Here is a 117738-nt window from a genome sequence, read left to right as displayed (position 1 = left end):
TATATATTTAAATTGTTCATATTGCGGTGTGTAGCCTACCAGTATTTGTCTCAATTTCATTATTAAACTATTTTTCAGGCAACTTTTATGATTAACAACCAATGAATAATTGGTTGTTAATAATAAAAGTTGCCTGACAAATGATGCCGTTTACATTTACAAGTATTAAGTTGAATTGCAGTTCTGGGCAGCCAAGAGCTTTATTATAAAATCATGTTTTTTTTATTCACTGTAAAAAGAGGTAACCTGCAATTATTACCTTAAAGAGTTATCTCTACCTATGTACCTATGCTTCAATTTCTTCAACTGTCAAATTAATCCTCTTTTTATTTATTTTAAAGGCATATTGACTCTAACCACAAACTGATTTCATGGAGATTTGTTCTTCACGGCTGCATCGATGGATTCAGCAGAACGATTATTTATTTGAGATGTGCCACAAACAATCGTGCCAACACAGTACTGTCATTTTTTCAAAACGGTGTCTCTCAGTTTGGTTTACCTTTAAGAGTAAGGGGAGACAGAGGTATGGAAAATGTACATGTTGCACAGTACATGATAGAAAGAAGAGGCGCAGACCGAGGAAGTTTTATTGTGGGAAGAAGTGTGCACAACCAAAGAATTGAGCGTCTCTGGGGGGATGTAAACAGGGTTGTATCGGACTTTTATAGGCAGCTGTTTCAATACATGGAGCATGTGGACATTCTACACCCAGAAAATGAGATGCACTTATGGACTTTGCACTATGTCTTTCTTGGGAGAATTCAGCGGTCCTGTGATGAGTTTGTCAGACAATGGAATTATCACAATCTAAGAACGGAGGGTGCCATGAGTCCACTGGCATTGTGGAATTCTGGTATGATTATTGAGCCAAACCTTGTTCTTAATGCATCTGACATAGAAGACTATGGCATTGACTTTGTAGGGGAATATGAGACTGACACACGGGCCACCCCGGTTCCAGAAAGCACTTTAAGAGTTAGTGTTGCAGATACTGATAACCTTCAAACATTGCTGGATCCCTTATCAGATGATGGAAACTATGGAATACAGCACTACTTATTTGTATTTAACTATATATCATCACGCTACACATAATATAAATTTACACACATGACAAGAATTTAGATACAAACTTTAATTTTATAATGTAATTTTCAAAATCCATTAGATATATTTTGAACCTTTTAGGTTAGTAAAATGAATCCATAAAAGTCAACTTTGTCCAAGTATTTTATAGACAAATACAGTTGTGTTCTCAGTATGTCCTCTGTAAATTGTGTAACAATAAACTATTGAAATGTTTTTGTACTTTCAGGCAAATGTAGTCTTTTTTTTGATCAGAACAGTCACTACAACTCATTTTTAAAGTTAAAACTGAATTGAAAAATATCGTTAGAGGTGAACTATAGCCTTTGGACAAACATGTCTATATTGTAAAGAATAGTTAACCCCAGAATGAAAATTATCCCATAATTTTCTCACCCTCAAGTCATCCTAGTTGTATAGGACTCTTATTTTTATTAAGAATTTGATTTAATATTAATAGAATTGTGTTCGACTGAAAGAAGAAAGTCATATACAACTAGGATGACTTGAGAGTGAATAAATTATGGGATAATTTTCATTTTGGGGTCAACTATTACTCTAATATATTGAACATTTGGAAAACCATGGCAGCATGATCAAGAACATGATCAAGATTCAGAATATGATACCAGATCTAAATTTTTCCAAACCCAACGGAGCCTTTTACTGCATCTATCAGCAGGTTTTCTAACTCTGATTCATCAAGTACCCCTCTTGGAAGGAAAAGCACCATTGAGCAAGTTGATGCATAAGGCAGTCTCCGGCATCCATCTTCTTGAGTGTAAAAGTCAATTTCAGCTTTTTTGGGAAAGCCAAGAGGAGGGACAGCATCAGCACCGGTCATGAATGTCAGAAGATCCTCAAACATCAGAGAGGTCTCTTTTTCTGTTAATCACATGATAAAACATCAATTCCCAGTTTCATAGACAAGGTTTAAACCTAGTCCTGGACTAAATGTTTGAGCTGTTTTAATTGAAAGCAACTCAAACTTACATCTTACGTGTCATTGTTTTGTCTGAAGATGCACAACAGTATTTTTTTTTCTAAGGCACATTTATTAAATCTACTTAAATGCCCTAAAGGAACAAAGGCCTAATCCTGGCTTTATCTAAACCAGGGGTGGGGAACGTTGATCCTGGAGGGCCATTGTCCTGCAGAGTTTAGCTCCAACCCTAATTAAACACACCTGAAGCTAATCAAGGTCTTCAGGATTGCTAAAGTTATAGGCAGGTGAGTGTTTTTTTCAGGGTTGGAGCTGAACTCTGCAGGACAACAACCATCCAGGATCAACGTTCCCCACCCCAGGGGCCTGTACCATGAAGCCGGGTTAGCTGGTTAGCCAGGTAAGTTTCAGTTTAGTTTGCACCAATCCTGGGTTTTAGGTTCCATGAAAGTGGCTTGGTTCAAAGCTGCATTCATTGCCATAGTAACTTACACTCCACAGCTAACCTGCTCCGGGGCAGGCTATGTTCTGGGTTAGAGATCTCAAACTGAAATTGGACCAATCAGATGTGAGCAAAGTGACACATGTCTGACACAAAAAAAGTCACTCCCCCAGTTTCTCTTCCTGCAAATTAAAGGTTACTATGAAGTACCTTAAAAAAAAAATAAAAACATTGTCTGGCTTTAATGATAATTACAATTTACATATGATTTATATAATTATAATATGATTTATATTATAAATTATATTACTCCATTACACACAAGCACTTTTAGTTTAACAATTATATTAAAACATTTATTTTAAATGAATATTAAGATTATATGTAATATAAATAACTGGTAGAATCAATAGATAACGCTTTAAAAATGGCTACATGTGACCTTACATGTTTGAGTGTCTATCACTATATATTATCAACTACATAAACTAGCTTCACAAGTTTCACTTGTGACGGCACTGATAGAGCAAGATAATTTCCTTTATTTGTCCTCTTTCATGGACAAGTACATCAGTGGAAATGCGTTTAAATTCCTCATATTCTTTAATCTCTTAACCTTAAACAAAAGCATTTTGAATCTCGCTGGCTCACTCGCAAGAAGTGAATCACATTTGCTCTGTGTTGTGATTGGCTGTTCGCCGCTGATGTCACACATTCATGTGCACGCGCTCCATTAACTCAGGATCAAGCCTGAGTTGACAGAGAAAGTTGATGATCAGCTTCATGGTACCAACAAAGCTAGATTGGATTGGTTTGGTTTTGTCAACTCAAAACTAATCCTGTAACCCTGAGTTTGTTCAGCCACCATCATGGTACAGGCCCCAGATCTGAACCCCGTTTATGTATCCAGGCCCAAGTGAAATAACCAAGCTCTTAAACCAACATTATAAATGAAAATACATTACTTATATTACAACTTACCCTGAATGCTGTTGAGTAAACATTCCCAAGCAAAGATGGTGTCCTCTTCAATCTGTCTGTGGTTGCTGCCTTCATCACTCCAATTCACAACAAGAAGGTCTTTGAACTCACTTCTCGTCAATGGCTTCTGAGTGTTAGTGAACAGAGGCTTGAATGCCATCCAGTTGTTTTCCACTGTCTGCCAAATTGATCCACATGAATTCATTCCTGCCTTAAACTGTGAAATCATGCTAGCAGGCCTGGGGTAACAAACAGATAACAATCAAATAAAGGTGTTTATTTATGTTTAACTGCATTGTTATAAAATTGTTTTAGGTTTGATTACTAAATTGCAGTTTGATATTGACTTAAGATATGTTGGCTTCTTTTACCTAAGATAAATAAAGTGTTTAATGACCAGGCTGTAAACTCTGGGCATTTCAGGAAGGCCAGCATTGTAGATCGAGGGTACCCCACATTCTGCAATCCAGTCTCCAAGAGCGGCCTTCAGTCAAATTAGGTCTCCCACACTTTTGCACTGCTTGATCTAAAAAGACCAGTTTTAGACAATATTAGATTACCATTTAATTGTTCATCAGGTTAAACATATAGGTGATAATAGGCTACCTGTTGCAACTTTAACTGCACTTCATCATCTGGCAAGTCATGAAAATCAAACCTATCCAACTGCCCTTCCTGTCCACACATCAACAAATACAAAGCCGGATGAAGGGCTTTAATGCCTGGGCCTCCATGAATCAGTGACCAAGCAATGAGTTTTCCACACGTGTAAAACCGGTTCTGTTCTAAGGCTGACTGGTTGTAGGCAAAAAAAACCTGGCCTTGCTTTCCTTCAAAAATTCCAAGTGCTGACTGTGCCTCGATCATTAAGAGCCTGATGGAAGGAAAATTATATTTGTTATAACATTAAATTATTATCTAGGGATGTAACGATTACCGGTTTGACGATAAATCATGATAAAATTCCCCGCGGTTAGTATTACCGTTTCATATTTTAATTATCATTAAAACCGTATTCGATTACCGTGATTTAAACAACTCGCGATAAATAAATACTGTCCGGCATAAAGCAGAGTTTTCAGTAACAGTCTCACGTGCGCACAGCAGCACAGTAGTTTCGTTCTGAGTGAAAACAGGGCGGAAAAGCTGGGAGCTTTTAAAAGAGTGCTAAGGGAATTATACAAATTAATATATCAATTAATTAATTATATGAATGTACCTCTGAAGGTTCGGACTGTCTTCAGAAACGATTTGATGGCATTTTGTTCTCATCTTCGCTCCATGTAATACCTAAAGGAAGTGTTCGCGGAGTTCACGGGAATCAGCTGTAATTCAGCTTTTCCGTATAAAGCGCCACCTGCTGTCAGAGAGTGGATTTACAGACACTTATTTACATTCAGTCTGTGTGCAGTTTCTGTCTGGCCAAAAAACACACCAAATTTGCATGACCTGCTGTAAATTTTAACCGGTTGATGAAAAACAAGCTTATGTACATTTAAACAATTCAGATATGCTATATAGGATTATTTATGGAGCAGATAAAATACATATAATCATTTATTAATTATCATTTTAATGTAACCCTTTTCTTTAAAGGCTGAAATGTGTGGTCTACCTTTATGTTAAACTTTTTCAAAGCTTTATTTGAACATTTACATTATTTATTTGAACATGCTATTAAACTGGTGTCAGTCAAGTTGTCATTTAAAATCCAGACCTCACTGGTAATGTTATTGTTTTAGTGATTATGCAAACAAAAAGTCATTTTATTTGCTGTTTGTTGATTTTTAAGTATGAAACTTGGTGAAGTGATTTGTTTCTGTACTTTTTGAACATCTCCAGCACATTTTAACAATACCGTGATGATACTGATAACCGTGATAATTTTGGTCACTATAATCGTGATTAGAAATTTTCATACCGTTACATCCCTAACATTATATACTAGTTGTTTCAGTTTATTACTTCAAATAAAGTTAGAATTAGTTTAAAATGTATATACCAAGTAAAAATGTTTGTGGACGAACTGTAGTACACAGAATAAGTAGATTTATTTTAGTTTGAGCATTTCTGAATATTAGAAAGGGAATTCAAAATATCTGGATCTTTGAGATAAAAGTTAATTGTACTATAAAAATACTGTAACTTTCAGAACAGAAAACTCCCCCCCCCAAGCTAATTATCCCTAGTATCATACCTCACAATATCAAGTCTGACTTGTACCCATGAGTTTAGCCCAGTGGTTCCCAAACCTGTCCTGAAGGCACCCCAACACTGGACGTTTTCTTTGTCTCCCTAATCAAACACACCTGATTCAACTCATTAACCCAGATAATTAACCCATGTGATAATGAGCTGATGAGTTGAATCAGGTGTGTTTGATTAGGGAGACAAAGAAAACGTCCAGTGTTGGGGTGCCTTCAGGACAGGTTTGGGAACCGCTGGTTTAGCCCTTAATATTTTGTTTCAGTTTTTCAAGATGCAACATTTGTACCCCCAGTCTAGCAATACAAGTGTTTATACCAACCTAAAGAACTCTCTTTGTGGCCCACCATGATCTTCAGCAGACTCTCCAACAAACTCAATTCGTGGAGTTCTGTTCCAAGCAAAGTAGGACTTTGACAGAGCTTGACAGGCACTGTGAAGAATTTTTGACCGTCTTGCAACAACAATGGCACAATTTTGAGTGTCAAGGTAATCTTTCTGGAATGATCTCAGAATGTCAGCCAAATCTGCTTCTTCCTAAATAAAGGTTGAGAAATTTAACAGAATATTATTATTAGCTACACATTTCATGCAAAGTGTCTGGTTAGTATGTACTCACAGAGTCTGAATTGGTGTAATTGGGAGAGCCCAACATAAGTTTCTTCCTCTGTGTCTGTTAGAACCACAAAGTCCTCACTTAAAAATAAGAAATTGAAAAATAAAAATATCTATATTTTTTTGTCATTGTTTTCTCACTGTCAGGTTGTTTCAAACCTGTATGACGTTTTTTTCCTATTGTCCAATAGGAGATATTTAATTTTAATTTAACAATGTTTTTGACTGCTGAATGCTATAATTGACAATCAGAATCAAGTATTCCATAGCAACATGCAATAATAATAATAATAATAATAATAACAAACCCATTCTGAACTTCGGAGTTTGAATGTTCTTCATTTGCTGGTGGTATAACCCTGTAGTACACCTAAAAAAATGCTTTAGTAATTATTATTATTGTTTTTACAGAAACAGCAGAGATATGGTGAGATCACCTTTAAAGGTACACTATAAAAATGTATTACATGGCTTGGTTGAATTCCAATGTAGAATGCGGTGTGTTATTTCTTGATAACAGACCGCTGCGAAGTATAACACCGTTGCCATGAAAAACAGAGCGTTGCTATGGATGCAACCGTAGAGACGGAACACACTATTTTCTTTAGTGGAAGCAATACAATCGTTTTTAAATCAATAAACTCCTTTTTAAATCAATATTTTGTGTCAAATTATTGATTTATTTGGTAGGTAGCCATGTAATAAGTGGGATAATGTAGAGCGAGGCGGTTGTTATAGCGAATAACAACCCCTTCAGGCTGATTCAAGCGCCGCTTCGGGGTCCCGTTCAGCCTGTCGGGGGTGTTATTCGCTATAACAACCACCTCCCTATACATTATCCCTTACTTAACCACTGGGGAATAGCCCAATACTTGCTTGACTCATCATAAACAGAGAAGTACCTCCGGCAACAATGTTATTCCACAAGACACATGCAGTGTTGTTTATTAACCACCACACTAGAGAGCCAAACGTTACATAGTGTCCCTCTGATTGACACATTTTTAGTACATTATATCTATACAAAGGACTACAAGGGAACCAGATTTTCATTTGTGCGAAATTAAAATATACAATACTCACATCTGGAGTTCCAGCATTCACCCATTCATAGATCACAGGGCTCTCATTGCCCTAAAACAATTATGTACTTTCAGAATTTAATAATGAAAATATCATAATTATTTATTAACTTTCAAGAAATATTATAATTGTTGCATATCATTATTAGAAGTATTATTACAAAAAGAACTGCTACAAACTTAACACGCAGTTACCTGGATCGGAAGTGGAGAGGTAGATGTCAGTGGGACCAATGGTGATTCTGTAGTATATGAGAGCACTGGGGTGTGCTTTGCTCCCATGATGATGTTGTGGCAGTAGAGTGGATCTCTCTTGTGGCAACAACTGCAGCTTCAGACAGTGGCTGAGGAGAAATAGGTAGAAATCGGTTCAGTTTCCAAAGGCGTACTAGTTGTTGCCTGCAACAACACAGGAGATGTTGTTTCTTGGAGTTGTGATGTGACTACACCTCCTGTTTCAGGTCTCTGTGCTGATGATGGTAGCAGGGCATGTGTTGGACAGGCAGCAGTTGTCTGGGCTAGTAATGGTGCTTCAGCTGAAGTTTGAACATGTGATACATTCTAAAGAGAACATTTACATTATTATTAATTTGTTACATTTGTCCAAAGCAACCAGTAGCGGAGTGGCAATCGGGAGGGTCGGGACTTTTCCCGGTGGACCGGTAGTGTTTGGAGGCCGCGAGGGCTGGTCTGATAATAGTTATACATTGCAAGTTCTTAGCAACACCATCCAGCGGGCATACATGTAAAGAATTTTATTTCATCCAAAACTGCGTTCATATTTAATTTATCTAACCATAGATGTGACCAGTAGCGGTGGCTTTCTTAATCTAATTAAAATAATTTTGCAAGGGTTCTATGACGCTTGCTTGTATATTTTTTATATATGTGGCTAAGCTGCTGCCTAGCAGGTAAAACACGTTATTAAAACACAATGTTCTAGGTAGCTAGAAATAATGCCACATAATGCCATCCTGAGGGCCGGTGGTCTACGACATCTCCCGGTACATTTTTTGGTCCCACTCCGCCCCTGAAAGCAACTTACAATGCAATCAAGGTTTGACCACATTCATGCATGCATGAGAATCAAACCTATGATTTTAGCATGGCCAGCGCTATATGCTCTACACATAAGTTTAAAGAGTAATGCATGGCTATTAGCAATATTAAAATCTAAAACAGGTTAGATTGCATGGTCTTTTATAATTAAACAGCCTGATTTTATATTAAATATTTTCAGATTCCTTTTAAAAAGCCCATTAATTGTCAGTTTTTTCATAGTCAAATATAATTTCTGTAATTCATAGATATGCAAACAAATATGATTGTAATACAGCAAAATATATCAAACAAAATTTCACACTTTCTGTGTTTAACAGTCTGTCCTCATAGAATAAATGACCCTACCTGATCAGGCTGAGACAGGTCAACAGAAGGGCGTACATAGATGACTCTGTCTTTAAAAAGCATGCAGAGTATGGTTCCAGTCAGTTCAACTCCAGGTCCCAGCGTAGGTTTGACCAGCTGTGTGTTTAAAGCTCTCAATATCTCCAATCTTAAATGTAAAAAAGAAGGTAAATTACTTGCATAATAAATACTGAATAAGTGGGTTTAAATGTAACATCTTAAATCACTCACTGGTGCACTGTGGGGTCATAAAGCCTGAGACCACATTGAAAGTTAAATTATTCAAAAAGAAAACATGTGACATTAACTGAGGAAATAATTAAGACTCTGCACAACGTCTAATCAAAGCCTTGCAAATTTGTGACATTGAATCTCTCAATGTGGCCGGATAATGTGAAAAGTAAATGCTGACTCAGAAGGGTTATGGAAGCACAGGTAATTAAATAAATGACAAGATATACATTTTGAAGGAAGAAAACTCATACAGGTGAGTAAGTGGTTGATGACGACATTATCATTTTTGGGTGATTATCCCTTTAATTTTTAAATGGTTGATTAAAAATTAACCACGGTTTCACTACAAAAACACATGGTTATTGCAGTTAAACAATGGTAACCACGAAATAACCATGGCTTTGCTACACTAACCATAGTTTAACCATGGTATTTGTAGTAAAACTGTGGTTATACAAATGGTAATCAATCAAAAATGGTTACTACACTTTTACAACAATAAAACCATGGTTAATTTTCGTAAGGGATTTGTTATGAAAAATATATTATTAAAATGCAGTATTAAAACATTTAAACAACTAATCTCAGAGATTTAGTGACTTACTCAGTGTTGAAGCTTTGATTCATAAACAGAATGAATATGCTGCAACACCTGCTGAACATTCCAACGTTTTTGGAATTGTACTCCTCTAATAATGCAACCATTATTTAGGAGTTGGACTCCAGCCATTCCCTTTGGTGCAACTGTGGTTTCCGGGGAGGTCAATAGACACACTTCTCTAATGAAGGGACCTGTGTTTCTTTGGCACCTAAAGGAAATAAGAAAATGCAATTGTGCACTTGCATTTTCATGATCTAATTCAGAAATAACATATCTTACTTCAGGCAGTTAAATACTCAATTATAGGCTAACTATGTCTATGACTAAATGCAAATACTTTGCTAGACGAATAGCATATACATTGTTATTCACTATTTTACCTTCTTCTCATGTTTACCGTTCCCCGTGAGGCCTCACCACTGAAGTTACGAGCGAACTGGAATGGGTCTGGTTTGTGGCAAACGGTTAAAAAGTCTTCGTCTCTCATTTTCTGAATGAATGTCTCTGTCTCCTAGAGCCTCCTCAATTCTATTAAAAATGTCAGGAGTAGTTAAAATTGTTTCTACAATGCGCCTAGCCATTTTACCTCACTCATTTACATTAATAATAGCAGAGGTTTATGGGTAAAATGTAATTGAGTGGCGCCAAATGAACTTGTATCTGTTTAGATTGGTCAGCGCAGCGCTGGTGAGGATTGTTCGCGCCGCGCTGTCCATTGGGTGTCGCTAGGAAACACGTCCGCGCTGCACTGACGAATCGGCCGCGCGGCTCGGACCATTGAACCGCGCAGATGACATGTCAGCGCGGCGCGAGCTCTGTAAACCCCCGCTGTTTCGTCCCACTTTTGGTTTGAATGGCTTCCCATACTGAAGAAGTGGAGCGCGCGCGCGAGAGAGCACTTCTATCAGCGCGTTTCCATCTATCGCACCTTCACTAACTTTAAGTTAATCGAGAATGAATTGTGACTCCCGGGAAAAACGGGACGTCTGGTCACCTACTCCCTAACCCTTCGGGTGCTGAGGCCATTGTTTCAGATCGCTAGTTCGCGTTTTGGTAGCCTATCAGTCCACTGCGGCTGCCATGCAAACCAGGGGCGTAGATTACGCGGGGGACGTGTCCCCCCCACTTTTTATAAAAAGTAAAGTCGTCCCCCGCACTTTTTCATTGGACAGTTGTGTTCTCGACATGTTGAGGTTTTAATGGAGCAATGTATATAAATGCAGAATGATTTAAAATTCAAAAAGACAAGATAATTTATACATGACGTTTACGTTTCCATGGCAATCAGTGACTCAGTTTGTCACGTGACGACATGCCCAGGCTCGCGCCCGCGGTCCCGCGCTGTCTCCATCATTCATTAGAGGTCGAGATGAGTTCAAAGCGGCAAGAAACGCTTCACTCCTCTTTTAGGAAGAAGTCAAGCAGCGTAAGTTGGCATGTGGGATCCGAATAGTGTTGCACAATGTTGAGTGACTCTGCCTATTGCTCTTGTTGAATAATTAGCCAGTTTTGATGTTTATTATATGGAGAAATAAAAAGCTGCCTGGACAAACATGCACTTATTTATTTTCAGTGTATTTTTCCGTAACTCTTTTGTGACGTCTTTTATTTTAACACGTATGTATGTTATCAGAACCCTTCAAATAAGAATAAAGATAATGTTGAACTGAGATTTTACAGCGTTTGCAGCATTGTGACACTCTGCCAATTCTACATGATATATTTCAATCAAGTATAGCTCTGATCTGATACAGGACCGATCTTCATTTACAGCTGCTCTGTCATTATTGCACTAATTTGACGTTTTTATGTGTTGTCAAGAATGAACAAGAAACAGTCAGCCTAGGTTTGTTAGCAGAATCAGGACGACACACAAGAAAAACAAACTTCACAGCTGAGAAGAACTGATAGTGTCTTTTAACACCTGGCTGTTTATATATTGTATAAAATATATTAATACACAAGCGTTTGTAGGATTATATATGGACAAATCAAAGAAAACACATAATTAGTCAAATATAGAAAAATAAAAAATAACATTAGTATGATGAACAACTTCTCAGCTATCATTTTTAACTACAGTAGGTAATTATTAGCTTGCATATTGGATGTTTATTAGTACTTAAGCACATATTAATTCTGTATTCTTCATGACCATATTCTGCATCCCATAATCCTAAACTTAACAACTACAACGACTACCTTACAAGCTATTAATAAGCAGTAAATGAAGAGTTTATTGAGGCAAAAGTCATAGTTAATAGTGAATATGTGTTTATCATTCTAAAGTGTTAAAAATAATTTAGGATACAAATGATTGGTTATTGTCCAGCAGTGTACTTAATGTGTTATTTTCTTCTGTATGTCACTATTCCCTGTATGTACATGTTTCAAACACTGCTTTATTTGCTGTAGACAGAGGCAGAAGTGAATTCAGATGAGAGTGAATGAGTTTCAGTGAGGCTTCAGAGGTAAAGATTATTTACAGCATTGTCTATGATAAGATATGTCTTTTAACAGACTAATCAGACTAATGTATAATAGAACAGAACAGAATAAAGGAGTATGTGAATGTGCAAGTATTCATTACTGTGTGCCATGTACTCTACATACAACACACACAATACAATCTGAAATATGTAAACAATAGTAGCCTTATAAGGACTTCTCTGTAACTTATACTCAAAAAGGTGCACATTCGTACCTTAGAGTACCAATATGAACTGTAATGACTTTTGTACCGTTTGACTTATATTTCACTGCTGGTTATACTCTGTATAATGGTGTATGTGACGAATAAAAATCTTGAATCTAATGTACAACTATGAAACTTTTTGGGGTAAATAAGGTACAAAGATGTGCTTTTAAGGGTACTGTCCCAGTGACAAGCTGTTGGATTTCTTTCTTTTTCTTTTTTCTCTCTTTCTTTCCTTCTGTTTTATAATCATATATAATAATATAATCATAAAGCATATTAAGCAAAAAGGTATGATTAAAGATAAAACCTGTCAATTAGACAAGGGTTAACTGAAAAAAAGAGCAGGTATAACACTAGACATTCCGTCCCCCCCACTTTTGAAATGATGGCTACACCCCTGGCCTAATCGGTAGCGTTACAAGAATAAAATTGGGGTCAGACTAAACTGTGAGAGGTTTTGAAGTGTTTTAAAAGATGAGACGACAACAGAAATAAAGTGAATAAATGAAGTGTATTTACAATTTCTACCAGGAACGTAAAACAACACAATACGACAAAGAAGCCTTAGGCCGTGTTCACACTTGGCGTCTTTTTTGAATAGAAAAAGTTGACAAGAGCATTTTTTTAATGAAAAACAAAGCTGGCAGCGTCTGTTACAAATAGCAGCCGAGAGCGTCTTTTGTTGCCATAGCAACAGCTGCAACAGTAGCCTAGCCTGTGTACTGCAGAAATGTCAAGAAAGAGTAAAAAGTTGGCTCTTGCGTTGGCTTTTGAAGTTAACGGGAAAGAAAATGTCGATTCACAACGACGGTTGTGGGGGCACGACATTATTCGGGGAAGGAACTAGTACAATCAGTCTATCTACCGGCACCTTCTCCATTTTTCTTCTTGTTGTTATGAAAATGACAGATCTCGCTACTCGCTTGTCATTGGTCAGCTGTCAAAAAGGCGCTTGACGTAAGGCGTTTTTTTCAGAAAAGTTGAATTTTTTTCAACTCGAAAAAACGCTCTGAGCTGCAGAAAAAGACGCCGGCGGTGCCGTTTTAAAAAGCGCTCAGGACTTTTTTGAAAACACGGTTTACTCCACAGGATTATAATGTAAAACAGACGCCGGCAGCTTCGAAAAAGACGCCAAGTGTGAACACGGCCTTAGGCTGTTAAAAGCATAGTCCATTGGTTCCATACCATAAAACAGTCCTTAAGAGTCCTTGCGTGCTGTAAGTCCCCATGTGTAAGTGTCCACCGGTGTATATAGAATCCAACTGGAGTGATAATCCAATGAAAGTGATATGGTTTGCTGGAATGGTAAATCCTTAAAAGCAACTCCTCAATCCAGCTTTGGTCCTCTTGACCGAGACCCCTTTTGTTTGCCATGCTGCTTCATTTATGCTGGCTATTTCCTGTTTCCTGTCATGTGATTGCTCACATGACAGGCAGCCCCATAATCATTTAAAGACATACACACATAAAACAGATAAGAGGAATAAAATGGACTAAAATGACTAAGACAACATGTAAACCTATTAAAACTCTAATATACATAAAATCATTATAATACATAGAGTGGTTAAAACATGTGTCATGTGTGACAGTGTCACAAACTGACAGAGTGTGTCTGTCTCCAGAACAGTGTTAGGTAGATTGTTCCAGAGTTTGGGAGCTAAATAGGAAAACGATCTGCCATCTGCAGTTGATTTTGATATTCTAGGTATTATCAAATGTCCAGAGTTTTGAGATCGCAGCAGACGTGAAGGACTATAATGTGATTAGAGCTCACTCAAGTACTGAGGTGCCAAACCATTCAGGGCTTTATAGGTAATTAGCACGATCTTCAAATAGGGGTGGTGATGGCGCAGTGGATAAGACACATGCCTTTGGTGTGAGAGACCCGGGTTCGAATCCACTGTGAGACACCAATGTGTCCCTGAGCAAGACATTTAACCCCTAGTTGCTCCAGAGGCGTGCGACCTCTGACATATATAGCAATTGTAAGTCGCTTTGGATAAAAACGTCAGCTAAATTAATAAATGTAAAATGTATATGATGTTTAATAGGGAGCCAGTGCAGTGTTGACAGAACCGGGCTAATGTGGTCATACTTCCTGGTTCTAGTAAGAACTCTAGCTGCTGCATTTTGAACCAGCTGGAGTTTGTTTATTAAACGTGCAGAGCAACCACCCAATAAAGCATTACAATAATCTAGCCTCGAGGTCATGAATGCATGAATTAATGTTTCTGCATTTGACATTGAGAGCTTAGTGTTATATTGCTGAAATAATGGGGTTGATTCCCAGGGAATGGATAACGATTTAAAAAAACAAAAAACCTTTAACTAGTTTAATTCGGCTAACTTACCAGTTGATCTTATCCCTGTTATGATGGCAATCACAAAAAAAAGCCTCCAACTGGAATGTATTGCAGATGATATGATCCAGAGCACAAACTAGAAAATAATAATAATAAAAAAAGCAATAATTGAAAATACTGTTTGGGTAACTTAACTCAAAATGTGTACATAATGCAGCACAAGTTGCTTTAGATTAAAGCATCTGGCAAATGCAGGAATGTAAATATAATGTAAAATCAAATGTCCAGTTGATGATTCTGCCCCTCATAGTCAGCATCCCTGTTAGTGCTCGGAGCAATCTCCTGTAACAGAGTCAATCCTGTCAGTGTTACTGTAGTTTATGGTCAGAGAACTACCATACAATAACACAACTTACAGGTTAAAGTAAACAACATTCAGAATATGTGTTAGCCAAACTTCCTATATATTGCTAGTCTGTTCCTCTACAGCCGTTCTGTGGGTTATTGAGCAGCAGCCAGTGTCTAATTCTGATAATATATGGCAGCATACTCACCTGTTATTAACACCTCTATGATTCAATCTCAAGAAAAGACTATTACACCTCCGTTACAGAGACATTACCAACAGACTAAAACCTGACAATAAAATACAAAAGATGTACATAACAGCGGTGTGTCCTGACTCATTTTTCTTTATTATTTTCATGTTAGCTCGCTGTTATGTAACATCTGACATAACCTGAGATAAAAAGGCATGTACAATTATTCTGCTTCCCTGATTAATTCCCTGATTAATTCTGTAAACTGATGTTATACCTTAACTTACCAGCTGATGTAATCACCGTAATGATGGCTCCAAAACACACCCCCGACGATGCAGACGATAAGATCCACAAACTTGAACATAAAAACATGAACAACTATAAAAAATAACAGACACCGGATACAGTGTATCTCTTCTGATTGGCTGAAATCCTCTGATCTCTGAAGAGTGCTCTGTTGTCTACAGATGCACAATCACTTTTGCTCCATTTGTCACAGATATGTGGTGCTGAAGGGAGAAACTAGTCATTTGCAGGTGAAAAACAGCATTAAGACTCGTAGCAGCAGATTCAAGCCGTTGTCGTTATGTACTTGTGTTTGTGCTCAAAAAAGCATCCGAGGAAAAAAAAATGTATATATATATAAGAAAACATTCTACATGTGTGCAAATCTCATGGCAAGAATTCAAATACTGATCTGTGGATGTACACAATTCATCTGTGACTTCACATTGTTGATGCAGGTGTGTGAATGTGTTTATATCCAGATTCACTGCAGCAATAATAGCACAACATGTGAGAGTACGAGTTTCTGGATTTGTGTCTCTGCAGTGAAGGATCCGAGAAGGTGTAACTATTGTATTGTGTTTGTGGGAGAGAGAAAAACATCTACAAGTTTGCAACTTTTGTCTGTGTCTTCAAGTTTACTGATACACATGTGTGGCTATTCTCTACAACTACAGATTCTGCTGTCACAGACACTCAGATGTTTTGCACCAAATTTACCTTCATAGTTCAATACTTATTTTACGGCTGTATGTGCATGTGGAACAGGGCTGTGAAATAAACATCAGTAAACCGGCTGATTTCAGTCTGCTGGTTAGTTTGGTAGTTATGAGTGTACTGGACTGTTGTTTGGAGCCAACGCACTTCACGGTATGGACAGTGTTGTTAGGTTCCCAGAGTTCCTGAGGATATCTGGTGTGTTCTCTGACCCACACAGGTTGTTGAATGTTGGTGAATGTGTTTCAGGATGGAGACGTCATCGCCCCAGATCTCACCCCACTCAAACGGGACTGGAACACGCTGGAGTGAGACGACGAGGACAGGGATGCCAGCGATGAAGACAATCGCCCCTGAAAGGGAGAGGAAATGCCCAGAAAGACTGGGCATAATGTGAAAGTCAACCTGTTTCAAGCTCAGGAGGAACGCAGACTCTGAAGCACTCAGGGATGGCAGACCGTTCTTCATCAGCCCTGCGCTTCTCTCTCTGAGAACACTGGGAGAGATCGCCACATGCTCATCCTGTCACAGAGTATTTTTCAGCTTCATTTCAACGGTGTTTGCTTTCATTTTCAGCTTTAATATCATGTTCGTAGACAGGGTTTTAATGCAACTCGCACCTCTGACAGAGAGACGCTTTATTATACAGAATGAATGTCTCTCTCCTCCATCCATCATGTTTCGATGCAGAGGAAAAACTTAAATGTGTTTTGGCTTTTTTTTTTTTATTATTATTTATTTAAAACTTTGGTTACCCACTTCGCTGGTTTGAATCCTGTCTCACCGGTAGATGCTTCAGGGTGGCCTGGGGAGGGGAGGTATCCAAACCACATCAACTGGTCACTGGAGTTCCTCAGGGATCGGTTCTTGGACCCCTCCTCTTCTCCACATACACTACATCGCTGGGTCCCATCATACATGCACATGGCTTCTCCTATCACTGCTATGCCGATGACACACAGCTCTATCTCTCTTTTCAACCAGATGACCCAACGGTAGCTGCACGGATCTCAGGCTGCCTGGCGGACATCTCGGCATGGATGAAAGAACATCACCTACAGCTCAACCTGGCAAAGACGGAGCTTCTTGTCTTCCCTGCCACTCCGACTCTACGGCATGACTTCACGATTCAGCTCGGCTCATCAATGATTACCCCATCAACTTCGGTCAGAAATCTTGGTGTAATCTTTGATGACCAGCTGACCTTCAAAGAGCACATTGCAAAGATTGCTCGTTCCTGCAGGTTTGCACTACACAACATCAGAAAGATCAGGCCCTTTCTGACAGAGCATGCTGCGCAACTTCTTGTCCAGGCCCTTGTTGTTTCTAGACTGGACTACTGCAATGCTCTTCTGGCTGGTCTGCCATCAAACACAATCAAACCTCTACAAATGATTCAGAATGCAGCGGCACGACTGATCTTCAACGAGCCCAAAAGAGCGCATGCTACACCTCTCTTCATCTCCTTGCACTGGCTACCAGTGGCAGCTCGCATCCAGTTCAAGACACTGATGCTTGCGTACAGAACTACCACAAGCTCAGCACCCTCCTACTTCCACTCACTATTACGAACCTACATCCCCTCCAGAAGTTTGAGATCTGCTAGTGAGCGACGCCTTGTGGTACCATCACAGAGAGGCTCAAAATCACTCCCCAGAACATTCTCGTTCACCATTCCTGGCTGGTGGAATAATCTTCCCACCCCTATCCGGAACGCCGGATCTCTGGCAACCTTCAAGCAACAACTGAAAACTCATCTCTTTCGGCAGTACTTGACTTCATCCTAAACTCAAAAAAAAAAAAAAAAAAAACTTTCCCTCTATCTTTCTCTCCACGTACTAGTTTGTACTTATTTGAACAATGACTGAGACTTGGTGTTACGAGCACTTCCTCTGTCTGATTGCCTCTTCAAGATTAATTGCTTTTTGTATTCCCCAATTGTAAGTCGCTTTGGATAAAAGCGTTTGCCAAATGACTAAATGTAAATGACTAAATGTACACTTTATTTGGATAGTCCACTTTAGACATTCTAATAACTATGCGTAACTTTGTAACTACATGTCAGCTAATTCTCATTAATTTGCAACTACATGTCTACTAACTCTCAGTAGGGTAGGTTTAGGGTTAGTAGAATAAGTTGACATATACTTGTAAAGTTTCTCATACTCAGTATGTTGTATGTTGTGGACCCATCAGAATAAAGTGTTTGAAGATATTAAGCAGACAGTCTACTAATACTGTAATGACTGCTAGTAGACATGTAGTTGCAAAGTTACTTACTGTTAGTAGAATGTCTAAAGTGGACGATCAAAATAAAGTGTTACCAAAACTTTCCTTCTGTTAATCGGCCCTCCACTCGCTCGCAGTGTGTAGAGACTCATGTTATAAAGGGTCTCGAAGGTGATGGCGTTTTATAGATCTATATTTGAGCACTATATAACTATATTTTTTTTTAGACTTCAGCCTCTTTGTATATCAGTGAAGGGTGATGGTGGCCTGATTTTCTTGGACCTTGTTTCAGATGTTCTCATCAGGACAGGTTTTTGCTGTGAATAGAAATCTGTCTGACTGTTTTATGCTCAGTTATATTTCAGTCTGTACTGAAGTATTAAAAGTCAAAGCACAATCACAGCAAGTCTGCTGTACAGAAAAAGGTTGACATGAGGAACATTTTGCATTGTTTCAGCACAACATCTCTAAGCATGACGTGCAACCTCAATCAATATCTCAAAATCCAGAGCATGAAAATAAAAATAAACTCCTGGGCTGATAGTCAACATAATGTACAGGGTCAGACCCACATTTATGCACTTAATTTTAAATGAATTGTTTGATACAATTCATTTAAAGCAATTGATGTTTTTACATTGTTTGTATTTAAAAATAATCTATAATTACACTGTTGACCCGCCACTTAAACTTTGCAAATCACTTTTGCTGCTGTTGAGGTGAGGGTAGGAATTAGTTTGGTTGTTTGGTAATGGAATATGAACACAATAAGTGCATTATACCCTTTTTCTTTCTCCTTTTGAATTAAGTACATAATAGTATAACATAATTTTCCATTTCTCCCATCGACACTTTGATTGACTAGATTAGTTCCTCCTTCGTTGTTTCATTAGACTACAAGATCGCTGGAGACTGATTCAGATCACGTGTTATTTTTATTTTTTGTAAATCTGTCAGTGACGGCATAATCCAGCCATAAATAGTGTAGCGAGAACTTGCCTTAACATTAATTTAACCAAAGAGCAGCAATAAATGATTCCAAATGTACATTTCCCTCATACACCTTTAAACTGCAGCTGACCTGAAAGTGACCACAAGAGGGTAAGAGTGCTATAGATGGCCAAAGCAGCAGCTGGCGGTCCTCCGGTCAGGAGGGGTTTGTAGAGCAGGTCGGTGATGGACAGGGCGAGACTGCTCACAGGTCAGGAGTCTGTTCAGTTGTAGTACTCAGCTGCTTCACATATGTTAACAGTAGTCTAATTTCTAGTGTAGAGGTGTGATCACACATCCGATGATCAGACACCAGGGCTTCAATAGTAAACTCACGCTGGAAGACTCTAGCAGCATCAGCAGCAGCTTACAGGGAAGAGTTGGATTGGAGTAACTGATGATTGCTCTCTAATCAAATGTGCTTCATCCGTGAATTTTACATTAGAGCTGTTTATAGGCCACTCTCACTTCAAGCGTAGTTGATGTGCATTAACAGTAGTGTGCTTTGTGGCCACTTTTTAGATCTGTTGTGTTTCATAGATACATTGACACTTTACAGCGCTTCACAGCCATTCATGTCAGGAGTAGTCTATAATGCTGGACAACCATTTTAATGAGTTAATACTTCCAGGTGAGCTGAATTCATACTGGCCTTCTGGGAGCAGGACCTGAACTAAGAACTGACTTAGAGGTCTGAATACTCTCGATGGGATATTTTAGTATTTTGAATAATTCTGCAAAGTTATCACAATCTGGTTTTTGCTTTGACTTCCATCAGCACTGACCAATATGTTAAGTCAAGTCACCTTTATTTATATAGCGCGTTTAACAATAAAGATTGTGCCAAAGCAACTTTACAGTATTAAATTGATCGGCAGGACTTGTAGGTGGGGGGAGTGAATGTCCAGCGCTCTCTCCACCCTCAATACCACGACTGAGGTGCCCTTGAGCAAGACACCGAACCCCCAACTGCTCCCCGGGCGCCGCAGCATAAATGCTGCCCACTGCTCCGGGTGTGTGTTCACTGCTGTGTGTGTGTTCACTGTGTGTGTGTGTGTGTGTGTGTGTGTGTTCACTGCTGTGTGTGTGTTCACTGTGTGTGTGTGTTCACTGTGTGTGTGTGTGTGTGTGTGTGTGTGTTCACTGCTGTGTGTGTGTGTTCACTGCTGTGTGTGTGTTCACTGTGTGTGTGTGTGTGTGTGTGTGTGTGTGTGTGTTCACTGCTGTGTGTGTGTGTTCACGGTGTGTGTGTGTGTGTTCACGGTGTGTGTGTGTTCACTGCTGTGTGTGTGTTCACTGTGTGTGTGTGTGTTCACTGTGTGTGTGTGTGTTCACTGCTGTGTGTGTGTGTTCACGGTGTGTGTGTGTGTTCACGGTGTGTGTGTGTGTGTTCACAGTGTGTGTGTGTGTGTTCACTGCTGTGTGTGTGTGTTCACGGTGTGTGTGTGTGTTCACGGTGTGTGTGTGTTCACTGCTGTGTGTGTGTTCACTGCTGTGTGTGTGTTCACTGTGTGTGTGTGTGTTCACTGCTGTGTGTGTGTGTGTTCACGGTGTGTGTGTGTGTTCACGGTGTGTGTGTGTGTTCACTGCTGTGTGTGTGTTCACTGCTGTGTGTGTTCACTGCTGTGTGTGTGTGTTCACTGCTGTGTGTGTGTGTTCACTGCTGTGTGTTTGTGTTCACTGCTCCGGGTCTGTGTTCACTGCTGTGTGTGTGTGTTCACTGCTCCGGGTGTGTGTTCACTGCTGTGTGTGTGTGTTCACTGCTGTGTGTGTGTTCACTCCTCCGGGTGTGTGTTCACTGCTGTGTGTGTGTGTTCACTGCTGTGTGTGTTCACGGTGTGTGTTCACTGCTGTGTGTGTGTGTTCACTGCTGTGTGTGTGTTCACTGCTGTGTGTGTGTTCACTGCTGTGTGTGTGTGTTCACTGCTGTGTGTGTGTGTTCACTGCTGTGTGTGTGTGTTCACTGCTGTGTGTGTTCACGGTGTGTGTTCACTGCTGTGTGTGTGTTCACTGCTGTGTGTGTGTTCACTGCTGTGTGTGTGTGTGTTCACTGCTGTGTGTGTTCACGGTGTGTGTTCACTGCTGTGTGTGTGTTCACTGCTGTGTGTGTGTTCACTGCTGTGTGTGTGTGTGTTCACTGCTGTGTGTGTGCACGTTGGATGGGTTAAATGCAGAGCACGAATTCAGAGTATGGGTACTCAGGCCGTATGTCACATCACTTTCTTTTCTTTTTCTTCTTTAAAATCTATACCATATTAATATTTGACTTAAAAGCAGTATCTAGCCTACTGAAAACAGTGTAGCTATAATCAAAACGTTCTCATCTTGAGCAGAAAGATAACTAGCTGTTTCAAAGTTTAAGTTCTAGCCATCTAACAACAATTTCTCCAATTATAATTAGGCTTACATTATTATTATTATTATTTTTTTTTAAATGTTCTTCAGAACATTTAAAAGATCAGAAATGTCTTGTCACATCTGGTTTGAACAGTCAGAGTCATAGGTTATAGATGGATAAATAGTAAGAAAAATAACTATATTTGCAGCATTGTTTTTTTTTTTGCTATGGTTTAGTGAAAGTAATCTATAATGTTGTTGCTCACCATGTTTTTGTTGTTGTTCAAATAACTGCGTCATCGCTGCTCTTGAACTTGGCTTTGCCTTATTGGTGCCACATTACACATCTGTTGAGCTTGGCAAGGTGGCACACAAAGTTGAACTACAGCTCGATAACCCTTTATGTAAAAAGTGTAATTAAGTACCATGGAACTGTCTGTTAGAAGTAACCCACAGACATCAAGGGCCTCATTTATAAAATGTTGCATAGAAACCATCCTAAATGTGATCTTATGATCATCTCTCAAGTATGTGTACGTGTGATTCAGAGAAGGAACGTACGAAGAGAAAACACACATCTCTTTCAGATGTGAAATCTATGAATCACAAATGATCTTGAACTTGTGCGCAACTGAATGCTTTCAGCTCTCTGCTTGCAAACGACTCCTAATTAATGCCATTAACATATAAAAGATCACCATTCATCATAATTTAGAACCGCTTTCATTTCCAGAAACCTGCAGTACTGGAACAAGAGAAAGTGTGTAGGTCTGCTCAGACCCTGACGTGATGCTAAGCACTTTTCCACGTCTTTATAAATATGAGCGCTGGCGTGGATTTAAGCGTCCGCACACTCTACGATCAAATCTGAGCGTACACACGCTTTATAAATGAGGCCCCAGGAGAAGATACGGGCCCGACAGGGATTAGTTTTGAGGCACTGCTGAGTCACTCCACAATATAATGAACTTGTTAATGTGTCCCGTTTGCATGTTCTGGCAATACGCTTGTTGTGATGTGTTTGATAGGTCCTTAATCACATGCACTGATATTAACAGACAACAGCAGCTGTAGAGAGTAGTATGTGTAGTCAGATTTTTATAATTTAATTAAAAGCACTTAAATTCTCAGCCCCCTTTGATTGTCTTCTTTCTTCTGTTGTTGGGACGGGCCCGTGACGTGCTTGAATCAGCTGCTGTTGTTTCTTGTTCTGCTTTATGACTTTTCATATTTAGACGATTTGGTTGCTGCTCTTGAGGTCATGAATGATGTATTAAGAAGTGTAGTCATTTTAAGGCTTTATGGTGAAGTCATGTTCAGTGAAGTCGTCATATACATTCCATTGAATATGCATTTGATAATATTATAAAGTAAAAAGCATCACACATTATTTTCTGCATAATTGATGTCATTTTATTTCATTGTATTTGGATACAGCACATGGTAGCACTGCGGCGCTCGACTCGTCACATTCCCACTGCATCCATCACGACCGTCGTCTCTCAGCAGAGCTCAGAGATCTGACTCTGACTACATTTTTATTCTCATTTTAGTGTTTCGATTTACAAATAGAAAGCAGAGGTAAGAAGAAGCTTACTACAATACAGAGATATCCCACAGAGCCGGGAGGGATGGGGACGTGCTTTAGGTCTTTCACAGCTCATCATATAAAGCCATGCACTGCAATTCCACCCGTTTAACTCCAGTCCTTTTTGTAGGAAAATAGAATTTAATGCGTACACAGGCTACATACTCTTACATACATTTGTTGTAAATATTCCTAGTATTTAATTAGATTTTAACCAGGCGTTCGCAGCATGACTTTGATCAGTACAATTCAGGATGCTGTGGCGTATATGAGAGAAGACAAATGAGTAAACTCAAAGCCGTAATTACTGTCTGCAGATCTTCCTACTCATTCTATTATAAAACGTCACAAATGTCTCGCTCTACAGTCTTCAGACGGGTTGGTTGAGAGGTGATGATGTCATCAAACTGCAGGCCCATCATGACATCATCACTGCTCCTCCCAGAGCCCCCCCCCCAAAAAAAATGCATTTAATGAAATTCACAATATAATCATTCAGAAGTCCCATAATAAAATTGCATTTTACTTCTGACCTGTTTTCTAAACTAAAGATCAGATTAAGCATATTAATACCACTAAATCTAATAATAAAGATGTTAAATAAGAAAACATACTGAATAAAAGTTGTAAAAGATGACTTGCATTCAGAATATATGAACCATCAGTTTGGTCTTTTGTAGTTTGTGTCTATTCTCTGCCATTGGCTAGTAACATTGTTCAAGGCCATTTCCTTCAGACTGGAACAGCCCAACTACATCAATTCAACGAATGCCCACATCGGAACAAACAATTGATAACATGAGACAAATGTGTGATAGATTATACTGTATGACTGTTATTGTTAGTAATAATTCACTGTGCAGAATTAGCAATGTTTGAGTGTTAATATTTGCAAGCTGACGGACGGATGACGCAGACACTGGAGCACAGCAGTTCTTGGGGTTTGGCCTCAGCGTTACAGCAGAACAACAGGCACAGCCTCACACTACATCAACTAGCCTAGAACTACATCTCATGCTGTTATTTGCTGCAGGAAATCGTTTTTTGTTGCTGTTTTTTTCTTTTTTCTTTTAAAAATATATGTTAGTGTCAAGATCACAAAATTTGGCTTTAGTGCAGTGGCTGTATGATTTAACGTAATAAATTGCATCAAAAACACCATTAAAAACTCACTTGGGTAACACACTTAGGCAACGATACAAACGATACACGGTTAAAAGCCCTGAACTTTGATTATTAAGACAGAGAGACACGTGGCAGATTATTCATGTTCATACATACTGTTTTATAAAACATGAATTCATAAAGATAAATGCATTACAAGCAAAAAAATAAATAAAATATAATATAAACCAAATATATTAGCCTTTATGAAAAAAACAAATATGATGTATATACATGTATTTCATATATTTAAAAAAAGTAAGAACATAAGAATAAGAATAATACAAAAACAATACTTCAAATAATTGTAACGTTTTGTAATCATGAATGGGAAAAGAATGCCTTCAAACCATAATGAATAAAAAAAGATTTTCGCTTTTCAGCCTTTAAGACCTGACTTCTATTGACTGCAGTGATTTTAGCTGATGTATTCGACATAAGGCATTGTTCAGAGAGGCAGCAAAATCGCTTTGTTTTGGTTAAGTCTGAACAGTTAAAAAAAAAAAAAAGTCAGTCTGCTAAAATCGGTGCGGGCGGCCATTCCTACAGGTCCCATCTTCAAAACAAATCCGATTTGTGTGCCACGTGAACAAGGCCCAAGTCTGCCCTACACTCTTGTAGTAGTGCCTTTTCCCCACTGGTGTCTGTTGTCTATCACACTTTATTCTGCAGAATTTCAGCGAGAGAACTGGAAAAACTTCCAGTGAGAGAGAATTTACAGTCCAAACATCACTTGAAGCAGCGAGGTGAGCATTGTAAACAGTTTTCAGAGCTTGGATGGAATGTTAGAAGCAACTGTCCTGCACATTATTCGTGTCTGTCGGATGCATGTGTTATTATGAGAGAGTGAAGCCGGTGGTGTTTGCGGGTGTCGTTTCTTGCGTCATATAGTAACGACTGTCTGTCCTGAAATCAATATCCTGTCTACCATCAGGGCCCTCATTCAAATGGTCAAGGATGTGTGCATGTGGCGGTGGAGTGTTAGTTTGGCCCCAAGAATCCTGTCACAGACGTGGGAAAGCTAATGCTGGGCGGAGGCATGTTGGGATTGATGGGAGACGTGGCGCCTGAGCTGGCGTGAGTGCCATGACCATTTGGATCTCTGTGTCCGCTGTACTGGCCGATGAAGGAGCCGTCCTCATTAAACTGGATGTCGACACTGTCTCCGTAGTCGGCTAGACTGTCTTTGCTACTGCGCTTGCTCTCGCAGATGGACTGCTGACTGATGGAGCACTTCTCCATATCACTGAAGGAGATACAGAGCAGACGCTTGGATTACAGCCAACCAGGAAATAAGAGCACAGTCACGACACAGTTAGAGAGAGAAAGCTGTTCTTACCTCTCCAGAGATCTGTGTGTGTGTGAGCGTGAGTATGAATGAAAGCAGAGACAAACAATCAGCGTTAGATGTTAGCAGGGTTAAAATTCACCCAAAATCTTTTTTCCCCCTCTACATTGTCGTTATTTTCATTCAAATTAATTGGGATTGCTAGTCAAGGGCTTAACAAACTCATTTTTGTGATAACCTAAAATTTGATCAAAATTGACATTTTTCACTTTTTTGCCGGTAGTTAAAAAATAACCTGTGCGCATTTCGACTTGCCAGCAGGGGGTCTGACACACAGACACACACATACATATGTTTACATTGGGGAAGTAGAGCCACATCCTAACTAAGGGGAGGTGACATATAGATACACATATGCACATATGGACTGAACAAGGGACATTACTACATATACCACTGCAGTAGTTCTTACCTAACCAGGGATGGAACAACTAACAGTGCAGGGATGGGCATAAGAAAACTGTCCAGGGAAAGGCATAGGTTTACAAAAAAGGCAAAGGACTGCCCAAAGATAATCTCATGTATGGGCACCTAGCCTAGCACAATGGCTGACCGAATGGTATGCAACACAATTACTAAGCCTGGAGTTAGGCTCCTCTGCTGAGCGGAGGGGAACTTTCTGGAAGAGTGGAAAAGGGCAAAGGGCACCCTGTAGAGGGCAATGGTGCCGCAAGCAAGACACCGAGCCCGCCCTCCCATCTATTACCTGTTCATACCCAACACACTGGAGGAAACCGGTTTAACCCAGAAACTGTAAAATCTTGCAAAGGTGTTAGGTCTCACCCAGCCTGTAGCTCTACAAATTCTTGCCAGAATAGTGTCGTGCACCAATGCCCAGGAGGAAGCGACACTCCAAGTAGAATGAGCTTATACACCCAAGGGGCATGGCTCGCCCTACCTATGGTAAGCCAAGGTGATGGCATCCACTAGCTAGTGTGCCAACCTCTGTTTGGAGAAAGCCTTTCCCTTCTGCTGACCTCTAAAGCAGACCAAGAACTGATTGAAACTTCTGAACCTCCGGGTGTGTTCCACCATGCGTAAAGTGTGAATGGGACACAGCAGTGCAAGGCCTGGGTCTGTCTCCTCTAGTCGCAGTGCTTGCAAGTTCACCACCGGATCCTGAAGGGAGTGGTGGGAACTTTGGGCACATATCCAGGCTGAGGTCTCAAGATCATGTAAGAATCATCTGGACCGAATTCAAAGCACATTTTGTCAAATGAAAATGCCTGCAGGTCCCTCACCCTCATGATGGAAGTAAACATGATAAGAAGTGCTGTCTGAAGGGACAAGATCTTGAGCTCAACTGACTCGAGCAGCTCAAAAGGAGCCTTCTGTAGTCCAGCAAGGACCGCAGAGAAATTCTAAGAGGGGATGAGGCGCGGTCTTGGAGGATTTAACCTCTAGGCACCTCTCAGGAAACTGACGATCAGAATGTGCTTTCCCGAGGACCATCAATCAGTGCGTCATGATCTGCCGCAATGACGACAACATACACTTTCAAGGTGGAAGGGGACAGCCTCCTCTCCAACCTTTCCTGCTGGAAAGAAAGCACCACACTGATTGGACATCTCTGCGGGGCTTCTTGGCGAGAATAACACCACTCGACAAACATACTACACTTCAGCACATAAGCCTGCCTAGTAGAGGGGGCCATAGCCTGAGTGATAGTATCAATCACTGCCTGTTCAAACCCTTCAGTCTACCATGCCCCATACAGAAGCCACACGTGGAATTTCCAGAGATCTGGACGAAGGTGCCATATAGTGCCCCATCCCTGAGAAAGGAGGTCCTTCGTCAGGGGGATTCACTAGGCAGGTGAGTTGTAACCATCAAGACCTGCTCTTCATTATCCCTGATCTTGCACAGGGTCTCTGTAAGGAAACTCACTGGAGAAAACACGCACTTGCACAGACTCTGGGGCCAGCTACATCTGTGCAGAGAGGGGGCCTCAATCAGGGAAAAAAACAACTGACAATGTCAAGTCAAGTCACCTTTATTTAAATACCGCTTTTAACAATACAGACTGTGTCAATGCAGGTTTACAGTATTAAATAAGAAAATAGTGTGTCAATAATGCAAAAGGACAATAGTAAGCACTCAAATTTTCAGTTAAAGTCAGTTCATCATTGATTGATCAGTGTTGTCTTTATCTAGCTCAGTTCAAATACTATCTGTACAGTCAAGTCGACAGAATTGCTGGAAATTAAGTGAGCTGGGAGGATGTGAGAGTGCATTGGCTGCTCGATTGAGCTCTCCTAGGAAATGAATGGCATGCAGCGATTTAAAAGGAGATGGCGAGCGAGTCATGACAGGCTACAAGAGCATACACCACCTTGATGGTTAGGTGCTTTCGCGCCGCATAATTTTAAGAACTTAGCTCTAGTTGACACTTAGTTCTAGGAGCTAGCCAGCATGATGGTTCCTGGAGAACCAATTTCTCCCTTGTGCTGTTTTCCTGGTGGCTTTCGCACCAGCAGCAGGAACTCTGAAGCAGCCGATAGTGACGTCTTTATTCGTGGCATTTTCAAACATCAGCAACCGCTGAATGGAGGACGCTGCATTCAGAGCTGGTTTTTGATGTGTGTTGTGGGTTTCATGATAACAGGGATGAATGCAAAAAAATCTGATTAAATCTCCTATGACAACTTGCAGTGTTATCATCAAGGCTGAGAAAAGAACAAAACACTGCAGACAACAGGTAAATGCCATTATTGCTGTTTTCCATGTTCCTGGAGTAAGTATGTTTACATGGCTTTTTAAAAATGCTGGGTAGCTGGTGTTTCACATGTTTTTGGCCCATCAGCATACACTGCGTCACTGATACTTTCTATAGAACTGTTTTAGACCCTACTCTGTTTAGGGGAAATAAATAAGCTCCTACTTCAGAGCAGAGATAGTTAGAGTACCCAAAAACTGTACTCAAGTAAAAGTACTTCTAGAAATATTTACTCAAGTAAAAGTAAAAGTAATAGTCTGAATAGTTGAGTGTCTTGAGTAAGAGTAAAAAAGTATTGGATAAAAAAACTACTTAAGTAGTTACTAGTTACTTTGGATCATGTACTGTATATCTATAGTCTATTTTTATTTATATATATATATATATATATATATAAAAAGTTATGTAATGCGTGTGCCAGTCTGTCTGTCTATCTATCTATCTATCTATCTATCTATCTATCTATCTATCTATCTATCTATCTATCTATCTATCTATCTATCTATCTATCTATCTATCTATCTATCTATCTATCTATCTATATACACACACACACACACACACACACACACTTGTTCAAAAGATTTGTAATGTTTTTTAAAAAATTTTTATGTAATTTATTTTCAGTGATGCAAATCAGAATTTTCATCGTTTTAGCTTTCTATTCATCAAAGAATCCTGAACAAAATGTCACAGGTTCCAAAAAATATTAAACCGCAAAACTGTTTCAAATACTGGTAATAAATCAATATATTAGAATCACTTCTGAAGGATCATATGACTCTGAAAACTGGCGTAACAGCTGATGAAATTTCTGATTTGCATCACTGAATTAAATTATATTTCAACGTATATGAATTATGTATTATAGCCTATATGTATATAACCTCTGACACGGAGAAGAGTGAAAACTCCTCACATGACCGGCTACCGGACATCTGAACATAATGAAACAAAAGCACATTGACGGATCTTCTTCCATCTGTTCTGCAAAATGTAAACAAATGTTGCATATATTTCTGCAAGTGTAAATATTGTGAAAATATCAGTATGAATTGTGTCCTCAGTATGCATCAGTATGCATTCCTCCTGGAACAGGCCATGCCGCTGCGCTCAAAGCTCTCGATGTTCTTAAACTTTCTGTTACAACCCTGAGTGAGAACCGCTTCAGGGGCCTCATTTATAAGCGTTGCGTACGCACAAAACCTGCCCTGAAAGAGGCCTACGCCACTTCCTACGCAAAAGGTGGGATTTATAAAAACAAACTTAATGGGAACATTTACGCACCTGCAAGCAAACTCTGACCCATGTGTACAAACTCTTTTTCCAGGAGTGAGAAAATTAATGAAGTTAACAACGATTTTAAACTCCGTTTTCATGTCGATATACACATTTACATTAAAAATCTGCATAATGACTTTACGTAATTTCAGTGCTTATTTACATTATGAGAGTGGAATATTTAAACAAAAATTAGGCTATATGAATTTAGACATATTTGTATTGGATGCGCTTCATCACTTTTCTTGTGTTATGTTTTAATGACAGCGAGGAGTGCTATAGGTGCACAATAATTCATCTTTAAACTGCAGATCTCAGGTTATGAGAATATTTTTAGCAAGAACAATGATGCGCACTTACTTCGATATTATGGCGGACACTGCTGGATACTCGGTGGTCGAACAGTCCATTGTCTGGTTTGAATAGGTCCCAATGATAACCTACTGTACAACCGCAGCTGCACAGAGGTGTTAATGTCGTGTGAAGGCATCTCCACAACATTATGAAAAATACCACTCTATTTGAAGGATACAACTGGAAGCCAAAGGTAAGATTTGCACGTTTCAGAAAACTGTACTTACACTGCAATAAATATAGGCTTTTCTAACAATAGCCAGTGTAAAAGAATGAGATCAAACGGTTATGCATAGTAAAACTAGGCGTTGTAAGCTCCATATATGGTGATTTCTGGGAGGAGTCGGGGTGGAGATGCACGTACCCTGACTGGGATGTATAAGGGAATTTTTGCGCATGTTCTGGCGTAGCATGGTTTTATAAATCTGAAAACTTGTGCATATGCAAAATCGACCTTTTGTGCCTACGTACACTTTTAGATTGAAATCTACGGAGAGTTTTATAAATGAGGCCCCAGATGACTCGGCGCGTGCGGCAGGGAACTGAACTAATCATTCAAACTGATTCGCGAACCGATTCACTGGTTTGATTAAGCCTTTGAACAGAATTGACTCCAAAGAATGAATCATTCGCGAATGGGCATCGCTCATTGCCCAGAGAAAAGTAGACGGCGCATTTGGAATAAATTGAAGCATTTTTAACTTTTATTGCATTAAGATAAAGTAACGAGAGGACCACAGTAACGAAGTAAAAGTACCGTTCTTTCACTAAAAATGTGCTTGAGTAAGAGTAAAAGTACAGATTTTTATATATACTCTAAAAGTATGTTACCCAAAAAATATATTCAAGTAAATGTAACTCGTTAGTAATGAGTTACATTTGCTTGAGTATATTTTCCACCAATAGTTCTAGGAACTTTGAAAAGGTTCCTCCAGTGAAAAAGCACCTGTTGAAGTACTCAACTGTTGCATTGTTGTCCGTCTGGATGAGCATATGCCTGCCTTGAAGCAGCAGATGAAACCGGTGTAAGGCAAGCAGTATCGTTAGCACCCCGATGCAATTGATATACTACTGCAGTTAAGGTCCTGTCCATGAGCCCGAGGATGTGTGCCCGTTGCATACAGTGCCCCAGCCAATTCTGCAGGCATCTGTTGTGACAACATGTCTCAACACTTGTTCTAAGGACACTCGAAGCACAGCAAGCCCCGTTGCACAACAAGGTCTGACCATGGCTGAATAAATGGCAACAGATAGGTGTAATGATCACCCGATGTGTGCCACAGTACCATGCTCATATCGAGCCAGTGCTGAAGCGGTCTCATATGCATCAATCCAAGCGCCGTTAACGTAGCTGTGGATGCCATAGTCCCACTGAAATAAAATTCAGAGGTTCCTGGGGCATGAGTTAGCCCCCTGAATGAATTAGGCAGTTCAGCACTGACTGGGCACGCTCGTTTGTGAGACGCACTGTCAAATAAACTTAATTCTGAGAAAAGAGATGCTCTGCACAGGGATGTTCTTTTCCCAGCTGACCCAAAGCCCCAGGTGGCTGAGGTACCTAAGCACCAAGTACCTGTGCTTGCACAGTAGATCTTGTGAGTAAGCTAATATAAGCCAGTCGTTGAGACAGTTGAGTATCCAAAATTCATAAAATTATGCGTTTCTGTGTCAACATCCCCAGACTCCATACAAGCATCACCAAAGGGACAACTGATGTGCCTGCAGGATTGCCATGGATTGCAGGGGCAGTGCACCTGGCCCACATCACTGTGAGCCTTGGAAGCCAGAGCTGAGGTCAGCTTACAGGCTTTGGATAGGAGTCGTGGATGGTTCCTCCAAATGGCAGTGTTTTGCGAGCAGAGATGTACCACAACCGTGCTCTCCACCTGGGGAACGTCATCATACCCCTTGCCTGTCAAGTCATCAAGGGTAGTAAGGAGGGAAGCGCTCAAGCGTGTAGGGTACCTTCCATGCTTTAGTGAGCTTTTCATGCACTTCCAAGAAGAAAGGCACTGGGGCAGAATGTGGCTGTGAGTCACGTCTAGAGCCCAGATGCCAGTCATTCACTTGCTCTTTTAGTTAGAATGCCTTGAAATGCACCTTAAAACACAGCCTGAGTAGTCTACCAAGTCTTTAACTTATAGCTTTTTAGAGGTGATAAGTTGCTTATACAAGCATTTAGCTCCAAAGTAAAAAGTCGATGCCCATCTTATTTACCTGTATGTACAGGGAGTGGCTTGGCATGCAAATTCCATTCGCCAATACTTATTGGCTGTTTCTTGTACTATTCAGAGGTGATTGGGCTCCCAAGCGAGACCGCAAAATATCAGTTACTGTGACTGACTCTCCATGCACCTGTTCACTTTTAATTAGAGACACATGGAAAGCGGCAAGTCACAGGATTTTTTTGGTGGCAGTGAAGGCGGTGTGCAATATTACTAATAATATTTATAATATTCTAAATAATTTGGCAGTTCTAAATATAATCTTATGCCAAATATAAATTCACTGCTTCTCTGTTTTCTCTCACTTCACACATGATGAAAAGGCATGTGTGTTACATTACTGCATGACTAATAACTAAAATGCAACTAACTATGTCTTTACTTTGTATTTAAAGCAGCACATTACGCTATGCATTAAAAAGTGTCGTGCCACTTGGCAGAGAGCACACATGGCACACACACACACACACACAAGCGCATACATAGAGAGAAAGAGTGAATATATGCATATGTACCATGTCAATCAACCTGTCAATCAAAATTCCAAATAATAAAAAAAGTCATCCAGACAATATCAAAGTTTTTATACAGTGGTGTAATATTTAATGGAAAACCATAATATATATACTCCTGTCTGAAATTTTAATTTATTAACTTTTTAAACTTCTGGACTAAAATAGGCCCCACTCAGGTCATGCATAGAGGAACAGAGAGGGTCAAGGTTTTGGAGAGTGACTATAGACATTTGTTTAAAGCATTTAATGCACCTGCCCTGTCCCAGACATGTGTAGATCATCTTACATTTCATTATAGTTGATAATAGTTGACGAACATGATGCAGGGTAACAACTCAATATAATAGAATGCACCCAATAGTTATATGCCCCTATAAAATTAAAGAGATTGGGGCAAAAATGCCCCTGTATGAGATTTATATCAAATGAAATAGTTAAGCAATATCACATGAGTGATGTTTTTATCCCGAATACCACGAGTGGAAATGCGATACTGATGTTATAAAACAGTGCAGTACATAAGAACCTATTGTTATATTTTAGACACAATAATGTCTATTTTATGTAATAATACATGTTATGAAAATCTACTGTATCTATTATATAATGTTATATGATATAAAAATATATATTACAGTATATCTAATAAAATCTCTCCAGAAATTCTACGTCACTCTCCAGGCCACTGACAGGTTCTGTGAGATTAAACTCTTCCTGGGTTACATAATAATGATTACCACAAAAGGGAAATGTCAGAGCTACTTGTGTAAATACACAATAATGTGACATAAACGGCACTTACTTGTACTCTCCAAACTCTCCATCTTTCATTGTGCGGGCCCCATTGACCTGATCCTCCTCTTTATCTTTCACTGAAATACAATAAATAAATATTACTTTCTAACAAATTGCCAAACAGACTATTCTTATTAAAAATGCCATACATAGGATGCCTCTGATAAGGGGTTGAGTGGGCTCTCCCGAGGAAGAGAAACAGATATATATACATACACACTGAACAAAATTATAAACGCAACACTTTTGTTTTTGCCCCCATTTTTCATGAGCTGAACTCAAAGATCTAAGACTTATTCTATGTACACAAAAGGCCTATTTCTCTCAAATATTGTTCACAAATCTGTCTAAATCTGTGTTAGTGGGCACTTCTCCTTTTCCGAGATAATCCATCCACCTCACAGGTGTGGCATATCAACATGCTGATTAGACAGCATGATTATTGCACATTATTGCCTTAGGCTGGCCACAATAAAAGGCCACTCTAAAATGTGCAGTTTTATCACACAGCACAATGCCACAGATGTCGCAAGTTTTGAGGGAGCGTGCAATTAGCATGCTGACTGCAGGAATGTCCACCAGAGCTGTTTCCCGTGAATTGAATGTTCATTTCTCTACCATAAGCCATCTCCAAAGGCGTTTCAGAGAATTTGGCAGTACATCCAACCGGCCTCACAACCGCAGACCACGTGTAACCACACCAGCCCAGAACCTCCACATCCAGCATCTTCACCTCCAAGATCGTCTGAGACCAGCCACCCGGACAGCTGCTGCAACAATCGGTTTGCATAACCAAAGAATTTCTGCACAAACTGTCAGAAACCATCTCAGGGAAGCTCATCTGCATGCTCGTTGTCCTCATCGGGGTCTCGACCTGACTGCAGTTCGTCGTCGTAACCGAATTGAGTGGGAAAATGCTCACATTCAATGGCGTCTGGGTGTTCAAGGTGTTCTCTTCACAGATGAATCCCGGTTTTCACTGTACAGGGCAGATGGCAGACAGCGTGTATGGTGTCGTGTGGGTGAGCGGTTTGCTGATGTCAACGTTGTGGATCGAGTGGCCCATGGTGGCGGTGGGGTTATGGGCAGGCATATGTTATGGACAGCGAACACAGGTGCATTTTATTGATAGCAGTTTGAACGCACAGAGATACCGTGACGAGATCCTGAGGCCCATTGTTGTGCCATTCATCCACTACCATCACCTCACCTCATGTTGCAGAATGATAATGCACAGCCCCATGTTGCAAGGATCTGTACATAATTCCTGGAAGCTGAAAACATCCCAGTTCTTGCATGGCCAGCATACTCACCGGAGATGTCACCCATTGAGCATGTTTGGGATGCTCTGGATCGGCGTATACGACAGCGTGTTCCAGTTCCTGCCAATATCCAGCAACTTCACACAGCCATTGAAGAGGAGTGAACAACCTGATCAACTCTATGCGAAGGATATGTGTTGCACTGCGTGAGGAAAATGGTGGTCACACCAGATACTGACTGGTTTTCGGACCCCCCCCCCCCCCCCCAATACAGTAAAACTGTCTTTTATTGTGGCCAGCGTAAGGCACACCTGTACAATAAGAGTTAGTGAGAAGTGCTCACTAACACAGATTTAGACAGTTTTTTGAACAATATTTCAGAGAAATAGGCCTTTTGTGTACATAGAAAAATCTTAGATCTTTGAGTTCAGCTCATGAAAAATGGGGGCAAAAACAAAAGTGTTGCGTTTATTATTTTGTCCAGTGTATATATTGTGTGGAGGCATTTTTCAGTATGGTGTAGTGGTTCTTTCTCAATTCTAGTCCTGGGGTACCACTGCTCTGGATCTCCCTTCTAATGAGCTGATGATCGGAATCAGGTGCATTAAAAAAGGAAGACATACAAAATGTGCAGAACAGTTGTGCCCCAGGACTGGAATTGAGAACGTGGTGCAGCGGGTATTAACATTTTTATATCATCAGCAATTGATGCAGCGTTGAGTTCCCATATGAACGTCAAGCATGTACCCTGGTTCCCAGAGAAGAGAACCATATGCTGTGTTGAGTTGCCATACTGCATGTCTGCATCTCTTTCTTCAGACAAATAGAACTCAATGGTGTCTAATGCAGGTGCACTTTTATAGTCACGTCAGTGCGCTGAGTAATGTCACATGACTGCCTCGGCCAACAGAACTGGTGTGTTCCCATAATGCATATATTGCAAAAGTTAAACTACCAATAGCAAATTCTGACCATAATACATTGCAGCGTATTCCTCTACTGTACTTTGCTGAAGTCAAGCAAGCCTGTAACCAAGGTGGTGAGATTTTGGTCTCCTGAGAATGCTGAGATATTGAAAGGCTGTTTTATCTGTGCTCATTGGGAAGCACTGTAAGATCCAAGCATTGACAGGCATAATGAAATCAGGTCTGCGTATGCCAAGTTCTGTGTAGATTCTGTGATACCAGTTAAACAGGTCAAACATTTTCCAACAACAAGCCTTATATCACCAAGGAGGTTAATGAGTGTAAACACACATTCTCTCTCTCTCTCTCTCTCTCTCTCTCTCTCTCTCTCTCACACACACACACACACACACACACACTTGGCTTTTAATCAGAGGGACTCTGAACCTATGAAATAAATGTTCCCAAAGTAGCTTAATCACAAAATAATAGAAACTCATAAGCATTATAGAGATTTAATCGATATTCAAAAAAGTTGTGGTCTAAGGTACGGTGTATAACTATTATAATACCTAAAAGGAAAGATATGGGCTTAATGAGCTTGATTTTTACAGTGTAGGTTTTGATGTTAACTCCTGTGATTCTAATGATGTTCTGGGCGCTGTTATGATTCTGTACTCAATCTTCCAATAATACTGGGTGATGTTATTAAAGTTTTAAAAAGGTCTAGACACTATAAAAGATGTCTGGTCTGGATGGTCTTTCTGCATTTTATCCTGAAAACATTTGCAGAGGAATTAGCCCCTGCACGGGTGGACATTATCCAAATGTATATCAATTGACATATTCCAGATGTTTGAAAAAAAATAAACTTTTATTATACCAGTTCAAGTCCTGAGGTGTATAATGACTGTTGCCCTTAACATGTAATGTGATGCCATGTTTGGAGTGGCTCATGGTGTGGAAGCTTAAAGAAGAGTTTAAGGACTATCTTGATCCCTATCAGAACAAAAGGGGCACTAATAATGCTATCCTGATTATGCAGCATCATATTGTAAAACATCTGGAGGATCCTAATGCTCAGGCCATGTTTTTCTTCCTTGATCTGAGCTCTGCTTTCAATACCATGCAGCCACACCTTATGCTCTCCAAACTTAACATTTTGGCTGTCAATCCAAACAGTATTAAATAGTTCCATTCATTTCTTACCGGTAGGACTCAACAAGTTCATGTGAAGCAGACTATTGCCAAGTGCAGGTCCATTAGTATTGGTGTTCCCCAAGGGTACGTATGTTCACCACTGTTATTTACACTATACACTAATGAGTATAGGAGTCACCATCCTGGGAATATTTTAGAAAACTTTCAAATGATACTGACATTCTTGGTATTCTGTATAAGGACAGGGACTTTCAGCATTATGCTACAGAGATTGCCAATTTAATTGCATGGAGTAAAGAACACAGTCTTTTAATTAATGATTCTACTACCTCCATCTGGTTGATGTTTTCACACCCGAGGTTTAATTACAACTGGGACTAAGTCAAAAACATCAGACCACAGAAGGCTGCTATCATCAAGAACGAGAGACATATAATGATTTTTTTCAGCAAACTGTGGGAGGTGCTTTGTGTGTTACCTGAATACTTTCCTCCCTTGCTCTTCTTGATGTAGCACAGAATGAGCAGCACCAGCAGCAGCAGAACCATGGCGCTGATGAGTCCGATGAACCAGCCCTGAGTCGCAAAGCTGCTGGGCAGCACATGCAGCTCTGAGAAAGAGACAACACGTGTGAAGTGATATTCAGGCAAGTGTGGTGACCCATACTCGGAATTCGTGCTCTGCATTTAACCCATCCAACATGCACGCACACACACACACACACACACACACAGTAGTGAACACACACACACACACACACTGTGAACATACACCCGGAGCAGTGGGCAGCCATTTTATGCTGCAGCGCCCGGGGAGCAGTTGGGGGTTCGGTGTCTTGCTCAAGGGCACCTCAGTCGTGGTATTGAGGGTGGAGAGAGCGCTGGACATTCACTCCCCCCACCTACAATCCCTGCCGGCCGAGACTCAAACCTGCAACCTTTGGATTACAAGTCCGACTCTCTAACCATTAGGCCACGACTTCCCCTGTGAGAGCATGGAACAAATGAAACAATCCAGAGATGGTTGTTACTAGCCTGTACCTGGTCCAGCTGTTTTGAATTCCCAGGAGTTGTTTCCGGGCAGGATCCGTAGGTGGTACTGAATGCCTGGAGACAGACCCTGCAGCTGATAGAATGCCTGCGAGGAGTTGACCTTCTCCGACTCTTCCCATTCACCACCCACTACCAGACACACAAACAACATCATCATTGATGAGTTCAGCATGAATAGCATACATTTTTTTTCAGGTTTTCTCATGGGGGGGGGCATTTGGCCAAAACCTGTACCTCCAACCCACACAAATCAGTACTGATCAGTACACCTACACCGTAACGTCGATCATACCAATAAATTCAGCCAAATTACCATTTGTCATTAAAAAGCTTTAATTTGTCATATTTTACTGATAAATTAGAATCCCGCTATGTGAGCCTTTGAGCATAGTGGCCAAAAAATCCAACATTTTGCCTTTTATCTAACTATAATATCAACATCCAACTTGCTTAAAATCTCTACATTTCAATGCAAAAGAATTGAAGACACTTCAATGGCATGTATTTTTCCCTATTTTTGCTCATCCTATGACATCCTATGAATGGTGTGCCTAATTTGGCCCACATACCCTGGTTTAGGCATCTTTACTATAGAGGATACACATTTATATATGACCCTACAGCACAAAAGCAGTCATGAGTAACACAGGTATATTTGTAGCAATAGCCAACAATACATTGTATGGATCAAAATTATACATTTTTCTTTTATGCCAAAAATCATTAGGATATTAAATAAAGATCATGTTCCATGAAGATATTTTGTAAATTTCCTACCGTAACTGTTTCAAAACTTAATATTTGATTAGTAATAGGCATTGCTAAGAACTTCATTTGGACAACTTTAAAGGTGATTTTCTCAATATTTAGATTTTTTCACCATCAGATTCCAGATTTTCAAATACTTCTATCTCAGCCTATGTCCTATCCTAACAAACCATACATCAATGGAAATCGTTTTTATTCAGCTTTCAGATGATGCATAAATCTCAATCAATTAAATTCAATAAAAAAAGACCCTTATGACTGGTTTTGTGGTACAGGGTCACATATATCTCTTTATATATAAATATGCTATATTTAGATTTTAGATACATTTTAGAGTTCATCCGAACATGAAAAAAATATACACTAGCTATAAATACAAATTATGATTACAGACTTTCATCGCTAATGTTTGATGATGGTGATCAACAACATCAATGATGATACTATGACAGAGGGAAAACGAACTATGTTTCATTCCTCCAGGGTTCAGGAAAAGTAGATCAAAGTTGATCAGACTCTCACCACTTTTTTTCAGGTAACGGAAGAAAAAGGCAATGTTACGCTGTCTTTCTCCTGGCAACCAACTGACGTTAACCGATGTTTGTCCAGCTTCAATGTTGATTGCAGATGGTGGTTCTGCAGAGGGAACAGGTAGATAATACAGTATTGTAGATCAGAAAAGATTATATTGTGTACTGTAATACACTAAACTGAGAATGCTGGAATTTTGACTGCAGTTTCACCTCCATCCAACAAGGTGGCACCCTCCATTTCTATAGGCTCCCCATCACCAGCAGCGGTGAGTGCTCTGAGTTTGAAGTGGTATTGGATCTGAGGATTCAGACCCTTCAGTGTGAACTCAGTTTCAAGGGGGAGGTTGATGGATTCCACCAGTTGTGCGCTCGAAATTCCAGGCGCAGCTAAACAGAGGACAGAACAGAAACCCATCAGAATTAATAAGACTTCACATATAATAAAACTGATAACTTGTTCTTAAATACATTAAAAATCACCGATAGGCAGTGTTGGGGGGGGGGGGGGGGGGGGGTAATACATTACAAGTAACGTGAGTTATGTAATCAGATTTTTTTTTTCATCTCTGGTGTGTTGCCATGCTGAGAGAAATGGGGAGTAAGCGCAGAGGCACTGTGAGCGCTGTGTGAACATGATGTTACTGTAATTCTACTGTAGACTAAATGTTATGGAAGCAAAATAATGCCAATAGTTTTTGAAACATAAAGCATGCTGAATTCTACAAATCGAAAAAAAAGATGCATTGCAATTAACAGTGCTTGCATTTTAATGCCTTGTATTTCAAGGGCTTGCATTTTTAAGTCCTGAAATTTAACAGTTGTTTATTTAAGCTGTGAATATTTCAATTCTAAATATTTCACACACATTTTCATAATTAAAAATTCAATAATTCATATTCACCTTACAGAATTCACTTCCAAAATATTCAGTCTGTTTAAAAATGCGATGTATAATATTCGACAGGCAAATTTCGGTCATTTTATTTCACTTTCCAAATTCGCTGCCACAAATTCAGTGGTTAAAATTCGGCAGAAAATTCGGCGTTGCACATCCGGGACCCGCAGGAATAGCAGTAGAGCACCGATGCATGATCTCCAGCTGATCAGCCGCTCACCAGCAGGTGGCGCAATCGGCTTTTGATGAAGGCCATTCATTCACAAAAACTGATTTGCAGAAATGGAGCAAGTGCTAAGTAGAAGTTTTGATGATTTTTTAATTCTTTATTTCGGTTGCTTAGTTTCTGTAACTTTGTATCATGGCTTGTGTGACTGTGCTGTAATACTGGGGTTCCCGTCACACTCCAGCATTCCCCGATGACGCGTAACCGCCTCAGTGATATAACTAATACAGTGATACAAGACCTCAGATCTCAGAACACACTTTACTGATGATTATGCCAACTATATTCAGGCAAGCAGATGTGGAATATGAACTAACGTGCAAGGTTTCACGCTGTTTCCCTCAGAAATTGGTTAAAGAAAACACGTAGCAATGACAGCTATTATTAGGCTTGTTTGAGATCAAAGGCGGATATCGCGTTATTCTCACTCATGTGCTGCTGATAAACGTGATATAATTTCAGTTCTGTTGTTTTTATATGTATATAGATATGATGAACAAGACACTCAAAGTGCTTGCTATTCAATCCCATACGAAAGAAAGGCGTATTTATCCTCCATTTCTACTTTAATACAAATTTTTATAGAAATATGACAACAATAACATCTCACACAGAGATCGCACTGTCATAGTGTTTGGGAATATTCAAGAATAATTTAAAATACACAATCACAAGAAATCAGATAAAAAAATAAAATAAATAAAACATTTTAGCAGGAACGCAGCATCACAGTTGCGTGAACAAATGAGCTGTGTCTCAGTCAGTGGTTTCCCATCATGCTCTTGAGCACAGTCGTTGGAGAGCAATCCGACAGCCGCCTCGTCGGCACTTCAGCATGACATCAGAACAAGGCGGAGTAACTCGGACACTTTTTATTTATTTATTTTAAAATGTGTTTATGATAACTATTATTTATTTGTTTTTCTCTTTATATTTCTTTTTTGTTATTACTATTATTTAGGTATTTACTGTTTTGTATTCTGGCTGTGTATGTATTTTATTGCTTTGACTATTTCCCCTGTGAATGTTATACGTTTAATAATAAAAAAAATAAAAGTAAAACAAACTCGGACACTTTTCTAACTGGCATGCATCTCGTGGTGATCAATGGTGATGCAGATTTTGCTTTATAATTTGTTACTTTATATTATGTACATTTAAGCAGATGAGCCTAGAATATAAGCCCCACAACCAACAAGTTTCACCAAACTTTTTTTCTCCCACAGAAAACCAAGCGCGGTAGTTTTAGGTTTGATATTCGCCTAGGCTGCTTTAGGGACCGTCTGCACATTTATCTCACAGTACAAAATTAAGTAATAATTTATTTAATTTAAATGTAATTATTACATTTCAATAATTTATTCCAATTATTATTTATTCAAACATGTTTACAGTAAATGAATAATTTACTCAAACTGACTAAATAAATATTGCAAGTATCTCACCTTAGACAATACTTTCCCTAAGTATGTACCCTACACAAATATTTAAGAAAAAATTACAGTAATTCACCAAAATGTAATTTTCCTGCTCCAAATGTTGTATGTTACTAGTAACCAGACTGACTCACTGCACTTGACATTTTGCCAACATCTTCCTCACTGTAGCAGTATATAATTGTTCTTAAGAAATTACTGTAATTCACAAAGCTTTTTTTTTTTTTTGTATAAAATGTTGATGTACTTTATGTACATTAAGTGAGGTATTAGCACAATTTCACCTATAGTAAGTCAGTCTAGTCACTAGGAATGTACTACAAACTTTGGACTACAACCTTTGGAACATGAACAATTCCTTTTTTGGGTTCTTACTGATTTTTTTTTTTTGTTTGTGTTTTAAATAATTGTAAATTGTACATACAGTAAGGGAGATATTGGCAAAATGTCAACCCACTACAACCTGTGGAACATGAAAAACCCTTATGTAGTTTTTTCAAAAAATATATTTGTGTACTGTTCATACCATAAGGGAGATATTGGCAAAATCTAACCTGTAGTAAGCCAGTTTTGTACCTAGCAACGTACTACTGTTGGAACATGAGAAAAAAAAATAAAAATCTTTCAGGGATTTATTTTATATGTTAATAATTGTGTAATGTACATATATAAAAAGGGCGGTATTGGCACAATCTCATCTGTAGTAAATCATTATGAGCAATACAAGCTTTACAGTTTGAAAGCGTGTTATTTTAAATGTTAAGACATTTTAATTTAAATACATTGGACGTTTTAACCCAGTCGGTGGTATTGTCAGACGGCCCCTTACGTGCGAAAGCACGTCAATGCTTTCTCCGGTTTACATTTGCAGCAACAATACACCTAGGCGGTTTTGAACTCCTTTTTTATGTCGATATAAAGTGGTTGCTTACTGTTAAAACTAATCGTGGTATTGATATATTTGTAGGACTGTCAACTCTATAGATCAGTGGTAAGGGAAAGCAATGAAAATGCAGCACGTTGCGTTCTTCTGACCTCATTTGCTTGCCTGAATATAGTTGGCATAATCATCAGTAAAGTGTGTTCTGAGATCTGAGGTCTTGTATCACTGTATTAGTTATATCACTGAGGCGGTTACGCGTCATCGGGGAATGCTGGAGTGTGACGGGAACCCCAGTATTACAGCACAGTCACACAAGCCATGATACAAAGTTACAGAAACTAAGCAACCGAAATAAAGAATTAAAAAATCATCAAAACTTCTACTTAGCACTTGCTCCATTTCTGCAAATCAGTTTTTGTGAATGAATGGCCTTCATCAAAAGCCGATTGCGCCACCTGCTGGTGAGCGGCTGATCAGCTGGAGATCATGCATCGGTGCTCTACTGCTATTCCTGCGGGTCCCGGATGTGCAACGCCGAATTTTCTGCCGAATTTTAACCACTGAATTTGTGGCAGCGAATTTGGAAAGTGAAATAAAATGACCGAAATTTGCCTGTCGAATATTATACATCGCATTTTTAAACAGACTGAATATTTTGGAAGTGAATTCTGTAAGGTGAATATGAATTATTGAATTTTTAATTATGAAAATGTGTGTGAAATATTTAGAATTGAAATATTCACAGCTTAAATAAACAACTGTTAAATTTCAGGACTTAAAAATGCAAGCCCTGGAAATACAAGGCATTAAAATGCAAGCACTGTTAATTGCAATGCATCTTTTTTTTCGATTTGTGGAATTCAGCATGCTTTATGTTTCAAAAACTATTGGCATTATTCTGCTTCCATAAAATGTCAACATGCATTAATTCATCTTACTGCACAAAAACAGATTAATAAAATTGAAACAAAAAAAAACATTCCAAACTCAAAATATGATGCAAACCTGCAATGTATATGTTAAATAGCATACATATCAACAAGTGTTTTTGCTGCTGACCTTCGATCATCCAATTCAACCATACTAATAAGCAAAAATGACTTCAGATAAACTAAACATTTGTGCTTCATTTTTTATTGCTGAAGAATGTTGAACTTTCTTCTCCTGTGTTCTACTATACAGACGTAAATTTACTTTTCCCTCAGCCTGAGGCTTATTCATTTCAGTTTTGGTGCAAAAGTGCTTTTACGTTTGCCAAAAATAGAACTTTTTATATTAAAAACAAACAGGCAAGCCCCCAGGTTTAAAAAGAAATGCATAGGTAATGAAAAATGTAGCGCAAAAGTAAATTAACACAATTCTTTCTATAAAAAGTAACTAAAGTAATTAGTTACTTTTTTTTAGGGAGTAATGCATTATTTTAATGCATTAGTATTAAAATGAACTTTTCCTAACACTGCTGATAGGCAGATATAAGCATACAGTCGGGAAAATAATTATTTGATCCCCTGCTGATTTTGTAACTTTGCCCACTTAAAAAAAGAAGGGTTTATCATTTTTATGGTATGTTTATTTTAACTGATAGAGACAGAATATCAAACAAAATGAAGAAAAAAAAACTGTTCACAAATGTTAAAAAAGATTACATTTTAGTAAGTCAAATAAGTATTTGATCCCCAAGCAAAACATGACTTAGTCAAGTCACCTTTATTTATATAGCGCTTTTAACAATGTATATTGTGTCAAAGGAACTGCACAATATCAAAAAAGGAAAATAGTGTGTCAATAATGTAAAATGAAAAGATTAAAAAAAGATTTTCAGTTAAAGGCATTTCATTATTGAATTCAGTGATGTCATCATCCAGCTCAGTTCAGTTTAAATAGTGTCTTTGCAATCAGGTCGACGATATCACTGGAAATGAAGTACTTGGTAATCACAGAGGTCAGATGTTTCTTGTGGGTGGCCACCAGGTTTGCACACATCTCAGGAGGGATTTTGTCCCACTCCTCTTTGCAGATCCTCTCCAAGTCATCAAGGTTTCGAGGCTGACATTTGACAACTCGAACCTTCAGCTCCCTCCACAGATTTTCTATGGGATTAAGGTCTGGAGACTGGCTAGGCCACTCCAGGACCTTAATGTGCTTCTTCTTGAGCCACTGCTTTGTTGGTTTGGCCGTGTGTTTCGGGTCACTGTCATGCTGGAAGACCCATCCATGACCCATTTTCAGTGCCCTGGCTGAGGGAAGGAGGTTCTGACCTAATATTTTATTGAGTTGATGCCAAAGAGCTGGATTTTGGTCTCATCTGACCACACTCTCACCCAGTTCTCCTCTGAATGATTGGTAAACTTCAGACGGGCTGTACATGTGCTTTCTTGAGCAGGGGGAGCTTGCGGGTGCTGCAAGATTTCTGTCCTTCACGGCGTAGTGTGTTACCAATTGTTTTCTTGGTGACTATGGTCCCAGCTGCCTTGAGATCATTGACAAGATCCTCTTGTGTAGTTCTGGGCTGATTCCTCACCGTTCTCATGATCATTGACACTCCACAAGGTGAGATCTTGCATGGAGCTCCAGACCGAGAGAGATTGACAGTTATTTTGTGTTTCTTCCATTTGTGAATAATTGCAACAACTGTTGTCACCTTCTCACCAAGCTGCTTGGCGATGGTCTTGTAGCCCATTCTAGCCTTGTGTAGGTCTACAATCCTGTCCCTGATATCCTTGGGCAGCTCTTTGGTCTTGGCCATGGTAGTGGAGAGTTTGGAATGGAAGATACAGATTCTATGGACAGGTGTCTTTTATACACACAACGAGCTGAAATTAGGAGTATCTTCTTAAAGTGACAGGACTAATCTGTGTTCCACATGTGCACATAACCAATCGGTGAGAGCCAAAATTCCTGCTGGTTGGTAGGGGATCAAATAATTATTTGACTATGTCACGAATCTGGTCCATGCTCTCCCAATTAACCACCACTAGAGGTCACCCGTTCACCACTATGGCTTTTTCACTCACAACACTTTGGACTCCATTTCCCACAATCCATTGCACTGACGACATGCACAGCTGTTCACTATCTCGCCCACACCTGATTATCATTTCACAATCACCATCACTCACTATTTAAGCCTGGGACTTGCTCTTGCTCACTGCCGAGTATTGTTAGCGTTTATCACTCACCCAGCGATAGCTACTTTACAGAGCCATTGTTATAGTCCTAGTCTTGCCTTGTTTATCTTGTTGTGTCTGACCCTGCCCGTGTTTCCTGGATTAACCCGTCGCCTTGCCGTTTGGACTCTGTTTGCTCTGTCTTGCCCTTGCCATAACTGTTTGCCGACCATGTTTCACAATAAAGCTTTGCATATGGATCCGCACGTCTCACGTCTCGTCAGCCCCGTAACAGACTTACTAAAATGTAAATATTTTTTTACCATTTATATGCTGCTTTTTTCTGGATTTTTTGTTTGATATTCTGTCTCTATCAGTTAAAATAAACATACCATAAAAATTATAAACGCTGCTTTTTTTTAAGTGGGCAAACTTACAAAATCAGCAGGGGATCAAATAATTATTTTCCCCACTGTATCTCCAAGGTAAACAAGCTGTTCTCATGTGTGCTATTTATCAATTTAAGGTAAATACCATCCGTTTGTAAACTACTGACTGTGCTCTGGCTTGGAATCATCGATCACACTGAACTCAAACTTCACTAACAGTCGGTATAATCTATCGATGTATCAGCTGTAACCGAAACAATTGCAGAACTTAATTCATTGATACTGTATTATTTTTTTGCTGCTTAAATGATCTGTATTTATAATGGTTGATTCCTGCCAATTCTCACTGGTTGAAGCTGTTTCAAAGCTATCTATATTATATAAAGTGCTAGTAAACTTGAAATAAATAATCCTGAGTTGACCCACGTTCATAGTACTGTAGCAGGTAGCCTATGAGCACTCCGTTGGGTTTGTCTGGAGCTTCCCAGCGCAGGGTGATCTCTGTCTCAGAAGGGCTCTCGAAGGTCAAGAATGAAACTGGTCCTGGAGCTGGATGCCAGAAGAGCACAAGTTCAGAGGATCTAAATCCACATTCTTATAGAGGTTTTCACATGCGCTATAAAAAGTGACCTTACCGCCCTCTGGAGTGCTAAAGTGATACGCCTTCGAATGCGGACCTTCACCTTTGCTGTTGAAAGGTGCAACTGTCAGAGTATAGTTCGAGTAAAACTGCAAGTTGCTGACGACCATCTCCACCTTTTTTCCATGAACCACAATCACTCTGTTCCTGTCCGCTGCTGGTTCTTGCATTGGCAGGCCTCTTCGGCTGTGAGTTCTGGGGCTTTCCTTTCTCAGATGGATCTCGAAAGAGAGAGAGAGAGCGAGAGAAAAAAACAGCTATGAGAATCAGCAGCCCCTCTAGAATTTTTTATGTTCTGGGAATGTTTTCAGCAGCATGTTTTATTTTTGTTCCCAGAATGTTCTGCTAAAAGGTAGGATAACATTCTCTAAAAACATTCTAAAAATGTTTATTATGTTATGGTAACATTATCCCCTAACATTCTAATAAAGATTTTAGCGGGAAGTTTCCCATTGCACTAGATGTGGACTTGTGGATGTAAATTTTTGGTTGAAATTGAAAACCCAACCTACGCTTGATGTCAACGTCCATTGTCATTAAATAATTCCAAAAAAGCAACATTACCAGCTTCACTTATTATAAACCAGATTGGCTTTATTTTTGTCATACAATTACAAAAGTTCTTATTAAGATTAACAGATGTTTAGATGTTGACTAAAGTTTGTTATAGCAAAAACAACAAGAGAAAATGTGATTAGCTGATGATCAACTGATCTCATTTAGAGTCTAATCTATGCTATTAATTTCATGTTAGTGACTACAGCAATGCATTTCAACAGCATGAGATCCTGCAGTGCTTTAATCAGATAATCTGTATTTATATCTGTAATTTTAAAAACACACTGTTCATGAATCATTTTGAACTACTGATTGTTTAGGCACACACAGACATCAAGAGTCAGGTTATGAATCTCAACAATGGTGACATGCTTCATGCTGCAATGCATTCTGGGTGCATCATACAATACTCATCCATGGCTCGCAGAATGCATTGCGGCATGAAGCATGTCACCATTGTTGAGATTCATAACCTGACTCTTGAAATTTGTGTGTCTTTATACCAATTTTTTTTTATTTATTTAATGCTTGAAGAGATCTTATTAAAACACTGCTGGATCTCAGTCTGAAGAACCACTGAGTGACTGTAATAAATAATGTTCAACTTGTGGAAAAAATCAGAAAAACAGATCGCTACATAATGATTAGCTTTATCATCAGCAAATAACCAGTATTATCTAATCACATTTTTTTGCTGTTTTGCCATAACAAACATAGCTATCACAGCTAGAGAAAAAACACTGAGAAGTCAAGAGTCAAACTGCCCAGCTAAAGGAAACACTGATCACAATAATCAAACCAAACTATTACTTTTAAACCGACATCAACATCTAAACCTCTGTTAATATCATAAGACATTTTGTACATATATGACAGAAATAAAGTCAACCTGGTTTATAACAGGGAAGCTTGAAACTGGAAGCTGTTTTTGGAGTTATTTAATAAAGTTGGAGTTTCATCAAACAAAGTTTGGGTTTTACTTTCAACCAAAATTTGAAAGCAACATTTGAGTCCACATCCAATGTTAGGGGATAATGTTCTAATAATGTTATCAATAAAAATGATTACAGAATGTTTCTAGAAAATGTTATCCTATATTTTAGGAGAAAATTCTGGGAACTAAAATAAAACTTGCCACTGAAAACATTCCCAGAATTTAAGATAAAGTTCTCAGAACATTCTTAGAACAACAACATTTCTAGCTGGGAGCCAAGTGCAGAAATTATAAATTATGGTTTATAGATCATGTACCTTGTAGCCGAGTAAGTTTCCACGGACAGATTCAATTCTGACTGGACTCCATCTTACCAGGACAGCGGTTTTGTTCAGCTCAGTCACTGCCACCTCTGAAGGAGCATCCAGAGGTACTGTGAGAGATTGAGAGACATTTCTATGAAACTGTCAAAAGATTTTTAAAAATAAACAGAAAAATACTTTTTCTAGAAATGCTGGGCTAAGATAAAGCAAAGCACAGGGTAAAACTGAAGCAGGAAATGTTTGAGAACGCACAGTCTTCCCCCGAGTGGCCGATGTTAGCATCTGGTTCTGGTCCTGTGCCAAGCTCATTGACTGCCTGAACTTTAATCTCAAAGGGGATGAAGGTCCCACTGACGTTCACAATGAACGGAGGATTTGAGGCGCTGCTTTCATTCCAATGTGGACTCCTGCCTGAAGCTTGACGCCAGTAGATCTTGTACTTAAAACCTGGTCCGTTAAAGTGTTGGCGCTCCAGTTCCTTTCGAATGTAAAAAAGTAAAAAAAAAGAGATTAATCGTAACAATTGCATCAAAGACATCTTCTCTTCTCGTCTTCGTGTAATATGGCTTTCTCTTTTGGAGAAGACTCCTGGAGAGCGACCATCCTGCAGACTTCAGCTCAAACGCCTGTCTGTAATGATCCACACTGAACACCTGGATGAGCTGTCTCAGGTGTGTTTGATTGGAGTTGAGCTGAGATCTGCAGAATGGCAGCTCACCAGGAGCAGCGCTGGAGATCGTTAATCACCTGCCATGTGATGACCATAGTGTTTGGATCAGCAGACACCGTTGTTACATTCTCTGGGTTCATGTCAGGTTCTGTGTGCAAGCGAGATCATTAATACAATAAGGCTTTTTCTTCTTTTTTTAAAGATTTATTATAGAGTTTTTTTGCTTTATTGTGATAGGCCAGTTATTAGACAGGAAGTGAAGTGGGAGAGAGAGGGGGATGAGATTGGGAAAGGTCAGTGAGCCTCAGGACTCAAACTCGGGACATTTATATGTTCAGCGCGCTGCCCGTGAGACTTCTGGCGCTGACACAATATAGCTTTTTTTAAATTAACAAATTTCTACCAATTTATAAATCACCACCTTGTAAAATAAATTTTCTCATGAGATTGGGATGAAACGTCTTAGGTTATGTATGTAACCCCAGTTCCTCGAAGGAACGAGACGCTGCGTCAGGAGACGCTTTGGGGAATGCCTACAGCGTAACCGGCTCTGAATACCAATGAAATCTGTTCAATAGATGGGAGGGGCGTCACGGGCGAAGTGACGTAATAACCAGCTGGTATAAAAGCATGTGCGGTGAAACCGGCGTCAGCTTCAAGATTGAAGCAAGCGCTAGCAGGGATGCCGGAAGTGTGACCTCGCGACGCAGCGTCTCGTTCCTTCGAGGAACTGGGGTTACATACGTAACCTAAGACGTTCCTCTTCAGGAACTCGAGCTGCGTCAGGAGACGCTTTGGGGAACGTGATACCCAAAGCACCAGACTTCCAAGTCCCTGCCCTGTGTGTATCCATACGGGGAGAGACAGCTAGGGCAAGAGAACGGAAGAGACTGGAGTGGCTCGCATGTCCAGGCCATAAAATCTGACAAAGGTCAGGGGCGTGGACCATCCCGCAGCGTTGCAGATGTCCTGGATAGGGACACCTGCGAGAAAGGCCTGGAGGCTGCCACACTCCTCGTGGAATGTGCTCTGACTCCCATGGGCGAGGGGAGGTCAGAAGACTCATAGGCCATCTGAATGGCATCCACAATCCACAGACTCAGGGTCTGCCTCAGTGCACCATGGAGGAAACGTGTAACTAGGGGTTGCCTGCCCACTGTCAGTCCACCAAGAGGGGTGTGGTAAACCGAGATTGCCGCCACATAGACCTTCAAGGTGGAGTGAGCTAACCCTGCGGAGAGTCGAGCCTGCAGGAACTCCAGCACTATACCAACCGGGCAGTTAACTGGGTCGAGCTGGCGATCTCTGCACGTGAAGTGAAGAGTCTCCACTTCAGGGCGTACAGTCTCCTCGTAGAGGGAGCTCTGGATTGGAGAATGGTCTCAACAACCTCGGTTGAGAGACCGGAAGCTATGAGCTGTGCCCCCTCAGGGGCCACACCCACAGCTTCTACAACGGGCGGGGGTGCACAAGGGTGCCTCCTGCCTGTGAGAGGAGATCTCTCCTGACTGGAATCTCCCATGGAGTGCCGTCGAGGAGGGAAATCAGGTCCGAGAACCATACTTGGCCCGGCCAGAACGGGGCTACTAATAGCAGACGGAGTCCGTCCCGGCGCATTATCTCCAGAACTCCGGGGAGCAGAGCGATCGGGGGAAAGGCATACAGACGAAGCCTCGACCACGTCTGTACCATGGCATACAGCCCCAGCGTAGCTGGATGACGTAGAGAGTACCAGAGGGGACATTGAGCTCTTTCTTGAATAGCGAAGAGGTCCACCTGAGCCTGGCCAAACACTCTCCAGATCTGCTTCACCACCTCGGTGTGAAGCATCCATTCCCCGGATAACAGCCCCTGCCTCGACAGGGTGTCTGCTCCCACATTGAGATGCCCAGGCATGTAAACAGCTCTCAATGAAAGGAGTCTGCCCTGGGCCCACACAAGGATCTGGTGTGCCAACCTGTACAGGGGCCACAACCGCAGACCTCCTTGGTGGTTGATGCCTCGGTGCGAACTAACACATGGTGACCTCTCAGGTCTGGGAGAAAGTATTTCAGAGCCTGAAACACGGCCAGCATGTCGAGCCTGTTGATGTGCCAGGCGAGATGATGACCTCGCCACCGACCGTGGGCAGGGTGGCCACTCATGACCGCTCCCCAAACGGTGAGGGATGCGTCCGGTCTTGAGCCACCATTGTAGGGGTCTCATGTACAGCAGGCCAATAGGTAACATGTTGGACGCAGCCACCATCAGACCCAGCAGTCTCTGAAACTGCTTGACAGTGAGTGACTGGCCTTCTCTCACTTTCCTGACTTCCGTGAGGATCGACTCGATCCGAGCAGGAGACATACGTGCCTGCATCGTGGTCGAATCCCACACCAGACCAAGATATGGTTCTCTGCTGGTGGTGTCCTCGTGGGTCCAGGAAGGGCGCGTCGAGTAGGAGGACTGCCGCACCCGTTAGACGGCTGACGGGCCAGGATGCCGGGCCGTCGAGTCCCCCAGAAGCTCGGGGGGCCTAGGAGTAGGATGTCGCCGCTGGCAGAAGCCGCCGCCACTCGCTCCCGGACCCGAGAGGGGAGCGCGTGCGGCCACCGGACTCCGCCCCTTCCCTGGACCCTTCCCTCCTGAACACTGCCCTCCTTCACAAGCCCCGTAGCACAACGAGGACATCAGATCCCCCTGTTTATTTTGGGACACTTTTTCCCCCTTTGGACACTTTATTTTAATATTTTTTGTTTAATAAAAACCTCTCCGAGTCCTGACGCCACGCCCACTGTGTCTGTCGTTTGCTCCTCCTCCGCTCTGCCAACCCTCCGCTCTGATTGAGCGAGAATCAACCAATCGTCAATATAATTGAGTATGCGGACGCCCCGTAGCCGCAGCAGAGCTAACGCGGCGTCCACACACTTTGTGAAAGTGCGGGGTGAGAGTGCTAGGCCGAAGGGAAGTACCCGATACTGGTAAGCTTCACCCCCGAAAGCAAACCTCAGGAACTTCCTGTGAGAGGGAAGGATGGAGACGTGGAAGTATGCGTCTTTTAGATCGATCGCGACAAACCAGTCCTCGGACCTGATTTGAGACGCGACCTGCCTGAGCATGAGCATCTTGAACTTCAGTCTGCTGACTGAGTGGTTCAGATGCCGCAGATCTAAAATGGGACGCAACCCTCCATCCTTCTTTGGAACTATGAAGTACCGGCTGTAGAACCCGGACTCTCTCGCGCGAGGAGGAACCACCTCGATGGCCTCCTTCCTTAAGAGAGTATGTACCTCCTGTTCCATTACCAGAGCCTGCTCAGGGCCCACTAACGTGGAAATCACCCCGTTGAACTGAGGCGGACGAGAATCGAACTGGATTCTGTAGCCTCCTTCTACAGTGCGCAGGACCCATCGAGACACATTGGGCAGTAGTTTCCACGCTGCAAAATAGTCTACTAAGGGAACCAGTCTCTCGAGACTGGCCTCTGGTGTAGTCAGAGCGGCTAGTTTGGTGCCCTGAAGCGGCACACCGGCAGGCAACGGCCAAACCAGCTGCTCTAGAAACCCCCGAAGGGGTGGCGAGCATCTCAGCTCCGCTATGGTATGGGGCGGAAGAGACTGAGATGTGTGCTTGCTGGAGACCGCTGTGCCTTGAAGCACCGCAAGTGGCAGGGTTGGCAGAATGATCTCCTGAGGGTGCTGGGGGGGTGACGATCGCTGTGTACTGCAGCGATTGTCGCTCTACCCCAGCGGGGGCTACCCTTATAAGCCCTGGTCCACCACCATCAGCGCCTCTTGGTCGAAGACCTCTTTGCCTGAAGCATGGTCCGCAGATCCTGCTTAGGTTGAGAGGTCTTCGGCCGCGCACCCTTCTTTCCACCCCGCTTACGAGGAGGCGCACGGGTGGCCACGCTCTCCTTCTGCGCCTCCCTATGCGAGGAGCCAGCACGCGGCAGGGGCTGCTCTCGCCCAGCAGCCCTGAGAGCTAGAGAGCGGCGAGGGAGAAACCTCTGGAACGCCGGAGAAGAGAAGAGAAGAGGGCCTTTCGGGAACGAAGCACACGCAGAGGAAAACCCTCACAGTGCGGGCAATCAGCCCCCTCGAGGGCTGCCTCCACGTGTCTCGCTCCCAAGCAAAGCACACACAAGCTGTGTGCATTCTCCGCACACAAATAACGTTTGCATGGAGGAACACACACACTGTAAAACCCAACAAGTTAGGGTGACTCAAACTGTTTGAGTAAACTGATTGCCTTAAAAACCCGACAAGTTAAGCTAACTCAAACCGTTTGATGAAACTAATTACCTTAAACCGTTTAAGTTTTGTAAAACTAACAATTATGAGTGCTCTGAACTTATTTCAGTTGAGTTCACTAAAAGAAGATATATCCGACAAGTCACGGTAACTCAAACTGTTTGAAAAAACCAATTGCCTTAAAAACCCAAGTTAGGTTAACTCAAACCGTTTGAGGAAACTTATTACCTTAAACCATTTAAGTTTCTTAAAACTAACAATTATAAGTACTCTGAAATTATTTCAGTTGAGTTCACTAAGTAATTAAGTGATTAATTAAGTGCTGATTGAGCATTAGTGATGAACACCTGCTGTTAATAACCAGAATCACTGACAGAAAACAGAAACACAAGAACAACAACTAACTGAAATCAACTGAAATAAAATACATTAAATCTCAAGATCTAAACAACCCCACAAACAGCATCACCAGCTCCACTTATTAATAACCAGACTGACTTTATTTCTGTCAGACATCTACAGAAGATCTTATTGAGAATTAACTAAGGTTTAGATGTTGATTTATTTCATTTGAAGTAACCATGTTAGAGATCAGTGTCTGCTTTAGTTGCGCTCTTGACCCTTGAGTTTATTTCTTTCTTCTTTTTCTCTGGCTGTTGTAAGCATGTGTTCCTCGTGCGTATTTGTTGCAACTCAAAAGCCCAGAAAAAATTGTCAGTAGTTGATTGTTACATATTTATAGTGACAGTCATCTATTAATGAACTGATCTCATTGTTCAAGACATTGAGTCTTATGTGTGAACATACTCAACATCCATTTAAGCAGAGAGTAGACACAGTCTAATTTCTGCTTAAATGACTAATCTCTGCTTAAATGAATGTTGTATTGATTGTAGTGAAAGTGATTCTAAGAGCCAACGGTTCCGTGGCAGTCTGTTAATAAAAAGGATTTTCCAGACAGTTTGTCCACAAAAAAAGTTTTAATCTATGGTATCAGCTCGACTCACACAGACATTAAGAATCAGTTTATGAACCTCAACCATGGTGACCATTTAAAAATAGAAATAAAATAATAATCATGTTGCAATGCATGCTGGGTACTAGCATAGGACAAAACTCATCAGTGGCTTTTTTTTAATGGTCACCATTGTTGAGGTTCATAAGCTGACTCTTGATGTCTGTGTGAATCCATCTGATGCCATCGATTAAAACTTTTTTGTGGACAAACTGTTTGGAAAGTTCTCTATATTAACTGACTGTCACAGAATCACTTTCTCTATAATCAATACAACATCCATTTAAGCAGAGATTAGACACACAATGAGTCTATGTTCACTCTCAATGAGATCAGTTCACTAACAGATGATTGTCATTATAAATATATAACAACCAACAACTGATCATTTTCTCTGGACTTTAAAGTTGCAACAAATATGTTCGAGGAACACATGCTTACAACAGCCAGAGAAAAAGAAGGAATGTAAAAACTCAAGGGTCAAGAGCCCAACTAAAGCAGACACTGATCTCTAACATGGTTACTTCAAATGAAACAATAAATTAACATCTAAACCTTAGTTAATTCTCAATAAGATCTTCTGTAGATGTTTCAGTCTGGTTATTAATAAGTGGAGCTGGTGATGTGGTTTATGGGGTTGTTTAATCAGATTTTGAGAGATTTAATGTATTTTCTTTCAGTCTATTCAGTTTATTTAGTTCTTCTAAGGCCATGGTGTTTCTCTTTTCTTCAGTGATTCTGTTTGTTAACAGCAGGTGTTCATCACTAATGCTCAATCAGCACTTAATTAATCACTCAATTACTTAACTGCAAGTTTTAACACTTACATGGTTTAAACCAAAGGGAATTTGTTTACTCAAACAGTTTGAGTCACCCTAACTTGTTGGGTTTTACAGTGCAGTCTGTATTGCGCCTCACTCCCATGCTTGGCTTTGTAAACTTTTTTAGACTTGATACAAAACGGACAGACAACAGTAAATAAGACTTACAAGACACAGAGCGCTTAGCTGAATGACAGAAAGCTGACGCCGGTTTCACCGCACGTGCTTTTATACCAGCTGGTCATTAGGTCACCTTGCCCGTGACGCCCCTCCCATCTATTGGACTGATTTCATTGGTATTCAGAGCCTGACGCAGCTCAAGTTCCTGAAGAGGAACTTCCATTGCAGATGTTAACACTTTTTTTCACAATACTATGCCATTTTGCATGTCAGGGAAATGTATCTTGATTTATGAATCTTTAGATAAGTGGTTGAGGAGGTGATGGTGATGGTTGAGGAGATTCCCCCCTTCTATGTAAGGTGCTTTGAGTGCCCAGAAAAGCGCTATATAAATGTAAGGAATTATTATTATTATTATAACTGGACTAGAATACAAGACTAGAAAATACAGAGGAAGAAAACTTTAGTTTTGCAGTGAAAAATCCTTTCCATGTCTGTGCCATGGAAAAGTCTTATTATGGCGCTGATAGCTTCGTGGGCAGTGCTTCGGGCGTCCCGAGATCGAATCCCTACTCGCGGACCTTTCCCGATCCCATCCCCCTCACTCTCTATCTCCCAATTTGCTTCCTGTCATTACACTAACCTATCTAAATAAAGGCAAAATGCCAAAAATAAATCTTAAAAAGTGCTATTGGTCACTGTATGTGGGAGCTCGTGGAATATGTTTCAGACCGCAGAGAGTCTTACTGGCTGCTGGTGTGCTGTATGAGTCTGAGGGAGGACTGGGCTCACTCGTTCCTATGCCATTGATCGCTCTGACCCGGAAGTGATAAGTGCTGTACGGCTGCAGGTGGATCTCCAGGTGTCTGATGTCTTGAGGAACTCTTCTGTACTCCTCCCAGCGGCCCTTTTCTGGATTCTGCTCCTCTTTCCTCTCAATAACATACTCTGATGGACATCAGAGATGAAACTGAAAAGTCAAACTGGTAGCAATGTTTTATCAAAAAGGTTCTTGAGAAAACACGTTATCCTTATTAAAAGAATTTTGTTTTTGTTTTTGGAGCATCTAGAGTGTATTGAGGATTTGATAAAAGGGGCACTCCATAATGCTAACATCTCCTCATTTTGGTTAAAAAACTAAAATAAAATAATGCTCTTTTTTTTAAGAAATTTGAAGTAAACATCAATATTTCTCCTTTTGGACTAAAAGCCCTGAGAAACAATGTTTTGTAAAGGGCTCTGAGGAGAAGCCTGCAGAAGTTTTCCTCAGTGGATGTGTAAGATTTTTTCATATTATACACTCATTAACAAACTGCTGACACTATAAGAAGTTTATAATAAAACAGAGGTCAAAAATGAGTCTGAAGCCTTGGACATTTCTAATGATGTACAATGGTGTCAGGATTGAATAAACAGAATACAAGCAGTGGGCTGTTGTGAGCAAAGTCAAAGATTTGATTTCCATTACCAGATACAGGACTGTTGTTTTCAGCGCCTGGCATCCAGGACAGCGTGACTCTACGCTCCTTCTTTTCAGATAACTCCAGAGAGTGAGGAGAACCAGGCTTATCTGAGGAGCATCCAAACACATCAGTGTCTTTCAGAAGAAAGGGAACATCAAACAAGTGTATCAGACTCACCCTGTACGGTGATGGAGCCGGTGGCGCTGACCGAGTCCAGTTTAGTGCTGATCTCACAGCTGTAGATTCCTGAGTCTACCATCTGAACGTCAGTGACCTTCAGAGAGCCGTCGGGGTATTCAGTGTATCTGCAACCATTCAAATCACAAACTATAAACTCCAGCAAAGCCACTGCAGGAGAATGCTGTTCTTATGACCAGCTGGTTTTGGCAGCACTGCCCTGAAGTTATTACCATGTGTGATGCTTATGTTCTCATGGGACTGTTTTGCTCAATTAGTTTCACACGCTGATATAGACTGATATCTTGAAAGAGAGCGGCCAGTGGCTGATAAACTGTGAATGAACTTTTACACAATATTTACTCAAAATAAACACAAAAACGAACAGAATCAACAGACACTGATCAACAAATCATCAGCTTTGACAGCAGTTTGACCACTTTTGTTAACTGAAATTGGCTGATACCGATAAGGTCAAAATAGCAGAGATAAGTTTTATGTGGTGTGTTTACTTGTCATCATTAGCAGATGATGTGATCTTGTGTTTGTCTTTCTTCCACTGGATTGTGGGTTGTTTTAACTTGTGGTCCACTGTATATTTGCACTGCAAAACAGCATCATCTCCACGTAAAACCTGCAGATTCTGAGGAGGGTCCACAATCTTAGTTCTGTCTGGAGACAATAACATGAAACGACATTCAAGATCCATTTTACCACATTAATGTGACATACAGGAGAAAGATTCAATGATTCAAAGAGCTGAATGTGATTTTGCACTAGGTTTGTGGACTACTTCCCTCCTTCAACCCACATTGGAGGGCACGTTTTGGCTAGGATCAACCATCCATTGCTATTGTCTAATATTGGTTTCCTATTTTAATTTACTTTAAAATAGAATTTATTTATTTGACGCAGCACTGAATTTTCAGCATCATTACTCCAGTCTTCAGTATCACATGATCCTTCAGAAATCATTCTAATATTCCGATTTATTATCAGTGCTGAAACTGTTGTTCTGCTTCATATTGTTTAGAACCTGTGGTACTTTCTTTTTGATTCTTTGTAGCATCTGCTTATGATCCTTGATGGTCATTGGGACTTCATGTCTTAAGAGACCCTTTTAGCCTTTTGACATTTGCATATAATTCATAGTCTGGCCCCACATTCTACCTTTATATTTACCTTTATTTCAAACTTCTTTGAAAAACAAAACATCAAACATCAAAATCTTACTGATCCCAAACTTTTGAATGGCACTGTACATTTTGAAAACCCCTCTGTGTATAAAGCCAGCACGTTGTGTCATTTTGATTGCATGTTGAGCGATAAGCTACTGCTCCTTCAGTGTAAAACGCGACAGGTTTGCATGGATCTGGACTTACTCAAGACCTCCAGCTCAGCACTGATGCTCCTGTTGCTGTGTCTCACTGAGCACGTGTAGATGTTGCTGTCGTCTTCACTCACGTCACTGATCTGAAGATTTCCATCGCTCGTCTGAGACATTTTAGCATTGGCCAGAGCAGGACCAGAGTCCAAAATCTCCCTGCAGACATTCAAAGCACGGCGCTATACACACATCCTCCAAAACAGCTGGATTACTAGTGCATTATTTTTCCTGTAATTTCTAGAATTTCAGAACACGTGTTATAAATTAATTATATTTGTATTATAAAAATGGGTCTTTTCATCAAACACTACAAAGATGACATACATCATTGCTTCTCATTTTTAAATCTTTTTTTTTGTTTAATAGGTTCACTTATAATGCTAGCAAAGTTTTTTCCACAGAAATAAAAATATATATGTGAGAAAAGACTATTTTCAACTGGCTAATGTCATTGCATAGGAAATAGAATCCTATTCTATAAATGCTTTGTCCATAAGGGGGGTATTTTAAGCTAAGAAACCTGTAGAATGTTTTTATGGTACAATTAACTGTTTTCTGCAAAAACCATAAGGGAAAACTGATCTCTTGTGTCACGATCCCTTTAAAACATAGCAAATGTGTTAAAAAATGAACAATAAAAGCCCATGCTCACCAGTCGACTTTGGGTTGTGGGGAGCCAAATGTGCGGCACAGCAGCAGAACGGTTTGTCCTTCTGTGGCCTTGTACACAAGCCCATCTGCCGTCAGGATCTGAGGAGGCAGCTCTGGCAGACAGAGGGGAAGCTGTTTACTCACATATAGCACCAACAACAGTCAACGGGCCGCTGCCAGATCAGTCGTTTTCCATTCATTTTTAAGCACAAACCCATATTCTGACTGGAAGTCGCTTCATTCTGGAGTGACAGCATTCTCAGTCTATCTACAGCGTGGAGCGAACACATGCAAATAACCAAAGAGCATTGGATTAAATGGTGCTCACCAACTACATGGACGTGTGTGTTGACCAGGATATTGCCGTGTTTATTGGTGGCCTCGCACTGATAGACCGCCGTATCGCTGTACTGAACATCAGTCAGGATCAGTGTCCCTGAACTCACATGCCGTCTCGGGTCCGAGTCCGTCCCTGCCACACACAGAGACCAGGAAAACTAGACCTCAGACGTGACTTGACATGGACCACAGAGGACCACAAAGAGAGAAGTGTCTCAAAACACTGCAGGATTGTTTAGAGTTACTAAAACAAAGATATGTTTCCTATTAGGCGGCATTTACTGATGAAAATAATCCATAAGATAATTGAATGAATTTATGCTCAAGACAATTTCTTGACATACACAGTCATATATAAATATATACTCGTTTAAAAACTTCACTGTTTTTAATTCTCTCTTTGTCCTTCATTTTTGTTTTAATGTAAAATAAGTTTTCATTGTAACTATATTTTTTTACCTCTGACTTTTTGCATTTTTTTCTTTTTTTGTACTTTTTGTATTGGTTTATTATTGTTCTAATGTATTTTCCCTTCTAGTGTTTGTGTTTGGTGGTGACTGCAGATGTATGTCTGAAAGTAATTTGGCTGCTTCTTGGAAAGTTTCTCTCCATTCTGTCTTGTTTTGTTATTTGTTTATTTATCTCCTTTTTTATTCTCCTTTTCCGCTTAAATTTGATGAGGTACTCTATTTTACAGTACATACCCCTAAAATCTGATATGCACAGAAGCAAGCCTTTAGCTGCCCAGCACTGCAAAGACGTGTCAACTAACACACTGGCACACACTGTTGTGTTGTAATGAAACCTGCATTCATGTTTCATGTTTGCAGCTTCACATAAACGGATAGACCTAATAAACACAGATATAAGATATTTTCACTAAATCTGAAGCACTTATGTTAAGCATCAATCTAAGCTGAAATAGTGAGGCTAGGCCACCTGATGGCATTATAAAAGAGAAAAACATGCTACAACCCGAATTCTGAAAATTCTGGGACTTTTGAAAATTTTAATAAAATGAAAACTAAAAGACTTTCAAATAACATGAGCCAATATTTTATTCACAATAGAACATATTTTTAAATGGAGAAATTTTCCACTTTTATCCACTAAATGAGCTCATTTCAAATTTGATGCCTGCTACAGGTCTCATAAAGTTGGCACGGGGGCAACAAAGGCAATACATTTTGATAAGAATCAGCTGGGAGAACATCTAGCAGCTAATTAAGTTAATTGACATCAGGCCAGTAACATGATTAGCTATAAAAGGGATGTCTTAGAGAGGCAGAGTCTCTCAGAAGTAAAGATGGGCAGAGGCTTTCCAATCTGTGAAAGAGTGCGTAAAAAGATTGTGGAATACTTTAAATACAATGTTCCTCAACGTCAAACTGCAAAGGCTTTGCAAATCTCATAATCTACAGTGCATAACATCATCAAAAGATTCAGAGAAACTGGAGAAATCTCTGTGCGTAAGGGACAAGGCAGAAAATCTTTGTTGGATGCCCGTGGTCTTCGGGCCCTCAGACGACACTGCATCACTCATCGGCATGATTCTGTCATTGACATTACTAAATGGGCCCAGGAATACGTCCAGAAACCACAGTTGGTAAACACAATCCTCCATGCCATCTGCAGACGCCAACTAAAGCTCTATCATGCAAAAACGAAGCTATATGTGAACATGGTCCAGAAGCGCCACCGTGTCCTGTTGGCCAAGGCTCATTTAAAATGGACTATATTTAAAATGGACAAGTGTTCTATGGTCAGATGAGTCCAAATTTGACATTCTTGTTGGAAATCACGGACACTGTGTCCTCCGGGCTAACACAGCGTGTTATCAGTGTTCAGTTCAAAAGCCAGCATCTCTGATGGTATGGGGGTGCATAAGTGCATACGGTATGGGCAGCTTGCATGTTTTGGAAGGCACTATGAATGCTGAAAAGTATTTAAAGGTTTTAGAGCAACATGCTCCCCTCCAGATGACGTGTATTTCAGCAGGACAATGCAAAACCACATACTGCAGATATTATAACAGCATTGCTTCATAGTAGAAGAGTCCGGGTACTGAATTGGGCTGCAGTTCAGATCTTTCACCTATAGCGAACATTTGATGCATCATTAAACAAAAAATACGTCAAAGACGACCATGAACTCTTCAGCAGCTGGAAACCTATATCAGGCAAGAATGGGACCAAATTCCATCACCAAAACTCCAGAAACTCATAACCTCAATGCCCAGACGTCTTCAAACTGTTTTGAAAAGAGGAGGAGATGCTACACCATGGTAAACATGCCCCCGTCCCAACTATTTTGAGACTTGTAGTAGGCATCACATTTGAAATGATCTAATTTTGTGCATAAAATTGTAAAATTTCTCAGTTTAAACATTTGTTATGTTATCTATGTTCTATTGTGAATAAAATATTGGCTCATGTGATTTGAAAGTCTTTTGGGGACACTTCATTTCCAGAGATATCGTCGACTTGATTGCAAAGATACTATTTAAACTGAACTGAGCTGGACAATGACATAATTGAATTCGATGATGAAATGCCTTTAACTGAAAATTGAGTGTATAATCTTGTCATTTTACATTATTGATACATTATTGATTCCTATTTTGATATTGGAAAGTTGCTTTGACACAATCTGTATTGTTAAAAGCGCTATATAAATAAAGGTGACTTGACTTGACTTTTAGTTTAAATTTTATTCAAATTTAAAAAAACGGCAGTTTTGATCAGTTTTGGTTGTGCATCGGCTGCTAAGCACTGTGTACCTGCGATGGGAACGCCATTGATGCTCCAGGAGATGTTTGGAGTGGGAATCCCGTCAGACTGACAGTCCAGCCTCACAATCTCTCCTGGGGCGTACAGGTGGTCCTCAGGATGCCTGGTCCAGTACGGAGCAGCTGTCAACAATTAAGACAACTCTAGCTGTTATAAAAGCGTGTTATCTGTTGTAGTATATACTGTGACATCTGGCAGTGTCAGTGTGTGAGGAGTGTGTGTGTCTTACCCTCTACCGTGATGGCGTAGTGGTGTTTAACGGAGCCCTGGCTGTTTTGGGCGGTGCATGTGTACTCGCCATCATCCGCCTCCGACACGCTCTGGATCTGGAGCCAGCGGCCGTATTTCAGCGTCCGGGCCCGCGCCGGAGACAGAGGGTTGTCTATCCGTTCCCACAGCACCTCTGGAGTGGGGCTTACACAGAGGAAAAGTGACGCTTAAAGACTGCTTCTACCCCAGTCAAATGAGATCAGCACATCCAGTGCCTTTCTGACAGATGTGAACCCACTAATCCCTCTCCAGCGGTCAGACGAAGAACCCATTCATAATAATAAACTCTTTGGAAGTTGCTGTAGATGAAAGCATCTGCTAAATGCATGAATGTAAATGTCAATTTGTTTGGTTTTACACTGTGTGTCTTCCATTTGCTTCATGTGAATTATATTAACGACATACTTTCTCAAGACAAAAACGAAGAGAGAATATTAAAAGCCATTATTTTTACCTTTCCAGTAAACTCTTGCTCTGCAAACACCAGTCACAGCTTTAAATTGTCTATTCTGGCCAGTGACCATGACATAAGCAGCATCATTATTTTAATATGGCCGTTTTGGGTGAATATTATCTCAATGTCCCGCATTAAAATTGTACAGTTAGGTGTTATTTACACAATATTACATATGTATAATATCCATTATAGGCTGCATATATTGTCACCTATTTATTGGGTTTATGTCTGTTACACGTGTAGAAGATTTTTATTAGTCAAAATATGAATTAATCAAGTATAATTAATGTGAATTTAGCCATTTATGTATCAAGTTATTCTTCCATTATAATCATATATACAGGTATATATATATACTGTATGCCTGTGTGTGTCAGAGGCCTGCATGGAATGTGCAGACCCTCGAGATAAGAAACATCTGTAAAAATATAAAGGGGGTCTCTTTCCTTACTATAACACGTCTAGGAGCCCCTTCTCTCTAGGGAGGAATCGAATTGAATGTATAAGGAAAACACAGCCAAAAAAGGTAAAACGCATATGTATGAAATGTATTGAACACGCCTAGAGGAAAAACTATTTAAAGAGGACACAGAAAACATTCTGGAGATCTTTTCTGCAGAAATCTTCTCGGCTTTATTCTCGTTTTGTAATAAAGTCTATTCTCTGGCATCAAAACATTGACCTTCAAGACTTTGAGATTGATTCTTCACAGAAAAGGCAGAAGCCACCTCAAATGTTTAGCCATGTGTCTATTTATTATATTTGTACAAATGCTGTCTTCATCTTGAGAAGAATGGTTGATAAACGCCACTGTGCATTGTATTTTGAATTCCGTACACTGACGGTATATAGCTTTGAATGTGATTTTTGAACTTCAGAGAGCAACAGGGGATTCCTCACGCTTCACGTTTTATTCAAACATTTAAACTGATTTGTAAACCACAGTAAATATGTGCAGCACACGTCAATTTCAAATGTTAATTGGCTGATTATTTTTGTTGTTGTCAGCTGAAGAGTGCATGCAGATGTCTCTACAATCAGCAACAACACTAACAGATATTAGCAAACTCAGCGGCCCTGACAGGACATTAGCTGAATACTCACAGGCCTTCTGGGATGCACTCTAGAGTCAGCGTTTGGCCCCTGAGCACCAGGTAAGAGCTGTGGGAGCCCGCTGGCTTCTGCAGCTGGGGCCGCCGGTTCTTCACCACAGAATTTGCTGTGAAAATACAAGAACACAAGTGAATCCCACACTTAAGAGTGTAACATATGTAACCCTGTTCCCTGAATGTCTTATCACACTTCCCTCCATAGATGTGAATATTCAATAAAAATTTAAATAATAATTTAACACATCTTAATTTATTTTTTTTCAAATCCTAGAGCTTTTATTTTGGTGAATTACTGGTATTGGTGAAATGTTTTAAATGCTGTCCAGAAAAAAAAACGAAAAAAAAAATTTTTTTTTTTTAGAAATCTTGTGAATGTGTAAATAAAATAAAACTTGTGAATTTATGATTATGTTGAGTTCTTTAAAAAAAAAAAAAAAATAAGATTTCTGTAAGTTTGTCAGAATCAGTCCTATATAAAATCCTGTATATTTATATACAGATTTTATTGTCGTTCATAGCAATACATTTATAACGGCATTTGTATTATCTATCCTTTAGCTATGTTATATATTTCTTTATTTTCTCATTTTAAGGGCATAATCCTCACCCCACCCAAACTCCATGGCTCAATTCATTTTTTATAACATGCTTATCAAAAGTTTACAAATCATTCTTATATAAAGCATCAACAAATTTGATGGAAATATTTCAAAAAGGATTTGCTATTTAGTATCCAAAATGTTCCTATTGCAATGCTTAGACAAAGTACAGCAGCTGCTGCTTACAGTTTTGGTATTATTATTCTTTCAATTTGTTTTAAGTTTGTTGTTCACATCTCTTTTGGACCATATACTGTAAACAAAGATGGATGACATGTCTCTACTTCCTTCCACTATAGTGAAGAAAAGTGAAGTCAGCACATCATTTGGATCTGAGTCTGCGCAGTAATGTTCGTGAGGACCCATTCACAAGATCACAGTCATGACACCACAGCCCGCTTTATAGCATCAAATAATCAAGTAACATACATCAGTAGGTAGTAACAACAACCTAAAATGATGGAATTAATCTTTGGTAAAAATGTATTTTAGTGTAATTTGATTATTTGGTTAACGTGGAGAGGGTAGGGTTTATGACCTGTACTGCAGTTAGTCACCAGGGGTGATCGAAGCGCTTTGGCTTCTCTGTACAGGACGAGAGTGGCACACTTGCTTTGGACATGCTTCAATTTCCATCTTTTGGTTTTGTGCTGTAAAGCATCCCTGGGTTTTGTTATTGTAATATTATTTGATTTGAAACAGCCTTCACATGCAGAGAGTAGAGCTGAGCTGTGTAAGTAATCTCTAGCCAGAAGAGAGTTTACACACAGGGTGTGACGCTGATGGAGATGGGCTCTTTAGGGAGGATGACGCTGGCGTTGATGTAGTGGGCATTGCAGGTGTAGTCTTCTCTGCTGTCATTGACTAGTAAGTTGGCAAAGTACAGATTTCCATCAAGACTGGTGGTCACCCGATCATTCAGATAGATGTGGCGCAGCTCTGAACAACAAACAAATAAATAAATAAAGAGAGAGAGAGAGAGAAAGAGGGAGAGGGATTCAGTTTAATCAATTCAAGTATTATGCAGGGCAATTTAGTTTGGCAAAAGTAGATTCAATAGTAGACTTACGCATGTCCATCCAGTGTATTTTGGGAGTGACAGAGCTCTTGGGAGGGTTACAGTAGAGGACTGCACTTTCTCCCTCCTCAAATGATCTTCTTTTGTGCCTCTTCTCTTTGGCCAAGGTTGGGATGGCTGTGAAATAGTCAGAATCATTCTTTAATGTTCACTGTTTATCCAAGGTTTGTGCTTTCACAAAGACAGCAGCAACTCTAATGACTTCAGACTCTCACACTGTTTTGGAATGAAATACTGGAGTGCTGCATACTGTCCATTATACTGTTTTCTGTGTACTGCGGATGGTCTTTGAACATAATTCAATGATAGAATGCTGCAATGCTGTTGTCACATAAGCTTACAGCACTGAATGTATAATTCAGCAGTTTTAGTCCGGGGCATCTTTGCATGTGAATTAAATTAGTGAAGAATGGCGTACAGGGGACCTCAGGCTCACTCTTCTTCTGAAAGTCATAGAGCTTTTGAACTAAATACTGGCCTGATCTTTCTGGAGCCACAAAGTCTGCTCACTAACTGAGATATTGATTGGCCCTTCATTTTGTTTTCTCCAGCTGGCTTAAAACATACATCCATAATGGACATGGATTCAGTCTTGATTTTTTATTTTTTGCATGTATGTAATAGTCAGTGCTTGGAAGGTTCTTTTGGAAATATAATATGTTACAGATGACAAATTACTCTATTTAAAATGTAATAAGTAGTATAACTATTTGAGTTACTTTATTAATGTATCTAATTACATTTGATTACTTTTCAAAAAATTCAAGTAAATGTTTTTAACTGTTAATCATTTTCAAACATTTAAAGGGTTAACCCTTCAGTAGTACTCAACCCTAATTACTGTCAAAATCCTTCATCACTTGAATTAAGATTATAATCATTTAATTTTAAAGCACAGCCACCACAAAGTCAGACTTTAGCACCTCTTTTTACTTTGAGATTGTCCTGAGGTTAAATGCAGATTTAAAATCATACAATATAGTGTAATACAGTGGTCAGCAACAGGCGGCCCACGGGCCAAAAGTGGCCCGCCAGCAATAATATCTGGCCCACGCCCATAGCCAGATTATTTTGATAGCGGCTGGTTCTGAAATAGATCTGTCATGACAGCAACAGTTACTCACAATCAGAGTATGTGAGCCGAGCGGAGCGCGAGTGGAGCGGTGTGATTTGGAGCAAGAATGGAGCAAGAAGCGTATTTTTTTAAAGTCAGAGCGTCGTGGTTTTCACTCGCTCCAAAAGTGCTCCATCACCTATCCATCACGAGTAGAATTCATGCCAACAACCCGTAATATAACTGCATATTTAGCAAGAATTCACGTTAAACATATTTAGCTAGCTAGATAGAAAAGGATCACTCATATCAGAAAGAATGTGAAGGCTATGATGACTGCAGTGGACATGAGCGGGAAGTTATATTTCTCAAGGAATTTATTTGTTCTTTCAGAATATTTTCAGCTGACAGCTGACTTTTATTTTCTCAGAATTCCGTGATTTAAACTTGCAATTGCGAGAAAAAAAGTCAGAATTGCGAGAAGAAAAGTCAGAATTGCGAGTTTATATCTCACAATTCTGTGGGGAAAAAAAACAACAACTTTTTTTATTTTTTATTCAGTGGCGGAAAAGGGCATAGAACAGCGATATTTCAAACATACTGAAATACTTTAGATGCGGAGCGTTGTTGAGACTCCACTCCGCTCACATACTCTGATCGGACACCGCCACACAAATGTGGTTTTTTGTTAATGACTGTCGCAGGATTTTACACATAGTAACAGCTCACTACCAGTTACAAAAAACACTGTAACAGTCAGTCACAGGAAATTCTGGTTGCATTTTTCATCAATTAATATCTTAAATTATCCTTTGACTATGTTCTGGCCTTAATCTAGTGGTGACATTTTTTTGGCCCGATGCCAAACTTACTTGCCGACCCCTGGTGTAATAGCTATGATGAAACCAAATCTTTGAATAGATATGACAGGAAACACTGGACTCTAACAATGCCTTGGAAGAAATAAGATTAACATTAACCATTTTCATAGGTAGCTGTACAACCCGAATTCCGGAAATGTTAGGACGTTTTTTAAATTTGAATAAAATGAAAACTAAAAGACTTTCAAATCACATGAGCTAATAGTTTATTCACTATAGAACATAGAGAACACACATTTTTAAACTGAGAAATGTTACACTTTAATCCACTAAGTGAGCTCATTTCAAATTTGATGCCATCGTGTCCTGTGGGCCAAGGCTCATTTAAGTCATGTCAATATTATTTGTATAGCGCTTTTAACCATGCAAAATGTGTCAAAGCAGCTTTACATCGGCTTAATATAAAGCTGGGTGGCTTTATATCAGCTTTACAGTATTTAGACAGGGAAATAGTTTGTCAAAATAGTGTCATTCTCCTCTGGCCAGACAAAATCAGCAGTTTAAATCTAGACTGCAGCAGAGTCAGTTTGTGCAAAGGACTCATCTGGTTCCTGTGGTCTTGTCCCGATGGCCGTCTTGGAGACAGGGTCTTCACTGGGGATCAGTCTCTGGGGCTCATCTAGGTGTCCAGGCTGTAGAGGTCATCTCTAGGTGCTGATCCACCATCTGATCTGGATACAGTCTGGATCTAGGTGGCTACGGTGACATCCTAATAAGAAAGAAACAGACTAATATTAGCGTAGATGCCATTCTTATAACAATGTAACAAGTACATCAGGTGTTTTGGGAAGTGTTACCGGTTCCGGTTGACCTAATTAATGCAGCCTAACAATCCTTTAATGGATTTGAATTATAGAAATGCAATAGTGTATTATGTGTAAGACAGGTTAAAGAGATGGGTCTTTAATCTAGATTTAAACTGACAGAGTGTGTCTGCTTCCCGAACAGTGTTAGGTAGGTTGTTCCAGAGTTTGGGTGCTAAATAGGAAAACGATCTCCATCAAGTATTAGACAGTGATCTAGGTTATTACATGCAAACATATTTTTGGTCCAATAATAACAGCTTTGTTTTTTTTCAGAATTTAGCAGTAAGAAATTGCTAGTCATCCAGTTTTTCATATCAACTATACATTCCGTTAGTTTTGCAAATTGGTAAGTTTCATCAGGTCGCGAAGAAATATAGAGATGGGTATCATCAGCATAACAGTAAAAGCTAACACCATGTTTCCTAATGATATCTCCCAAGGGTAACATGGAAAGCGTGAGTGAAAAGTAGGGGGCCAAGTACTGAGCCATGAGGTACTCCATACTGCACCTGTGATTGGTATGATAGCCAGTGTTCATTTTGGCAGGCATTTTTTATTTAGTCTTAGTCTTTATCTTGAGACGAAAATGCTTAATAGTCTTAGTCACATTTTAGTCATTTGAGTCTTTCATAGTTTTAGTCTAGTTTTAATCGACGAAAAGTCATTGCATTTTTTAGTCATTACTTTTAGTCAAACTGCAGTTGCCAACATTTATTTTGGTAGCTATTTTATATGTAGTATTCAAACAAAAATAGTCATCAATACTTCTCTTTAGACCAAAACAATTAAGCTTAGTTATGAGAAATTTGAATCAAGGATTGAATTTGGAAAAACTGGAATACATTTTCATTTTTTGGTAGAGATATAAATTAAACTCATTTTCAGATACAGTAGGTTTACTTAACAAGTATACATTTATTTAACATCTTTTGTTGGTTAACATTAATGACAGATGATTAGGAATGCTGTCCATTTAAGACAGAAGGTATGCATGTAATAGCCTACTGACATACATTCAGTTTTCACCCACCTGTTTAAGCTCACTTAAACCATAACGGACTGTATTTCCGTGAGATGCTCTACATGAGAGACATGTGGACTGCTGTGTTTGTATTTGAGCACTGAGAACTGATCGCGCGCTGTATGAGAACTGAAGAAGTGGAGCGTGCGCAAGAGAGAGCACTTCTATCAGTGCGTTTCCGCCTATCGCACCTTCACTAACTTTAAATTAATCGACAATGAAAAACGGGACGTCTGGTCACCTACTCCCTAACCCTTCAGGTGCTGAGACCATTGTTTCAGATCGCTAGTTTGCGTTTTGGTAGCCTATCCGTCCACTGCGGCTGCCATGCAAACGCACCTTATCCAATGACATTTTGAAAGACAAGACAGTTAATTTAGCCTATAGGATGTATTTTGAATGTCAGGTAGTCCTCAAATAACATTTTAGTCCCGTCTCGTCTTGTTAATGAAGACGCGCATAAATTTCGTCATAGTTTTTATCATCAGATATTAGTTTTAGCTCGTCAACGTCTCGTCTTAGTTACAGAAAAAAGGTTCGTTGACGAATATTTTTCGTTGTCTCTTCGTCAACGAAATTAACACTGATGATACCTCTTCATTTACTGCCACAAATTGATGGCGGTCAGATAAGTATGATTTGAACCATGCCAGTGCACTTCCTCTAATGCCAACATAATTTTCTAGTCTATTTAAAAGAATGTTGTGGTCGATAGTGTCAAACGTGGCGCTAAGATCCAGTAGCACTAGGCAAGGCAAGGCAAGTTTATTTATATAGCACATTTCATACACAGTGGTAATTCAAAGGGCTTTACATAAAAGAAAGTGAAATAGACATTAAAAATCAATAAAAACATGGAAATAAAAATAATAAAAACAAGGAATTTTTAAATTATATAGAAATTTATTTAAAATGAATTTAAAGAAAATGATTATACATAAAATTCATTGCAGTCAGTTCGGACAAATAGCACAGTGCTCATTCAAATGCACAGTTAAACAGATGAGTTTTGAGTCTTGATTTAAATGTGGCTAATGTTTTAGCAGATCTGATCTCTTCTGGAAGCTGGTTCCAGAAGAGAGATACGACCACGATCAGATGATAAAAGCAGGTCGTTTGTAACTCTAATGAGAGCAGTCTCAGTACTATGATATGGTCCTATGTAAAATTATATGGTCCTCAGTACTATGGTATGATACAACCTGACTGGAAATCCTCACATATAATTTTTCTCTAAGAAGGAACAAAGTTGTGATGATACTACCTTTTCTAGTATCTTTGACAGAAAAGGGAGATCAGTCTGTAATTTATTAATTCTTTGGGGTCAAGTTGTGTTTTTTTAATGAGAGATATATATTTGGGACATATCCTAATGACAATGATGAGTTAATAATATTCAGAAGAGGATCTATTACTTCTGGAAGCACCTCTTTTAGAAGCTTAGACGGAACAGGGTCTAAAATACAGGATGTTGGTTTAGAGGATTTAACAAGTTTATACAATTCTTCATTTCCAATAGAAGAGAATGAGTGGAATTGTTCCTCAGGAGATCTCTCTAATAGTTTCGATCTTGGAATTAAAGTAGTTCATAAAGTCATTACTACTGTGCTGCTGGGTAATGTCAGCCCCTGCTGATGTTATATTTTTTGTTAATTTATCCACTGTATTAAATACTTGGGGTGGTGTTTGTTTTCTTCTAAAAGAGACGTAAAGTAAGCAGATCTAGCATTTTTTAATGCTTTTCTGTAGGATAGGGTACTTTCCTGCCAAGCAATACGAAATACCTCTAATTTAGTTTTCCTTCAGCTGCGCTCCATTTTCCGGGCTGCTCTCTTTAGGGCCCGAGTTTGCTCATTATACCACAGTGTTGGACTCTTTTCCTTAATCTTCCTTAAGTGTAAAGGAGCAACCGTATCTAAAGTGCTAGAAAAGTGAGAGTCAATAGTTTCTGTTACATCATCAAGTTGTTCTGAGCTATTGGATATGCTGAGGAATTGAAGTCAGGAAGATTATTTATAAAGTAGTCTTTTGTGGTCGAAGTGATAGTTCTACCATATTTGTAACAAGGAGTTGGCTTTACAGCTTTAGCTATATGGAATATACAAGAAACTAGATAATGATCTGAGATCTCATCGCTCTGCTGCAATATTTCAACGCCACTGACATCAATTCCATATGACAGTATTAAATCTAGAGTATGATTTCGACAATGAGTAGGTCCTGAAACGTGTTGTTTAACACCAATGGAGTTTAGAATGTCTATGAATGCTGATCCCAACGAATCTCTTTCATTATCCACATGGATATTAAAATCACCAGCAATTAGGACTTTATCTGCAGCCAGCACTATCTCAGATAGAAAATCAGCAAATTCTTTAATAAAGTCTGTAGGGTGTCCTGTATACAGTAGCCAGTACAAACATTGCAGGGGATTTATCATTAACACTTGCTTCTTTGGATAACGTTATATGAAGCACCATTACTTCGGACAAATTATACTTGAAACCCGACCTCTGAGAAATACTGAAAATATTGCTATAAATTGTGGCAACACGCTCCCCTTTACCTTTTGGACGCGGTTCATGTTTGTAACTGTAATCTTGGGGGGTAGACTTGTTTAAAGTAATGTAGTTATCTGGTTTTAGACAGGTTTCTGTCAAACAGAGCACATCTAGTTTATGGTCAGTGATCATATCATTTACAAAAAGTGCTTTTGTAGAAAGGGATCTAATATTCAATAAGCCAAGCTTTATCATTTGTTTATCTGTATTATATATATTTTCTATTTGTTGAACATCAATTAAATTGTTACTCTTACTTTGGTTTGGATGTTTTCTGTATTTTCTAGTTCAGGGAACAGACACAGTCTCTATAGTGTGATATCTAGGTGAAGGAGTCTCTATGTGCTGAGAATTAACAGACTTCTGTGACGTGAGGCGGCTAGCAGACGGTCGGTTTAGCCAGTCTGTCTGCTGCCTGACCTGGGCCCCAGTTAGTGAAGTACGAACTCTAAGACTATGTGCCATATTTCTAGAGAGAAGAGCGGCACCACCCCAGGAGGGATGAAGACCATCTCTTTTCAACAGGTCAGGTCTGCCCCAAAAACTTGTCCAATTGTCTATGAAACCTATGCTATTCTGCGGGCGCCACTTAGACATCTAGCCATTGAGTGACGACAGTCTGCTATGTATCTCATCATCCCGGTAAGCAGGGAGGGGACCAGAGCATATTACTGTGTCTGACGTCGTGTTTGCAAGTTCACACACCTCTTTAACATTATATTTAGTGATCCCCGACTGGCGAAATCGAACATCATTAGCGCCGACATGGATAACAATCTTACTGAATTTACGTTTAGCATTAGCCAGCACTTTTAAATGTGCCAAGATGTCAGGCACTCTGGCTCCCTGTAAACATTGGTCTATGGTGGCTGGTGTCTCTATTTTCACGTTCCGTACAATAGAATCGCCAATAACTAGAGCACTTTCATCAGGTTTCTCAGTGGGTGCCTCACAGAGTGGGGAGAACCTGTTTGATATTTTGATAGGAACGGAAGAGTGGTATTTCCTGCTGCACGGGCTCTACCAGAACCGAACAATGTACAGGAATCCCTGAGCTAGTCGCATCCAAAGCAGTATCTACAGCCCTCACATTCTTACTGTCCCCAACTAAAGTTTGGATGCGTGTCTCTAATTCTAAAATCTTCTCTGTCAGCCTAACTATTTCCCTGCATTTATCACATGTGAATCCCTCATCGCCAACAGAGAGAGAGAAACTGTACATGTGGCAAACAGTGCAAACAACAATAGCAGGAGAAGAAGCCATTACTCACCGTGATTGAAGAATGATTCGCTTACCACTGTTGTTTGATGAACTCACGAAAAGTGGAGCGAGAAAAAAGAAAACAATAATAGGCGTGAATAGAAACGCGAATGGAACCGCGAGTGACAAGCTAACCCTCTAACGAATGCTAACGCACTGCGGTTTTAAAAAGGGAACAATCAAATTAGTTTGATAGATAATGCCAGAAATGAAGTGAAGTGACATTCAGCCAAGTATGGTGACCCATACTCTGAATTCGTGCTCTGCATTTAACCCATCCAACGTGCACACACACAGCAGTGAACACACACACACACACAGCAGTGAACACACACACACCGTGAACATACACCCGGAGCAGTGGGCAGCCATTTATGCTGCGGCACCCGGGGAGCAGTTGGGGGTTCGGTGCCTTGCTCAAGGGCATCTCAGTCGTGGTATTGAGGGTGGAGAGAGCACTGGACATTCACTCCCCCCACCTACAATCCCTGCCGGCCCGAGACTCAAACCCGCAACCTTTGGATTACGAGTCCAACTCCCTAACCATTAGGCCACAACTTCCCTAACCATTAGGCCACGACTCTTAGTAGAGGAGTCCGGGTGATGAATTGGCCTGCCTGCAGTCCAGATCTTTTACCTATAGAGAACATTTGGCGCATCATTAAATGAAAAATACGTCAAAGACAACCACGAACTCTTCAGCAGCTGGAAACCTATATTAGGCAAGAATGGGACCAAATTCCATCACCAAAACTCCAGAAACTCATAACCTCGATGCCCAGATGTCTTCAAACTGTTTTGAAAAAAAGAGGAACTGCTACACCATGGTAAACATGCCCCTGTCCCAACTATTTTGAGACCTGTAGCAGGCATCACATTTGAAATTAGCTGATTTTGTGCATAAAATTTTAAATTTTCTCAGTTTAAAAATTTGTTATGCTATCTATGTTCTATTGTGAATAGAATGTTGGCTCATGTGATTTGAAAGTCTTTTAGTTTTCACTTTATTCCAATTTAAAAAACGTCCTAACATTTCCGGAATTCGGGTTGTAATTTACAGTTTTTCTCGATAGCTAACACACTTGAACTGTTTCATGATTTCACACACGTTCTAATTTGCTCAGTGTTTTCTGCAAAACTCTACAAAAGAACGGCATCATTTTGCACAGGTTTAACCATGTTCTCATTTAGAAAACACAATATAACTACCTCAAGAATCACAAAATGAACATAAATAGCGCACATTTATTCATGTGTGAACCTTAAGTAGCAAAACTGATGACACAGCAGTCAGAATCTTAGGATGATATGAACAGGAGCACAGGTGATTATGTGTTTTGGAAAATGAATCCTGGTAATGGGATACAAAGAGGAATAGGAGGAGAAAAGAAAAATGAAGGGGATGAGGTCAAGGGTCTTTTGTTGCTGATGAAATATAAAGCATTATAGTTGAACATGTTCTTGTGCAGTAATGATCATAAGGAAAACTGCCTGCCGGCTCATCTACAGGGTTTTACACTACTTACACATTACACTTGCAGTACATATAGCAGTATTTCAGATGAGAGGACTTTCATTGTTCTTTGTACTGTAAATACTGTACCACACACCCTCAAACTCTATTTGAGGGTGTGTGGTAACTGTTGAATTGATTTGAGTGATTTGTGCAGAACTGAGAGTTGACTGTCTATGGGAGAAAACATCTTTTGCTATAGTATAACAAATAAGGATATTACCAATACTGTTATGCAACTTGACAGAGGATGCAAAATTTATTTATTTATTTGTTTATTGCTGTACAATAACTGACAGTATATTCCAATGTGTGCTTACTGTATATTCTGTTGCTTAGTTTTTGTACTTTTTCTCTTCTAGCGCTATTCATCTACTGTAAGATATCTTTACAGTAGTGTAATGAAAGTAAACTTTTTTTTGTTGTTGTTAACAACTGTTTATTGAATTTTATTCTGTGGAAAAATAGTACAAAACAAAAAGTAGCTGTACAAATTTAGAACCCACCCCAACCCATCTCACCCCCTGGTAGACTTAAAAATAAATAAAATAAAATAAAATAAATAAATAATAATAATAAAATATATTAATTAATATTAATAGATAAACAAATACAAATAAAATTATTTTTACAAAGATTTTAGAAAAGAAGACACAACATTAAAAGCTGAATGCCATGAATTAACAGTTTTCATGTTAGATCCATGTATACGAGAAGTACTGTAGAGAGTTCCATCGAGATAATGCCCAAAAATAACACAGTCCAGGTTCGTCTGTCCTTTGTGTGAGGAGGATTCCAACGGTTGACCAGCAATTGTTTTGCTGCTGTGAGAGCAGCTAACGTCTCGGTTACATACGTAACCCTCGTTCCCTGATGGAGGGAACGGAGACGTTATGTCGTGATGACATTAGGGGATTTACTTGGAAAGCCCCAATCATCTCTGACTTAAGAGAAAACGCCAATGAATATTGGCTAGTGGATTTTGCATACCTGAGCCACTCCCCGTGCATACGGGTATAAAAGGGCGACAGGTGCATCCACTCATCAGGTTTTCCACTGAGGAGCCGAGAACGTGTCCCTGGCAACCAGCGATGGTTCAAGATTGTGGCATGAGGACATAACGTACGTAACCGAGACGTTCCCTATCTGTCGGTCACTACGAGTTATGTCGTGACGACATTAGGGGTCTATGGAAAGCGGAAGGGATTTCGACCTTCTATGAAAGACCGCTTCAAGTCTTTCCTATTTGTTGTTACAGCTTGGCAGTAACGACGGTGAAGCGAGCCTTCCGGAGAAGGGCGCTATGGAGGCCACATCCTGCCCGAAGGGAGGTAACATGTGGAGACACTGGTACGGACTGGCCCAGGCCTGGGGCAGTGCTACATACGCCTGGACCCTGGGGCAGATCCTACCTAGGAGTAGGGAGGAGGGCTGCCAGCAGGGTCTGACAGAGCTCTGTCAAAGGGAAGACACGGGTTTACGGTGAGGGAAACCGTACCGTGGATGAGTACACGTGTGGGATCACCCGAAGGGAATCAGGCCACACGGGCACCTAGCCGAGTACAGGGGCTGACCGGAGACCCGGGCAAGCTAGCACCGGTACTGGGCCTGGCGTCAGACTGCTCCGCCCGGTCTGACTGCCGGGAGTGCTGGAGGACTCCCCCAGGGTTCGCCGTCCGGGGAACTAAACTGGAGGAGAGAAACAGGTGCTCATATCCCCGGGTAAGGGGGAATGGCGCAGCAAGCGTGACACCGGCCAACTCTTCCCGCCACTTACCTGTTACCCAACACACGGGAAGAGACTGGCTCAACGCGGAGACTGTAAAATCTTGCGAAGGTGTTCGGTGTCGCCCAGCCCGCAGCTCTACAGATGTCTGCCAAAGAGGCGCCGTGCGCCAACGCATAGAAGCAGGCAACACTCCGTGTGCAGTGAGCCCTCACCCCAAGGGGGCACGGCTCGCCTTGGGATTGGTACGCCACAAACCAAGGTCCGACCAGGGGCTGAAAGAGCGGCGACACGATTGCGTGATGGTCACACGACGTGTCCCGCGGCGCCATGCCCATCTCGGGACCCGTGAGTGTAACCAGTGCTGAAGTGGTCTCATATGAAGCAACCCGAGCGGCGTGACTGCGGCTACGGATGCCATATGCCCCAGGAGCCGCTGAAACTGTTTCAGCGGAACCACTGTCCTGCCTCTGAAGGAACTCAGGCAGTTCAGCACTGATTGGGCGCGCTCGTCCGTGAGACGTGCCGTCATACTCACGGAGTCTAACGCCACACCGAGAAAAGAGATTCTCTGCACAGGGGAGAGCTTGCTCTTTTCCCAGTTGACTCGAAGCCCCAACTGGCTGAGGTGCCGGAGCACCAGGTCCCTGTGACCACACAACTGTTCTCGTGACCGGGCCAGGATGACCCAATCGTCGAGATAGTTGAGGATCCTGACGTCCACTTCCCGTAACGGGGCAAGGGCGCCCTCCGCCACCTTCGTGAAGGCACGGGAGGACAGGGAGAGCCCGAAGGGGAGGACCCTGTACTGCCATGCCCGCCCCTCAAACGCGAACCGTAGGAACGGCCTGTGTCGAGGGAGAATCGAGACATGAAAGTAAGCGTCCTTCAGGTCGATCGCTGCAAACCAATCCGCGGACTGCACGCATTTGACGATGCGCTTCTGCGTCAACATCTTGAACGGGAGCTTGTGTAGGGCCCGATTCAAGACTCGCAGATCCAGGATTGGCCGAAGGGCACCGCCTATCTTGGGCACGATTAAGTAGGGGCTGTAAAACCCCTGCCTCATCTCGGCTGGAGGGACCGGCTCAATTGCGCCCTTTGCCAGAAGGGCAGCAATCTCCTCGCGCAAGACAGGTGCATCTCGGACTGCCACCGAAGTCTCGAAGATGCCACTGAACCTGGGAAGCCGCCTGGCGAACTGAATCGCATAGCCGAGTCGAACTGTGCGAATGAGCCAGCGAGATGGGCTGGGTAGCGCAAGCCACGCCCCCAGATACCGTGCAAGTGGCACCAAAGGCACAATCGACGTGCCCGCAGTGGTGCAGCGAGGGGGAGTAAGGCTGGATGGAACAGAAGGCGGTGCGTTCTGAATCATCCCCACAAAACTCCCTAAGTCCCCGGGGGGACAGGCTAGAGGTGCGTGGGGAGGCACCGCGTCCCCAGACCACACTCTCTTGGCCACTGGCAAGATGGGTCGCGGGCGAGAGTGAGGAGGCAGCGCGTCGCACACTGTCAGCCCGCAGACCTGAGAACCCAGAGGGAAGGGAAATTGCTCTTTTATATGAAAAATGTGGGTACAGAATGAAGCGGAACAGAATGAAATGATTCTCCTCCAGCCCTCCTTCGGGGGAAGGAGCGGCGCTGCGCCATCTCCTGAGATAGAGCAGCTTTCCACATCTTCGGGTTGCCCGTGTCAGGGCCGTTTTATCGCCTCCTTGGACGATATCGGGCCAGCTGGAACACGGGGGGCGCCCCGTTCCTGCAAGAGGCTCGATGCACCAGCACAAGGCGGAGCAGCTCAGGGGAACACAGGAGGGCGCCCACGGCGGCCAGCAGACTGGGGCTGCCCTGCGGCGGAGCGATGCATCACGCCGGGGCAAGATATGCTGGACGCCTCAGTCTGCTGCAGTACTGCCGAGAACTGCTGGCACAGCTCCCGACAGTGTCGCCAAACAGTCTGGCCTGGGAGACGAGAGCATCGAGAAAGTGCACTTTGTTGATTTCGTCCCTCTCACCAGGCTGAACCCTGCGGCACTCTTGGACCACAAGAGTGTGGACATCGCCTTCCCGAGGGACTGCGCCGTGACTTCCGTTGCCCATAGGGCAAGTCACTGAGCGCAGCTCCTGCGTCAACCTCGGGTTGGTACTACCCTCGTGCATTTAATGCCTTGGCTTGTGTACTCGCAGGATAGCCGTGGCATGCAGGGCAGAGGCTGCCTGGCCCGCAGCACTGTAAGCCTTGGTGGCAAGCGCGGCCGTGAACTTACAGGCTTTGGCCGGGAGACACGGACGATTCCTCCAAGTGGCGGCGTTTCGCGGGCACCAGTGCACTGCGACCGCTCTCTCCACCTGGGGAAAGTCAGTGTCACCCTTAGCCGCCCCGCCATCGAGGGTAGCGAGGACGGAGGAGGCAGACGCGCCGCTTCTGGCCGTAAAAAGGGCCGTCCACGACTCCATCAGCTCCTCGTGCACTTCCGGGAAGAAAGGAGCCAAGGCAGGGCGTGGTCGCGAGCCACAGCCCATGCCGAGGAGCCAATCACCTCACCGTGAGGGCTCGGGACTGGGAGGTGTGCACGCCTCCAGCCCGATCTCGCGGCGGCCCGGGAAAGCACGGCCGTCAACTCTGGGTCCGATTCGTGAACCCCGAGGGGGCATCTGCGCCGAACCTTCATCCTCAGAGGACGATTGCCCATCCCCCGATGCCGCGATCGACATCTAATCCTCTATTGGCGCGCCGAATGAAAATGCTGGGCACGCCGTAAGACGGCACAGCAGATTAATCGGGGAGCCGCACAGAACAGCTGCTGCAGGAGGAGTGAAAGGTCCGTGGGGACTGGCCCGGCAGAAGGCTCTCACTGTAATCCTCAGATCGCCCAGAGCACTAGCCGATGGTTCTCTGCTCGGCAGAGAAGCCAGCGCGGGTAGTGACAGAGGGAGCCCCTCCCATCCCCGTGAGGAGAGAGAGGCGCGATCGCAGCGCTGCTATGGTTACACGCTCAGTGAACGCGTAAACCATCCACGAACGCAGCTTCAGCGTGCTGAAGCCTCAGACACTGAAGACAACGATCGTGGATGTTGACGGAGGACAGGAAACGACCGCATCCAAGAGGACACGGCCGGAACAGCGTCTTTAAAAAGACGTGAACCGACCATGATTTGCTCTTTTAGGAAATCTGCTCTTTTAGTTGAAGTGCCCAGGGGAATCGCTGCAGACAGGACACCGCTGTTCGCACCGTGACGCCAACCAGAACAGCTTCCAGACAGATGATGAATGGTTTTGTGGAGATCAGCACGTTCATCCACTCGGCTGCGAAGCAAAAATCTGATCAGTGGATGCACCTGTCGCCCTTTTATGCACGGGGAGTGGCTCAGGTATGCAAAATCCACTAGCCAATATTCACTGGCGTTTTCTCTTAAATCAGAGATGATTGGGGCTTCCAAGTAAATCCCCTAATGTCGTCACGACATAACTCGTAGTGACCGACAGATAGGGAACAGTAAAGATCTTTGTTGGACGGACAAGGTGAAGTCCCAAAAGTCATTCATGAAAAACTGGCACAGAGTCAAACATATCTCAGTACTCAACAAATATGATAGGTCCTGTGAGAGCTGAGTCCAAAAAGGTGAGAGAGAGGGGCACTCCCAAAAAAAAGCAAAAACATGCCTAAAACTCCTTGGGAACAGAGATTACACTTAGGAGAAGACGACAGATTCATATAAAAACGTTTCATTGGAGTCAAGTAAACCCTATGCAGCAATTTCCAATGAATCATTTGGTGATTAGGGTTTTAAGAAGACAATTTAAACATACCCCATACCTAATCGGAATAATAAAACATGCACATCCTCTTTAAGATCCTTAGCCAAAACAGTTGTAATAGATAAAGGTTTGTATGAATGCTCAAGAAGAAAGAGATAGATGACTGAAGCAGAGGAGGGAGATTCCTCAGAAGGAAGGATTAGTTTGTGTAAAGGGTGAACAGGCAGTTGTGAGTTCCAAGGCACCCCATAAGCCCGTAGGGCCGATCTAATGCGCAAATACATAAAAAAGGAGGTGCCTGGCAGATTATATTGAGTTTTAAGATTCTGGAAGGATTTTAAACCACAATCATCATAGATATAGTGTTCAATTTATTATGAGTCCATTGCGGACAATGAAATGGAGTACTGCTTGACAAAAGGTTATTATTGTGGAAAATAGGCGAATGCCTATGCCATTTTGTAGCTAGTTGTGAACGTCTTTCAACATCCCAGAATGTGGAGAGGAGGTGGGTTACAATGGGACCAAACCGAGATTTACACTGCCTAAGCGGAACTCCCGAAAAAACAAGATGCATCAATTTATACGGATAAACAATAGATTTCTCAATTGCTCTCCAAGACACAGAACCGTCAAACCAAACTGCTAAAGGGCGGAGGGATAAGGCTTGAGCAGTCTAAAATTAGGGAAAGAAAGACCTCCATGTAATCTACATCGTTGTAAGGTAGTCAGTTTAATACGAGGACGTTTCCCATCCCATATATACCGTGAAACACATGCATCTAGTTTGTTTCAGTAGGCAACCAGTGGAGAGAGAGGAATCATGGAAGAAAAGAAATTGATACGTGGAAGAACATTCATTTTAATCACCAATATACGGGCCTGAAAAGAAGTAGGAAGATGAGACCAATTTTCCAAATCTGAGGATACTTTGGCTAGAATACCATTATAGTTTTTTGAGACGATTTCCTGCAGGGAAGGAAAAACATCTATCCCCAAGTACTTAAAGTTTTGAACCTATGGAATAGATATAGAAAGGGACATGGAATCAGTTTTAGAATTGAGAGGAAGTAAACATGACTTACTCCAATTAATTTTAAACCCTGAGAAAGATCCAAAATGGTCAAATAAATTGAGCACATGAGGAATAGAATGTGACGGCTTCTCCAAAAACAATAAGATATAATTAGCAAATAAAGAAATATGATGATGAGTAGTCCATATATTTATGGGAGAAATAGTTTATCGGACCGCTTGATCTAAGGGTTCCAAGGATAGGGTAAATAACAGAGGAGAAAGCGGGCAACCCTGACGAGTACCTCGATGTATAAAGAATGGGTTAGAGTGAACAGCACCTGTGAGAACAGCGCCTGCTGGATTGGCATACAGAACTTCATAAAACGTATTATTACATCTGCGTTTATCCTCCTCTTTCAAATCGGATTCTTGAACTAACACTATATAAATCTTTCTTCTTCGCAAAAAATCCAGAAAATCTGTATGTTTGTGAGGGCCATTTAGCCCATTAATATTGCAACTCAGAATATTAAGGTCAGTCATAGGTATCAAACAGAATTACTGCATAATAAGACAAAATACAAGTTTGAGAATAAAACCAGTTGAGTTCCTGAGAGATGGTGGTGCCCAGGAATCTGAATGACTCCACTGCAGTCACAGTGCTGTTCATGATGGTGAGTGGGGGGAGAGCAGGGGGGTTTCTCCTGAAGTCCATGATCATCTCCACACTTTTGAGCGTATTAAGCTCCAGGTTGTTAAGACTGCACCAGACAGACAACTCCTTAACCTCCTGTCTGTAAGCAGAGTCGTCACCGTCCTGGATGAGGCCGATCAGTGTGGTGTCGTCTGCAAACTTCAGGAGACTGAAAGAGGGGTCTTTAGAGGTGCAGTCGTTAGTGTAGAGGGAGAAGAGCAGTGGGGAGTATACACAGCCCTGAGGAGCTCCACTGCTGATAGTACGAGTGCCGGATGTGACTTTACCAAGCTTTATTAACTGCTGTCTGTCTGTCACGAAGCTGTTGATCCACTGGCAGACGGAGGTGGGGACGGAGAGCTGGGTTAGTTTATTCTGAAGGGTTTCCGTGATGATGGTGTTAAAAGCGGAGCTGAAGTCCACAAACAGGATCCTCACATAAGTCCCTGGTCTGTCGAGACGCTGCAGGATGAAGTGCAGTCCTATGTTGACTGCATCATCCACAGACCTGTTTGCTCTGTAGGCAAACTGCAGGGGGTCCAGTAAGGGACCAGTGATGTCCTTCAGATAAGCCAAAACCAGTCTTTCAAATGATTTCATGGCTACAGACATTAGAGCCACATGTCTGTAGTCATTAAGTCCAGTAATTTTGAGTTTCTTTGGGACGGGGGTTGATGGTGGAGCGTTTGAAGCATGAGGGGACTTCACACAGCTCCAGTGAGCTGTTGAAGATCTGTGTGAAGATGGGGGCCAGCTCATCCGCACAGGTTTTTAGGCAGGCTGGTGACACACCGTCTGGCCCTGGTGCTTTCCTTCTTTTGTTCTTCCTGAAGACCTGGCACACATCTTCTTCGCTGATTTGAATTGTAGGTGTGGGGGAGAGGAGGGTTGCTGGAGGTGTTAATGGTTGTGTGGAGAGGTGTTCAGGGCGGGTGTGGGGTGTTTTCTCAAAGCGACAATAAAACTCGTTCAAGTCGTCTGCCAGATGTTGATTCTCCACAGTGCTGGGAGATGGTGACTTGTAACTGGTGATATCTTTTATGCCTTTCCACACTGAAGCAGGATCACTGGAAGATAATTTTTTCCTTAGCTTGTCAGAATAATTCCTCTTTGCCACTCTGATCTCCTTTTCCAGTGTGTATTTGGCCTGTTTGTACATGACTTTATCCTCCTGTCTGTAAGCATCTTCTTTGGCCTGACGGAGCTGTCTGAGTTTTGCAGTGAACCATGGTTTGTCATTGTTGTAGATTAGATGAGTCCTGTTAGGAATGCACATATCCTCACAGAAACTGATATAAGATGTTACAGTCTCTGTGAGCTCGCCCAGATCGGTGGCAGCGGCTTCAAAAACAGTCCAATCAGTGAGAGAGAGAGTCCTGCTCTGTTTCATTAGGACGGAATAAGATGAACCAAACAGTGATCAGAGAGTCCTAAAGCTGCTCGTGGAACCGAGTGATATGAGTCCTTTATTGTTGTGTAACAGTGGTCCAGTATATTACTGTCTCTGGTGGGACATGTGATGTGCTGTCTGTATTTTGGCAGTTCGCGGGAGAGATTTGCTTTATTAAAGTCCCCGAGAATGATTAAAACAGAGTCTGGGTGTTGTTGTTCTGTGTCTGTGATCATATCAGCGAGTTTCTGTAAAGCTGTGCTCACGTGCGCTTGCGGTGGAATGTAGACACTCACGAGAATGAACAAGCAGAGCTCCCGCGGCGAACAGAACGGCTTGCAGTTAATGAAGAGCGTTTCTAGATCTGATCAGCACATCTGGCTTTCCCGTAGCTCAAACAGTAGAGCATGGTGCTAGCAACGCTAGCAATAGCAAGAGCTGATAACTGTAACTCGAATGCAAATGTAAGTCGCTTTGGATAAAAGCTTCTGCTAAATGCATAAATGTAAATGTAAATCTTCTTTAACACAGTTACATCTGTACACCACCTCTCATTGATGTAAAAGCACTCACGTACCACCGCCACGTGATTTCTCTGTTGATTCTGCGTCGCGATTTGCTCTGATCAGCGTGAAATTAGACAGATGAATCGCGCTGTCCGGTATGTCGCCATTTAGCCAGGTTTCCGTGAAACACAGGGCAGCAGAGTTCTTCAAATCCTTGTTTGTCTGGGAGAGCAGGAGTTTGTCCGTTTTGTTGGGTAGAGAGCGGAGATTCACCAGATGGATGCTAGGCAACGCCGTTCTAAATCCGCGCTGACGAAGCGTCACTAGCGTGCTGGCTCTCTTCCCCCGCCTGCTCCTCCTGTAGAGTTTGACCAGAGCTACAGCTCCGCCAACTACAATGTCCAGCAAAACGTCTGAAAAATCTAAATCCGGTAAAAGATTTTGTGGTGTGTTCTGCCGAATGTTCAGCAGGTCATCCCTGGTAAAACTGATCTTATTTGAAAAACAAAAAACAGTACAAACACAATAGGTGCCATCAGCGGCGCCATCTTGTCTTGTCTTTTCAAGATCAAGATCAAAATCAGCAAAAAGAGGCCAAACGTACAGAGCTCTACTCGAGTGTGACTAGGTTCATGAGCACATCACGTGACTCTCAAAAGTAAACTTTTCTTAAAGTTTATTGGTGAATTTTAATGTATCTGCACCACTCTATTTATGCTGAAGACTGTAACAGTCATTGAATAGCAAGACATTTCCTGTTTCCCAAAAGGAAGTTTTTGTAACAGTGTTTTGAATTGATCTCACTAGTGTTCTCTAGTCAGGAAATTAGTCTGTGTATTTGTCAGGTTTGTGTGTCATCTGAGGCCAAAGATTAGATTCTGACAAAAGAGAATATGTTTTTGACAAAAATGTTTGACTTTGACCCAGAAGTTTGAAGTTTGCACAAGTTGGTGTTTAGTTTTGAGATTGTGTTAACAATCAAGAAAAACTGTAATTACACATTTTACGGTTACGGTTTCTGTGCACAGGTAACTATACTGTATACATTATGCTTTTCAAATCAAAGCCACTGAGACGCAGTGCTTGTGGTGCTTGAGGAGAGACTCACGCTCTGTGATCAGACGCGCCAAGTCTGAGACGGCCGTTCCCAGCTCGTTGGCCACATAGCAGCGGTACGAGCCCTGATAGGATCGGAGCTCCTCCTTTTCATCTGCTGTCAGGGTCCCAGACTCAAACAGTTCCCTCCTAAACTCTTTTCCATCTTTGACCCAGCGGAAACTGTCAGTGTGAGGCGAGAAAACAAAGACAAATTTAAATCTAAAGACAGATAGATGGAGAGAGAAAAACACAAATACACACACATGTACAGTTCACTGCCCTGAACTACAGGCTCACGTAACAGATCTTTCCTAGACAAAATAATGAGCCCATTCACCTTTGCTTGATTCTTAAAGGGGTCATCGGATGCCCATTTTCCACAAGTTGATATGATTCTTTAGGGTCTTAATGAAAAGTCTGTGACATAGTTGGGTTAAAATTTCTCAATGGTAGTGTAAAACAAAACCTTTTTTATCCTGTCAAAAACAGCTCTGTCTACCGCAAGCTGTATTCTTGCATGCCGCTTTGAATGCAAATGAGTTCTGCTGACCCTGCCCCTCTCTTCTGAGCCACTCTCTGAGAGACCGTAAACTTTAAGCATTCATCGTGAAACTTGCTAATGAGGACATTAAACATCCTTACACTCACTTCTTCTGGAGGTAAAGCTGGATCACAAATGATTCGTGCAAAGATAGACGCATTTAGGTATATCGGGGGCGCATTCACTTGAAAAACAAACGTAATCCACTGCGTTTTCAGCGGCTCAAATGTCGAGAGTAAATGACAACTACTATATTCATTATTACATCCAACAACAAAACACCTCAATTGCTCAGGAGACATTCTTGTCTACATCTGCAATGGTGGACTGATGACAGTTCACTCAGGGCGGATCTAAGGTAAAACACTACTGTCAATCAACAATCATGGGAGGGGCCTAGGTCTGTGTGATGTCATCTGAGATCGGCTCGATTTGAGAAAGGGGAAATGATTTAACAAGATAAAAAAAAACACAAAAAAAAAAACACTGGGTGGACTTTTATTGTGTACACACACTGCCAACACACATTTCAGTTCAAACAACTTGTAAAAGTGCATGTCGCATCCGATGACCCCTTTAATATCATTACCAGGGTGATCCACAACTGTTTGTTTTGTAATAGCTGTGTATGAGTCCCTTGTTCATCCTGTCCGCTGTTCAGAAAAATCCTCCAGCTCCTGCACATTCTGTACTCGTCTTTCAAAGGACCCTCTCAGACTCACCTGGGCGCCGGGTCTCCACTGGCTTCACAGGCCAGATTGACATCATCCAGAGAGAAAGCGGTGTGAGACACGGGCTGATCTGTGATCTTTGGAGCTTGTTTTACTGAGGGCAAAAAGATGGTTGCAGGATAAACAAAATAGCCATGAGAAACCATGGTTGTAACCAGTGTTTTGAGTTAAAGGTAGAGTTAACATCTGCTAGATTTGAGAACAACTACTGGACAATACATGCTACTGAACCTAACTTTCTCATGGTGTTACCTAAAACACCTATAGACATTTGAACTAAGCCTGTAAAAAATTGTGACCAAATCAACCACTGTTTTAGTATGTTTTAGTGTCACAGCACAAGAAAAATCAATTTGTAGCAGCTATAATTGAAAAACTCAACTGTAAGGAACACTCATTCACAGAGACACAGAGACAGAAATAAAGGAATCCAGAGGAAGCTGAAGTACTCACGGTTGTTATATGTGTCTGATAGAGCGGCAGAAGGAAGCAGTGAAAGAGAGAGTAGAGAGAGAGCACATGGTTAGACAGAGTCATGCAGGACTTGTTTCTGTTGATGTGGGACGGCATCCTATAGAGAAATGCATTTATCCAAGTGTTTTTTCCAACAAAATTCAGCAAAGAAATCAAATGCCTAAATCATTCAGTCAGTGAGGTGACTACTTTACATGCATTCAAGATTTCAGGGATTAGGCAACTTTGATTTAATCAGACAGAAGGAGTTCAGCACAATATAACTAGCTGGCTGGAGGAGACAAACAAATGGAAAAAAGATTCATTGTGACTTATTGGCTAGCTACTCACCTTGGGCTGTCAATTAATAATATAATTAACAAGGGTAAAAAAATGATGAGATAAAATGAAGGCATTTAATGCACCCGGCCGCCCAGTGGATCAGAGACGAACAGCTCTCTCTGTGATATAGCATGCAGTTAAATGCCCCTAAATGCAGGACACTGGGGCATAAATGTCCCTGTTTGAGTTTTCGTCTCATATTTATATCATATCACTAGCAACGAGTGCAATATCACACATTCTGTTTTTGTCCGAACACCACAAGAACCAACAGTTCAAGTTTTAATTAATTAACAATAGATTAATTAATCAGCACATTGTGTAATAATCATCTTTTGCTCAGAAAACAAAACAAAATTAAACAAGACACATTCTAATGTATGGAAAACAAGATCAGTATTGTCTTATTATTTTCAGTGAATCTTTTGCAATTGAATCCTGCTCTCCTTCGTTTCGCCTGCATTATAGAAGACGTGACCCTGAATAAGGATCCAGCAGATCTACCTGTAGGAGGAGCACACAAGACGATGGCTAACTGCAATGTTGTGCTCTGACTAGCAGCTGTAAAATACCTTTTTTTCTTTTCTTTCTCAAATCAATTTGAATGAGCCCATGCAGTCATATTTAAAAGGAGGTAGACCAAATGAATGTCAAACTCAGCTCCCGGAGGGCCACAGTCCTGCAGAGTTCAGCTCTAAATCTAATCAAACACACCTGAACCAGCTAACTGAGGTCTTCAGGATCACTAGAAACCTCCAGGCGAGTGTTTTGGAGCTGGTTGGTTGAAGATCCTGAGGGACAGTGGTCCCAGGAATCATATTTGACAGGTGTGTTTTAGGCTTTTAGTTCGTACTCTGTTTATTTTTAGTCTATTAGGCTGTGTATTTAAGCCCTTGTGTTTTCAGCATGCTTTGTCAGGTCTTGTCCATTGTTGGATGTACTGTAGTCATGCTTAGATTTGTTCTTTATGTTCCTAGTTTCAGAGATACTTGGTATTGTTTTATATTGTCTCTTTATTTTGAATCTGCTGTACTTCATCTCTTTGCCCATGTTACGATACCATGGCCAGCATTCATGGACAAGTAGAAGCTGACATTGGTGTCTGCAGCGTAAAATTGGTTTTGTTAGTTATTTTATCTACACGTCATTAGATCTAGAATCCTGAAGTAAAATAAAGTAGCGTTATAAGATTACATTAAATATCTATGTATAAAATTTCATTTTAGCATGTCTATATGCCCCCCCCCCTCCTTTTAATTTTTTTTCATATATGTGTGCTTTCAGTTGTTCCTACATTTTGTCGTAAATTTAGAATAAATCTTTGTACAGTAGTTGATGAATCAGGATTTGATTGTCAATATGCTGTTTATGCATTACATTAGTGAACGAGACACAGTGTCTTTGATCACATCACTGTCTGATTTAAAAGCATTTCTTAACATACCACCAAATATAGTTTTGTATCAAAAAGAGTGGAACTGCACCCACGTGGTGTTTGTTAATCGCCATTCGAGGAATGACACTTAGCAAAACAATGTACCTGCACATTATAGAAGGAGGTTTAGAGTCTGGAAGGGGTGCTACTCACAGTCAGGAGGGATTATAATGTATCCATGTGTTTGCAGCACACTGAGGAAGAGGAGCAGCAGATGAAGATGTGTCCTGATGCGCCCTCTTCTGCCTGCCGGTTGACACTGAGCTAGAGGCATTCTGCATCAAACTAGCAGCCACTTCATGCAAACACAGCTGGGTCCAGACAGCCTCCACCACGTCTGACTCCGCACGCTTCTGACGCTTCTGCAGGAGAGAGAGAGACGAGAGGCCATGAAACAAGAGAGCAGGTCAAAACCATTCAATCAATGTTAATAATAGCTGATTGTTAATGGCATTGAATCGATATCACTTTTGCACCCACAATCAATGTTGAAAAAACCATTATTGTGATCAGTGTTTGCTTTAGTTGGGCTCTTGACTCTTGATTTTCATTAAGCTAATTATCTATCAGTGCTTACAGTAGTGCTTTAATATAAGCACTTGTGCATTAATAAAGAAAGCAAAATAATACTTTATCTCTCTTTAGCACTTTAGATACAGTTGCTCCTTTACGCTTAAGGAAGATCAAAGAAAACAGTCCGACTCCGTGGTATAATGACTACACTCGCACCTTAAAGAGAGTAGCCCGGAAAATGGAGCGCAGATGGAGGAAAACAAAACTAGAGGTATTTCGTATAGCCTGGTGGGAAAATACCCTATCCTACAGAAAAGCATTAAAAACTGCTAGATCTGATTACTTGTTGTCTCTTCTAGAAGAAAACAAACATAACCCCCGGTTTTTATATTTTACAGTCACTAAATTAATGAAAAATAAAGCATCAACAGGTGTTGGTATTTCCAAAAAGCACAGCAGTAATGACTTTATGAACTACTTTACTTCCAAGATCGATTCTATCAGTGATAAAATTGTAACCATGCAGCCGGCAGCTACAATATTGCATCAGATAGTGCACTATAGATCCCCTGAGGAACAATTCCACTCATTCTCTACTATAGGAGAGGAAGAATTCTATAAATGTGTTAACCAAACAAAAAATTTGTTAACCTAAACCAACAACATGTATGTTAGACCCTATTCCATTTAAACTACTAAAACAGCTGCTTCCAGAAGTCATAGATCCTCTTTTGGCTATTATTAATTAATCACTGTCATTACGATATGTCCCCAAAACCTTGAAATTGGCTGTTATTAAGCCTCTCATTAAATAAACACAACTTGACCCCAAAGATATATCTCAAATCTCCCTTTTCTGTCAAAGATACTAGAAAACGTAGTATCCTCGCAATTATATTCCTTCTTAGAGAAAAATTGTATTTGTGAGGAATTCCAGTCAGGATTTAGACCGTATCATAATACTGAGACTGCTCTCATTAGAGTTACAAATGACATGCTTCTATCATCTAATCATGGTTGTATCTCTTTATTAGTTCTACTGGATCTTAGTGCTGCATTCGACACTATAGACCACAACATTCTTTTAAATAGACTAGAACACTTTGGTGGCATTAGTGGAAGTGCATTAGCATGGTTCAAATCGTACTTATCTGAATGCCATCAGGTCGTAGCAGTGAATGAAGAGGTATCTTTTATATACTTATATGTATATAAAACACTATATTCTTGCACTTCTGGTTAGATGCTAACTGCATTTCATTAGCTCTGTACTTGTACTCTGCATAAATGACAATAAAGTTGAATCTAATCTAATCTAATCTAATCTAATCATATCGATCACAAGTGCAGTATGGAGTACCTCAAGGCTCAGTACTAGGGCCGTTACTTTTCACGCTTTACATGTTACCCTTGGAAGAAATTATCAGGAGACATGGTGTTAGCTTTCACTGTTATGCTGATGATACCCAGCTCTATATTTCTTTGCGGCCCGGTGAAACACACCAAATTGAGAAACTAACGGAATGCATAGTCAATATAAAAAACTGGATGATAAAGTAACTTCTTACTGTTCAATTCTGAAAAAAGAGAGGTGTTAATTTATTAGACCTAAAAACCCCACATGTAATAACCTAGAACACTATCTAACACTTGACGGCTGCTCTGTCAATTCTTCTTCATCAGTTAGGAACCTAGGTGTGCTGTTTGATAGCAATATTTCATTTGAAAGCCATGTTTCTAGCATCTGTAAAACTGTGTTTTTCCATCTCAAAAACATATCTAAATTGCGACCTATGCTCTCAACGTCAAATGCAGAAACACTAATTAATGCATTTATGACCTCAAGGTTAGACTATTGTAATGCTTTATTAGATGGTTGTTCTGCACGCTTGATCAACAAACTACAGTTGGTCCAAAATGCAGCAGCTAGAGTTCTTACTAGAACCAGGAAATACGACCATATTAGCCCGGTTCTGTCAACACTGCATTGGCTCCCTATCAAACATCGTATAGATTTTAAAATCTTGTTAATTACTTATAAAGCCCTGAATGGCTTAGCTCCTCAGTACTTGAGTGAGCTCTTATCACATTATAGTCCTCCACGTCTGCTGCATTCTCAAAAGTCTGCCCATTTGATAATACTTAGAATATCAACATCGACTGCGGGTGGCAGATCCTTTTCCTATTTAGCACCCAAACTCTGGAACAATCTACCAAATACTGTTCGGGAGGCAGACACACTCTATCAGTTTAAATCTAGATTACAGACACATTTCTTTAACCTGGCTTACACATAACACACTAATACACTTCTATTATTCAAATCCGTTAAAGGATTGTTAGGCTGCATTAATTAGATCAACCGGAACCGGGAACACCCCCCATAACACATGATGTACTCGTTACATCATAAGAATTACATCATCTACGCTAATGTTTGTCTGTTTCTTTTCTGTTTCTCAGTCCGTGTCCGGATCAGATGGCGCCGGGAGATGATGTATGTGGCCCTGATCGTTGGCGGAGGCCGGTCACCTGGATGAGCCCCGGGGACATATCCCCAGTCACCGAAGCCACCCGATCCGGTCCGTATCCAGCCCAGATGGTCACTGCAGTCACCAGATCCAGTCCGTATCCAGATCAGATGGTGGATCAGCACCCAGAGACGACCTCTACAGCCCTGAACGTCAGCGGAGACCAGGACACCTAGATGAGCGCCAGAGACAAATCCCCAGTGTGGACCCCGCCACTTAGACAGTCATCGGGAAAAGACCACTGGAACCAGTTGAGCCCTTACAATCTGACTTTGCTGCAGTTGGAATTGAACTGCTGGTTCGTTTGGCCAGAGGAGAACTGGTCCCCCGACTGAGCTTGGTTTCTCCCAAGGTTTTTCTCTCCATTCTGTCACTGATGGAGTTTTGGTTCCTTTCCTGCTCTGGCTTGCTTAGTTGGGGACACTTCATTTCCAGCGATATCGTCGACCTGATTGCAAAGACACTATTAAAACTGAACTGAGCTGGATGATGACATCACTGAATTCAATAAGGAAATCCCTTTAACTGAAAATCTTTTTTTAATCTTTTCATTTTACATTATTGACACACTGTTTTCCTTTTTTGATATTGTGCAGTTGCTTTGACACAATTTACATTGTTAAAAGCTCTATATAAATAAAGGTGTCTTGACTTGACTTGACTATGCATTCATTAATGCTAATGACTCCATTCTAAAAACATGAACTATCCCCAAGATCAAGAAAAATGTATGTGTGAAATTGCCTACACAGAACAGAGAAAAGACAGATCAAATATTGAGGACCAATTTGGATATTACTTTAAAGAACAAGAACACTCATATAAGGCAGTAGGGTGAGCTAGAGTATTATTACATTATCCTGCAGAGCAAAGCGAGGTTTGACGTCTGTTTACTGAATATCTCTCATGTGATCACAGCAACCACACGATATAATCAGCTCTGGGTCGTGCAGAATCTGATATGCTCATCTACAATCAGATACTCAGCCAACGGCTTCTAACAGCCACATTAATGCGCCTACGCTTGATTGCTTTAAAGAAAACAGAGTAGACTCTGCCATGCATTAATATATATTACAACTCTCGCTCTCTCTCTCTACATATATATATATATATATATATATATGTATATATATATATACACAGTATATATATATATATATATATACATATATATGTGTGTGTAAACATTCGATTATCTATATATTATTATCTTTTTCTAAATTAAATTTAAATGCCAAATCTGAGAAAATACTTTTAAAAAATGCTATTATAATCTAAGCCCTAATTATCTATGTATGCATTTTAAGTAATAACTCTCCCTTCTTTGTCTTGTTCTAAACATGAGCAGCAGGGAGGGGCGCAGCACAGTGTGTGTGTGTGTGTAATCACTGAAATATTGAGCAGTGGCAGCTGTTCTGGTAAGTGCCATTAATGGATGAAATGGGGGAGCAGGCATTTATGTCCATCCGTCCATCCATCTGTATTTGTTTTCCAGACAGATGATTGGAGCATGCTGAGTCATAGGATTCTCTCTGTCTGCCACGCCCTGCACTTTTCTGATCTATAATACACTTTTATGGTGTCTTCCTTGCCTGTGTGTAGGTGTGCATGATTTTAATGTGTGCTCATATTTTCTCAGTGATTTACATGTAAATATAATCACATCCGTGTGTTTTATACAGAAACCAGCATAATGCTATTCCCGCCTAACGCTCCCGCCTCCTCTCCAGCTCCGTTTCCATGGCAACAGAATCCCCTCGGATTCCCCCGGAACACACGGACATGGCTGCTGAGGAGAGTCAGGCATGTGTGGAGCATAGACTGTAAAAAAAGATGGACGACGCGTCTCCCCTTTCTTCCATTATAGAAAAGTGAAGCGAATACATCTCAGTATGGCCTCTGCCATCTTGAGTAAATGACGTCATTTGGAGCCCGAGTCTGCGCAGTAGAGCTTCGTTTGGAGCCAGAGTCTGCGCAGTAGAGTCGTGAGGTGGAGCCTCGGGTTCAAACTCCCGCCAAAACTCCCACAGACCCAATCAATCATAACAACACGCCCCGTTTTTATAGCATCAAATTACTAGCTAAAATCAAACTTATCACAAAAACGAACAACTGAACATATATCAGCATGATAACAACTACCTTAAATGACCAAAACCATATTTCGGAAAATTGTATTGGAAGTGTAATTAATTTTTTTTATTTTGACTGAAGTCCCATTCATTTACATGGAGAGGGTGGGGTTTATGACCTGTACTGCAGCCAGCCACCAGGGGGCAATCAAAGAGCCCCCAGCTTCACTTTTAAGCACGAGTGAGACACACCCGGAGTGGAGCAGCCGAGTGCACAAAGACGGTTCCAAACGCAAGCAACTCTTGCCAAGTTCTTTATATTCCAGAAACCAACTTAAAGCAGACTCACAAGTGACTGAACACAGCAGACAATGTGGATCACTTCCACAGTGCTGCCATCAGGACTGTAGCTAGACCCGCTATGAAGGTCTTCATGAACAAACAGGTCCTCTTAGACATTACATTGGCTGAAAGACCCTTAAAGGGGTCATGAACAAAGAAACCAAAATGCCCTCGATCTTTTGAAATATAAGAGGCCATTGTGTTATAAAAACATCCTGTAAGTTTCAGAATTCAAAACTGTCGAAACTCAGAATTGTCTAAAGACGACCAAAACGACCGCTTGTGAAATGTTCTACTCTACGATGTAATAGTGTGGATAAGCACCGCCTACCCAGAAGAGGATCAACACCTGCTTATACGTCGCTGCCCGTGTAGCCCCACCCACCGATTCTACATCACTGCCTGTTTAGTCCTGTCCACCGATTCTACATCACTGCACGTTTAGCCCCTATCCACCGATTCGTGCATGTAGGGTTTATGTTGGTTTGTACATACACAACAAATCAAGATGGCGCCGGTGTTCGTGGCCTGCCGTCTGTTTCCTAGTCTGTTTGTCTTCGCTCTGTTTACTGTTCTGTGTTCCTCTGCAAGGATTTCCCCAACTTTGTTGCAGTATAATCAGCAAACTCTGTTTGAAATTAGATCTTCGATGGAAGAGTCATATACCGTCTTGCCATGTGGATTTGATGTCCTTCCTTTTCCTATTCTGTGTCGGTTGTTGACCTGTTTCTGTCGGCTTCCTTTTAAAGTAAGTAAAGTAAAGTAAAGTCGTGACGTATTGTCAAGTATGGTGACCCATACTCGAAATTGGTGCTCTGCGTTTAACCCATCCAAGTGCACACACACAACAGTGAGTAGTGAACAAATGCACACACACACACACACCGTGAACACACACCCGGAGCAGTGGGCAGCCATTTATGCTGCGGCGCCCGGGGAGCAGTTGGGGGTTCGGTGTCTTGCTCAAGGGCACCTCAGTCGTGGTATTGAGGGTGGAGAGAGCGCTGGACATTCACTCACCCCACCTACAATCCCTGCCGGCCGGGGACTCGAACCCGCAACCTTTCGACTACGAGTCCAATTCTCTAACCATTAGGCCACGACTTCCCCAATCATTCCTCACTGGAAAAAGCATCGAAGAAGACGCGGAACTCGAGGTGGCTTACTAGTCAAACTAAAGAAACGGCGACTGATTGACTCTATGAAGAGAAAGGAAAGGTACTGCTCTACCATTTTGCGCTCCATGGAGATTTCATATCAATGCACTATTCCTGTGCTCCCTGACACCCATAGTGATCTTCGGCCGCGGCATTTTCTACAACTTCGCTCACGGGGAGTAAACATGCATAATCTACATTCCTTGCATCGTTAGTCGGGTGAGCTGAAAGTTTGCTCTGATTAATGTGCGGTCACTCGCAAGTAAAACTTTTATTCTAAAGGACTTCTTTGACATACAGAATTTGGATATTTTGTTTTTAACAGAGACCTGGTTAAATACCGGTGACTTAAGCTCATTTTCAGAGTTGTTGCCATCTAATTGTGGCTTTTTAAACTCACCGCGGGTCTCTGGACGTGGAGGTGGCCTAGCAACTATTTTTAAGAGCAGCTTGAACTTTCGGACTCTGCATACTACGCACTACACTAGTTTTGAGCTGCAGTTGTTTCAGTTGAACTCTTCAATACTTTGTGCTGTGATATATCGTCCTCCAAAGTTTAACAAGGATTTTATTCTGGATTTTACGGACTTGTTGGGCAGTATAGGTCTAAAATGTGATAAACTCTTAATAGTGGGCGACTTTAATGTGCATGTTTGTTGTTCATCAAATCCTCTGGCTAAAGACTTTTTAGATGTGATTGACTCTTTTAACTTTGTTCAACATGTGCAAGCTCCAACTCATGGAAAAGTTCACACCCTGGACTTAATATTATCTCTGGGCCTTTCTGTTGGAGACATTGAAATTCAGAATTCAGTTTTTTCAGACCATATGTTTATTCTCAGCAGTATTTTTACTTCATGTGTCATTCAGACAACCTGCCCTCCAGCTCGCCAGGTTCGTTATGTAACTTCAGCTGTTATTGAGAAGTTTAAGACTCTATATTTTGAATCTGATGTTTCTGGTGATCTTGATGGCTCTTGTGATGTAAATACGGCTTTTGATTTATTTAATTCTACATGTTCCTCTATGTTAAACGCTATAGCCCCGTTAAGGGTGGCAAGACAAAAGTCGATCCTTGGTTGAATGAGGATACACGAGAGTTGAGACGAGCTTGTAGGAGAGCAGAGCGTAGGTGGAAAAAGGATAAATTACAGGTGTCATTCAAAATTTTACAGGATGCTTTAATTATCTATCAGAATACTCTGAAAGTGGCTAAAATGAATTATTTTGCTGGAGTAATCTTGAGGTATAATGGCAATTCAAAGGTGTTGTTTAACACGATAAATTCTGCATTAAATCCTTCTGCCACCTGTTCTGCTCTTCCTACTACGGCTTGCGATGAACTGTTAAATTTTTTTTGCCCAGAAAGTCATCGATATTAGAATGCAGATTGTGCCTGGTCCTCTTACTTTTTCATTTACTAGTTGCATATCTGCATCATTTAATCAATTTTCTCCTCTTTCTCTTCAGTCTTTATCTAAGATAATTGGCCGGTTGAAACCTACAAATTGCTGCCATGATATTATCCCATCAAAAATGATTAAACAGACTTTTGAGGTTATTGGCCCAAGTCTATTGATTTTAGTAAATAAAAGTCTGCAATCAGGGGAATTTCCTGCTAGTTTTAAACATGCTATTGTAGAGCCCCTTTTGAAAAAAACAAATTTAGATCCCAATGTTTTATCAAATTATCGCCCCTTTTCTAAATGACATTTTATATCTAAGGTCTTAGAAAGGGCTGTTTTAAATCAATTACAGGCCTTTCTGGTCCAAAATGATATCTATGAAAAGTTTCAATCCGGATTTAAATGTAAATCATAGCACAGAGACGGCCCTGTTAAAAGTATCAAATTATATTTTATCTTCAATCGACTCTGGTGACCCTGTGATTTTGATTTTATTGGATCTAAGTGCAGCCTTCGATATTATTTATCACAATATTTTAATCACTCGCTTGGAAAAGATTATGGGTATCCGAGTCACTGCTCTTGAGTGGTTCCGGTCTTTTCTTTCTAACAGATCCTTTTCGATTAATATTAGTCAATCTTATTCTAAATCTGCTCCATTGTACTGTGGTGTTCCCCAAGGTTCAATCCTTGGTCAAATTTTGTTCATATTGTATATGTTACCCTTGGGTTCTATTTTGAAAAGACATGGAGTTTTTTTTCACTGTTTTGCCGACGATACTCAGGTATACTTTCCTTTGCGGAAGCACGATAAGAGTTCAATTAGTTTGCTACTAAACTGCTTGCATGAAGTCAAATTATGGATGTCAGCAAACTTTTCAAGTTTAAATGAAACTAAGACTGAGGTAATCTGGTTCGGAAACTCCGAGTCCCAAGTCTTTTCTGATTTGGGAAACTTGCCTCCTTTCCAGAAATCAGTGGTTAAGAATCTGGGAGTTCAGTTTTACTGTATCGCGTATCTTGTCAGTGTCTGCACTTGCTTGGCCATTTTTAGTGATAAACAGGAAAGTGGGTTCAAGCGCCAGCAGAAGATAGTATAAAGAAATAGTCTTTAAGAGAAGCAGTCTATCAGCGGAAGTTAAAAACAGCTCTTTAGTGTATTTACTTGTCTCATTAGTGTTTAGCGCAGTTGCCGTTGCTTCGAAACGCTTATTTTGTTTACTGTGTTGAGCCTTGCTGAAATCGCGTTTGGACTCATACTGTATCGCGTATCTTGTCAGTGTCTGCACTTGCTTGGCCATTTTTAGTGATAAACAGGAAAGTGGGTTCAGCTGAATTGTAATAGGGATTTGTTAGACGGGTATAAAAAGGTTATTATACCGCGGCAGCGGTCGCGGCAGCCCTCGTGTAAAGCCCTCCTAGTGTGAAGACCGAAGAGTGTAAAGACCGAAGAGTGTAAAGACCGAAGAGTGTAAAGACCGAAGAGTGTAAAGACCATCGACTCTACCGTACGACTCCACCGGACAGGGACACCGGCAGAGAACATAAGTATAGACTTTTAATTATCCCATATTATTCCTACTGCTTGTTTCACTTCTGTTTTAGTTTATATAATCTATTCTTACTATGTTTCCAGATCAATACAATCACTACCACTCGCAAGCCACGCATCACACACTGTAGACAGCGCAATCCTATCAACCTGCGCACTTTGCCTATGTCTGCTAATACATTACTTTCTTTTTCTATTGGTCTCTGGAATTGTCAGTCTGCTGTCAACAAAGCTGATTTTATTACTTCCATTACTACTCATTCAAGGTTAAACCTCATGGCCCTGACAGAGACCTGAATCAAACCAGAAGACAATGTTACACCTGCAGCACTCTCCAATAATTTATCCTTTTCCCACACCCCCCGTTTGACTGGAAGAGGTGGAGGTACTGGTCTGCTCATCTCTAATAATTGGAAATTTACTCCTTTGCCATCTCTGAGTATCAACAGCTCTTTTGAATCACATTCGGTTACTATTACCTACCCTCTAAAAATCCATTTTGTAGTTGTTTATGGTCCTCCAGGATTACTAGGTAACTTTGTGGAAGAATTAGATTTATTGCTCTCAACCTTCCCTGAGGATGGTACTCCCTTTGTCTTAATTGGAGACTTCAACATCCACCTAGATAAACCTCAGGCTGCAGTCTTCCACACTCTGCTTGCGTCTTTTGATCTCAAGAGAGTGCTAACTACGGCTACTCACAAATCAGGCAACCAACTGGACCTTATTTACACACGACACTGCTCCACTGATCATGTGCTGGTTACTCCACTACACACCTTGGATCACTTCCTCCTCACTCTTAACCTCACCATGATTCCTGACACATCACATACCCCTCCACATGTCACTTTTCGACGTAACTTACGTACACTCTCACCCTCCCGGCTATCTGCTATGGTTTCATCTTCACTTCCTCCCCCTAAACAGTTATCCTCTCTTGATGCTAACAGTGCTACTGATACTTTCTGTTCCACTCTGACGTCTTGTTTAAATACTTTCTGCCCCTTATCTTCCTAGCCAGGCCATACCACCCCTTCTGCCCCTTGGCTATCTGATGTTCTCCAAAAATATTGTTCTAAACTCAGGGCTGCAGAAAGGGTATGGCACAAATCACGAAATCCTTCTGACCTTAATTTATATTGATCACTCCTCCTTCACTTCTCTGCTAATGTTTCCACTGCTAAAAGGACATACTATCATGACAAAATTAACAATTCGCCTAACTCTCGCATGCTCTTTAAAACATTTTCCTCCCTCCTTTGTCCTCCTCCTCCTCCTCCTTCATCATCTCTAACAGCTGACGACTTTGCCACATTCTTCATTAATAAAATTACAAACCTCACTGCACAATTTTCCACACCACAATCTATCAAACATATCTTACCAGCAAACATACACTCTGTTTGGCAGAGGTGTCTAAACTCATGCTTTCCAGTCATCCTACTACCTGTCCGCTTGATCCTATTCCATCTCATCTCCTTCAAGCCATTTCTCCTGCACTTGTACCTGCACTCACTCCCATCGTTAATAGATCCCTTCAAACTGGAATTTGTCCCTCAGCATTTAAACAGGCTCGTATAACTCCACTTCTTAAAAAATCCACTCTTAACCCAACTCTTTTAGGGAACTATAGACCGGTTTCCCTTCTTCCTTTCATTGCAAAAACACTTGAACGAGTTGTGTTCAACCAAGTCTCTGTCTTTCTCACACAGAACAACCTCCTGGACAGAAACCAATCTGGCTTCAGAAGTGGACATTCGACCGAAACTGCCTTGCTTTCTGTTGTTGAAGCCCTAAGACTTGCAAGAGCGGCTTCCAGATCTTCATTACTTATCTTGCTGGATCTGTCTTCTGCTTTTGATACAGTCAACCATCAGATCCTCTTGTCAACCCTATTGAGAAAGGGCATCTCAGGAAACGTACTCAAGTGGTTTGAGTCTTACCTCTCTGATAGGTCCTTCAAAGTATCTTGGAGAGGTGAGGTATCCAAGTCGCAACATCTAGCTATTGGGGTGCCTCAGGGCTCAGTTCTCGGACCAATTTTCTTTTCTGTCTACATGGCATCACTAGGTTCTGTCATTCAGAAACATGGCTTTTCATATCACTGCTATGCTGATGACACTCAACTCTACCTCTCATTCCATCCTGATGATCGCATCTCAGCTTGTCTAACAGACATTTCTTGCTGGATGATGGACCATCACCTTCAACTCAACCTAGCTAAGACAGAACTGCTTGTAGTTTCAGCTAACCCATCGCTTCATCACAATCTCACCTTCCAGTTAGGCTCATCTACCATAACTCCTTCAAAAACAGCCAGAAACCTTGGCGTTGTGATTGATGATAAGCTGAATTTCTCAGACCACATTGCTAAAACTGCCCGGTGCTGCAGATTTACATTATACAATATTAAGAAGATCAGGCCTTTTCTCTCGGAACATGCAACACAACTCCTTGTTCAGGCTCTTGTTCTGTCCAGACTTGTCTATTGCAATGCTCTCTTGGCAGGTCTTCCAGCCAATTCTATTAAACCTCTACAATTAATCCAAAATGCTGCTGCAAGATTAATCTTTAATGAGCCGAAAAGAACGCACGTCTCGCCTCTGTTCATCAATTTGCACTGGCTACCAATAGCTGCTCGCATTAAATTCAAGGCATTAATGTTTGCCTACAGAACCAAATGCACTGACTCTGCACCCCTTTACCTAAATTCATTACTTCAGACTTATATGCCCTCTAGAAGCTTGCGTTCTAGTGAACGACGCATTATTGTACCATCCCAAAGACACACAAAAACACTTTCAAGGACTTTTTCATTAACTGTTTCCATCTGGTGGAATGACCTGCCCAACTCAATCCGAGTAGCCGAATCCTTACCCATCTTCAAGAAACGGCTAAAAACTCATCTGTTCCATCTTTACTTGACCCTCTAACTCTAGCACTCTCTATTCTAATTTTATTTGATCTATATGTCTTTTTATTTAAAAAATAATAATAAATAAATTATTATTAACAATAATAATAATAATAATTATCTGTACTGCGTTAGGCTAACCAAGACTTGTAATAGCACTTGCACGTTGTTGCTCTTTTGTTGGTTTTCATTGCTTCTTATGTCCTCATTTGTAAGTCGCTTTGGATAAAAGTGTCTGCTAAATGACTAAATGAAATGACTAATGTCTCGCTGAAATTTGATAAACAGATCAAGTCAGTGGTTAAGTCCTGCTTTTTTTACTTAAGATTACTAACCAAGGTAAAACCATTTCTGTCACCCAGCAATTTTGAAAAGCTTATTCATGCTTTTATTTTCGTTAGACTGGATTATTGTAACTCTTCATATGCAGGTGTAAGCAAATCATTGATATCTCGCTTACAGCTAGTGCAGAATGCTGCTGCTAGATTAATGATGGGTGTCCGTAAACATCAGCATATAACACCTATTTTAGCCACTTTACATTGGTTGCTGGTCCACCACAGGGTCAATTTTAAATTAATTGTTTTAGTATACAAAGTCCAACACAATCTGGCACCCTCTTATTTAACAGATCTCATACTTGTTCATAAACCTCAAAGGAAACACAAGGTCATCTAATCAGATGATCTTGGTTGTCCCCAGGTCAAGGTTAAAGCTGTGTGGTGATCGGCATTCTCAGTGGTGGCTCCAAAGCTTTGGAATAGTTTGCCGTTACGTCTTAGACTCCTACCTACACTGGGGTCTTTTTAAGAGAAATTTGAAACTGTATTTATTAGAACTAGCTTTTGGCTGATCACACTGAGCTTTCAATATTGGGGGGTAGTTATTTTATGATGTTTGTTTTACCTGTTTATTTATTTATTTATTTTTTTTCTTTTGTCCTATTTGTCTTTCTGTGATGTGGTCCTCTTTTTATTAGTTGTTACTGTACAGCACATTGGTCAACCTTGTGTTGTTTTAATTGTGCTATATAAATAAATAAAACAAACAAACAAACAAACAATGAGAGCAGATCTACACAAACCAAACAATAAAGATGCTCCAAAGACAAGATGCTGTTCAGTGCCAAGTTGTGGAAAAACTGTGGAATGTTTGTGTTGCCTTCCTTCTGATCCCAATGTTAGGAAAGACTGGATGAACTTTATTTTTAATGAAGATCCACACAGCGTCAGTAAGAACTTGGTCCTTTGTTCACTTAATTTTACAGCGGATTTGTTTACAAACAAGGCACAATTCAATGCAGGATTTTCAGAAAGACTGAAGCTAAAAGACAATGCCGTGCGACTACAGTATATTAGATCTGACAGTAATAATTGTTTTATATGTACTGAGTATTTATGCATTTTTAACATACATCACAGCAGCGTCTATCTGTGAGAAATGTATGCTGTCAGCGCTCTGATGAGGGGGGTCAAAAGAGCACAGAAAATTATGATGTTTTTTGAAGTAAAATAATTGATAGTAGTGGACCTCAGAGAAGAGTACAAAAAAAAGAAAAAAAAAAGAAAAACACCGGAGGCAGTTCATGACCCCTTTAAATGTGTAATCTGTCCAGTGCCTGATAGAAAACCTACACATTCAACTTGCATGTCATCTTACTCGTGTAAATATAATTGACATTTAAATTATGCAACTAATAATGGTAAAGAAACAAAGCTCTTTTTGATCCAGACGGTAAAATCTAATCATTCTTCTACACTCTCCATAGGTGAGCACATCGCTCGCCTGTTAGCCTGCTAGCTTATGAAATCTCATCTTTGATCATTTGGTAAAAACATGCAAATAATACGTGCATGAAAAAATAAATTAACACACTTTTTCCCAGTTGTACAATAGAGCAGGCTGTTAGCACTGACAGCTCCACCAAGTTGTAGTTTCATGTAACAGCAGCATCTCCAGACCAAACCAAAAGCCTGAATTTGATTGGTTAGCCAGTGTTTAATGTCAGGACGTCATCAGACACAGACCATCTGCAGACCGTTCCACTATTACAAACAGCAGAGCCCAGAATTAATGAGCCCCGTATTCCCCACAGAACCCTGCCAAAATAACTCAATGATCCCGACCCTAGAGGGGCTCCTCCAAACAAAGGCAGAGCATCCCATTTGTGTTTCCCATTCAAGCCTCTCCTCGTGCTCCATGTCAGCTGTCAGAACATGTTCACATTTACATTAAAATTAGCATAAGACTCTGGGCAGGAATTTACGCTTCTGTATTTTGGGAGGAATTAACACAATCTCTTAATGTCAAATAACAAACCAAAAAAAAACATTTCAAGAAGTAATTACAACTCCAAATTCATAAAGCTGTACAACACTGGACAAAATGACACTGCATGCATTATCATATATTATTAATTCATTAACAGAATATACATGACTATTTAATGATATCAGAGCTGCATTATAGAGCTGGGATGTGACTTTGTTTTTCTCAAGGGCTCCTTTATCACATATCAGAGCTTTGCCAAAGCATTTCCTGGAAGACTTCTGGAATTGTTCATGTATAAGAGCCCTATTCAGTTCACAGATTTAACACACACACACACACACACACAGCATGGTTCACAGAGAGAGAATTTGGAGATAAATGTCAGTAAACTGCTGGCTATCCATCCAGGTCCTTCCCTGCCAATGGCATGAGATGCTGGGATTAAAAAAAACAACAATAAAAAAAACATATATATTTTGTATATATGTAGATATGTATAAAGGACAGTGCATAAATAAATATTTAATAAATACAAGTATAGAACATAAAATGTAAAACAAGAACACCGATATGTACCTTACTGATGACAAAAATAAGAAAACAAATAAATAAAAATATTTTCCAGTTAACACAACATTTTTATCAAAAATACTAAGAAATGTGTGTCAAAATCTATATCCCAGCTTTGTAGGGTGAATGTGCCATATATATATATATATATACTGTATATAACACTTCCACTTTCTATTCTTTTTCTATTCTATCTACTTGTTTTCTTTTTATTCATTATAAAAAAATGTGTTTTCTATTCTCTTTCTATCTATTTTATTTTTTTTAAAACTTGCTGTGTGTACCGGGAATTGTTACAGCACTTGCATATCATTGCTCTTTTAATGGTTTGATTTCTTCTATTGTTCACATTTGTAAGTCACTTTGGATAAGAGCATCTGCTAAATGATTAAATGCAAATGTACATATATACATATTAATCAATGTGGTTTGTGTTTTGTTTAAATTGAAACTAAATCTTCCAGTGTCAGTTTGGCTCAAACCAAGGAGCTCAACATTATTAGGGTAAGTTATTGTGGTAAGCTAGGCTGTTTGCTGGGATGTTACGCTGCCAGCTAGTGAAGAGCCCAGCAGAGAAGTAGCGTACCAATCAAACACACTCTGCTTTGATGGAGATGAAAAGAATTGCAGACTTGGGCAGATAAAGTTATTGGGCAAAAGTCTCCTGTAATGAGAGAAGCAGTGGTCGACGGTAGATTTTGAGGGACTGTAATGCTGAAAACCATGTGTAATTATACACAGAAATGATAGAGTCCCAGCAGAAAAAGGCAAACAAGAGTGTTACGGATTATACTGTTCTAACAGAAACTCCAATTACAGCACTGAGAAATGCTGAGAAATGCTGAAAGTAATTGTTTTGATTGCAATGATTTGGAAACGATGCACTATCCACTATGCACAATAACACAAAGTGATGTAAATGTAATGTATGCAGAGTTTAGGTCAAGTCGCCTTTATTTCTGTAGCGCTTTATACAATACCGATTGACTCTCCGGACACAGGGAGGATCCGCGAGCAGACAAACGCTGATTGACATTTCAATAGCAGAAGATGGTTGTTAATAGGGAAATATGTCAAAAGACACTTCCAGTCAAAAGAGAACATGACTGGTGATGGGGACAGAGGGAGATGATCAGGTGATGAGGGAATAAGAGAACTCTGTATGGCTGATCTTATGCCGGAAGGGAACACTTTTGACACATTTTTTAAAATCTAGTTGTCATTATTATTATTATTTTATTATTTAACAATGTGTCAGTTCTGTTTCTCTATTAGCTGATTCCTGAAAGTAAAAAACAAAACAAAAAAACCCCCGGAAATACAGAAGGACTACAGAAATACAGGGGACTTGCTAATATGCTTAGTGTTCTTCAGTGTAAATGAGTCAATGAACAAAACAAAGACTCCATTCTGTTTGAGGACGTGAAAGAGTGGATGTGTGGAAAGAGAAGGGTCAGACTCAGAGGCAGACATAGATGAAGACTGAGTCAATACAATTGGTGAACGAAAGACAGCATTCATCGGAAAAACATAGGCCTTTAACTTTTAACCTTTTTTTTCTTGGATAAAAATTGGCATCTCCTTAAAAGCATAGCTTTTTGAAGTATTCACCCGTCCTCATGTTTCATGCTTCTTTCTTCCGCAGATCATGAGAGAAGGGATTGTGAAGAATGTTGCAGTTGTTTGTTGACGTGGTCTATTCCTTAAAAAATACACCTGGCTGTAATTCTGCCATGACTGAATGCAATAATTATTTCAAGATGTTTGGAGCAGTTAAATTCAGCAGCTCCGTCTTTTAAGTGGTAACTATTTTAATTAAATATATGAATGTACAGTATACAGTAGGTAAAATACGTATTGAACACCTCACCATTTTTCCCAGTAAATATATTTCTAAAGGTGCTGTTGACTTGATATTTTCACCAGATGTCAGTAACAACTAGGGATGGGTATCGTTAAGGTTTTAACGGTATTACTACTCTTACCGATACTGCTTATCGATCCGGTACTTTAACGGTATTCTTATCGGTACTTTTTGTTTTACTTTGTTTCTTTGTTCATATTCTTACAGTATCTTATCTTATGTATATAAAACACTAAAAATGCCTGCACTTCATCAATTTGTAAATGCACCAGTGTGCAGGTATTTTTAGTGTTTTATATACATAAGATAAGATACAGTAACAACATGAACAAAGAAACAAAGTAAAACAAACTGACAAATACAATAAAACAAACACACAAACGAAATGAAATAAACAGTGCTTTCATTTTTCCATGAAGGTCTACTAATATTAATGTTCAGGTAAGTAATAGTTACAAAAGTAATCAAATGTAAATGAGCACTGCATAGTTTTCACTGTATATACTGATAGATTCATGCTTATTAAAGCTATAACGTTGTTCAGATTAAGAGCTGTGGGTGATTTTCTCTTTGCATTTTGTTCTTTGATTAACATTGATGGCTCAAGCTCCAGTCTGACACTTTAAGACAATATACTGACACGCATCGGATTTTCTCCCAACTGTTCTCGTCCACTTAAAACATAAAAGTGAAGACTCTCGTAACTGGCCATTTTGACACATTGTGTGTGTATTTTTTGGCATAATTTGTGTTATTTCGACGCGCCCGAAGCTCAAAGTGTACTTTGCTTGTCCGTTTCTCCAATACCGTCAGAAGTACCGATAACGTCAGAGCTTATCGATACTCCCGTCTTTTATAATTTAGCCCCGAGACCGATTTAATACCGAGTTTCGGTACCCATCCCTAGTAACAACCCAAGCAATCCATACATACAAAGAAAACAATACAAATAAATTCAGAAAGGAAGTTCTGTGTAATAAAACAGAATGACTGGGGAAAAGTATTGAACTACTGAAATGTATTTAATTCTTTGTACAAAAGCGTTTGTTGGTGATGTCAGCTTCAAGACGCCTCCTGCAGGAGAAACTAGTGGCATGCATTGCTCAAGCGTGATTTTGTCTTCAAATCTTGAAGGATCTGTGGATCTCTTCTATGAACTCTGACCTTTAGTTCTAATTTTCTATTGGATTCAAGTCAGGTGATTGGCTGGCCGTTCTAGCAGCTTTATTTTCTTTCACTGAAACCAATCGAGAGTTTCTTTGGCTGTGTTTGGGATCATCTTCATCATGTAGGAGTTGGACTGAAGCAGCTAATATTAATATTAATTTCTGAACTTATTTGTGTTTTCTTTGTATGTATGGATTGCTTGGGTTGTTACTGACATCTGGAGAAAATATCAAGTCAACAGCCCCTTTAGAAATATATTTACTGGGAAAAATGGTGAGGTGTTCAATACTTATTTTACTGCTGTATATACAAAACGTGCTATATCATTGAACAAATAAATTGTTCTCATCAAGCCGATCAACTTTCAAATTCACATTCAAATTTGAAAGGATTCAACATGTCATCTAATGATAAAGCATTTTGAGGTAAGTAGAAGTCATCTTTAAAAACCAGAGCTGCCAACGCTCACACAGCAGACCCTGTTCTCACACTAAGAGAGCATTTTCTCATGCAGTGCCAGTGACGTTTGTCTGTATGAGTTCTTGTTTTTATATTTATAATATATGGTGTAGTTGTACAATATCAGCTGAGGAAGAAGAGTTCTGTTTACGAATATAAACATGACTCCAAATGTGATGTTGATTCTTGTTCAAAAACAAGTAATGGCTTACATTTCAGACACAGTTTTGTGTTTTTGCTCTCTCCTCCTCTTTCCTAGCGTGTCTACTGCGTTTAAAATGACAGGAGGTTCTTCCGGTTTCTCAAAAAGACTGAAACAACTCATTTCAAATCATAACGCTCAGTTTGACTGAACGAGCTGTCATTTTGTTCTATTTTCAGATGTCAGAAGAATAACATAACACTTGGTATTTTAATGTGATGTGGTTAATCACTAGAAGAGCTCTTCTCACTCTTTTCCACCTGATTCTTTCTCTTTTTTCTTGTTTTCTTCTGTAACAATATGAAAAAAGACAACATATACTGCGCATTTCTGCTCTCTATATAACATGAAAATTTCACCAGAATGCACTGAAAGCACATGAGAGTGTCTCTCATTTACCTCTCCTCAAACCTCACATCTCTTTCCAGGTCGAATGTGTTCAAATGTAATTGTTTCCCTTTTTAACTTCTAAAGCATATTTGTTATTTGTTAAAATTATGGAAATTTGAAATATTATCACTCAATGTTCCAGTTAATGAACATTTTTTATTTAGGATGTTGCATAATTAGGGCATATTAATACAGTTTTTGGATATATTCATGGTATGTTTAAAGTAATTTTGAATGCTTTTACACTATTGTTTTTATTATTATTTTTTAATGTTTGATGAAAGGTGAGTAGCATCATTTCACCTCATTGTGTCCAGTTTTTGAACCTGCTTTATTATCATAAAGGACTTGGGGAAAAAAAGTGGATATGATGAAAATATTTCCAAATAAATTCATAGCAGATGTATCTCCCATCTCTGAGCTACAAAAGCATTTGGTTCCTGAATAAATCTGCATTTTGAACGAATTGACTGAGTGAATGATTCAAAAGCCCATTCACAAAATCATTCACTGCTTCATTCCTGAATAAATCTGTGACACTGTCACACATGACACATGTTTTAACCACTCTATGTATTATAATGATTTTATGTATATTAGAGTTTTAATAGGTTTACATGTTGTCTTAGTCATTTTAGTCCATTTTATTCCTCTTATCTGTTTTATGTGTGTATGTCTTTAAATGATTATGGGGCTGCCTGTCATGTGAGCAATCACATGACAGGAAACAGGAAATAGCCAGCATAAATGAAGCAGCATGGCAAACAAAAGGGGTCTCGGTCAAGAGGACCAAAGCTGGATTGAGGAGTTGCTTTTAAGGATTTACCATTCCAGCAAACCATATCACTTTCATTGGATTATCACTCCAGTTGGATTCTATATACACCGGTGGACACTTACACATTGGGACTTACAGCACGCAAGGACTCTTAAGGACTTATGGTATGGAACCAATGGACTATGCTTTTAACAGCCTAAGGCTTCTTTGTCGTATTGTGTTGTTTTACGTTCCTGGTAGAAATTGTAAATACACTTCAGTTATTCACTTTATTTCTGTTGTCGTCTCATCTTTTAAAACACTTCAAAACCTCTCACAGTTTAGTCTGACCCCAATTTTATTCTTGTAACGCTACCGATTAGGCCGATTGTTACAAATCGGTTCTTTTGAACAAATTGAATGATTTCATGACTCATTACTTAAGGCAGTGACATATTGTAACATTTAGATATAAGTCTGGTGTGTGCATGATAATGATGCATCAGCCAATGTGTTATTATAGGAAATGCACAGAAATATTCTCTCATTTAGTTGTTATAACCCAATGTGCTGGCTAGGGGCCTGGGTAAACGTTTACAGAATCTATAAATGACTTCTGATGCAATTTTTATAATTATTTTTTAAATGTATTTTAAAATATTATTATATTATTATTATTATAATATTATGACTTATAAACAGGCATAAAATTATAAACTTATAAAATTTGAATTTGAATGCCAATATTTACATATTTAGTGCCCATATTTTACAATGATGTGGAAGTTTCAAATTTCAATATTTTATTCAGAATACAACATAGATGACATATCAAATGTTTAAACTGAGAAAATGTATCATTTTAAGGGAAAAATACGTTTATTTTAAATTTCATGGCATCAACACATCTCAAAAAAGTTGGGACAAGGCCATGTTTACCACTGTGTGGCATCCCCTCTTCTTTTTATAACAGTCTGCAAACATCTGGGGACTGAGGAGACAAGTTGCTCAAGTTTAGGAATAGGAATGCTGTCCCATTCTTGTCTAATACAGGCTTCTAGTTGCTCAACTGTCTTAGGTCTTCTTTGTCGCATCTTCCTCTTTATGATGCGCCAAATGTTTTCTATGGGTGAAAGATCTGGACTGCAGGCTGGCCATTTCAGTACCCGGATCCTCCTCCTACGCAGCCATGATGTTGTAATTGATGCAGTATGTGGTCTGGCATTGTCATGTTGGAAAATGCAAGGTCTTCCCTGAAAGAGACAATGTCTGGATGGGAGCATATGTTGTTCTAGAACTTGGATATACCTTTCAGCATTGATGGTGCCTTTCCAGATGTGTACGCTGCCCATGCCACACGCACTCATGCAACCCCATACCATCAGAGGGGAAGTCGTGGCCTAATGGTTAGAGAGTCGGACTCGTAATCGAAAGGTTGCGGGTTCGAGTCCCCGGCCGGCAGGGATTGTAGGTGGGGGGAGTGAATGTACAGCGCTCTCTACACCCTCAATACCACGACTGAGGTGCCCTTGAGCAAGGCACCGAACCCCCAACTGCTCCTCGGGCGCCGCAGCATGGCTGCCCACTGCTCCGGGTGTGTGTTCACGGTGTGTGTGTGTGTGTGTGTGTGTGTGTGTGTGTGTGTGCATTTGTTCACTACTCACTGCTGTGTGTGTGCACTTGGATGGGTTAAACGCAGAGCACCAATTTCGAGTATGGGTCACCATACTTCACAATACGTCATGACTTTACTTAATGGTTAGAGAGTCGGACTCGTAATCCAAAGGTTGTGGGTTCGAGTCTCCGGCCGGCAGGGATTGTAGGTGGGGGGAGTGAATGTACAGCGCTCTCGCCACCCTCAATACCACGACTGAGGTGCCCTTGAGATGTGTGTTCACGGTGTGTGTGTGTTCACTGCTGTGTGTGTGTGTGTGTGTGTGTTCACTGCTGTGTGTGTGCACGTTGGATGGGTTAAATGCAGAGCACGAATTCCGAGTATGGGTCACCATACTTGGCTGAATGTCACTTCACTAAAGAGATGCAGGCTTCTGAACTGAGCGCTGATAACAACTTGGGTTGTCCTTGTCCTCTTTAGTCCGGATGACCTGGCGTCCCAATTTTCCAAAAAGAACTTCAAATTTTGATTGTCGGTGGATTGTGTTCACCGACAATGTTTTCTGGAAGTATTCCTGAGCCCATTTTGTGATTTCCATTACAGTAGCATTCCTATATGTGATGCAGTGCCGTCTAAGTGCCCAAAGATCACGGGCATCCAGTATGGTTTTCCGGCCTTGACCCTTACGCACAGAGATTGTTCCAGATTCTCTGAATCTTTCTTCTTTCTTCACTTTCTTAAAAAGTATTTCACTTCACTTTGGATGATATTATGCACTGTAGATGATGATAACTTTAAACTCTTTGCATTTTTTCTCTGAGAAACTCCTTTCTGATATTGCTCCACTATTTTTCGCCTCAGTATTGGGGGAATTGGTGATCCTCTTGCCATCTTGACTTCTGAGAGACACTGCCACTCTGAGAGGCTCTTTTTATACCCAATCATGTTGCCAATTGACCTAATAAGTTGCAAATTGGTCCTCCAGCTGTTCCTTATATGTACATTTAACTTTTCCGGCATCTTATTGCTACCTGTCCCAACTTTTTTGGAATGTGTAGCTCTCATGAAATCCAAAGTGAGCCAATATTTGGCATGACGTTTCAAAATGTCTCACTTTCAACATTTGATATGTTATCTATATTCTATTGTGAATAAAATATAAGTTTATGAGATTTGTAAATTATTGCATTCCTTTTTTTATTCGTAATTTGTACAGTTTCCCAACTTTTTTTGGAATCGGGTTTGCAATTAAAGGTATGTTATAATAGTGTCACGGAACGATGTGGGAAGCGCCGTGAAAAGATGAGGTCAGGGCCCAAATGCAGGTAAGTGTATTTAATAATCAACAAAAAGGCCAACACGGCACAAAAAACAAAGTAGTAATGGACTGGGATACGAAACGGCAACACAGTGCATGTATCCCAGACCAGAGCAAAACACTAGAAACAAACAACTACAGCACATTTACAAATACCGGTGGGAGAGGGGAGATTATATAGTCCATGGCAATGGGGAACAGCTGCGGGTGTAATGAGTGTGACAGGTGTATGTAATGTGACAGGTGTATGTGGTTAAGGGAGATGAGTCCGGGAGGACGGGAGATGGCGGCCTCCAGGGAGAAGCGCAGGACCCGGACTCATGACATGACCCCTCCTTTAAGGAACGGCTTCCAGACGTTCCACCAAAACCCCAAAAGTCCGGAGGGAGGTGGAACAGGGAGAGGGATGGTGGGCCAGGCCCGTGTAACAGAAGAGGGCCTGGAGACGGAGGTAGATACGGGTGCCAGGATGGTGCCGGCAGAACAGGAGGCCAGGGCGGATATGGTGGATTCATCCGGGGAAGCTCGTGAGCGAACACCGCTGCCTCGGGAGCTTCGTGAGCGAACACCACTGTCTCGGGAGGGACGTGGGCGGGCACCATCCGCGGCCTTAGCGGGAACATCAGCGGACTCTGTCGCTTCAGGAAGGCCTGAGGCGAGCTCAGCGGAAACATCAGCGGACTCCGCTGCTTCGGGAAGGCCCTGAGGCGAGCTCCGCAGCCTCAGAGGAAACATCAACGGACTCTGCAGCTTCGGGAAGGCCTGAGGCGAGCTCTGCGGCCTCAGCGGGAACATCAGCGGGCACCGCCTCTTCGGGAAGACCTGAAGCGAGCTCCGCTGCCTCAGCGGGAACATCAGCGGACTCCGCCGCTTCGGGAAGACATGAAGCGAGCTCCGCTGCCTCGGGAGGACCACAAGCAAACCGCGCCGCCCGCACCGACATCAGCGGGGGTTCCCGCACGCTGCGCATCAGCCCAGTATGCTCCGCCGCCCCCCGGATTGCCACATCGGGAGAACTGTGAACGGGCTCTGCAGCTAACTCCACCCTGAAGGCCGAGCCGCTCACCTGCAGAGCCAGGTCGATGTAGTCCTCCAGCGACTCCTCGGGGTCCCAGTATGGCATCAGGGATTTGAAGCCACTCCAATGAAGTCCCTGGCATACTCCTCTATGCTCCGGTCTCCCTGGCAGACATTGAGCAACCTCCCTGCTGGACCCATGTTTGCTGGTTGCATTCTGTCACGGAACGCTGCGAGGGTGCCGTGGAAAAGACGGTGTCTGGGTCCAAATGCAGGTATGGGTATTTAATAATCAACAAAAAGGCCAACACGGCACAAAAAACAAGTAAAAGTAGTAACGGACTGGGATATGAAACGGCAACACAGTGCATGTATCCCAGACCAGAGCAAAACACTAGAAACAAACAACTACAGCACATTTACAAATACCATATAAATAATGCAACCAGGCAGAGTGGTGGGAGAGGGGAGACTATATAGTCCGTGGCAATGGGGAACAGCTGCGGTTACGGGAGATGGCGGCCTCCTGTGGCGACAGGGAGAAGCGCAGGTCCCGGACTCATGACAAATAGCAGCACTATGAATGCTAATTTAATAATGTCACTTAATTAGGTTGTAATGATCGAAGATGTGAACATGACTGAAATGTACATCTAATTCATGGAGAAACAGTAATAATAACCCCATTACTCACAGTAAGAATTACAAAATAGTATCACTAGTTTCAACACACCACCAGCGTCCCTCTGTACTAGTTCTGGTGACCCATCTTAAAAGTCATTCTCAAAAGTCTAACTTTAACTTTTTTCTTCTAAATAAAAACAAATCTAACAATGTGAATGTGTCCACAAATCCATCATTAACAAGCAGACACAAAAACCTTTGATATTCAATATGGATGGCATAAATCACATTTTCCGGTGGCAAAAATCAACTCAATTAACCTCAAAACTGTTTTGACTGAATAAAACTCACAAATATTGACAAAATTAAAAATAGTGTAGTCATTCATCAAAAGTGTTGAGATGATATTTTGTGCCATCTGTGATCAAGAGAGGAAATGAAAGTTGTATTATTACCCTACTGTTAGCACAGCTTTCCAAGACCACCCTCATTATGAGATACATTTCTTTAAAGAGCAACACACACACACACACACACACACACACTCACACACACACCACAAAGACAATATAACATTTTAATGATCATTTAAAATGAATGCAATATGACTAAAAGTGTGAATTAATCAATGAAAATGTTCAGATGGGATGTCTCTCTCCTTTTATTGCCCATCATATCTCAGAAATATGTAAAGAGTAATATTAAACTAATTGAATCTAATCTCAAAATACTTTTCATTTAGTTTTGACACTCTTCCGGTTCAAGCATGATACAGATGATTCTGTCATTATAACGGCCCTAATATGGAGCGCGTCAGATTTCCAGGCTTGTCAGAAACAGAAGTGCACTTCTGTAGTGATGAATGGCAGACTACAGTAAGAATAGCTTTGTCTTACCATTTGCTCCAGCAGCAAAACAAAAAAACACACAATAGAAAAATTGATTGAGAATAGATTGAGAGAAAGATGACAAATCTACTGTCATTCCTCAGTTGTTGTGCTTGTAGTATTTTAATGTTATTTTATGTATAATGGGAAATTTAACAAAATATAGTGACATTTATTTATTGTGCAGTATTTAATTATGTGATGACATGCTTATGATTCAGCATTTTGCCATATTATAATTAAGGACAGTGACATCAAAGTGAAATTTAGTTAATGCTGGGGAATTTAATTCAATAATAGATTATGAATACATTATTATCAGTTTATATAGTTCTATATCATAACAACCATGCCACATGAAGAAACAATGGCTGAGCCCGTTCACCTGCTAGCGACACACACACACACACAGATAGGCGGGACAGCTAAAAAGCAGAGAGCACTGCTAAAGGAACACAGAATTTTGAAGATACATAAAGCACATCTTTCACTCAGATTATATGATGTTATTTTAGTTCATGTTACACAGCAGCAGGAGGAGCATCAGACTAACACCAGACTGCATTACACACAACAAATAAGCTGCAATGTCTTACTCTTCAGCAAACTGGTCCCAAGAAATTAATGGAATAGCAATTGTCCTGCTTTTACATTAATACTTATGTAACATTGTTTGAAATGATTAAATATTCTGAATGATTCCATCAAAAGGATTTCCAATTATTTGTAATTATTGGACATAATAACAGCACACTGCAACGAAGAAAACACCCATTTATTTCTGATAAGAGTTCCATCTGTCTCCAAGCACACAAGACTTTAATCTACCGAGCTCCTTCACACACACACACACACACACACACACACATGGCCAAGGTGTGTTCAGGCTGTGTTTGGCACCTTATCACCAAGGTTTTTCCATCACACACACACACACACTCACACACTCTCACACACACACACACACTGTGGAATGATCAAAGACTCGTACCTTCACAAGCAGAGTAGAGGTTTTGGGCAGAAGTCTGGCTCCTCTCTGTTGGTACGGTGACACGCCTTGTTCTCCGTCTCCTCTGTGACTGTCTCTTTCTCTCTGTTCATCCCATCCGCTGGGTGAAGGCTGCTGGGATGCTGCAGTGAGGGAAACACACCCTTCTGCCTCAGCCTAAGCTCCGCCCACACGCCTCTGATTGGTGGGGGAGCAGAGGTGACATCATCTCTTTCTCTGTTCTCTCTGCTCCACCCATCCCCTCCCATCCTCTCTTCCTCACAATGGAGAGGTTTGGGCTTTTTCTTTCCTTACCCCCAAGCGCTCCAGCAGAAACAAAGTCAACTCTCCAAGGCCTTTTCCAGCGAAGACAACCCTTAATTACCATCTTCACATCAGCCTCACTCCGCCCCTTCCTTAGATTTTCCTGCTCCTGTCACAGACAACAACATCGCTCTCCTTACTGTAACACACAAATATTACGTACATTTATTTATATGCAATGATGATGGCAGTGTCTTTATTTTAGGAATATTAATGAGTGCAAGTCATGTATCAGTGTACTCGAATGGGAATCATCATCATGGAAATGATGTAATAAGAGGCCTACAGGGAATCTTAACAAACAGGAGGATTTTAAAACAAGATGTGTTTTTCTTTGCATTTCAGATGTCATCTAGTTTTGTGAGGTTCACTCTTGTGCGCTACACTGGAGTTGGCTTTGTGATTATTGTTTTGTGGCTGAAATTTCATCCATCTATATTTAGACATCTATGGGTTTTCTAAAAAGCAAATAGTGTTGTTCACTAGAACATGAATATGATTGTAAAAACACAATATGAGCAAAGCAGCAGCCACCGTCCGTCCCCAACCCCCTGCTGCTCACCGAGAGCAGTGCTGACCACCAGAGCAGATGGAGGTGTGGGTGAGGGGTGACGCTTCTGCCTCTGTCACACACACACACGCACACACACACACTCACACACACACTCATTCAAAAAATTCAAGATATTTAATCTTTTTTTTTTTTTAGAGACAACGAAAGGGGGGAACTGTCTTTAAGCTGTGGAGTCAGACGGAGGGCGGAATGTCTAGTGTTATACCTGTTTTTTTGTTGTTTTTTTTCAGTTAACCCTTGTCTAATTGACAGGTTTTATTTTTAATCATACCTTTTTGCTTAATATGCTTTATGATTAAATTATTATATATGATTATAAAATAGAAGGAAAGAAGGATAGAAAAAAGAAAAAGAAAGAAATATGACAGCTTGTCACTGGGACAGTACCCTTCAAAGCACATCTTTGTACCTTATTTACCCCAAAAAGTTTCATAGTTATACATTAGATTCATATTGGTATTCTCAGGTACGAATGTGCACCTTTTTGAGTATAAGTTACAGAGAAGTCCTTATAAGGCTACTATTGTTTACATATTTCAGATTGTATTGTGTGTGTTGTATGTAGAGTACATGGCACACAGTAATGGATACTTGCACATTCACATACTTCTTTATTCTGTTCTGTTCTGTTATACATTAGTCTGATTAGTCTATGTTAAAAGACATATCTTATCATAGACAATGCTGTAAATAATCTTTACCTCTGAAGCCTCACTGAAACTCATTCACTCTCATCTGTGTATTCACTTCTGCCTCTGTCTACAGCAAATAAAGCAGTGTTTGAAACATGTACATACAGGGAATAGTGACATACAGAAGAAAATAACACATTAAGTACACTGCTGGACAATAACCAATCATTTGTATCCTAAATTATTTTTAACACTTTAGAATGGGGAACACATATTCACTATTAACTATGACTTTTGCCTCAATAAACTCTTCATTTACTGCTTATTAATAGCTTGTAAGGTAGTCGTTGTAGTTGTTAAGTTTAGGATTATGGGATGCAGAATATGGTCATGAAGAATACAGAATTAATATGTGCTTAAGCATAGGCAGAGTTTCACAGTTTTGCCTGGGGGGGGCACCTACCGGTAGACCATGAGCTCTGATTTTTTTTTTTTTACACACCGTATATACCTTTTTTTTTTTTTTTTGCACACTGCATATACCATATTTTCAATTATTTATAGCCTATATATTTTCTTCTTCATTTAAAGGAGCACTGCGTAAGTTCTGAAATTTCTAACAGTTACTGACACCAGTGGCCGTTAGAGGAACTGCAGCCAGTTTCATGCTCGTTCTCGGTGCGCACTAAATGAGGCTTTTTTTTGTTTGTTTGTGTTTTTATTTTAAGCTTCCGATGAGCTTTTGTGGGTGTCTGGGTTGTGCTGGAGGCTGGTCGCTTCTTTCCGTCCACAGAGTCCATTTCAAACACTACCGCTAGCGATTGCCGCTGTAGACGAGAACGCGCATGACGT

The 117738-nt window shown here is 40.7% G+C and overlaps 1 protein-coding gene across 1 annotated transcript; it reads right to left on the bottom strand.

Moving 5' to 3' along the window:
- Positions 1 to 24363: 24363 nt before the first annotated feature.
- Positions 24364 to 115530, bottom strand: LOC306860127 (neural cell adhesion molecule L1.1-like). Its single transcript, XM_079401671.1, has 27 exons — positions 115360 to 115530; positions 88888 to 89096; positions 86496 to 86598; positions 85243 to 85412; positions 65933 to 66058; positions 65632 to 65802; positions 64257 to 64371; positions 62655 to 62839; positions 62416 to 62547; positions 59626 to 59769; positions 59299 to 59410; positions 58642 to 58802; positions 57772 to 57931; positions 57260 to 57387; positions 57088 to 57189; positions 56367 to 56567; positions 49509 to 49579; positions 49014 to 49239; positions 48756 to 48871; positions 46942 to 47167; positions 46733 to 46855; positions 39581 to 39757; positions 39360 to 39473; positions 38058 to 38198; positions 37496 to 37627; positions 33697 to 33766; positions 24364 to 25701 (listed from the first exon to the last, which is right to left on the bottom strand). The coding sequence occupies exons 2-27, from the start codon at positions 89006 to 89008 to the stop codon at positions 25437 to 25439; spliced, it is 3792 nt and encodes a 1263-aa protein (XP_079257797.1). The 5' UTR covers positions 89009 to 89096; positions 115360 to 115530; the 3' UTR covers positions 24364 to 25436.
- Between the last annotated feature and the right edge of the window lie 2208 nt (positions 115531 to 117738).

Source organism: Barbus barbus (genome assembly GCF_936440315.1).
Source record: "Barbus barbus genome assembly, chromosome: 41".
NCBI lineage: Eukaryota > Metazoa > Chordata > Actinopteri > Cypriniformes > Cyprinidae > Barbus > Barbus barbus.
This window is presented reverse-complemented; position numbering and strand designations above follow the sequence as displayed.

Excerpts from the sequence above, each read along its gene's own strand:
- LOC306860127 (XM_079401671.1), bottom strand. The coding sequence starts at position 89,008 with ATGCCTCTAGCTCAGTGTCAACCGGCAGGCAGAAGAGGGCGCATCAGG. Across the intron at positions 85,413-86,495 it reads AGTGGAGACCCGGCGCCCAG|TTTCCGCTGGGTCAAAGATG; the intron begins GTGAGTCTGAGA and ends TCACACTGACAG. Across the intron at positions 25,702-33,696 it reads GGAGAGTTTGGAGAGTACAA|TGATATGGAGAAGTGCTCCA; the intron begins GTAAGTGCCGTT and ends TATCTCCTTCAG.